At 44.6% G+C, this 144179-nt stretch overlaps 2 protein-coding genes and 1 pseudogene across 4 annotated transcripts; 1 reads left to right on the top strand and 2 right to left on the bottom strand.

The window, feature by feature from the left end:
• The first annotated feature begins 67231 nt into the window (after positions 1 to 67231).
• MRPS22 (mitochondrial ribosomal protein S22) lies at positions 67232 to 86053 on the top strand. Of its 3 annotated transcripts, XM_059920219.1 has the most exons (8): positions 67232 to 67417; positions 73804 to 73967; positions 75048 to 75212; positions 77054 to 77197; positions 77510 to 77593; positions 78860 to 79005; positions 84831 to 84939; positions 85943 to 86053. In XM_059920219.1, exons 1-8 carry the CDS (start codon positions 67246 to 67248, stop codon positions 86036 to 86038), a joined length of 1080 nt encoding a protein of 359 aa, XP_059776202.1. In that variant the 5' UTR covers positions 67232 to 67245; the 3' UTR covers positions 86039 to 86053. The 3 variants fall into 3 exon arrangements, with proteins under 3 accessions (XP_059776202.1, XP_059776204.1, XP_059776203.1); XM_059920221.1 differs by lacking the exon at positions 75048 to 75212; XM_059920220.1 differs by lacking the exon at positions 84831 to 84939 and having other exon boundaries at positions 85943 to 85997.
• Positions 86054 to 86680: 627 nt separating this feature from the next.
• COPB2 (COPI coat complex subunit beta 2) lies at positions 86681 to 115323 on the bottom strand. Its single transcript, XM_059920217.1, has 22 exons — positions 115209 to 115323; positions 110920 to 111057; positions 107305 to 107391; positions 106973 to 107099; positions 105955 to 106103; positions 103956 to 104102; positions 103168 to 103267; positions 102372 to 102514; positions 101938 to 102137; positions 100511 to 100621; positions 97385 to 97473; positions 97188 to 97294; positions 95979 to 96122; positions 95206 to 95336; positions 94728 to 94935; positions 90841 to 90951; positions 89534 to 89748; positions 88048 to 88140; positions 87779 to 87959; positions 87524 to 87592; positions 87300 to 87371; positions 86681 to 87046 (listed from the first exon to the last, which is right to left on the bottom strand). The coding sequence occupies exons 1-22, from the start codon at positions 115209 to 115211 to the stop codon at positions 86951 to 86953; spliced, it is 2721 nt and encodes a 906-aa protein (XP_059776200.1). The 5' UTR covers positions 115212 to 115323; the 3' UTR covers positions 86681 to 86950.
• Positions 115324 to 141513: 26190 nt separating this feature from the next.
• Positions 141514 to 142607, bottom strand: LOC132365123 (IQ domain-containing protein F2-like; annotated as a pseudogene).
• Between the last annotated feature and the right edge of the window lie 1572 nt (positions 142608 to 144179).

Raw genomic sequence — 144179 nt, 5'->3', positions numbered from 1 at the left:
CTAAAGAGATACATTTCCAGGTGTGGCCACATGACTATTTTGGGCCATTGAAATCCAAAGGAAATGTTACATGGAACTTGTAGAAAGTCTCCTAAAAGGGAAGGAGAAGAAAGAGATGAGTGTCTATCAGCATGTGAACAGTGGCCCATCCATACTATGGGGTATTACTCAGCAGTAAAAAGGAACAAACCACTGATACAAACAACAACATGGATATACCTCAAAAGCATTATGCTGAATGAAAGAATCCAGACACAGAAGAGTAAATACTGAATTACTGCATTTATACGAAGTTCTAGAACAGGAGAACTAATCTATAATAATGTCAAAGGGGGGCATTGACTGCAGGAACATGAGAGAACTTTCTAGGGAGGTAGAATGTTCTATATCTCAACTAAGGTGGTGGTTACATGGGTGTTTTAAATTTGGCAGAACTCATAAAACTCTATGTTTAAAATGTGTGCATTTTATTTTAGGTAAATTATACCTCAATAAAACTTTTTTAACTAAAAAAAATGAAAGACAGAGAGCTGCCTTGTTTGCAGATGTGATGGCTGGAGCTCTAGCAGCCATCTTGGACATGAAGATGACTGCAGAACAGTGAACTAGAGGGATCGTGGGTCCCTATAGACTTCATGGAGTCATTTTACCAGACCTAGACTGCTGGACACGGAATTTCTTTTATGTGAAAGAGAAACATTTATCTTGTGAAAGTCATTGTTAGCTTTTGCTGTTGCTGTTGATCATGTGCAAATGAACCAAGTCCTGACAGAAGGAAAATGCCTGTAGGGCAATAGGAGGGCCAAAGGAGAATGAGTAAAACAGTCCTGAGACTGTTATTACTACTCTGATTAGTATTTGTCCCCTCTTCTTTCTCTTCCTGGTGTGCTGCTGGGGAGTAGACGAAGTGGAGATGTGGTGCTGGGACAGCTTTCCCTTGGGACCATCTTCCAGACTGAGCACAGGAAGGCCCAGCTTGTTCCTCACCTCCCCACCTCCTCTGCCTCCTCCTTCCAGCTCCTAACCCCACTAACGGGGAAATAGACCTGAAACTAGAAAGTGGGTCTTGAAGAGTTTTGTGTACGTGTCTTTAGGGTGGGGTTCCCTGACTCACATGGGAGGGAGTCTCTTCTTCACAGTGTGGGTCCCCTTCTCACAATGAATTCTGAAGCCCAAAGATGGGCAAGGGCTGGTCCAGGCTGCAGTTGGCAGTCCAGTCTGATCAGTGGTAGGGTCCCTTCCAGCACCCTTCTCTCATGTCACCCTGAGCTCGGGTCAGACGCAGCTCCAACAGGGGAGGCAGGAGGTCCCAAGGATGCCCCAGCAGCCTGGAGGAGGTGGTGGACCGGTTGCCTTGAGGCTGGGCCTGGAGCACGCCTCCTCAGTGCCACACGCCAATCACAGCCATGTCAACACACGCCTGCATGGGGAGCTAGTGGTGTGTGTCTGCTCCCGGCCAAAGTGCCAAAGGGGATGGGCCATGGGTGCCCTTGAGATGTACGGCAGCAGGGGTGTGGGTGCTGTTCCCTAGACCTCTGGATTGCAGAGTGGGGACACTTCATCAGCTTAGGGCAGGTGCAGAGGCGGAGGTTCTGGTGTTCCTACAAGCAACACGCACACACACGTGCATGTACACACATAGACTCGCACATACATCCCATGTGCACACACAGATACACACACCCAGGCGCACACACCCTGTGCACATGCAAGCACGCACCAAACTGAACATCTTCGAAGCCCAGAAGAGCTTCTCGCTCTTTCTTGCCTCTGAGCCTTCACATGGACGGTTCTCCCAACCAGCAATACACTTCATTCCTCCCCTTCATCTGCACAAACTCCTACTGAAGGTTTCTGCTTGAATACCTCTTTTCTAGGGAGACAGTGACACATCTGCCTGCCAGAGACCCTCCCTGCTCCATGCAGCTGTGCTGTGAGCCCTCACCACGCTCTTGTGATACCAGCTTTGATGTCTGACTGCTCTGACAAACTGTGACCTTCAGAAGGACAGGGCCCAGCACTGGGCCTGGCACTTAATAGGTGCTCAAACAATGTAGGTTGAACGGATAAATACATATCCACATACATCCATCTGTGTCGGCATCTCCCACATGACTGGGAGCTCCTTGAGAGGGGGGACGTGTCTTGAACGACCCTGTGGACATGCTCAAAAGTGCTTATTGAAGGAATGGGTAAATGATTGCCCATCCCCAACATACACACACACTCTGAAATTTTAAAACGGTCCTGATCACCGAGACTCATGTGTAGTAAATTAAAGACGGCCGCATCGTCTTTCTTACTGTTCCAATTGAGAGTGGCATTGATTGCCTTTTCCTTGAGTCTGGGTTGGCCATTAGTGACTTAGGATATAGCAGAGATGATGTCCTGGACTTCTGAGGCTAGATCATAGGAAGCCTTGCAGTCTCTGCCTGGATATCTGGGAACATTTACTCTTAGGACCCAACTGGCATGCTATGAGGAAGCCCCAGTCAACAGATGACACCAACTTCCCAGCTGTGTAGGTTATCTTGGAAGGGCTGGTTATCTCCAGCCCTGGTTGAGTTGCCCCAGCTAATGAGCAAAGACGAGATTTCCCCACCAAGCTCTACCCAAATTGCATATTCATAAACAAAATTAATGATTGTTGTTATAAGCCGCTGAGTTTTGGGGTGGTTCATTAAGCAGCAATATATAACTAGAACACCATCAATATGTGTGAGAGGAAGTGCTACCTGAGGTCCCTCAAGGGAATGCTGGAAGTTTGCCCACATTGCATCCCTGGATCCCTCCTACAGGGGAAGGAGCAGATAGGGCAGCTGTCTAGAACCCCCAAGTTTGTCTCGTATTGGAAGCCAGGATGCAAGAGAGGGCAGCACCCCACAGGGATGGGCAGAGGGTATTTGGGGCTCTCATTGCTGTCTGGGCCAGAGGCTGTGTGAGGGCCTTGTGCATGCTCCCAGGATGTCACATTCACACGTGTACTTTAAGCATTACTCAGAAGCTAGAGTTAAAAGCTTTCCGTGCTGGAAACACTAGAATCCATTTTTCTTCCTGCATCCATCAGTGACTCTACCTCCCCAGTACCCCACTCCCCGCCAGGAGCAAGAGGAGGGGAAGTGCTAGTGAGAGCTGGGGGAGGAGAGTAAGCTGTGTGGGCTTGTAAAGAGCCATCTGCTGTGAGCTCAGCATCCGCCAGGTTTGGCGAGATCCAGTGTGTTAATGTTCACAGTTCCATGGCAGGTCTGCTGGGGGAGGGGTCTGGATGCCCCCAGGAACCTGTGGGTGTGACTGCCCAGTTCACAACTGAATGTATTAATTCCTTGGCCTGCGTTATACAGCCTGGTGTCTAGAGTACAGAGGGGGGCTTTCTCAAGGGAGGGGTCTTTATGCAGTCCAGCCTGTGGGCAGGGGGAGGGAAGTCCCTGCCTGACAGTATCCTGGAATTTAAATCAGAGTCACTCCTTCACTCAAATGCTGTACTCTCCAGGATCCTTCAAAAGGTAAATCTTTAAGGAAGAGAAAAATTTAAGAAGCTTCCTATTATGTAACATAATAAGTACGATATGTACTTATACCAGGGGATGGGGGTCAACTGTTTTTAGTCATTAATACATTAGCATTAACTAGTTTATTCATTTATTTCTATCAAGGGGAGGGAGAGAACAACCATGAGAATTAAGGGTGGGGGAGAGTTACTGAAAAGAAGAAAGAAAAGGGAAAATGGTGTTTTAGAAAAATATTTGCTGGCAGCCCAAATTTGCTTAAATCTAGCTTTGAGACAGGAAGTGTTTTATATTTTACCCAAAATGTCTGTGGAGGACTCATTTCTGAAACAATGATGCCTTTTTTTTCTAATTAAAAAAAAGTTTTTTGGCCACACTGCAGCATGTAGGATCTTAGTTCCCCAACCAGGGATCAAACCCATGCCCCATGCGGTGGAAGTGCGCAGTCCTAACCACTGGACCGCCAGGGAATTCCCAATGATGCTTTAAATACCCTGAACAACTTTTCAAATGAAAACAATGATATATCAGATAAAATGTTTTAAAAATTATAATGTACTACTGAGTTGGCAAGAAAGTAGGGAATCACAGAGACTGAAACTGAATGGAGAGTGTGGACATGGGGATGGAACACAGTGCTGGCTTTTGTTCCAGGATCTTCCAAACCTGGTGACCTTAAGCCTCCCTGTTGATGCTGTGCTGGGAATGGGAGAAAACAGGTAAATCTTGGGCCCTGCCCAAGTGGGCAGTTTAAAGCAGCTCTGCATAAAGCTTGTGCCCCAGAGGCTACACCATCTGTATAAGAGTAACCAAGAAATAAACTCTACTCCATAGAAGAGAGAGCAAGGACAACTTAGCCCTGTGTGGATGGGGAAAAATACCTCTTGTGGTAATCAAAAGCTGACTCTCACATGGATATGTGGTCCAAAGTAATGTGTAGTCTGAAATCCTTAAGTAGAGAATCTAGTTTAAGATGGTCCTGAGTTAATGCTTCCCATAGGTGACCAGCAAAAACAAAGACAGATTATCTCTGCAGGAAGCTGAATTCAGCCCAGGCTCAAAGATTTCTTATAGATGTATAGTTCCAAGGAACATTTCAGTTCAAGTCAAAAAGTCACAAAATCATACCAGGAAACAAGGCACCATGAATAAGAATCAGCAGAAACAACAGGCTGCAGAAGCAGACCTACAAAGACTAAAGATATTAAAATGAGCAGACATGAAAAATAACTATGCCTAATGTCTTTTAAGAAATAAAAGAAAGGTTTGGAAATATTAAAACAGCACAGGACACTATTTTTTTTTCTGAGAAGAATGGTTATTTTATTTTATTTAATTCTTTTAGTTTTTTTATCTTTAGCTGTACTGTGTGGCACGTGGGATCTTAGTTCCCCGACCAGGGATTGAACCCGGGCCCTTGGCATTGAGAGCACAGAGTCTAACCACTGAACAGCCAGGGAGCTCCCAGGACACTTTTTTTTTTTTTTTTTAATGCAGATTTATAAAAGACCAGAAAAAACTTCTAGGAAAAAATAATAATTGAAATGGAAAATTCAGTGGATGCATATACAATAGACACAGAAGTAGATACAATAGGATTAGATACAGCTGAAGAGAAAATGAATGTACTAAGAGAATTCTTAAGAAACTGCCTAGTATGAAGTCCAGACAAAGATATGAACAACAAGAAGGCAAGGTTAAGAGACGTGAGGGGTAGGGTGTGAAGATCTAACATGTTTACGTGGAGTTCCAAAAGGAGATAATTGTAGACATAATGGGGCAGTGGCAGTCTTCAAAGAAATAATGGCTTGGAAACATTTTCCAAGAATTGTTAAAAGACACCAAAACTCAGATCTAAAAAGCACAACAAATTTCAAACAAGATAAGTAGAAATTCACAGCCATATAAATTTTGGTGAAACTGCAGAACATCAAAGACATTACTTTTAAGTATGTATACATTTCATTATTATTCCTTTTGTTAAATACTTATGTTAATACACACTTTTGTATGTATATTTCACAATAAAGAATTTCCAGTGCCTGTGGCCTTCTGAAAAGAAGAGATGTGGCTAAACTGAGGTGGCTAGAAGTATCTCTAAATTCAGTTTTAGAGCACCCAGGGCAGTGTGGTGTACTGAGAAGGACTTAAATTTAAAGTCAGAGGACCTAATTTTAAAGCTCAGTTCTATTGCTTCTCAACTGTATGATACTTAGCAAGTTACTTTGCCTCTATTAGTATATTTCCTCATCTATAAGATTAGGATAATAATATTCACTTTTTGGTGTGTTTAGGAGATGGTATAGATTCAAAGAATTCTTGGGCAGGGAGACCTTAGCGATGTGTAGCCAAAGTCCTTTCTCACAAAAGGGACCAGGAGCCCTGCCTCCCCTGCCCTCTCAGGAGGCCTCCATGCCCTTGTTTCTCTTCTCAGCCAAGCCAAATTATACCTGCCCTGAAGCTCTATAAAAATTATTACTGTCTACTTAGTGCCTGCTAGGAACCAGGCCCAATGCTAAACATTGTCTGCATATGACCTCGCTTTTCCTCATAAGAGCTTTGCAAAGGAGGACTTTAAGTGGAGAAGCTGGAGGCCAGAGAGGCTAAGCCACTTCCCCCCAAATCGTGCAGCTACAGAGTGAGAATTCCAGCCCAGGTCTGTGATCGTTCAGAATTTGGACTCCATCCTGCCATTTCTCAGAAGCCCTTGCCCAGAAGCTTAGGTCTGAGGCGTGTGCCAGGGCCCTTGCCCCACATCATGTGACCCAGCTTCTTCGGTGAGACTGTGGTCTGTGAGACTTTAAAGCTTACCCTCTGTGCAGTTGGGTGCCCAGGGAGCCTCACCCAGGGGGTCAGAGCTGGGTATACCCAGAGGCCTGAAGGAGTCCCCAGTCCACTTCTCACCCCCCAGGGACCCCAGCCACAGTGCCTTGGCTGGCAGAACCAATGAGTAGAAGCAGGAGCTATGGAATCAGCCACATGAGGGTTAGAATTCGGCTCTGACTCTTCCCAGGCTGTGTGACCCCAGGCGGGCTTCTTCCCTCCTCTGTGCCCTCGTTCCTCATTGTAAACTGGGGAGAGTGATCTCCATGCCAGATCCTGGTATACAGTAAGTGCAGTCAGTGGGAGCTTTGATTGTTGAAGGTTAGGAAGCCCCCTGGAGGAGAGCAGAGACACTCATGAAAACTTCAGGGACCTGGATGGCCTGCTGCCTCCCCTTGGGGCAAAACATCCCAACTGCCACAAGGACAAGGTCCAAGCTGGGAGGAGCCTTGGAATTCAGGCTTCCCAAGGCCACCTGTACACTGTCCTGTCTGAGCTAAGTGGGCAGGGGCATTAGTCCCCACCAGAAGAGGAGAAACTCAGCCTCGGAGAGGCTAGGTGGCTTCTCAGAGGCACTCAGCAAATCTTTATTGCTGAGGATTGTGAGTATAATGGTGCAACAGTCAGACTCAACAGCCTTCTTGGACCCTTTCTGCATGGTCACTCCTACCTTCTTCTTCCCTTTCGAATCACCACTTTCACCCTCTCCTTAGCAGCTTCCATTCCCGCAGTGTTCTGCTTCTCAGCTCTGTTCCTCCTGACTGGCCTGATGAACTAATTTACACTAGAGTGTGAATGACCCTTCTTGCCTTTCTGTTTACTCCTCGGAGGGGCCTGTACTTTGTAAAAGATGGATGCCGAAGAGCATACTGCTAATGGTAGAGCAGCAGGTACCAGGGCAGGGAGAGATTTGCGGGGAGGCAGGGGATCTCCCCAGAGTGTGCACATCACCTTAAATACTGGCTGAAACATAAGAAACTGCTGGGTATTTTTCAACTTTTGCCTGGCAAAAATGACCATCTCATATGTTCTACTTAGTAAACACCCACCTTCTTGCTGAGACATTACTGACTGGCTTTTCAGTGGGAAAATTCTAGACCCAAAGGCCAGTGTGCCCATGGGCTCTGGCTCCAGTTCCCTCCCCGACTTGTGGTGTGACAGACAAATCACTGAGTGTCTCTGAGCTTCCAGTTTTTCATCTGATTACAGGGTTCACAAGCCCCTACCTACCCCCGAGTGGATGATATTAGATCAGGTGTGATTGGCAAGTGTGAGCTGGTGTGGAAATTCCTTTCACTTTGTGCTGCTCACTTCTGGGTTTTTCTTTCCCAAGTTTGACAGCTCCAGTTGCTTTGGGTGAGAATGTAGCTCTTTATTTCCTCCTGTTTTGGGCCAGGCCCTGGCTTGGGTGATGCCAGACTCCCAGAGATGGCTCAGCTGTGCACCCACCATGGGTGGCAGCCTGATGGGGCACACATCCCACTGCTGCCCGCCTGACACTCCCTCTTGCCACCCTGGAGGCCCAAGGCCTCTGGTCTTGAGGCCCCAGGAGGCTGCTTCTGACAGCCTGGTCATGTGCCCCCAGAGCAGCTCCCACCTTGGTGGCCTGGGAAGCAGGTGCTTCTGGTCTCATGTCTCCTTTTTATCTCTTGCAAAGACAAACCCCTGGCCTAAAGTAGCCCATTTCATCTGGGGGACAATGGCATTTTTCACAGAAAAATGGCTGGAGAGTGCCCAGGGGCCCAGCTGGGGGGAGTGTGAGAGGCTGTATTCTCCTGGGAATGAGTCCATCCAACTTGGCTCTGTCAGTCGGACAAAGACGACAACTATAGTAGTGACAGCGACTCTTGTCCTCTGCCGAGCCCTTAACTCTGTGCAGGGTGCTGTGCTGAGAGCAGTTAACCCTCCCAACAGTCCTGGGAGGGAGGCATGGTTATTATTCCCATTTAGACTTGATACACTGAAGCTAAAGAGGGGTAAGAACCCACCCAGGTCAACGTAAGGAGCTGAGTGGGGATTTGAACCAAAAGCCCACACTTTTTTTTGCAGGTGGTGGTGGTGGGGAGTTTATTTTACGATGAAAGGAAAATGACACAGTGTAGTATTTTATCAATTTGAGGTTGCCTATGTCATTTTAACATCTCTGAAATCATGATGTATCCTACAACCTGTGGCTCATTATGGTTTCATTGGGGGCATTTTTTTGGTTTGTTTCTTCATGGTGAAAAAGAATGGTGCATTTAATCATCAATGATACCTCAGATTCAGTGTAATTAATATATTCTTGTTTTCCTTCCATAAAAGTGAGATTATTGAATAACCTGTTTGTTTTACCCAGTTTTGAGATATAATTGACATGTAACATTGCATTAGTTTAAGGTATACAACATAATGATTTGATATATATATGATCAAAATGATCCCCACAATAAGTTTAGTAAATATCCATCATCTCACAGAGTTACACATTTTTTTCTTATAATGAGAACTTTTAATATTTACTCTCTTAATGACCTTCAACCATGCAATACAGTATTATTAACCAAGGTCACCACGCTGTACATTACATCCCTAGAACTTAATCTCGTAACTGGAAGTTTGTATCTTTTGTTCACTTTTACCCACATTTCCCCTGACCCCTGCCTCTGGCAACTAACTGCTTCTGTTTTCTTTTTCTGTGAATTCGGATTTTTATTTTATTTTATTTTTTAGATTCCACATATAAATGAGATCATATAGTATTCGGCTTTCTCTGTCCAACTTATTTCACCTAGCATAATGCCCTCAAGGTCCATCTGTTTTGTCACAAATGGCAGGATTTCCTCCTTTTTATTGCCGAGTAATATTCCATTGTGTGTGTACCACATTTTCTTTATCCATTCATCTGTTGATGGACACTTAGGTTGTTTCAGTGTCTTGGCTATTGTAAATAATGCTGTAGTGAACATAGGTGCAGATATCTCTTTGAGATAATGATTTTGTTTTCTTTGGATATATACCTAGAAATAGAATTTCTGGATCATATGATAGTTTTTTGTTTGTTTGTTTGTTTGTTTTTTGAGGCACCTTCACACTGTATTCCATAGTGGCTGCACCAATTTACCTTCCTACCAACAGTGCACAAGGGTTCCCTTTTCTCCACACCCTCTCCAGGACTTTGTTATCTCCTGTCTTTTTGATGACAACCATTCTGGCAGGTGTAAGGTGATATCTCATTGTGGTTTTGATGTGAATTTCTCTGATGATTAGTGATATTGAGCACCTTTCCATGTACTTCTTGTCCATCTGTATGTCTTCTTTGGAAACATGTCTATTCTGTTCCTTTGCCCATTTTTTCATCAATTCATTTGTTTTTTGTTTTGCAGGATTTTTATTTTTGTATTTTTTGCTATTGAGTTGTTTAAGTTCTTTATATTTTGGATATTAATTCTTTATCAGATATATGATTTGAAAATATCTTCCCCCATTCAGTAGGTTATCTTTTCATTTTGTTGGTGGTCTCCTTTGCCGTGCAGAAGCTTTTTAGTTTGATGTAGGTCCACTTGTTTAATTTTGCTTTTGTGGCCTTTTCTTTTGGTGTCAAATTTAAAAAATCATCACCAAGACCAACATCCAGGACCTTACCCCCTGTTTTCTTTTATGAGTTTTGTGGTTTCAGGCCTTACATTCAAGTCTTTAAACCATTTGGAGTTGATTTTTGTGTATGGTGTAAGATAGGGGTCTGGTTTTATTCTTTTGCATGTAGCTGTCCAGTTTTCCCAACACCAGTTTTTGAAGAGAGTATCCTTTCCCCAATGTACGTTCCTGCCACCTTTGTTGTAAATTAACTGACCACATATGCATGGGTTTATTTCTCAGCTCTTTATTCTATTCCATTGATCTATGTGTCTGTTTTTATGCCAATCCCATCCTGTTTTGATTCCTATAGCTTTGTAATATAGTTTGAAATCAGGAAAGGCTTTGTTCATCTTTCTCAAGATTGTTTTGGCTATTTGGGGTCTTTTGTGGTTGCATACAAAGTTTTGGATTGTCTGTTCTGTTTCTGTGAAAAATGCCATTGGAATTTTGATAGGGATTGCATTGCATCTGTAGATTGTTTTGGGTAGTATGGAAATTTTAACTATTAATTCTTCCATTCCATGAATGTGCAATATTTTTTCATTTATTTGTGTCTTCTTTAGTTTCTTTCATCACTGTCTTATAGTTTTCATTGTACATATCTTTTACCTCCTTGGTTAAATTTATTCCTAGGTATTTGATTCTTTTTATGCAATTTTAAATGGGATTATTTTCTTAATTGCTCTTTCTGATGGTTCATTGTTAATGTGTAGGAGTACAACTGATATTTGTATATTGATTTTGTATTCTGCAATGTCACTGAATTCATTTATTAGTTCTAACAGTTTTTTGGTGGCGTCTTTGGAGTTTCCTATATATAATATGTCATCTGCAAATAGAGACAGTTTTACTTCCTCCTTTCCAATTTGGATGCCTTTTATTTATTTATTTTTCTTACCTAATTATTCTTGCTAGGACTTCCAGACTATGGCTAATAAAAGTGGTGAGAGTGGCCATCCTTGTCTCGTTCCTGATCTTAAAGGAAAGGCTCTCCGCTTGTCACCTTTGAGTATGATTTTAGCTGTGGGCTTGTCATACATGGCCTTTATTAAGTTGTGGTACGTTCCCTCTATACACGGAGAGTTTTGTTGAGAGTTTTAAATCATGAATAGATGTTGAATTTTGTCAGGTGCTTTTTCTGCATCTGTTGAAATGATCATATGATTTTCAGCCTTCATTTTTTTCAGTGTGGTATATCACAGTGATTGATTTGCAGATGTGGACCATCCTTGCAACCCTGGGATACATCCCATTTGATCATGATGTATGATCCTTTTAATGTGTTGAATTCAGTTTGCTAATATTTTATTGAGGATTATTTCATCTATCTTCATCAGGGACATTGGCCTGTAATTTTCTTTTCTTGTAGTGTCCTTGTCTGGTTTTGGTATCAGGGTAATGTTGGCCTCGTAAAATGAGTTTGGAAATATTCCCTCCTCTTCTATTTTTTGGAAGAGTTTGAGAAGGATTGGTATTAATTGTTCTTTAAATGTTTGGTAGAATTCATCAGTGAAACCATCTGGTCCTGGACTTTGTTTGTTGGAAGGTTTTTGATTACTGATTTAATCTCTTGCTAGTAATTGGTCTGTTCAGATTTTCTATTTCTTCATGATTCTGTCTTGGTAGTTTGTATGTTTCTAGGAATTTATCAGTTTCTTCTACGTTGTCCAATTTGTTGGCATATAATTGTTTATAGTAGTCTCTTATGATCCTCTGTTTTTCTGTATATCAGTTGTAGTCTCTCCTCTTAAATTTTTGATTTTATTTATTTGAGTCCTATCATCTTTTTCTCTTGGTGAGTCAAGTTAAAGTTCTGTTTATTTTGTTTGTCTTTTCACAAAACCAGCTCATAATTTCATTGATATTTTGTATTGCCTTTTGCATCTCTATTTCATTTATTTCTGCTCTGATCTTCGTTTTTCCTTTCTTCTCCTAACTTTGGTAAAATCCCCCACTTTTAGTCACTGTTCAGTCCTACCTTTCTGGCCAGGGGGTGAGGGGACAGCTATTCATCAAAGACTAATTTATTTATCTTTAAGAAAAATCAGAAAGACTCTTATTACAATTGAGTTATGTGTTGATTTATAAACCTTAGAGAATACAGAGGGTGTGAAGAAGGTCATAGAAACAGATCCCCCCCCCCCGCCGACCTCAGGGGAGCGCAGCCTGGCGCGGGGAGGCCCAGCGGGGGGCCCAGTCCTGGCAGGTTGGAGGAGAGGGCTGTGGTCACCCTCAGGGACTTCCCAGCAGAGACTGGGATCCACCAGGGTGAGACATGAGAGGACACCCACAGGCGCCCAGAGTCCTGTGCTTGGTGGGCTGTCCAAGTGGGGCCTGCTGCTGGGCTGCTGCAGAGAAGGGACGCTGTCTGGAGTAGACTGGTAGTCAGGGCAGGCCTCCAGGAGCAAGGCTCTGAGGGGTGAGGGTTGGCAGGTGATGAGGGGAAAGGGAAGAAATGTGGGGCAGAGAACACCAAAAGACTCCAGGCATGGTACGAGGGAGCATCTGCGAACACGCTGGGCCCCGCAGGGGTGAGGGAGTGGCTGAGAGCAGGGTGGGCAGATCTGGAGATATTCCGCATCAGAACAGGAAGGACACCGAGTGACCACGTGTACTTGGTGAGCTGAGACCAGTGGCAACAGCAGTCACAGCATGGCCAGAGGCCAGTGGAGAAAGACCAGACAAGGAACGTCTAGGACCAGTACCAGCATCGGGCAGAGGCAGCCGGGGGAGAGGCAAGAGTCCCGCCCTCTAATGCCTGCAGCTTTCATCTCCCCTGGGGACAAAGAAGGGAGAAAGAGGGGAGGAGTGCTACGTGGATGGACAATTGATTAAGAAAGTCCTGCAGAGACTGGGTCTCCTGTGAAATGGCTGGATGGTTGCCTGCCAGCAGTGGACACAGGGGTCAAGAGCTAAGTTGGACTGTGAGATCAAGAAAGGCACAACTTTGTCCCCTGGGGTCCGGGTGTGTAAATTCACACGTTCCCCTGCAGTGTGTTTAGCTTAGTTCTACTCCGAGGCAGGTCTCCTCCCCCATTACACGTGGGAATCTCACTGTCTGTGGCCTGCTCTCTGGGGATCCCGGGACCACATATCAGCTGCGTCCCCGGTGAACAGACCCACGAACCCAGAGAAGCACCCCTAGCCCATGCCTGAGGCCTGGTTCCCCAGCTGCTCAGCAGCACGCCCTGCGGACAGAGCTGGAAATCATGGCTACGGGAAGCAAGTCTGCCCGGGCCCTCTCCTCCCCACCCAGCACAGCACTGAGCACTGATCGGAAGATATTTCTGGAGTCTGCTCGAGGTCCAGGCCCCGTGCATAAAACACCAGAATGACTTGTCATCTGAAGGCCTGAAAACATGGTGGAGAAGTCTTGACGAGTTGATCATGGAAGATGATGCAAATCCTCGGCCTTTGGTGCAGACATCTCCAGCCTAAAGATACCACCTCCAGATGTGGTACCCTCTAAAAATAGCAGGTGGAGTCATCTGCCCTGGCTAATTGTTCTAAGTGGGCCCTCAGCGCCATCTGGAAGTGGGTCTCGTCAGTGTACCAGGACGTCACCCCAATTATCTGCACGCCTGCTCTTCACCGCCAGCGCCGCAGCAGAGGGGCGGCAGCTGTGTCCCCTCACCACCCCCAGCCCCGCGGCAGCCGCTCTGCCTGCGACGTGCATCACACACCCTTGCCCCACGGGCCCTGCCAGACGAAGCCATCCCCCCTGGAGGAAGATCCTGGGAGCCTCCCGGAGGCAGTATCCTGGCAGAACGTGGAAGTTTCCCTCTCCGGGGCCGCAGGAAAGCAGCTAGAGCGGGTGAGGATAGGGGCTGTTTCTCTTTTCTTCACTGGGGGAAATGTGGGCCAGGTCACGCCACCGGCAGATGCTGCCGCTCTGTACGTGTGCGGCATCCGCTCCGGATGGCTCTCCTGCCAGGAGCTCTGGCAGCCAGGACGGGAGATGGGCCGAGGGCCCGTCTCTCCCCTGGCTTGTGGGCATTTTAAGGGAAGTGCCCAATGCAGGCAGGCCTGGGACAGGCTGTCAGCTGGGGACCTGGACACAGTTGGTCTGGGACTTCGGGCGGGGCCTCTGAGCCAGTTAGCTGGTCTCCCTGCTCTGTCCGCTGGTGCGTTCTGAGGAGTGAGAGATGGCAGAGTCCTCAGAGGGCGCCTGACTCATGATGAAGTGCTAGGCGTGCAAGTGCGTGCTTGGGGGGGGGCACAGCCAGAAGGGGCGAGATCCAAGTCAGTGACTCTGAGCAGCATCGAAGAGGAGAGAGAAAAAGGGCCTCGGCTCCTGACTTGGGGCCCTTTAGCTTGGCGCCTGCCTTCCCCGCCCTGCCTTGGGGAGACCATGGAGAGAGGGGGCAGAATGTCTTGCAGGGAAGCAGGTGGTTCAGGCTGCTAAGGATGGTCCATGGGATCAGAAGCGCAGAATGTTGGAACCAGAACGGTTCTCTCAAGGCAGCAGGTGGTTGTACCAATTATATCTGCGACAGTCTTCAATCAGAAAGGACTTCACTGCAGTTTGGGGGAACTAGGGTTCAGAGGTGGGAAAGTGACATACTGCCACCCAGAAAAGTAGAGGAAGAGCTGAACATAGAACAAGGGGCTTGAAACGTGCAGCCCTGGGCTGCTTCCACTGGTCCGCCTGACTGTTCCCCCTCTTCTCTGAGGGCCTGCGTCTCCAGTGGAGCCAAACTGGGGGCCCTCCTGGCCTGGAGGCGGGGCCTGCTCCCTTGCTGAGAGGAGCCAGCAGCGCCAAGCAGCCAGGCCTCTTCGGTTCAGCTTATTGGCTCAGCACGTGTTCCTGAGCGACGCGCTTGGGCCAGGACTGGGCATGTCATAGGCCGTCTCTGTCTTCAGGGGACTGTGGTCTGGCAGGGGAGACCGTCACAGCAGAGCAGGCAGTGCTGTGGCAGAGGCAGGCGCCTCATGTAGTTCTGCTTTGGGTGACTTCGTGTGTGTCGTTCCCTTGCCTTCCTGGAGAGCTTCTACTCAGCCTACAGAACTCAGCTTCACCTTCGCGTCCTCCAGGAAGCCTTCCTCACCTCTCTCTCTGCTATGCCCTCAGAGCCCCTTCTTGGCAGGCACCCACACACACGTGTACGCCGGTTTCCCTGTGTCAGGTCAGGCCATCTGCCTCCCAGCTAGGCTGTGAGCCCCTTGAAGGGAGTGACGTTTGACCAGCGTGATGTCTGTGGCACATAGACACTCAGTAAATGTCGACTGAGTAAATATCGGGGAGCTGATGAGGGAATCACCAGCGAGTGGCTACGCTGTCCTTTCCCCACTGTGATCAGGACAGTCTTGAACTGTAACAGGAGGGGCTTCCTGTGATTCAAGGAAGAACTTCCTGCTGGTGAAGGAGCAGGGGTGACCCCGTGGCTGAGGTCACCTGGCCAAGGAACCGCAGGGAGCCTGTTCTGTGCCAGAGCCGCCTGGGCCTTGGGGGTGGGAAGCAAGTACGGCCCAGTCTCCGTCTTTAGGGAATGTGCAGTCTGGTGGGGTGGAGAGGAGCTGGGCTGACAGGGGCCCCCCAGGCGGTGTGTGACGACCATCGCAGATGGCGCTGAACGTCAGAACGGCCTGAGTGGGGAGAGCTGGTGGTGGCTTTGGGGCCTGTGTTCCAGGGGAGGGAGCACTAGTAGAGTTTCAACAGGCTGGATGAACGGGAAGGGTGTGCAAAGCGGAGGGAACAGCAGGGACAAAGGCAGGGAAGCAGGAGGCTGCAGAGCACGTCAGGGTCAGAGAAGCTGTATGGGAGCCCAGCTCCACAATCCCAGAGCAAGGAGTGGGGGAAAGATGAAGAGGTGAGGTTGGCATCTGCAGCTGCCAGGGCCTGAGGGCCCCTTGCATCCAAGCCCTCCTCTGCACGCCTGCCAGGAGCCTGGCCCAGACTGGGGGGCTTTGAGCATCCCCATCCCACCTGCTGAAGCCTACCCGGGGGCATCGGGATCTTCACACAGGTCAGGAGTCTAGCGGCACAAGCGTGAAGGCGGGGGGCTTGGGTCTCCTGTGCAGGGCCACGTGAAGTTTGGAAGGTCCCTGCGCCCCACATGTCTCTGCCACTCGCCCGTCATCGTGCCTTGGGCTCCCACGCAAGCATTGTTCCTTTGGCTTAAGGCACTGCCTCCTCTCACGATGCCAGTGCTCCCAGAAAGGGTAGCACATCAGGCCTCAAATACCTCCACAGGGGTCAGTGGGAGCGGGCTGCAGACACTCAAGCTGGCTCGAAGGTCCTGGGAGGCTGGGAAGGGGGTGAGGTGGGCCAGGCAGGAGGACACCAGGGCCAGCGTGGCCCCGAGGGAAGCCTGGGCCTCAGGTCTTGCCTGAAGTGTGGGACAGCTGTCACTCCATTAGCCCACAGCTACATGGGCCATGGCTGTGGCCCAGGGCTGGCCTCTGAGAGTAAACTGACCGCAGGACTCCCATTAATGGATAGCCTCTGCACTCCTGAAAAGAAATGCGGTGGGAGCTTTATGGACTGATGTAGAACCCTTCGTAAGAAATGTTAAGTGAAAAAAGCAAGCCATAGACCAACATCATATATATACGAATATATATATGTGAAACATTTCTGTTAAGAAACAACAGAACCCCAAACCTAGTGTCCAGGTGCTTGTAGATGTCTGTAAGTGCATAGAAAAGCTCTGGAAAGAGCCACGGCGTCTGATGACGGTGGTCACCTCTGGAGACGGGAGAGGACTTGGCCAGGGGCATGTGTGTCTCATGCTCTATGCTGCACTACACGGTTTGTAGTTTATTTAAAATAATGTTGGTTAACACCCTCAGGACAAAAAGCGTACTCCCCGCCACCTCAGGACCCCTGGCTCTACTCACACCTCGGCTCATCTGAACTCAGGGCATCTGTCCATCTGAGCCGGGCTCCCATTCCAGCTTCCCCACTTGCCAGTGGGGCAGACCTGGGCAGGGCGCCTCCCTGAACCCGCTTTCCCATTTGAAAGTGGGAACAATGGTGGTGATCACCTCTGGCTCACCTTGGACGTGATGGTCACATGTGGCTTTGTGGGCAACCAAAGATCCAGTGCTTCCACGTGGCTGCCAAGGACAGGGCCAGCTCGCCGCACACTGAGGACGCAGGCCGAGCGGGTGCCCCGCAGGAGCAGGACAGGGGCCCCCTGACCACAGCAGAGGCTGGTGGGAGCACTGAAGCTTCCACTTCTGGCCGCTCTCTGACCCTGCCACATGGGGCCCCACACAGCTTCACTTTCCTCCTTGTGACAGGGGGACGGCAGCCCCTACCTTGACAAGGGACCCCGAGGGTTAAGCAAGATAAACTACGTGGACATGCTTAGCACGCGGTGGTGTCCCTACGTGGTTCGGCCCCCCTCCCTCCCCACGGATACTTGGGGGCCAACCCTGTTTCTCACGGTGACCCCACTAGGCCCAGAGTCCTGGCCAGCCCCCAGCATGCCCACCAGCCATCGTCACGTAAGCTGGATTTGGAGGGTTAACCCTAGCATGTTGTTCTCCCACACTACCCGCTGTGCCCCTGCTCTGGTGTAGGATGGAATTCACAGGCCTTCACCCCACTCACATGCTCCTGAGGGGCACCCCTGTAACATAGATGAACATAGATGGGGGACCTGGGGTATAGGCGTGGCCATGGCAACGCAGGGCATTGTGGCCGCTGGAGAAGGGCGTATGCAGACCTCGCCTGAAGCCCAGGAGGGCACGTGGTGGCGCGGGCAGCTCCACGCAGTCTGAACAGCAGCACCCTCCCTGGACACCTGGGTCCCACCTGCACTCCGTTCTCCTCCCACCTGGCTGTGTTCCCCCTCCACCAAGTTGCTCATGGGTCCGGGCGAGTGTCGGTCCCAGCTCTGAGCGCATGTTTCTATTGAGTGGAGATGCAAGAGATCAGGCCAGAACAAATGCAGTTCAGACTCAGGCAGGGGTTGGGTGGGAGTGGGATCGGCCGGGGCCAGCCTCCCCCTCAGGTTGCCTCGCAGAAGGGTGCCCGGCGTGGCCCCAGGCTGCTGGAAGGCAGGGCTCCTGCAGGAAGGGCTGCAGAACAAGCCCAGCCCCCTTCCCCCTTCCTCCCCTGGAGCTCTGGGCGGCCTCCCCCGACACACATTTTCTGGCCGAATTGTTCCTTGGTTTATCTTTGACCTCCATTGCAAACCAGGCTCCCTCTGACAACGCTTTGAAGTCAAGTGCCTGGATCTCCCCCTCCGGGGCTGGGCCAGGCCCAGCTGGACACGGGCTGAGTGCAGGGCGGAGGTTAGGGTGCACATGGCTGGAGGCGGGAGCAGGGAGGGCGCCGGCATATGGGCTGTGGCGATTGAGGGGCAGGCCTGGGGCAGGCAGGATGGGAGCAGGTGTGGTAACCAGGAGGGGGCCAGACCGCTGCTGGCTGTGGAGCCCAGGGTGCTGGTGCTCAGGCCCTAACCCCAGAGCCCAGTGGTGAGCATTTCTGGGCAAAGGCCATAAAAAGCTAACACAAAGCAGGTGTCGGAGCTACTGCCTAAGTGGCATGCACCAACCTTCACCAGGGGTTCTCCACCTTGAGTCATCAGAGTCACCTGGAGGGCTTCTTAAAACGCACAACGCTGGGCCCCACCCCAGAGCATCTGATTTAGTAGGTCTGGGGTCGGGCCCAGAATCTGCATTTCTGAGTAGCTCCCAGGTGATGCTGCTGCCGCTCGTCTGGGGGTCGCACTTTAAAACCACCGCCTGAGTCCTCTTCCTCTGCACCCTCTGGGGCGCAGGAGGAGCCGGGCTGCGTACACTAAAGGAAGTGAAGGGGGCCTCGCAATTTATTGAATCAGGGTTGACTGGAGGAGTAGTAACATTTGAGCTTTTATTGGGTCCCAGTCACCTTACCTACATTATCTTATTGAATTTGAACCCGGGCCACGGCAGTGAAAGCCTGGGAATCCTAACCACTAGGCCACCAGGGAACTCCCTCTTGAATTCTTACACGGACTTTGCCAAATGGAATTATCACTCCCATTTCAGAGAAGGATAAACTGAGACAGGGTGGAGGTCACACCCTGGCCAGTAGCAGAACTAGGACTTGAATGCAGGCAGTCTGGCCCCAGGGGCCGTTTGCTGGGCTACCATATACCCGGGCCCCTCGGGACGCACAGGTAAATGGCCACCGACCATGGGATCGGTTCAGGGCCTTCTCGTGGAAGGGGCAGGGAAGGCCTGGGCATGCCCAGGGCAGGACTGCCTCTGCCCACGATGCTGCTGACCCAGACCAGGGTCTCCCTAAGTCCAGCTGAACTGGCCTGGATTATGGGGCAGACAGCTAGTGGGAGGAAAGTGAGGAGTGAGGAGGCCCTGGTTACCGTCCTGACTGCCGCGGGCGTGCTGGGCTACACTGGCAGTCCCTGCCCCTCTCTGGGCCAGCCTCTGCATTTGGGAAATGAGGGGCTGGAGCGGGCCCCATCATGCCCTAATACCTAGAGGGGCTGCACTAGCCACCTCAGGCTGGGCAGGTTCATGACAGACCTGGGCCTCTCCCTGGAGCCACATCCACTCCATCCATGCTCAGGGGCACAGGCCTTAGAAGGAAGCGGGGACTGAGGCCAGGCCTTGACTTTCACAGAATGCACTGCTGGGCCCTGCATGGTAGATGGCCAGTGTGCCCCCGAGGGAACGTCTCTCCGGGGAGCGGGGCTGAGCCCGTGTTGACTCAGTTCTATCCGATAGCATCAGGAGCGCTAAGATGTTGGCTTAGCTCCTTCCATTTTTTTTTTTTTTCTTTCAAAGCTGTTTCTGAACCTCCTTAGCCTATATTTTATTTTTCAGTTGAAAGCGCTTCTCCTGCCTCCTCCAATCTACTTGGCTGTATAATTCCTGGACTGAACATGTTCTCAATGATGTGAGCATATATATGTGTTTCTGGATGTGCACAGGGACCCGTGGGCACATGTGGGTGACTGTGGTGTCACGTGTGTACCCGGATGCACCCAGGCCCGGGTACACATGCATGGGGGTCTGAGCGTGTGCTTCCCAGATGGGCACTGACCCCTAACTGTGAACAGATGTGCCTCGCAGAGCCAGGCGGGGATTGCAGCTGTTTGGCTGCTAGAAGGCGGCCGGTTCTGGGGGCCCAGAAAGGAGCCTGGAGCACCTTGACCCAGCAGAGGAACACCTTACCCTCGGTGCTGCCTCTCCCAGCCGTGCTCCTGAGCAGCACGTGGGGGAGACAAGGCCGCCAAGCTGTTTATCAAGCCCTTTGAAATGGTCGGGGGCTGGCGGCCAGGCCAGTGGGGGAAGCAGTGCTTTGTGGACCTGACTCAGCGGTGACCTGGCCTCTCGCTCCTTCTGTCCCTCTCTGGCTATTCAGCATCCTAGCCCAACGAAGCAGCTGCCTGAGAAAGGAGGTCCCTTCCTCCCCATTCACTCCCCAGTCTTACGGGGGCAGGAATAGCCCCTGGAGGATGGAGAGGGGGAGGAGGACAGTCAGGGCCTCTGCATCCTGGGGCAGGCGTGGGAGGGAGGAAAGGATGGACTTCCAAGGGCCTGCCCCGCTCTGTGGTTACAGGGCGGCCCTGACCTCCCTCTTAGCTCGAGAAAGACCCCTAAGGGAAGACGGAAACTGACAGAGGGCGGGAAGTCACCCACTAGAACGTCTCCTATGTCAGCCCACCCTTCCGTGCCCAGTGCCTAGCAGAGCCCATGACACACAGCAGGCACTTAAAAAAATGTATTTTGACTATTAATAAGTATTGCTGAATGAAGAGGGAAAGAGCTAGAAGCTTGGGGGGTAAGGGTTGGTGGAGAAAAAGAAGATAAAGTAGCAGCAGCCAGAAAAATGCCAAAGGGCGAAGAGGGGCGCCCAGCCGGCTGTGAGGTTCTACCCAGGAGGTCAGTGGAGATGGGGAGGGAGAGGGCGAAGAGAGCAAGGAGGTAGGGAAGCCGGCGGCGGGTGGGGAGGTTGGCCCCCAAGTATTCCAGCATCAGGTGGGCACCTTGGAAACCCGGGCCAGCATCACCGCCACCCAAGTGCCAGCACCGTCAAGGTCATCCCCAGTCCAGCGGGCTTTATCTCCATGTTCCTCTGCAGTGGGTATGGTGGGAACTATGAGGCTGGTCTCTTTGTGGGGGGAGGAGGAGCGTCCTCCTCTGTAGCTTCAGAGAAATACGTCAGACCCGGCAGGGCGAGGGTGGGGATGGGTGTGGGGTGGAGTGACCATCTGGATGTGAAGGCCGTGTTTGCTTTTAGAAGGGAAGGGCTGTCCTGAGCAAGGTGCCGCACCATTATGTCACCCCGTCATTGTCACCCCCTGTCTGCCCTGGGGGTCCTCTCCTGCTAAAGAAACTGACTCTGAGAGAGGCTAAGAGGTTTGTGGTGGCAGAGGGGGCAGAGACGAAGAAGGAAGGGACCCGAATGTGTCTGATGCCCGAGCTCAGGGGTCAGGGTAGGGCAGGAAGGCTTCTTGGAGGAGGTGGAATTTGATCAGACGTCAGGGACAGTAAATTGCATTATCTGTAAGAACCGGTTGGAGGGAAGAAACTCCGTGTGTTTTTAGTGAGGAGAGATGTCTTGTCTTGGGCTGCCACGGCTGCCACCCTACATTAGGCTGTCCTCGGGCCCCCTGCGTGGAGCAGGGGAAATTAGAGCCAATCAGTGCAATTTCAAGGCAGCCAGTGGCCATGCCTGTTAACCAGCCCGCAGCCCCACTGGCCTGATACCACAGGCAAATGTCCCCTAATGGGGACCAGACCTCCTCCCAGCCTCCCACCTGCCCGCCCTGTGTGTCTGCAGGCCTGTGTGCGGGGCTCAGGGGCCCCTGGGACCCCTGTCCTGCCTGCAGGCCCCAGGCCCGCCGTCTCCTGCCGGGCAGGCTGGGGGGTGGGGTACAGGGAGGGGGTGCGAGCCCCGCGGGGGGGCCCGTACTCTGCCGGAAGCAGGGCAGCCCGCCTGCGGGGTGGGCATGGCAGGGCTCAGCGTGCCCTAGGCAGCTGCAGCCAGGTCATCTGACCTCTCCACCCACCTCTGCCACTCACTGTTGCCAGTGTTCCTTCAGAGCAGAATGCTGCCTCGGTTCATCTCTGCATCTTTAAAGCCCGTCATGGGGCCTGACACAGATTGGCTTCCATCATCTTTGGCTGGCTGGCTGGCTGACTGACCGAATGGACAAATGAAAGAATAGCAGAGCTATGGGTCACATCCCCTTTCAACTAGAATTTTAATGACCAAACCAGACAAACCCCTTGAAGTTCCTCAGACCCAGATGGGTCCACACGTTACCAGCACCACAGAGAAAATGCTGCAACACTGTGGTCCAGCAAAGAGATTCTAGCAGTCTCTGAAACTCTTGGCAATGGAATTTGATCTATACTTTTTAAAGAAAACACTCTGTGTGTGTGTGTATAAAGCTCTTCAACTTTCTCTAAAAGATAACATAGGAAGGGGGAGACAGTGCAGGCCAGTCCTCTCCAAATAAGGCAAAACCCAACTTTCCTTTATTTTTAGTAGTGATTTTCCCAACTGCAAGAAGGCACAATTCCGTGAACCGGCCTTGCAGAAACCCACCAACTTCCAGAAATGTTTCAACAACTCATAAAGATTCCCATGTGTGTGAAAACCCAATGACCCCTTTTAGGGAAGGGCCCACAGACAAAGCCCGAAACCCGAGCTGGGGCCCAGTTGCCCCATCCCCAGGACACCTCACCAGCCAGGCTGGATGGCACAGCCCCAGAGCGAGCTTAGCTTTGCTGCTCTAGGATAGCCCACCTGTCCTCAACCTCCTGGAGAAATTCAGTTCTGCATTTCCCTGATGTTCGTGCAGCGGACATCAGACCATCCTCAAAAAGTCACGTCCCCTGGAAAATCTGACCGAACACTAAGAAAAAAAGCGACTGTCGGCTAACTTCATGGAGACCCACTGAGAACCAAGCCCAAAGCAGAGGAGCTGGGGAAAGAGACATTTCAAGCCCCTCCCCGTGACTGTCCCTGCCCTCATTTGTCTTCCTCTCTCCAAACTGGTCGGGTTCCCTTTAACCTCTGCAGCAGCCACCCGTAAACAGGGTGGCAGGAGGCGGACGCCTGGGCCCTCCTCTGGTCAAGTCAGGAGCTCTCAGTGTCTGTCGACTCATCTGGAAAATGGGGATAACATCTGGATGAGCTAATCAAGGTGAAAGCCAGAAAGCCTGCTGCCTGGCCATTTCTGTTTCCAATATGATTTTTATGGCCTCCAAGATGGTGTCTCCTTGTAATCTTTCTCGGCAACAGGCTCGTTTTTCTCCTCAAATTCCTCTGTGTTTGGCTCAGGACAGTCTGTTTTTCCTGCATTTGTCAAGTTGCTCGAAATTCCTAATGCTCATTCATGTTCTTTCCAAGGATTAGCAGAACACCCCTTGCTCGTCTTTCATCACACTCCCTCCGCACGCAGGGTAGAAATTATATTTGAGTGGAACCCTGGCTATCGATGCCCATAAAATGGAGACTTTGGCGAGACTCACTTGCATGGGTCAGAGCGGGAATGAGGCCGAAAAGCAGGCCTGAGCATCTTTAATGATGTGCAGAAAGAGAGGGGCCTCGGCCCGCGTGGGCAGATGTGCACAGCTGTTGGCGGAGAAGCCCCTAATACCGCAACCAGCGCAGAGTAACGGATACCCTCGAATGCTTCCTAGTGGAGTTGAGAATTTTTTGTTGATCGTGCCTTTGAACTAAGGTCATTTAAGTATACAACAGATGTTCCTCTGAGGGAAACAGACTTATAAAGTCAGGAACACAGAAGGGACCTAATGGTTTACCGGGGTGGGGGGGGGGGTGGCACATTAAGTTCATAGCAGTTTAACTCCTTTCAATGTTAAACAAAACAATGATGCAATTTTATGCACAATAAAAAAACTGTCAAAACAGTCATCCTGGGCAGTGGAGGTCCTTTCAGTCATTCTTCTAAAGATAAACCGAGGGCACAAGTGACGGGGATTTCTGACTTCTCCATGTGGTTGAAGCAGTCGCTGTGGCAGCCTCAGCAGTTCAAGGCTGAATCACCCAGGATGGTGGAAGACTGAATCTTGGGGGTGGAGGGAGGGGCGGGCATAAAGTAAAAAGGCAGGGAAGGCATGCTCTGTATGGCTTACCGGCTGTGCTAGGCTTCGACAGGTGGAATCAGCAGTCACCTGGGAGGTGAGATGGGTGGAGAGCTGGGCACATCCCACCGCCTGATCAGCCCCTCCACCATCTGCCACCACACGTCACACTCAACCATTAGACCTTTATCAGTCAGACCGTAACTGTTTCTGGAGTGTCAGGCACATCCGTAGGGGGTCAGCACTGCCCTCTTCAGGGTCCTCTGTGGAAAATGTGGTCCTCTGTGAGAGGAATCCTAGAACAGGGCAAAAGAGGCCTGGATTTGAAATCAGGCAGATCAGAGTCTGAATCCAAGCCCTTGGCATTTCTTAGCCGTCCGACCCTGGACAAGTCACTTAACCTCTCTGCGCCTTTATTTCCCCATTTGCAAAATGAAGGTGGTCATACATCACGAGATTGTTATCAGGCTTGAGTGAAAGAACGAGTGAAAATCTCCAGGATGGTTCCTGGTACAGAGTAAGTGTTTTGCCTCCTTTCTTAAGGGACGAACGAGGCAACATCCCTGTCTTCAGGGAACTTATAGTCTAGATGGGCAAACTCCATGTGCACAAAAGACAGTTGATTCTTCCAGGCCTTAACAAAGTGGTGGCTAACAAAAGCCACAAATGCTTAGGTGCTACAGAAGCCGAGCAGAAAGTGGGCTGCTTAGACCTTCTGATCACGGATGGGTCCCTGCCCTTGACTTGAGGCTAGTGGACTTTGGAAAGGCAAAGAGAGTACATTCCTGTCAGGTGGATCCTAGTGAGCAAAGGTACATTGGGCCTATTGAGGGCATGTTGGAGGCCCACGGCGAGGCTGCCAGACCAGTGGGTAACTGGTGGGAATCAAGGTCTCCAGGGAGGTGGGGTACAGATTGTGAAGGACCTTCAATACCAAGCTTAGCTTTTTCTGGAGGCAGCAGGGACCACTGTAGCTCTTTGAACTAATGAACACTTATAACATGTATTCCAAGAAGATTTGTGCAGTCCACGAATGGGTAAAACCTGGCACATTCCCCCTTTTCCTGTGCCCATAGCAGACATTGCTAATCAATCTCAGTCAGGCGACAACTTGGAAGCTGTTATAATATTCTGTGTATGTGGGGATGAAGATGTGTGCCGGGTGAGTTTGTTCACAGTCATTTGAGAGCACGTATTGAATATATTTCTGCTCTTTATTGTAAGACAGAGAGGGAGAAAGGGCTCACTGTGAATGTACAGTGATCTTCATCTTTGCTGCTCCTGGGATCAGATTCTGGGTCTCACCAGTTTCCTGGCTGTTCTGTGTTCACTGTCCTGAACAGTCTCTGGTGCCCCCTGTTGGATCCTAGATCAGAGTCTCTGGCTGCTGCTGCAGCTGGAGTCCAGCCGTGAGCCCTGACCCACAGGGAGAGGAGAGGGGCTGGACTGGCCCGGCCCAGGGACCCCTGGCTCTGAGGCTCAGCAGTAAGCAGTGAGTTGTGGCTTCCCATCTGCACCCTCTCTGGCAGCAATGCACGTCTGAAATGCCTGACTGTTTGGGCAGGAGCTTGGCAGTCGTGGCCTCGCTCTGGAAGGGGGATGGAATTCTCCTTAAATGAAAAACCATGTAAATCTTTCAGGACTTTCTAAAGTTACCGAGGTGCCAGAAATAGAAGGCAATTCTGCTTCACATTGTTGTAATTTCCTTCTTGATTTGCATTTAGAGCCCATTTTGATCTGTGGAGATGGGAGCGCCTGGAGCTGAGTCTTCCCTCTGTAGGAAAGTATGGAGGCCGCTGGAGCGCAGAGGCCACCCTTCAGCTTGCCAGGGCCCCCGGCCTCTGTGAGGGACCGCCTCCATCCCACCGGCTGGCCGTCAGAAGGCAGGGCAGCTTCGCTCTGCCTACCCGGAGAGGCCCGAGCAGTCTGGGGGGTGGGAACGCGCCTGCTTTCATGCCTACTGGCCGTGGCTGGACTAGGTGGGTTCTCAGTTCTTGCCCTCAAGGGGCTCAGGCGAGCGAAGGAGACACGTGGGGACAGAGAGCTCTGGCGCGGTGTGACAAGTGCACGCATGCTGCCTGGGTGATGCGTCGTGGGGAGAGTGCCCCCCAGAAGACTCCTGCACCCACTGCCCTCACCCTCACCCCGGGAAGAGCCAGTCCTCCAGGCCCCGTACCAGGAGAGCTTTGTACAGACCTCGGCCACAGGGGGTCCTGGTGACTCCCCTGCCCCATGACTCCTCAAGGGCTCCTCTCCATACCCCCAGCTCCTCCTAACACAGCCTGAATCACAGTGAGTTTGTTTATACCTTGGAATGCTTTGGGCTGCAAGCAGCACAGGCCGACTCACACTACTTCAGTCAATAGGAAGTGTCTTGTTTCCCACACTACAGGAAGCCCGGAGGCAGGGGGACTAGATCCAGCCGCTCAGTGACGGTATCAGGGACCCAGGTCTCCTGTCCCTCTGCTGTCCTCAGTATTGGTGCCATGCTAAGGGCGGTTCCCTGAGATCACAAGGTGGACACCAGTGGCACTTGGGTCTGTGTGCCACTCTGTTCTCACCCCACGAGAGAGTGAGAGAATCAGTCTTGCACCCACGCCACATGTGTCCTTATCCTCAGTCTGATAGGGACAGTGGCCCACTAGGGACCATGGACAGGTGCCAGGGAAATGCCCTGTTCTTATTAGCTTAGGGCAGAGGTTTCCAAACTTTCTCAATTACAGCACCCAAAGTATCTCAGTAGTTTTTCATGGCATCTTAAGCCAAAAGAAATACCTAACAGTTCTCCTTATTAATTAGTTAGGTACAAACAATTTAATAAGAGTTTATGTCCTAACAACTCAATGGCTATTTGAAAAATAAATTGAAAAAAAATCTTTTTATATTATTCCTAATTAACCACAACTATGTACTAATGGGATGGGTGTGCCTGATGGGCACCGCACAACTTCTCAAACCTGAAGTTAGACTGGATGCCACACCCTTTATTCCTATTTACATGGATTTCTGTGTGGTATTTTCTTTTTTTTTTTTTAACTTTTATTTTACGTTGGCGTATTAGTTGATTTACAATGTTGTGCTAGTTTCAGGTGTACAACAAAGTGATTTGGTTATAAATATACATAATCTATTCTTTTTCAGATTCTTTTCCCATATAGGTTATTACAGAGTATTGAGTAGAGTTCCCTGTGCTGTACAGTAGGCCCTTGTTAGTTGTCTATTTTATATATAGTAGTGTGTATATGTTAACCCCAAACTCCTAATTTATCCCTCCACCCCCCACCTTTCCCCTTTGGTAACCGTAAGTTTGTTTTTGAAGTCTGTGAGTCTGTTTCTGTTTTGTGAATGAGTTCATTTGTAACATTTTGTTTTAGATTCCACACATATAAGTGATAACATATGATATTTGTCTTTCTCTGTCTGATTTACTTCACTCAGTGTGATATTCTCTAGGTCCATCCCTGTTGCTGCAAATGACAATATTTCATTCTTTTTTATGGTTGAGTAATATTCCATTGTATATATGGATAAAGAAGGTGTGGTACTTGCTTTTTATGATGGCAACCACTGAAAACCTGGCTCTACAAAGATATGGTGTTATTGATGTTAAAACTGTGAAGTGCCTTGGGCTAGGAGTTCTCATGATTCTGACAGACGTCACTGTATTTCCCTCGAAATGTGAACTATCACTTGGTGCTACAGTGAATTCACTGGCCCTCCTTGTGGTGCTTTGGTACATGATTTGGGAACCATCGGCTTAGAGTAATGATTGTGCCTCGTTGGAGCCAGACATGAGTGCCATAGAGACCTGAGCAAAATTAGGGTCCTGTTGGGAAAGAGAAAGGGAGGGAGTGGCAACCTACCTGCGTAGGTAACAGGGTCTACTGAAGTGGACATTAATGACTAAGAAACAGAGTTTGCTGCAGAAACTTAATTCCTATTACATAGAATCATTTCACTTAGTTTCTGTCAGTGACTTCAACACCTCGAAAACTGCTTCAGGGGTTCTTGACCTCTCCTGTAAGGCTGGTGAAGCCTGTGAGCCCTTCTCAGGAAAAGGCGGCATAGGAGACTTGTGTTCACATGCCGCTTGGCCCCTGATTCACTTTGTCAGGTCAGGCACCTCTTCTGACTGCTCTCAACCTCAGTGTCCGGTTGGGAATCTGTAAAATGCCGAGGGTCACTGCCACCGAGGCTCCTCCATGAGGACATCCTGTCCTGGAAGCAGAGGTTCATTCCTGTTGCTGCTGAGCAAACTGCTAAGGACACCCATTGACTAGAGCCGTGACCCCTTCCTCCCGAGGGCCTGAGCAGCCCCTGAGCCAGCCCCACAATCACCCCAGAGGCCCTGGCTGCACTCTGTGGCTGGATGCCGGGCTTGGGGCTGGGCCCTGGCGATAAGACATGTTTCTGATCATGGCTCTTTCTCTCCATCCTCAGCCCACAGAGAGGATTCTGTCCCCATCTCTCTGCCGCCCTCTGTCACCTAGGTCTAAGGATCTGGCTTCCAGCTCACTGAAGCCCTGAGGAAGTGTCTGCAGGCCGAGTCAGCCGGGTCCTCCCCAAGCCCCCAGGTATAATTCCTCTTGTCCGCTCCACAGGCTTATCAGAGCCCAGTGTCCTCGTTCCCCAGTGGGTGAGTTCAATCTCTTTCCGGAGATTATGTTCCCAAGCCTCCTGGCAGCCTGGGCCTTGATAACCACCTGGTGTAGCGGCCTTCAACTCCCTTCCCTGGGAAGCATCATGTTTCAGAGCCTGAGGGGTGCAGCTCAGCCAGACCTGGTCAGAGCGAGATGGGTAAGGCAGCTGCCAGGTTACCATGCCGCTGTGGGCTGGGAACACGGCCTCTTTCCCGACTGGTTGTATCAACTTTAGAGGACCCCCTTCAGTTGTATTGATGTTTGCAAATGCAATAGCATCAAACCCTTTATGTAGTATTTACTTTGTGCCAGGCACTGTCTTTTTTTTTTTTGCCAACGTATAATTTTTCAATATATAATTACATTCAATCATCATAATACCTTGATAGGTAATTTAATTTTCTTCCTTCCCATTTTAAAGATTATAGGATTGAAGCTTAAACTAGTTAAATAACTTACCCAAGATCATGCTGCTGGCAAGTGGTGAAAGCTGGGACATGAGCCAAGGCCCTTTGACACCCCAGTTGGGACCCCTGACCCCTATACTGCCAGCCTGTGCCCCTGGCCTGGGGCCTTGGGGACCATCCACTTCAGGTGCCCTGCTTGACCAATGAAGACCTAAGGCCTGAGTTCCCCAGCTCACCGGTGACGGAGAGGTCTGGAACCTGCTGTCCTTATCTCCTGGGCCCAGAACTCTTTCCAAAGATGTTTAAAGTTTTTTATTTTGTGGGGAAGGTGGCTTTTGGGGATATGGGAGAAGGGAGACTGTTTGGGGCTTAGAAATTCCAGAATTGATAGTGGTGGCAAGATGACGGGTTCAGAGCAGCAAGGTCTGTGGCTGGGGGCCCGTTGTCACTAGCACCGAACACAGTGTGTCGAAGGCTCTGTTTATCAAGGGTAAACTGGTTCAGTCCTCCCAGAGGCGATTGGGCAACAGAGACCAAGAACCCTAAAAATGTTCTTACACCTTACCCAACAATGCCACTTCTAGGAATCTATCCCAAGGAAATATTTTGGAATGCAGGCAAAGCTTTTCGTGTCATTACTTTTGCAATACCGCAAAACAAACGAACAAGGCTTACCCTCGGGCAATGTTCATACAAACCCTGACTCAGCCCAGCGGAGGAAGACTGTGCAGACTCTAACAATGGTGTTTACAAAGAGAGTTTGGTGAGGTGGGGAAAATCCTGCTGATACAAGGTGAAGGCCGAGGGCGGGTAGGGGGAGCTAGGATTTCAATGGCATTTTAATAAATGAACAGGGAGAAAAAAGACTGGAAGAAAAAATCCCACAATGTTGGTTGCCTCTCTCTGCACTTTTCTGTTTGCACAATTTTTGCAGATTTAGCTCTACTCGTGTAGTTGGAAAAAAACAACCAACCAACCAGCCACAACAATAAATAGAAGTGAACGTTCCTGGGGTTGGTGCCTCTCTAGCCTCTCCACTCCCGCGGGGCTCAGGGACTGTCAGGGGAACCCATGTGCCCGAATTGACCTGGAAAGCCCTGTGCCGGGGTGTGGTGGGGCTCGGGGCCCGCCCTCCCTGGAGGGAGGAGTGTACGTATGGGCGGGGATGGGGCGCTACTTCTCTGGTGGGTACTCTTCCACACAGCCAGCTGAGCCGACTTTGCCTGTTGCTCAGAGAGAGGCCCAGCCCTTCCAGGCCTCCTAGTTGACGCCCAGGGAAGGAGTAGGCCCACCAGCAGGGTGACCCTGCCGGCCAAGAGTTATACTTCCCTTTGTCCCCTCTGCAGAGCCAGACAAAGTCTGTGCTGCCTGCAAAGTGCTGTGCTGAGTAGGTAGGATAAAGCAGAGCCTCCAGGCTAGAAGCGGCCTGAGTTCAGGTTCGGGGTTGATATCCATTGGGACGGCTGGAGGGTTGGGAGAAGCCTCCTGCATGCAGGTCCAGGACACTGGGCAGGGTCTAGAGCGCCAGGCTTTGGCGGGTCCATCAAATCCAGGCCACAGCCCCCACTAGATGCCCACCTCCTATGGGGCTGAGGGTCCAAATGCTTGTACCCCGGGCAGGCCACTGGCTCGGGGAGTGAGTGGCCCGAGCTTGCAGCACACCGGAGATTGTGGCCCGCAGCCGAGTGGGCTCCAGAGAGGCCGGGCTGTATCAACAATAATGGTAGCACCCATCTATTGAGCGCTTGTCTTGCCATGGTGGGCCCTGCCCCAAGAACTGCTCAGATGTGGACACAGATGTCAGCAGGACCCTGCCTGGGACCTGCCCCAGCCCTCGGCCTGCCGCCTGGGGGAATTGACCATGAGCAGTGGGGCGGGGTGGGCAGGAAGGGCTGGCCTCCAGGAGAGCCACAGGTGCTGAGAAAGGCCCCTGAGGAGCCAGCGGAGCGCCAGCCTCTGTGTAGCGGGTTGACGGTGAGGCCCCACTGGGTGGAAACCTGAGCTCTGCACGGTCCTCCTCTGTTCCAGGGATTCCGTGTTCAGCTCACTCCCGAGCCGCCTCCCCGCCCACCCACAGTGTGTGGGGCACAGTTGGGTCCATGGCACCAGAGCTGGACAGATGTGCACACGGGCCTCACTGGCACCCTGCTCGCCCTGTCTGCCTTGGTCTCCACTCCGGAGTCTGACTCACCCCCAGGAGCGGTCTCGGGTTTCCTTTGCTGGATCTCATCACGACTTCTCCCTCTCCATCGTGGCTGGCCTGGCCTCGCTAAGTGATGCTTGGCATGTGTGTGGTCACAGGGGACAGTTATGGAGTTACTCGGTGCTGGTTGTTTTGGTTTTGTGTTTTGTTTGTTTGTTACTGTTTCTTCATAATGCTTAGATCAGACGGAGATGTGGTTATGCAAAAAAAGTAAGGAGTGCTGGCTGTGAATGGCACGAAGACTCACGAGGCAATGCAAACTCTCAGTACAATGTTTTGGTTCTTCCACCTCTTTTATAATAGTAACTACTATTTATTGAGTGCTTACTGTGTACTCTGCCCCTTCAATGGCCCTACAAAGTAGATATTTTTCATTCATTCCTTGACTCTTGAATAAGTTGTTACCATATGCCAGGCATTCTTATCACCCCTGTTCTAAGTTGCAGTCCCAGAGACTCAGAGAGGTTAAGCAACTTTCTAAGGGCTCAAGGCAAGGAGTGATGAGAGGGGAGGGAAGACAGGTGGAAGTGGGTCCAGATCCAGGGAGGGAGGGCTGTGTGTGTGTCAGGCCAGCAACTTTGGGGATTGCTACTGAGAATGGGGCCCTCGGAAACACAATTTAGAACAAGTGGGGTGTGTGTGTGTGTGTGTGTGTGTCTCTGTATGTGTGTGATGATTTGTTGTTTGAGAGGGGACCTGGATCTGGAAGAGGCAGGAACCCTGGGTCTATCAGATGACCCTAGTCCATTTTGCAGGTTCCCCAGACTTTCATTCAACAGAGTAAACACAAAAGGAAGAACCAAGAACACAGAAGCAGCTGAGACTGAATTTGCGATCATGAGATTTGTCTTACTAGATTTGACTTTCTACAAAGCTCCCGCTAAGACTCCGATTAATCCCTGTCCCCGCCGCCCAATTCAGTCCAGAGTTCTAGCGGACGCTTAGCCTGAGCTAGCTGCTCCTGGCGGGGAGAGGGGAGCAGGTGTGGTCCCTGCGCACGGGGTGTTACGGTCCAGGTGGAGGTGATAAGACTGGCACCGTTTCCATAGGCTGTGGGCTGGGGTGCTCACAGGTGACTCCCTGGAGGAGGTGGCACCCGAGTAGGGCAGGAGCTGGATTGCCCACCCTCTCCCACCTGGGGAATAATACCTGGCCTTCCTTTCTGGTGAAATGCCTGTGCTCTTCCAGTTCCTATCTGTGAAGATTGAGGTGGTATCACACAGTGGTCACGTCACTAAGAGATCAGCCTCCAGATCAGAGAGATTCGGGTTGTAGCCCTTGCTCGGCCACTCCTTAGTGCTGTGACCTTAGGCTTGTTGTTTAAGGTCTGCATCTGATTTTTCTCAGCTGTTGAAAAGAGAGGATGGGCGTTTCTATTTCATTCATTATAGTGTGGACCAAGTGAGATGCAACCCTTATATGTTTCAGCGTCCCTGTGGCTCAGACTCTGTGCAGTCACATTTGGGGAAGCTCGTTCCAAGAGCCAAAAGTAACTTTAAAAAGTATTTCAATCTCCACTGCATCTCTTGAAGAATGTCACAGGAGATCCAGTCCGTAGCTCACCAGAATGATTCTCAAGGTCGCTTTCCTCTTCCCCTCAGTCCTCCCATAACCTGCTCCAAAAAATCTCCCTCACCAAAGGGCTTTTCTGTTGTCTCCCCACTGGTTACCATCATAATATGGCAAGTGGAGGGAGCTTCTAAATGCTCATACATGAATCACGTTTCCCTGTCACAGAAATAGTGCTTATAAAGCACTTAGAGCCTGGCCCTTTAAGATCTCAGTGCATTCTGTTATTAATAAGAAAAACTGTGGAAGCACATAGTAATTGTTCAAAAGTTGGAGCTCAAAAAAATATAATCAGCTTGTACAAGTAGCACTTTTTTTTTTAAAGGAATTTTTTAAAAAATTTATTTATTCATTTATTTATTTATATTTTTGGCTGTGTTGGGTCTTCGTTTCTATGCGAGGGCTTTCTCTAGTTGCGGCTAGCGGGGGCCACTCTTCATCGCGGTGCGCGGGCCTCTCACTATCGTGGCCTCTCTTGTTGCGGAGCACAGGCTCCAGACGTGCAGGCTCAGTAGTTGTGGCTCACGGGCCCAGTTGCTCCGCGGCATGTGGGATCTTCCCAGACCAGGGCTCGAACCCGTGTGCCCTGTATTGGCAGGCAGATTCTCAACCACTGCACCACCAGGGAAGCCCCCAAGTAGCACTTTTTCTCCTAAGAATATTAAGTAACTGAAGACAGTTATTTAAACCTTGAAAACCTTTTAAAGGAGACTTTCCTCTAATATTTTAGTTCCATAGATCTGCTTCCTGGAACCCTGTCTGTGAATCAGCAAGGAAACTGCCTCCCCCGTCAGCCTCTCTAGTTCCCTTCAGCATGCCCCTGTTCCCTGAAACCACAGTGAGAACCGCTCAGAACTCCAGGGGCAGTTCTGAGAACTCGGAACCTGGAAGGGATTTCATGGCCTCTTAGCTTCCAGAGTGGAAGGAGGGGCTGTGACTTGCCCTGGGGCTTGTCAGAGTTGCTTAGAGTCTTAACTGAGAATTGTGTGAGGACAGAGGGGAGATGGACAGTGCAGAACAAGAGTCATTCATTCATTCATTCATTTCACTCATTCGTTCACTCATCACCCCTTCATTTAGCACCCGCTGGCAACTGATTGCAGCAGATTGCATTTTCCAAACACAGCTACACCTCAGTATTTATCCCACCCACATGCCTTTCCTACAGTGTGACTGTCACTCCCTCCACCAAGAAGTGGGCACCTATGTTTATTCCCCTTGAATCTGGATGGGTGTGTGTGGCCACCTCAATCAACAGCGTATGGCAGAAGCGATGCTATATGACTTCCAATTTTAGGTCATAAAAATGATACAGCTTCTTCCTGTCTGTCTCTGTCTCTCTCTCCTGGGATGCTTGTCCTTGCGCCCAGCCACCATGTTGAGAGGAAGCCCAGGCCACATGGAGACACCCAGCTGGTCCTCAGTCAATAGGCAGCAGCAACCACCGGTCATGGTGAATGATACTTTGACAGTTCCAGACCCTAGCTGAGGCCTCATATGCTGTGGATAAGATGTCCCTGCTGTGCTAAATTCCTGACTTCCGGAAACCTGGGAGGTGATAAATAACTGTTGTTGTTTTGAGTCACTAAGGTTTGGGAGGGTTTGTTATGTGGCCCTAGATAGCTAATACGTAGGTCCTATGGGGGAAGCTGACGCCACAGAGAGGGAGAGCTCTCAGGGTCTCTGGGGAGATCTCCAAGTAACCAGACAATGAGACTGTTGTTTGATAAGGCCGGTCAGAGGGAAGCACTGAGGAAATGTATCGAACTCCCCTGGGACAGTGAGGATGGGGGTTCAGAAAGGCATTTTGGGAGAGATGACACTTCAGCTTGGTCTGGAAGGGCGACTGAGAGTTATCCAGGGGGAAGATGGAAGATAGGAAAGAGTGTGGGGATGGGACACTCCACGGAGAACCTGGATTAGGGGCCGAACCCCTGGGACATGGCTGTCAGGGAGTTGCCTGGCTTTGCTCACTTTGCGTGTGTGTGATAGGTCTCTCTAAGAACTGGCTATCATACAGGGCCTCACAGCTGGCGGAGCCCCTTGCATCTGCCCAGGACAACCGAAATCAAGACCGCAGGCTCTGAAACCCTGTCTGCAGCCAGGCCCTGGGCCCAGGCAGTGGCCCCATAGACAGCAGTGAGTGCTTGCAGAGAGCACACTTCCTCCTCAGGCTGGGCCAGCCTCTAAAGGGACTGGAGACCAGTGGTGGTGAGGCAGGTCGGCAGCCGTGGCCAGTGCGATTGGCCAGCCCTGGGAAGTCCCCAGATGACCCCCTGCTCAGAGGGAAAAGGTGTTTTTAATGTGAATCACAGCAGTGTCAATGCCTCTAGGTTGAGGCTGACTTGCTGGGGCAGCAGGACCGGGGTCTGACTCTCTTCAGATGCTCCCGGCCCCTCCTTGTGGCCAGGCCACACTGTGTGAGCCACCCTTCTCTGAACATAGTTTCTCCCTGGTGTCCCTGGGTCCTGGCCTGGGCTCCTCCTTACGTCAGGAACGTCCTTCCTACCATTTTCACCTAATCCCTGGCCTTAGGCATCCCCTCTTCTGGGAAGAACTTGGAGACACCCCGGGCTCCTCAGGACTCCACGGTCCCCTCCATCACAGCCCTGACATGTGGTGATGCTCTGGCCTGTTTACCTGTGTGCCTCGCTGACTAGGCTTAAGGCAGGAGGGATATCAGGGTAGGTGGGTTTGGTGTGTCTCTGTGTATATGTGTCATACCTTGTGGTTTGGGTCTGTGTCATACAGGCTTGCATGCTTGTGTGTGTGACTGAGTGTCCACGGCTGTCTCTTCCTGGCTGTGTCCCTATGTGTCTTTTGTGACTGCGCGCCTGTGTGTGTTGCGTGTCTGTAGGGGGTGCTGCTTCTGGCTGAGAGCAGGGCGTAGAGACGGTCACCACCCAGCCAGGAGCCAGGCAGCTGTGTCTCTTGCCTGCCAGCCTCCAGGATCGCCAGCCCAGCCCAGCAAGATGCTCTGGGCCCTCCATCCCAAGTTCTTCGTCATGGCACAGACACAGCCGGTGGCACTGCCCTCCCTCCGGCCACGGCCCCCTGCCCGGGTGGTGTGCGTGTGGACGTGGCCAGCATCTCGGGTCTCCTTGCTGTTCAGTAAGGAATGGATTATAATTCCTGGGCAGGCTGCATCTGCAACCAACTTGAGGGAAATAATTGTTGAGCAAGTTGAAAGAAAAAAATTGTAGCAAGAACTTCAATCCAGCCAGTCATCCGTGTCATTAAATTAGGCTAATCTAAATCCTCAGAGCCTAATTTAGCAGCCTCCGAGGCCAACCGAAGCCTTACCCTACATGGCTCTCTGCAGTTGCCATTGCCGAGTCTCAGCAGGAGTGAGCTTTGGGGGAACGGTGGGCAGTGACCTTGCAGCTGAGGCCCCTCGGAGCCTGTGATGGACACCAGCCGCTCTTCGGGGACCTGGGCGGTGCGGGAGGGAACTGAGCCAAGAGGCAGGCCCGGGTCTGGGTCTCGTGCTGCCCCTGCCTGGGCACGAGTCACCCAGCCGCCTCCTCATCTGCTCTCGCCCAGCTCCCAGGGACGAGGAGGAGCTGGGTGGAGAGGAGGCCTGAATTCCTCCAGAGTTGCCTTCAACTTTGTGTGGCTCCTCCAAGTCATGTCTTGTTGACAGCAACCAATGGGTGAATGGAAGAAAGAACGAGAGATGATCTGTGTTCTAAAACTCAACTTTTGTAAGGACTGTAAATTCCTGCGCCCGTTCAGATGCTTAGTGACTCATTAATTCAACCCTCCCTCCCCTCCTTTATTTGTTCTTTTCTTAGATCCCACATTCTCTCGCTGATTTATTCATTCATCCACTGGCCCCTCCCTTTCTCCCTCCCTCCCTCCCTCCCTTTCATCCCTTGCTTTAGGGGATCGCCTGGTAGATGCTCATCCCAGTGGCTGCCCAGAAACGAGGAAGAACTTGGGACCTGCTGCCCCAGTCAGCACCCTGGCTGCCCCGAACTTGCTCCTCTTCCTCTCTCCCTGCATCTGGCTCCCCGCTGCCCCCTCACTGGAGCACTATTTCCTCCCTGCTTCCCTCTCTGCTCCAGAAGGGGTGTGGGAGCTGATGGTGGCCTGGTGGGCAGGCCTTTGCCGGGGGCACTCAGGAGGGAAGGTGCCAGACTGACCTGATAAATGAACCAACGGGGATGTGTGGCCGGACCCCCCTCCCCCTTTGATCAAAAGCCTCTGAACCCCTGATGACATCCCATGGCGTATTCCTCTATTAATCAGAAAAGCCTTGACAGATGTAAGCAATTTGTCTTTGGAGAGGACTGGAGAGGGGCGAGGGGAGGGAGCCCCATCCGCATGGAGAAGATGCTGAGAGTACATCTTGAAATGGGGGCTGAATTCATGCATACTAAGAAGGCAGGAGAAAGGAGAGCCAGGCAGATCAGAAAGAGAAGTGTTTTCATTTCAAAGCATATTTCCTCCTTGATTGAATAGCTCCCCCTTCCCACTGCCACCACCAAACCACGGATGCTGGAATGAGGCTGGGATCCAGGGGTTAATCCCACCCAGACCCCTTCAGGGCTCAGATGCTTGAAGCAATGGGGGCTCAGTGGGTGAGGTTCAGGTGTGGATTCTTTGACAAAACAGCAGTCAGCACTCTCATAATGCCCTGTGGCCATGTCAGTTCTTGCCTCCTGATAATGGCGAAGCTCAGCTTAGAAACACCACCAAACACCTAATGAACCCGCCATGCAGCAGGTCTGGAGCTGCCATCAGCTGCAGAGAGGAAATAATGTCTGCTCTCCAAACCCCCAGCCTAGACCACCAGGCAGATGAATAACCCAGGAAAGGGTGGGCAGGAGAGGGAGTGTACCAGGTACAGTGTGGACACAGAGAGGAGTCACCAACTCAACAAGAGGGGACGCTTCCCAGAGGAGACAGAACCAGGGTCTTCGAGGATGAATAGATGTGCCCGCATGAGAAAGGTCTTCCCTTCTTCGTTGGTTTGGAGGACTTCTGCTCACCCGTCAAGACCGAGCTTGGGCCTCCTCCTCTTTTAGCCTCTTTTCCTCACTAATTCTTGAGGTCAAAAACTGTGTCTGGTTCATTTCTGTGTCCCAGGGCCCAGCCCAGGGCCTGGCACAGAGTAACAACAAATGGAGTAAAAATACTCCACTCTGGTATGAGTGGAAGAGAGTTGTAGACAGTGGGAACAGCATGTGCAAAGGCATAGAAGCAGGCACGACTCAGCATGGGGGTGGAGTGTACAGAGAACTACAGCCTGTGTTTGTATCAGCAGAGCTGATACAAACACAGGCTGTCTAAATAGGGAAACTGAAAACGGAATTGTATTTCTTGGTATATCTGGCACTATCCAAAGGCAGCTTAAAGATCTGATTGTAACTAAGGAGTAGATACAGTCTTATCCTCATTTTGGCTTAAAAAAAAAAATGCTCCATGAGTCTGTTTCGAGGCTTCAAACACAGATTTTAAAACTTGCTCTTGCAAATATCAGAGACGAGAGCCACAGCCAATGTTTTGATCGTTTGCCTCCTTCCCCCTTCCAATAAACACCTAACATACTTTGCCAAGCTTTCTGTGGTCAGGATTTACAGATCTGTGACTCACCCAAGTGAGCCAGGGAACATGAAAAGATGTCGCTGGGGAGAAATATGCAGGGAAGGATGGGAGAGGTCAGCGAATCCACCAAGCAGGACAGACTCCCACAGCTTTTCCTAATAAACAAGTTTCCAGGGCCCTTTGAATTCTTCCCGAGACGAGAGGAACGTTAGCATTCACGTGGAGGGGGGCACACCACGGACAGTGACCACGTGGCCTGGATCCTCAGAGAGGGGGTTAAATCTCGGGCAGGAAGCAGAACTGGGAGGCAGGCTGGTACTGGAGCGGTGGCTGCTGACCGCCGTCATTGAGCACCTGCTGTTTGCCTGTCCCACAAAGGAGGCGAATGGCCTTGTCTAAGCGCCTGTGGCCAGTGAGTGGGGAGCTGGGATCCACGCTGGGTTTGTGGGTTCCAGGGTGGGTTGTCCTGGATTCCCCTGTGATGTGGGCAGTGTTGGGGCCTTTCAGTGGGACCGCGACCCGAGGCCTGGGCCTGAGCTGCCTCTCGCTGCAGATCGCTGCTCCTTGTCACACACCCAGGGATGCTGACTGATACCGAGGCCTCACACTAGTTCCAGAGGCGTCTGGGGTAAGAGGATTTTAAATAGGATTCACTCCAGGCTCAGAGCGTCCTCTGAATGCCCTTCAACCCACTGGACAAACCCTCTGCCAACCTGGACCGTGCATGTGTAAATTCCGTTTCCTGTGCGCGCATTGTTTCCACCAGCTCCCTGACCCCTCTACAAGGGGGGTCAGCGTCCACGCCCTCCACCCAGCCCTCCTTTGGCTCCTCTGGCCTTCGTTTATTTCCTGTTCTCCGAGGGCCTGATACTGATAATAAAAAGCTGTTCTGCTTATTGATTGCTTGCCATATGCCTGCTCTGCTCAGTGTTTTGTACACATTATTTGGATTAAGTCTCCCAGCCCTGCTCAGAGGTGGGTCCTCTCGTCTTCATTGCTCAGATGAGGCAGCGGAAACTCAGGGAGGTTAAGTAACTTGCTGGAGGCCACACAACCAGGAGATGACAGAGCTGCGATTTGAATCCCTCCTCTGTATGGTGAAGAGCCCGCGTCCCTCACCTCTGCGCTGTCTGTGTGTAGGCGGCCCACATGGCCAGCTCTCGTTCTCCCACCCTCCCGCCCTGCCTCCTAGTTAATGCCAAACCCCCAGGTGTGAGGGGACTGACCTCTTCATCTCCAGATGCCATTTAAACCCGTTTTTCCCTGTATGTTTGAGGCATCTTAGTGTGGACAGACCTCAGCACGTGGTTTCTGGAAGGTCATTCCATGCACAAGGGAGCCAGTAGTCATGTGGATCTGTGTACATGTACGAGAGCAGGTGTGCATGCGGTTGTGTGCCCATGTTGGTGGGGAGAGATGGGAGATGAGAGCCGGGAGGCAAGTCAGAAGGACCTTAGGGTGCTGGGCAGAGCAGATCTCTGGGCGACAAGACGGGCCGAGGGTTCCCAGAGTGCCCTGCTGCTCCCCACAAGGGACAAAGGCGGAGCAAGCCAGGGGAGGCCCACCAGGGGTGCAGAGGGCCTGGAGGCCCGGGGATGGTGAGGCGTCTGTGAGGGCGACACTCTCCTGTGTGATACATTTGTCAGGGATGCTGGGCAGCCTGGAACTTGTGTGGACCCATAGGAAACAAAGGACAGGGACCCGTCTCAATGATGAGGTATGAGAAGATAGAGTAATAACTGTCGTTAGCTGAGCACTTACTATGTGCCGCGTGTGTGACATGCATGAACATTTGTAGTCCTCAGACCCTTGCAAAGGATACCTCATGAGTGAGGAATGAGGCTTGAGAGAGGTGAAGAGGCTTGTCAAGGCCACACAGCAGAGGGATGAATACGAAAACATGAATCAGGACAAGGATGGGCCTGACTTCCAGTGACTGGAGCCGACAGCCCTCCTGAGTGGTGCAAGGTCAACCAATCTAAAGCCCAGGGGATGGGTTTTAAAGGGCCACGGGGAGGTCTTCCTTACTCAGGACTAAGGGATCAGGCCTCCACTACAAGGCATTATGGCCACTGCAGCATGGACATGAGGGGCTGCCAGGCCTAAGCTGGTAGGGCGGCCCAGTGCCTCTGATCAAGGAGGGCTCATGTTTTCCCACGATTGGCACAGAGTTCATGTCAGCAATGTTGACAGGATGTCAGAGACCTTTGGATCTGAGTCTTAGAGGTCAGGTAGAGGCTCATCAGGGAGACGCCAGGGCAAGGGCATGTTCTCACCAGGCTCATCCCGCCTCGGAGTCCTTGAGCAAGCCAAGGCTTACCCACCCTTCAGGGCTGAGCTCCAGGCCCTCCTCTTCCAGGAAGCCTTTCTTGTCTAGTTCAGTCACGTTGATCGCACCCTCAGGGTGTCCTGCCCTGGCCTGTGTGCAGGATAATTGTGACCCAGCCCCAGCACTCCATTGGGTGGAAACACCACCACCTGGAGGTCCTGCAGAAAACAGGGACCCCCTGAAATGGAGAGGGAGGGGAGGGAAAGAGCCATTGTCATCTGCTGAACAAACCCAGTGGGAGGGAGCTTTCAATGGGTTCTCATTTGGAAATAAATTCTACTCAAAGAGTTGCAACCAAGCAGGTCCTTGAAGAGTGTACAGAGGTGAATATAACCAGGATACTGTTTTTTTTTTTTTTTTTTAATTAATTAATTAATTAATTTATTTATTTATTTATTTTTGGCCACGTTGGGTCTTCGTTGCTGCGCGCGGGCTTTCTCTAGTTGCGGCGAGCGGGGGCTACTCTTCGTTGCGGTGCTCAAGCTTCTCATTGCGGTGGCTTCTCTGGTTGTGGAGCACGGGCTCTAGGCACACGGGCTTCAGTAGTTGTGGTGCGTGGGCTCAGTAGTTGTGGCACATGGGCTCAGTAGTTGTGGCTCACGGGCTCTAGAGTGCAGGCTCAGTACTTGTGGCGCATGGGCTTAGTTGCTCCGCGGCATGTGGGGTCCTCCCAGACCAGGGCTGGAACCCGTGTGCCCTGAATTGGCAGGCGATTCTTAACCACTGCACCACCAGGAAAGCCCGATACTGTTGTTAAAATGCCTTTCAACATATATTCTAAAATGGGCAAGTTGGCTTCTTTTTCTCTGAAATCCCACCTACCCACTGAGGCAAAGCCATGAGGTTGGTGCTCCAGGAGAGAAGAGAGCAGGTGTAGCCTAGAATGTGGAGATCCCTGGGGGAGGAAAGGGGAAATGATTAGAGGAATCCTGTCAGGCTTCAAAGGAGGAAAGTCTCCTCCAGTGTTGGGAGGAAGGAGGAGGAAGGGGGAGGAAGGCTGGGGAAGTGGTGGGACTATGTCATCTGGCTCCCTCCTGTGAAACCCAAGAGAAATGTGGTGTGAGAAGATACAGATAAATTTGAGGGTATTTCTGATTTCAGGGCTTATTTATAGTTCCCATGGAGGTAGACTGAGAGAACTTTGATCCCTCTTAGAGAAGCACTGCATCCAACATGGTACCACTGCCCAGAAGACAGAGCCAGCAATGGCTGGACAGGGAACTACACAAATAGTGGACGGTCTCCTTTGGCTCCTATAGAGGAATCTGGAGTTGTTCACAAGCTCCCGCTGAGAGATGTGGGAGGTTGGGAGTGGGGCAGCCAGGGGGCCACCGTGATGAGGGCCAAGGTGACGCCAGAGGAGAGACCAGGATGGGGAGACTGAGCCGGGCCACGTGATGCATGTGGCTAAGACACAGGGCTCACAGCGTCACTGAGGATGGGACCAGGGGCTGAGCTGGGGGAACCCAGGGGGCACTGATCATGCTGAAAGAAAGCCATGAGTTCTCAGCCCTAGGTGCCATCAGAGGAGGGCAGGAGTAGGTGGAGAGAACAGTTCCGGGGCTTATCTCTCACTTTCCTGAGGACTCTCCCTCTACCAAAAGAGGACACAAGCTTTCTCCTACTCTTGGAAGCTGCTTTAGGAAGAAAGAAGAAAGAGAGAGAAAGACTATATACCTGAGAGGACTAATTCCTTTCATTGTTAAACTCGATCGCCCCCACTTCCCCCCACTATCCTGATAGAGGAGATACATTACAGAGGATATAAAAGAAAGCCTCACTCTCGGCATAGTCCAGTGGGTAACGTGTTCAATTCTTAAACATGAAACAAGATTGAACTCAGGTTTGGCCGTAAGTGTATGCTTAAGACACAGTATCTCACATGTGAAGTTGTTTTTCTTTTCTCTCTCAGAGAATTGACCATTTATTATTTTAAATCATTTTATCATTTTAAGTACCCAGAAACAGAGGTCTTTGAAGACCATTATACCCCACATCCTCCTCCCTTCAAGTGGGAAGGTTCTTGCTGTGCTCCCTATTCTCCCATTCCGATTCCTGTGTACTCTCCAGTATGCTCCCCTTCTTCGGTGGGAGAGAGAGGAGGGAGGGCAGGGGTGGGTTCTGCCACAGGCCCAGCTTAGTTGGTGTCTCATAGGGAGGGTGTGTGGCCACTGGAGTATAGACTGCTGCAAGGACTGCTAGATCAGAGCTTTGTAGATGGCCTGAAACCACATTCGCTATCTTAGCTTCTGGCTGCGAGTAACAACTTAACTAAGGGTGACTTAGAAAATGTAGATACTTTACAGGAGGACTGAAGAAAGGTGTATCCAGAGCCAGATCAGTAGCTCGAGGATGTCATCAAGGAGCAAGGCTCTTTCTAGCTGTCTATTTTCCTATCCTCAGCGTGTTAGCATTTTTGTTCCCATGTGTGTTGCCTCATAATTACAGTATAGCTGCCACAACTCCAGACATCACATTCAACTTTATTCAAGTCTAGCTCATGTACCTCTCTTTTCTGGTAGGAAAACTTCTTCCAGAAGCTTGACCAGGGATGGCTCATGTGCCCACTCCTCAGACCAGGTTCTGCACCCACCTACCCTAAGATCAAGACATCTATTATCAGATAATCAGGGTTCTATTAGCAGGAATAAAGGTTGGGATGACTCTGGGCCAGGAAACCAACAGTATTTGCCAGTGGTTCAAGTGAGACCAGGCAAGGAGAGGGAGCCAGGAGAGGAAGACATGTAGCAAAAGCTAAGAGGAGACAACAAAGAGAATTTAAAGTGGATCGATGCCGAACTGCAGTGTAGATGATGGTGGTGGGATGACAGGCTTGATGGGGATGATGACGGTGGTGGTGGGGACGAAACTCCAAGTTATGGAACACTTATTGTATGTCACACTTGATCCCTACCAAGTGGTCCATGCTGAATCCTGAAACACTCCCATTTACTTACAAGGGAATTGAGGCTCATTACCACGTGCTGGCAGGTGGTGGAACTGAGGTCATTTTTGCACCACTCTGGGTGCTGATGTGGGTTGTTGGGAGCATTTCAAAACAGCTGCTGTCCGTAGATTCCTTCTTCCCTCTTCCATCACATATTCAACAGATATTTAATGAGTCTTCTCTGTTAGACTCATCAAACATACCCGCATTCTAGGATATGGTGGAGAACAAGATGGATGCGGTCCCTGCTCTCATGGAGCTACGTTCTAGTGGGAAGTGTGGGAGATCATTCAGAAAGCAATCAGTAGGAAATATATCATGGTAAAGGCTAAGCAGGCCATTCTGATGACCTGGTGCTACCACGAGTGACTGGGGAGAGAGCCTCATTTATACGGGTTGGTCTGGGAAGGGCCCTCTGAGGAGATGGCATTTGGGCTGAAACTTTAATGACGAGATGGCATAGCCTTGTGATGATCTGGGGGAAGGGAATTCCAGGCAATAGAACAGCAAGGGTGCAGGCCCTGAGGGTTGTAGTTTGCATTTGAAAAATGAAAGAAAACCACCCTGGCAGGAACCCAGCTGGGCAGGGACTGGAGTGTCTTGGAGAAGAGTCTGGATTTTTCCCAAGTGCTATGAGATACAGTAGAGCATCTTCGGCAGGGGGATGCATGATCCGATTTATGCTTTTAGATAGGTGCCCCCATGCACAGAACTCCCCTTTCCATGGTGACATTGACCCTCCTTGTTCCGTGGGCATCCATCATGTCTCCCCAGGAGGACTGCAAGTTCTTGGAGGTGAGAACTGAACTCATCTCCTCTTGCAGCCTTCTGAAGCCATCAGGAGTGAACCAGCGACAGAGATGCCAAATGTCAGGAGTAAATATTGAAAGTTCTGTCCTGACCTGGAGGGATCTGAGAAGCCATGGTCCCAGGAAGAAAGTGGAGCACGAAGGCATCTGCTTCTGAAGTGCTGGGTCCACCATTTCACACAGAAAACAGGCTCAGAGGAGAACATCTCGCCTTCCCTGGAGATGTTTCTCCCGGTTGGTTTCTCCATCTGGCCTCCCACACAAGCTTGGGAGCAGCCCTGGGTCTCATTAGCAGGAGGCTGTCAGATGATCTCAGCGTCCAGAGGATCATTCCTCCAATGAGACCTGATAGGTAGCAGACGTGTGTGCTGGGGGGGCGGGGGGGGGGTGACCGGGCGAGCAGCTACCCCTCTGCCCCCACCCGCCAGCCAGGGGGCTTCCCCCGCCCTCGCAAGGTGCTCTCAGAACCCAGCTCTGAATACACGAAACATGAGGCCGTCCCCCTTAATCAGAGCTGACTTGTGGGAAAATTAAACACAGAAGGACACACCAGCTCCAGGGAGGTTCCTTCCCTGCCTTCCTGGAGGCCCAGCCTGGCTCTGAGCACCGTCGGGGGAGAGGCTGACCCTGCTGTCAGCTGGGGAGCTGTGACCCCACGGTGGCATTGCATCTAGGTGATATGTTCATATCGACTGGAACAGGGGACTAATAACAAAAAAAAACAAGAAAAGGGTGAAATCTTTTTGTTGGCCATATTCTTTCTGCTGTCCAAGTTCTTGTGGCTGGATATCACTGATTTTTCAAAAGTACTGAGTTGAAATCTCATTAAGTTTTTCCAGGTGTGTCAGTGACAAATTCTCTAACTCCTTCTGAAGCCATTAGAAGGAATGCAGGTTCTGCTTAAGGCGGCTGATGAAGGAGAGCCAAGGGAGACCTGCTCAGAGGGACTGTGGAGAGGCTGGGCATGGAAAACGTGGGAAAAGTTTCAGGAGGACGAACCCTGGGGAGGGGAGACTGAGCAAGGCTATGACTCGACTCTACTGTTGCCGTTTGGACTTGAGGACAAGCCAGGAGTCTTCTCTCTCAGGCCACCTTGAACTTGCACATTGGCCGCAGGGTGATACAGAGCCGGGGGTCTTTTCCATGCACCCCGATTTGTCCAGAGAGCCCTTTGAAGGCTGCATGCAATGGGCTTCCTCTCCACTTAAAAAGACCCTTCCTCTTGAGGATTTAAAGCATATGCTTGGCCAAGGCTGTCAAAATGCATCATAGAGATGGTCCCACACCAACCGCTGAACACCCCCCTGTCCTGATCAAAGTGGAGGCAGCAGACGTCCGCTGCCCATGGGTGGTGCTGGAGCGGAACGGGGGAGGAGCCAGCTGGGACTGCAGGCCGACAGCCCCGCTAGCTGTGGAGGGAAGCGGGGATGGCCAGCCGCTGCTGACCAGTTAGGCACCTGAATGGACCCTGCGCCCAAGGTGTCAGTGTCGGGTCAGTGACTCCTCTTGTCCGAAGCCGACCACAGCAGCTCGGGCCGGGCTGGGGAATTAATCTGGTTCTCTGACGAGCAGGGCTGGGTGGGAAATTGGAAAGCATTTATACCTGGTGCTTATGCCCCAGCGGTGGGCGGAGGGCCAAAGGAGGCCCCAGAAGCCCCAAATCTGAAGCTAGCTCCACCTAGCACAGCGCCCTTGCGTGAGCACCAGCTGTACGCCCGGCACCGCACCAGAGCTCTTGCGCCTGGCCTCGGGCAGTCCTCCCACCAGGCTGCAAGGCTGGGCATCCTCGTGTCACCTGGTTTGACAAATACCGCAACGACGCACAGAGAGACTGAGTGCCACGCCCACCTTCATGCGGCTGGCTTGCGGCAGAGTTAGGATTTGAACCCGTGGCCGCTGAGCCCAAAGTTGGGGCCCCTAATCCCTGGGTGTTCAGAGATCAGACTGGATGTGGCTTCATCACAGAGAGGAGAGGTGGTGTCAGAGGGCCTGAGAGCTTGGGGTGCAGGGCTCTGCAGTGGGAGGCTGGCTCAGAGCAGCACCGCGTGTGCAGCTCCGCAGCTGCGCGGCCAGGGAAGGCTGGAAGGGGAGGAGCAGGGCAGAGGCGTGTGGGGCGTGTCCTGCTGGTGACCACCCAGGCCGGACCTGCCCAGGGATGACGGGGGAGGGCAGCCCACACTCCCCAGCTCACAGCTCTTCCCAGCACCCTGGAGTCTGGGGAGTGGCCCCACCCTCTAGAAACTTCCGAGAAAAAAGGACTCACAGAGGTGGAGAGAGTGGTGGCTGGTGGTCATTACGACAAGGAGGCTAGTCTCAGGAGAAGATGGCAAATAAAGACGGGAGATGTTCCAAATGGGATCCTAATGGCCTTGCCGCGGGAAGACTTCAGCTGAAGAAGAAGGTGTCGTGTCTAGGGGAGAGGCACCGTTGTCAAGCTCTGTGCACTCTGCTTTTCTGGCTCCCAGGTGGGAGGCCCTGGCCCAGGCCACCAGGACATCCTGGGCAGGGCCATCCACGACTCGTGGATGCAGAGCCCAGAGCCAGGGCATGCAGTCACCCTGGCTGCCTTGCTGCCTCATCTGGGCTGCAATGGGGGCTAGCTCAGGAGCATGTAACTCACGTACCCCAGCCCCGTAACTGAGCTGCAGCTTGGCTTCCCCGGCAGCCCTGGCTATGTGCTTCAGGACTCAGGGCAGGCCCCTGGTACCCGCTGGCAGCTCTGTGGAGCTGCCTGCCCAGCCCTCTGCCCTGGCCCCTGTACCCAACACATCAGACTTTTCAGGGTCTCTTCTGATCTCCAGGGCTGGCACTTGCCAACCTCCAGCTGGGCGTTGGCCTCAGAGCCACATGCTCCTGGATCAAAATTCCATCACTTACTAGCTGTATTCCCTGGGCAAGAGACTTTACCTGTGCTACTGGTTATTGAGTTCTTATCTCTCAGCTCCAAACCCGCCCTGTGGGATGCTACAAGTCAGGTTTATGCCCTGCCAGGGACTCTCTAGGCTCTGCCAAGAGGGAACACCAGAGGGAGCCCGCCAGTCTGGAGAAGGAAGAAGGGACTTGCTCCCTGTTCCCATCAGCAGTCGCCTTGCACTCCAGCAGCAGCTGCTGGTTCTGGTTGCCCGTGTCCTCCACAGGCCTCGTGTACCTTCAGGGTCTGGGTCCCAGCCTCAAAGGCCCCTCCTCCAAGTGTCTAGGTCTTTATAACCCCTAAGTCTCACCTTTGTTCCCCCAGCCCTGGGAGCTATTACCGACATTGAGCATCTTTTCACGTGCTTAATTGCCATTCCTGTATTCTCTTTAAGGTATCTGTTGAAATCTTCCTATTATTTTTAAAAACTGGATTGCTTTCTTGTTATTGAGTTACAGGAGTCCTTTACATATCCCTGCTGTTAATACCTCTATGATATCTCTGTGTTCCCTTGTGTCTTTTTAGTTCTGCAGTTCCTGGTTAACAATGCTTATGTGAAATTGGCTCTGTCAAAAAGACATTTTCCATCTCTTGATGGACACACCTGTCCATTCTTCAGAGTCTGCATCCGTCCAGTGGGGAAAATGACTCCACACACACAGGTGGTCATGAGGGCTCAGTGACGAGATGCCTGTGAAGGGCATCATGGACCGAGGTCTGGCGCCCAGGGAGGACTTGGTCTGGGTGCCTGAAGCCTCGGCAGCCGAGGGCCCCCGGTGCAGCACCCTGTGTCTGTTTTAAGCTGAAGGAAGAATGAGAGTGCTCTCTTGGGTTCCTCTCATCTGACAAGGAGGCAGTTTTTTCCAGCCAGGAGCTCTTGTGAGAACTGATGGAATGAAAGACAGACCCGGACCTGCGTGTCTCTCCACTGTGGAGTGGGGCGGGGGCCGAGGGAAACCCGCCTTCTTACCCAGACCGAAGTCACGTTTAAGAAGGGCCTCAGTGAGAAATCAAAAACTTCTGACCTTCAAATGCACTGATAAGAAACAAAGAAGCAAACTATAGACAGGGAACAACGGACTCACTAATAAGTATACAAACAACTTAAAGAAATGGACAAAAGATTTGAATAGCTACCTCACAAAAGAATATATCTGAGCAGGCACATGAAAAGATGCTGAATATCAGTCATAGAGAAATTCAAATTAAACCACAGTGAGATATCACTGCATCCACCACTAGGATGGCTAAAGTTAAAAAGACTGACGATACCAAGTGTTGGTAAGGATATGGAGCAACTGGAATGCCTCCTTTGCTGATGGGATGCAAAAAGATACAGCCACTTTAGAAAACAGTTTGACAGGTTTTTTGTTTTGTTTTGTTTTGTTTTGTTTTTGGCCATGCTGCACAGCATGTGAGATGTGGGATCTTAGTTCCCAGAACAGGGATTGAACCCCTGCAGTGGAAGCACAGAGTCTTAACCACTGGACCGCCAGGGAAGTTCCGACAGTTTCTCATAAAGTTAAACAACACTTACAAAATGATCCAGCCATCCCACTCCAGGCCTTTGCCTGAGAGGAATGAAAATATCTGTCTCTACAAAGCCTTGTATGCAAATGTTTGTAGAAGCTTTACTCACAACAGCAAAAAGCTAAAAACAACCCCAATGTCCATCAACAGGTGAAGGAATAAATTGTGACATATTAGTACAATGGAATACCAAGTCAGCAATGAAATCAATGAACAACTGAACACAGTAACATGGATAAATCTCAAAATCATGCAGAGGGAAAGAAATCAGGCACAGATGATTACACACTGTATTCTTCCATTCATATGAGCCTCTAGAAAAGATTAACGGAATCTCTAATGATAGAAAGCAGACCAGTGGTTGCTTAGAGCCAAAGTGGAAGGGAGCATTGACTGGGAAGGGGCACGGAGTACTTAGCGTGATGAGAATGCTCTATACGTTGATTATGGCAGTGGTTACGTGGTGTATACACTTGTCAGGACTCATCACAGTGTACACTTAACATGGGTGCATTTTATTGTGTTTCAATTATACCTTAAGAAAGTTGATTTTAATACTGATTTTTTTTTTTTTGTGGCCGCACCGCAAGGCATGTGGGATCTAGTTCCCTGACCAGGGATCTAACCTGTGTTAGATCTTCCCTGCATTGGAAGCGCAGAGTCTTAACCACTGGACTGCCAGGGAAGTCCCATAGAAAGTTGATTTTAAAGATATCACTCAGGCTCCCCTGGTGGAGCAGTGGTTGGGAGTCTGCCTGCCAATGCAGGGGACACGGGTTCGAGCCCTGGCCCGGGAGGATCCCGCATGCCACGGAGCAGCTGGGCTCGTGCGCCACGGCTGCTGAGCCTGAGCTCTAGAGCCTGTGGGCCGCAACTACTGAGCCCACGTGCCGCAGCTGCTGGAGCCTGTGCGCCTAGAGCCCGTGCTCCGCAACGGGAGGGGCCACGGTGGTGAGAGGCCCGCGCACCACTGCAAGGAGTGGCCCCCGCTCACTGTGACTAGAGAGAACCCACGAGCAGCAGCAAAGACCCAACACAGCTAAAAATAAATAAATAAATTAATTAATTAATTTTAAAAAAAACCTGAGGTAAGATTTATTTAAAAAAAAAATATATATATATATATATATATCACTCAGGCAGGGACCCATCACCAGAGAGAGCCCCCAAGCAGCGCCCCTCACATACTCCTCACACCCCTGTGCTGGGTGTCTCTGGGTACCCTCTCCCCACTCCATCCTGCTCTGTGTCCAGGAGGCTGACCAGAATGGACTGCATGGACAACCCCTTTGGCAGTTGTCTTCCTATTAAATTCAGCCAGTGACAGGCACCAGCAGATTCAAAGGAAGAGGAAGGTTAGTAGGAGTATCTCTTCCTCTAGCAGATCCTGTAGGGTTGCTGCAGGCCACCGGTGCTCCTGGACTGTTGGTCACAGGCACCTCAAGCCAGTCCTGTCTGGACCACTCTCGCTTCCAGGTTCTGGTGACCCTTCCATACTCCCACTCTTTCAGCATCTGCACTGTCCCTGAGGAGGCCCTACACTTGCGCACAATGTTTGAATGGCCCATCGGTTAAACCCCCTTCAAATCATCCTAATTCGAGTGTGCCATACCTTGCCTGCTGGGATCCTGACTGATAGAGCACGTGATCTTTTTGGTAAAACAAATCAGAGGCTCTGACCCTGGCAAGAGAGTCTGGGGAGCAGGTGGAGGTGGTGGAAGCAGAGCCAAGGGGCCCTAAATTTCCTGTTAATGTGTGAGCCCTCATGTCATCGCCCACTGGGGTTGACCCCCAGTCTTCTTCCAAAGCCTTGGCCCAGGCCTGGAACCAAATTCCTTCCTTCCTTCCCTAAAGGGGCTGTTAGTTTTTAAATTAGTCAATACCAAGGGACATTAGCAGGGAAACAGGACACAAGAGGCCTGAACCACTGCGGGTGACACAGAGCAGGTTGAGAGACCACAGCAGGCATCACCTTTGTGCTACTCAGTATGGCAGCAGTGGTTCCCAGCTGCCACAGTAACAGCCGCTACTATGCCCTTGTAGCTAGTCTGGCCATCTTACCTACATTAGCACATCTTTTCCTCTGCCAACACTATGACTGAGACACCTCTATTTCCATTTTTTACACATAATGAAGCTGAGGTTCAACCAAAATCAAGTAGCTTGTCCAAGGTCATACCACTTATAACTTGCGTGTCCAGATTCGAACCCAGGTCTCAGTCTGAATCCCAGTACTCTTTACTGCTGCCCTTCCTTACTAATCTTGGGTTGTAAACACTCAGACCTTGTCTGGATGGTGCCCCCACCTGTGGAATCCAAGGACCAAAAGGATCTACCTCCTGACCGCCCCCCCACCCCCAACAAATGCCTTGATGAAGCCCAGGAGACCCAGGCCCTCCTGAGCAGAGAGGAGGGGAGGCGGCTGGCCAGGCCATCTGTCCACCTGGCCCTCCGCTGACCCTGCTCTGCCCCACAGTGCAGCAGAGCCCAGGGAACTCACCTCACTGGGCAGGGCACTTGTCCTGGGCATGGGGAGCCCCTCTGTGTTCTAGTTTCTTGGAGGAGTGTTGAGGACACGTGTCGGGCGGCCCGGGTCTCTGAAATGCCTTCCGAGGGTTATCCCGGCAGCAGCACTGGTCCCTGGCCTCCCCTTGCAGCTGGAGGCCAAGGCTGACCTCATCTCATGGGCCTCCCCGCTCATCCTCCAGATGCCCAGTTGCATGCTCTGGAATTATTTTTGGCGTGTATGAAACATCATGTAGAGTTTACAGGATATATGTAAAATGACCGCCTTTGTGCATTGCCAGGATTTTAGAAGCCCTGTGTGAGCCACCCTCCTTGTCCCCGAGATCAAGGTGTCTCAAGAGCCGCACTGGGAGATTTGGGCAGGATAATTCTATGGGGGGGTGTGGGGGGAGGGGCTTAGCAGCATCCCTGGCCAGTAGCACGCTCCCCTGTCCCCCACAGTTGTGGCAGTCAAATACTTCTCCGAGCACATGGGGGCAAAATCACCCCAGTACAGAACCTCTGCCGTGGAGGAAGCCACTCCTCTGACTGGTGGCAGTCACAGCTGTGATGTGTAGAGTTGTAGCACCCACGTGTGCATCCTTAAAGCAACATGGTTTTGTTCTGCTTGTTCTAAAACTTGGTCAAAATGGAATCGTGCATGTACTGTCTTGTGTCTGTGTTTGTGAGATTCGTCCCTGCTACTGCTTGTATTTGTTGCCACCCGTGCATTTTCGTAGCTGTGCAGCCTTCCATCGTGTGACCCTGCCACACGTTACTCACCCACATTCTAGCACTGGTGGCCCTGCGGGCTGTTTGGGTCTCAGGCTACGGCGAGCAGTGAGACTGGTAGTGGCCTCGTGCAACCCTCCTGGTGCATAGACCTGGGCATAGAATTTCTCCTACGGTCACAGGGAATGGGCATCTCCAGTGGTTTTTGAGTGGTTGTACTAAATTAGCTTCCCACTGGCAGGGTGTGAACATTCCTGTTGCTCCACGCCTTTGCCAACGTTTGCGATGACCGACTTTAACATTTTTGCCAACCTATTGATGCACGTGTGCCGTCTCTGTTATTCTGCACACCCATTGGTCTGCACGCCATTGGGAGCCTGCCCCCCATGCTATCCTGAGTGACCCGAGCCTCCCTCTGTCTTAGCTCTTCCTACATGCATTGCATCTGCCTCATTTCCAGCCCTCCCTCTCTCTCAGGCCTGGAAGCCCCACAAAAGCAGGGATGTGTCTTCGTCGCCGTGTCCCCCAGTCCCATGAGAAGTCTGTGTGTTGAGTGAATGAATGAATAATTCGGGGGAGGGGGTAGTCCATGTGTTTGGAGATGCTGCAGCCCAGTGGAGATGAAGAATGGGCCAGGGCTCTGTGGGGAGGAAGGCAGAGGTTCCTCACCCTTAACCCTGCCCTTCCGGGTGGGACGCTTGGCCCCAGCTGCACTTGGGGCTGAGAGAACAAAAGCAGAGGACCCCCGAGTCCTCCTTGTCATCGTCCTCTGCCTACCCCCATCCCCCAAAACACTTTGTCCTGAAAGCCACTTGGGCTCCCAACAGGGAGGCAGCAGAGAGCCCCACCTTGGGCACCTGCCCTGCTTCCCTAAAGTGGCTGGATTTCTGGAATGTCTTGGTTGGGGAGGGAAGGGAATAGGCTGGTGGTGTGATTGAGGCAGTGTGAGCTAAGTCTGTCTGTTTTTCTGCTGCACTTGGGCGACAATGACAGTGACCAGATTCCCATCGTAAGAGAGGGTATCCAGTGCGGTTTGGGGAGGGGCAGACAGATGGGAGACAGAAGCTGGCAGCAAAGCTGGTAGCTTGGAATCCTGAGAGTGTGGGAACATATAGGGGGAGGCAACGGTGAGGGAGAGCCTTCCTTTAGGCAGAACACTTGGGTGACTGCCAGCAGCCCCGCCTGGTGTGGCGGAGGGCGGGGTGAACAGGTGGAAGTGGAACTAGCCCACTGTGTGTCCGCCGTGGGTCTGGCTCCATATTAGGTGCTTTGCCAGCATCATCTTCTCTTCTCGTCTTAAAGATGAGCTGGGGTTAACACCTTCCCATTGTGCAGATGAGGGCTCTGAAACTCAGAGACAGAAGTGGCTTGTCCAAGGTCTCTGCTTCCGCAGCAGAGCACGTGCTCCAGCCAGGGCTGTTGCCCGGACCCGGGAGCCTCCCCACTGCATCACACACCCCATGAAGGCCAAAGTCACACTGAACCCAAGGTGGATTAAGCCCAGTGCGCGGGACCCAGAGCAGAGGATGACTTCAGCCGCCAAGAGCCCAGGGAGCCTCTCCAGGACCTGGGGGTGGAGGAGGTGTGCGAGCCAGAGGGGAGCAGGGCTTAGAAAAGCAGGGGAGTCCTTTAGAGATGAAGAGATTCCACGGCAGTGGGAGTGGGTATGGATGCGGGGGGCGGGGAGGGCCTTGGGCGTTTCAAGATAAAAGGCCTTTTTGGTTGCCAAAGTTACCGTCCACCATCTTTCCAGAATACCTCCCAGCCTGTACTTTCAAAGCATTTACAGTTTGAAGCCCTTTCACCCAGATGACCCCTGTAAAGTCTTCCAAGGGAATAGAGTTGCCAAATAAAATACAGGAAAATTTGAATTTCAGGTAAACATCAAATAATGGTTTTTTTTTAGTGTAAGTATGTCTCAAGTATTGCATGGGCTATACTTGTACTAAAAGATCATATGTTCATTATCTGAAATTCAGATTGATCTGAATTTCAGAGGAGGTGGCATGGGCTGGTGTCACCCCCACTTTATTCACAAAGGAAGGAGGCACAGATAAGTTGTGTGGGGCACAGCTGGCACTGGCACCGCACACCCTGATTCCAAGACCGGGTCCTTTCCACTCCACACAGCTGCCACCTCTGAGAGCTAATTGCCAAGTGGAGCTGCAACCTGACATCTGGGGCATGTGTCAAACCACAACAGAGCCTGTCTTCCCTTTTATCAAGCACGGAGCGGGGAGCTGCCGGAGCCCTTGGAGGGAGGGAGAGCCCTCACTTCAAAGGCCTCCTCGCTGAGAATTCCAGCCACAGCCTTCCAGGTTTGCTTTTGGCTTCATTTCTTGGACTCGCTTGGCTCTGGGGACTAAGGTTTTACTTCTATGTAGTGAGAAGATATTGCTTCTTTTTCCCACTGGGGGAAAAAAATACCACCTTCACTAAGTGGTGCCAGGCCCTTTTCCAAATTATTTTACATCTATCTATTAACCTCCACAGTGACCCCATGAAGTGCCTTTGTGTACTGTTGTCCCCATATTACAGATGGAAGAATTGGGCGCAAAGCTCGTAGGGGGCTGTCCAGGGCACATAGAAGGCTTCTCTGCCCCTTTTCTGGATCAGAGGTCTTCCTGGCTCCCCTGGGCGGGTGGGGGGGAAGCCATGTGCCATGGGGAGTTGCTCCCAGAGCTCAGAACAGAAATCTCACTAAGGCGGGACCCAGCAAACCAAGTCTCCCATTGTCCCGCATTCTGCCACCTTCCTCTGCCTTCTCCCTGAATGCATGGAGAGAAATGAGATTCGAGCTTCCCCCCAAGGACGGAGTCCTCAAATGCGTCCTCAGGCCAGCCCAGCTCCTCCTCCTTCTGCAGTCCTTGTGTTGCCGGGGGTTCAGAGTTAACATTCAAGGCACATTTCACCCAGAGCCACCAGCAGTGATGGGAGTGCTGGGATTTCAGAAAGATTATCAGCCACAGGCTGGGAAAGGCAAGCGACTTCAGGTGCCCCCTTTCCTCCCCAACAGAAGAGCCCACTGCCCCAGACCTGTGACCAGCCAAGGCCTCCTGACCCACAGTTCCACGGCTCGGCGATAAGGTTGCTGCGGAGGAGATACCAAGGAAGTAGGTCCCGCCGCGCTGCGCGGGAGGGGCCGGCGGCTGCAGCGCCTTCTCCTTCTGGTGGGTGGCAGAGGAGATGAAGCCCAGAGGTGTGGGCACATCACGTGGCCCTGTGGTTTGTTTGGCTTTCCCTCAGAGCAGAGATAACCCTGTCCTTCATACATTTCATCCCCCCCACCGCCGTGTGTGTGTGTGTGTGTGTGTGTGTGTGTGTGTGTGTGTGTGTGTGCGCGCGCGCGCGCGCGCTGGGATGGTGCTGCCATGGGTTCTGTAACCAGCCTCTTTCTTTGAGACAACCCAGACAGGCCTCAGCTGGGCTACCTGCCTTGCTGGGAAGCAGGGGGTGAAGCCTTAGGGACACTCTCCGTGGTGTCAGTGTGGACGGGAACACGTGTGTGAACAGCCCTGTGTCATCCGTCAAGTGCTGCTGCCTGCCTCGACTCTCCAGCCCATTTCAATACTGTAGTCAGGAAAAGTTAGAGGAGGAACAGTGCTTCCAAAATCACAATTAAGAACAGGGTGAAAGCACACTGATTTCAGTAGCCTCCAGGCTGCCTTCCCATCCTCTCATCCCACTGCCGCCAGAGGGACCTTTGCAAGGGCTGCCCCTCTTGGGTAGAAGTTCTCTGATGGCCGGAGGACTGGTTCAGCTTCAGCAGCCAGGCACTCAGGTCCCCGTCTCAGACTCCATCCTCTCCTTCCAGCCTGTGGACCAAGCCCCACTCACCCCGCACTTTGCAATCCCCGTGCTCCTGGGAACCCTCCACCCCCATCCTTCATCCCAACCGCCTGGCTCAAGGCCCATCTCTCCCTTCCACCCTCCTCCGGCCTCCCTGGCCCTTGCTGCCCACACCAGCCATTCTGTACATGTCCCAAGGCTGTCCAAGTTTGTTATCATTTTGTGATAGGCACATCACACAGGTGCTCAGAGCTTCCCAGTGGACACAGCACCTCCACAAGACACACTCATTCCTCACTGCGGCCCTCCAGCGCAGGGCCTCCTCTCCCCACTCTGCAGACAAGCCTCAGACAAGCCTCCATGCTGACTGATTCTAAATCACCCAGTTTGTGGAGGCTGAGCTTGCTTCCAGGGCTGACGTTTCCTGACCCACACTCTCTCTGTTATCCCACGTTGAAAGATCCACCGCCAAGCCGTGTGGGCACAGGTGGGGTCCCTCAGTGCCAGATGGGAGGAGAGTTGGCCCTCTGGCTCTCCTGAACAGACCCGTTTAGAAAAGCAAGTCTCCCCAAAGACAGGGTTGCAGAGATTTATCACCAAGCTTCCAAAATTAGCGAGAGGGGTTAGCATGCCTGGAGGTGGGCTTTGGGCATTTAGGAGGTAGACTGGTCTCTGTAGCAAGGTTTCTGTCTCCCCCAGGACTGGTGCTCCTGTCTGCTCCCTACTTCCTCCTCCATCCTCGTAGACCCAGTGTCTCTCTCTGTGGGAGGGAGGGAAGGTGAGGATCCTCTCTGCCCACAGGGCCGTTGGGAAAGGAACCAAGAAGCTGCATGAAAAGGGAGGACACAACTATATCATTCCGAGGGAAGGAGAACAGGGAGAGGGGCCACCCTGGCTTTACGAAGGACCAGGTGGGAGAGGGCTTCTCCAGGGCTGAGCCACCCGGGAGGACCCATTGCCTGGGGCCTGGGGCCTGACAGCGGTCCCACAGCACCACCTAGTGTCGTCCCAGAATAACATGTGTCCCTTCACTGCAGAGTTGGGCGCTGGACAGGGACCCAGAACACGTCCTACCGGCCAGGTGAAAACCTGGATCTACACGAATGAAGAGCACTAGAAATGGCATATATGGGTGTGTGTGTATCTATCTATATATGTATATTCTTATTACTTAAGTATCTTTAAAAGAGAAGTGTTGGGAGAGTTTGGCAGTTTCCTACGAAACTAAATATATTCTCACCATACTGTCTAGCAATCATGCTCCTAAGTATTTACCTAAGTGAGTTGAAACTTATGTCCACACAAAAACCTGGATATGAATGTTTATATTGGAATGCTTGATTGGAAGCAATCAAGATGTCTCTCAATACGTGAATGGATACACAAACTATGGTACATCCATACAATGGAATTATTTTTCAGTGACAAAGAGAAATGAGCTATCAAGCCACAGAAAGACATGGAGAGATGTTAAATGCATATAACTGAGTGAAAGAAGCCCGTCTAAAAAGGCTACATACTTTATGATTCCAACTATAGGACATCCTGGAGAAAGCAGTGGTTGCCAAGGGTTTGGGGGAGCAGTAAGGGGTGACTAGGTGGAGCACAGGGCATTTTTATGGCTGTGAAACTATCCTGAATGATACTGTAATGGTGAATACCTGACATTATGCATTTGTGAAAACCCATAGAACGTATAACACAAAGGGTGAGCCCTAGAGTAAACCATGAACATTAGCTTTTTTTTTTAAAGTGAAAAGCCCTATCCTGGAAATTCAACTGTGGAGACTCCCATCCTCTTTTCACTATTATTTAGGTTTTTTTAAAAATTAATTAATTTATTTATTTTTGGCTGTGTTGGGTCTTCGTTTCTGTGCGAGGGCTTTCTCTAGTTGCGGCGAGCGGGGGCCACTCTTCATCGCGGTGCGCGGGCCTCTCACTATCGCGGCCTCTCTTGTTGCGGAGCACAGGCTCCAGACGTGCAGGCTCAGTCGTTGTGGCTCACGGGCCCAGTTGCTCCGCGGCATGTGGGATCTTCCCAGACCAGGGCTTGAACCCGTGTCCCCTGCATTGGCAGGCAGATTCTCAACCACTGCGCCACCAGGGAAGCCCTGAACATTAGCTTTTTAAAAAATGTATCAAGATTCTTTACCATTGGTAACAAATGCAAAATGTTAGTAACTGGGGTGGAGGTCAGGAGAGAGGGTATATGAGAACTCTCTGTAATTTCTGCTCAGTTGTTTTGTAAACCTAAAACTGCTCTAAAAACTAAAGTATTAAAAATGTAAAGGGTAATTGACTGTTTAAACAAAAATAGTAACCACCCAGTCTGGGGTCTAGAATATATGTATGTAAAATATACATATATATGTCGATATATATGTGAAAGGTATGATAAAATAGCATAAATACTGGAGGGGAAAAAAAAGTATACTATGGTGTGTAATATCACACCAAATGTGTTATAGATATATACTATCCTAAAATAATCACTAAGATAAGAATACAATAAGCCAACAAAGGACATAAAGTGGGTCATGAACAAATAACAAACACTTTGGGAAAAAGCAGAAAATTAGGGAAAAGAGATCATGAACAGTCTGGACAAATAAAACCTAAACAGGTTTCTGGTTTAGCATGTAAGGAGCTTAGAAGTCATCACTCTATCCTAACAATTAAATGGGTGAACAAACTGAAAATCAGCAGATCCTCTTAGGTCTGTCAGAGAAGTGAGGTCACAGGGCAAACTGCTGCCCCCGAATTGGAGAGACAGATAGGTGTATACATAGAATCACAACTTCTGCAGGAACCAGCCCAGAGGTGGGAAAACTTGAACTGTAATTGACAAATCGCTGGAGGCTCAGTGTAGACTAGTGTGAGGGTTAAAAACACTTAGGGATATGTCTGACAAAACATGTGATCTGTACGTTGGAAGCTACAAAACATTGCTGAGAGAAAGTAAATAAGATCTACATAAATGGAGTCATAAACCTTGTTCATAAGTGAGAAGACTCAATATTTTTAAGATCTAAATTCTCTCCAAATTGATTTATTGGAGAGAATAGGTTTAATTTGACCTGAGATCTTAGATTTGATCTGAGATATGATATAATCTCAATCAGAATTCCAGGAAGGATTTTTATAGAAATTGAATACCTGATTCTAAATTTTATATGGAAATGCAAAGGACATAAAATAGCCAAAACAACTTTGAAAGAAAAGAGAACAAAATTGGAGAACTAACACTACAAGATTTATCATAAAACCACAGTAACAATCAGCGTAGTATTGACATAAAGATATAAAAGTAGACCAACACAATAGAACAGTTTCCAGAAATAGACCCACACATATACAGACAACTGAGTTTTGAAAAAGTTGCAAAGGCAATTCAGTGCAGAAAGGACAGTCTTTTTTTAAAAAATTTTTATTTATTTATTTTTCTCTGCGTTGGGTCTTCGTTGCTGCACGTGACCTTTCTCTAGTTGCGGTGAGCGGGGGCTACTCTTCGTTGTGGTGCGCGGGCCTCTCATTGCTGTGGCTTCTCTTGTTGCAGAGCACAGGCTCTAGGCGCATGGGCTTCAGTAGTTGTGATGCGTGGGCTCAGTAGTTGTGGCTTGCGGGCTCTAGAGCACAGGCTCAGTAGTAGTGGCGCACGGGCTTAGTTGCCCCGTGGCATGTGGGACCTTCCCGGACCAGGGTTCGAACCCGTGTCCCCTGCATTGGCAGGCGGACCCCCAACCACTGCACCACCAGGGAAGCCCCAAGGACAGTCTTTTAAACAATGATTCTGGAACAATTGGCATATATATGCAAAAATATACTTCAATCCATACCTCATTATATATATATATATATATATATATATATATTTTTTTTTTTTTTTTTTTTTTTTTGGCCTTGCCACATGGCTTGTGGGATTTTAGTTCCCCTACCAGGAAGTGAACCCGGACCCCCTGCAGTGGAAGCATAGAGTCCTAACCACTGGACCGCCAGGGAATTCCCTATGTTTTAAAAATTAACTCAAAATGACCATAGACCTAAATGAAATATAAAACTATGAACTTTCTAGAAGAAAACATAGGAGAAAACCTTTGTGACCTTGGATTAGGCAAAGCACAACCCATAAAATAACACAGTGATAAATTTAAAATTTCTCTTTAAAAGATATTGTTAAGATGATACAAGTTCAAGCCACAAAGTGGGGGAAAATATTTGCAAATATTTTTAATAGAGGACTTGTATCCAGAATATATAAGAATTCCTGAAATTCAATGATAAGAAAACAAATAACCCAACTTTAAAAATAGGCTTAAGATTTGAACAGACAACTAACCAAAGAAGATACATGAATGGCAAGTACGCACATTACCATACACACACTACTCTACATAAGATAGATAACCAACAAGGACCTACTGTATAGCACAGGGAACTCTACTCAATATCCTGTGATAACCTATATGAGAAAAGAATCTGAAAAGAATGAATATATGTACATGTGTAACTGAATCACTTGGTTGTACACCTGAAACTAACACAACATTGTAAATCAACTATATTCCAATAACATTTTACAAAAAGAAATTATGCTCAACATCATTAGTCATTAGGTCATGCAAATTAAAAACCACAATGAGATACCACAACGCACCTATGAAAAATGGCTAAAATTAAAAAGACTGATCATATCAAGTTTTCGTGAGGATTTTGAGGAAACAGAACTCTTATACACTGCTGGTAAAGATGTAAAATGGTGCAATTACTTTAGAAAACAGTTTGGGAGTTTCTTAAAAAGTTAAATATACACTTGTCATATGATTCAACCATCCCACCCCTAGATATTTTCCCAAGAGAAATGAAAACATACATCCAAGCTTGTACACAAATGTTCATAGGAGTTTTATTTGTAATAGTCAAAGGCTGGAAACAACCCAGAAGTCCCTCAACAGGTGAATGGGTAACAAATTGTGGTACATCCATATAATGGAACATTATTCAGCAATAAAAAGGAATAAACTGACATGACAACATGGATGAAGCTTAAAATAATTATGCTTAGTGAAAAAGCCCCCCAAAATTCATGCTTATGATTATAATCTGAAGATTATAGAACTCTAGAAAATGCACACCAGTCTGCGGGGAAAGAAAGCATGGTTGCCTGGGGGGAGGGGTTGTGCAGGAAGAGTGGGAGGAAGGGATGGGGTGATGGACATGCTCATTATCTTGATTGTGGTGATGGTTATATGGTGTGTACATAGGTTAAAACTTACCAAATCATATGCTTTATATGTGTGTAGTTTACTGTATGCCAATTATACCTGAATGAGCCTGTTTGTTTATTTATTAAAAACAACAAGACAACTGCACTGGAAATTGTTAACATCAGGGATATGTGTATTCTCTTCTCATATGTTCCATGGAGGCTATGCCAGGCCTGGGTGTGCAGAAAGTGGCCAAGAACCATTTGATTACTTTCATCTCTACAAGAGGTACCAGCACAGAAAGAAAACTCATTGAGCAGGGATGGTTGTTCATGTCATTTAGTTGATGGGGATATTATTATTCACTGATGTAGCCAAAGTCACAGTGGGTGAGGGGTATTGGTGTGGTTACCCATTTCTCTGGACTGCTAGTTCAAGTTAGTTCATTTCCATCTGAAATGTTTGCAGCCCTGGATGGGTTTTAAAGAGACAGAACGAATGCCACACAACCAGGAAACAAAATAAGATGAAACAAGAAGGATGATAATGGTGGTGAAGAGAGTCATAGCAATAATATTATCTACCACTTGCTGGGCACTGACTATGTGCCAGGGCTGTATCTACTTCATGGCTGTTAACCCTCACCCTGGTCCTATGAGAAAGGTGGTATCATCCCGTCTTGGAGAGGAGGAAGCCAAGGTGGTGAGTAGCAAGGGTTCATATAGCTAATAAATTGTAGAGTTAGAATTTGAACCCATATCTGTCTGATTCCAAAGCTCTTACCATTAAACCACCCCATTCTCAGGCCAGCATAGATGTGTGAACACATGCATGTCCATCTGTGCATACACAGGACCACACACACACACACACACACGTTCAACACGCATACACATGTGTACACATACACACACATTTGAATACACATGCACATTCACACCAATTGACCACCCATACATACACATATGCACAAACACATGTCCCCTGGAGACAAACAAACATGCACATAAACATTTGTGTGACGCACACAGCCAAACACACACTGCATGTGTACCTACACACAGACACACACTTAGGGCATCCTAAGAACATACATGCTGCCCTTTCTGGCTTCCCATTAGTAGTGGCCAGTGCATCCCACCGCCAGCTTCTCCCAGCCCAGGCCCCAGGAATCTTCAGGACACTGCAGTCCTGAGTCTAAAGTGAAATAATGCTCAGGCCCCTGATCTGGGAACTGCATGCAAGTCAGGGCAGTCAGATGCATCGCATTTTCTCATGGAAGAAATTTCTGATGGGCTTTTTAACCTTTGAGAATACCAGCTCTCAGCCCGAAAGACTTCCTGAGTCCAGATCAAACTGAAAACTAACCTTGTGACAGACCACCCGGTTCTGAGCTGATGGGAATTACTTTCAACCCAGGCCAGCATGTCCCTCAGACAAAATGTTCCACATACCAAACCTGACAGCAGCCAGCTCTGGGGAGTAGGGGAGCCAAGTGTCAGCTATCACAGATCATGTCCACAGTGGCTGTGACATGGGATGATTGCTCTGGGCCTGCATCACAGTGGGGGCATCCGGGATGGCAGGAAGGAGCCGGCCCAAGTGCCTTTGACATTTATGTCCCTGTGCTATAGGGCAGAGAGTCTGCCTGTCATCACAGACAGATGTAGCCTTGGCCTTGGGCAGTTATTTTCTGTTTTGAGTGTTCAGTTTGGGGTAGAATTGTAGTTCAGTAGGTGTTGTCAGAAGAAAAGAGACAGAGTGTCATGTGGAAAATTGGGGATAAGCTGATAATTCCAGGGTTGGAAGAACTGACTCATCCACCCCACCATCTCGTGGTGGATTACAGTCTCCCTGCCTGCTCTCTTTTGGGCCACATTCTGGGCTCAGAAGACAGTCTGTATTATTTTCACAAGTCTCAGTGTTTTTCCTACCCCATGAAACACGAGTGAAACAGAGCTTTTCCATCGTAACAGCTGCCAGGGACCACAGAGTTTAGCCTCGTCTCTGCTTTGAATAAATTGGGTGGCCTTGGTCAAAACCCTTAATTCCAGAGGCTCGGCTTATATATAGGAGGTGGGACTATCAGTGCCTGCCTTGTCTACTTCACCAATCTGCCATGAGGACACACAGGGCTAATGAGAAGACTGTGCTCCGAGTGAGCGGGAAGGACTGTCCTGCAGTGCTACAGACCGTCCCACTACTCGGTGGGCTGCGCGGATTCAAGTTCTAGCATCACAGCCACGTGCACAGCCCCCAGCAGCTACTTCAGAATTCTCACTCCTGCAGCTCCCAACACAACCCTACCTTTTCTCAGCCAATGACTTTGCTTTCCATTGCTCAGAGAAGAGAGAGGCCAAGAGGCAGGAAGGCCCTCTGATTCTCTACTCAAAACCTATCCACACTCTACCCATCTTTAAACTCCCTGCCTGCTGGTTCAGAGGCCCCTTCCCATCAATGGCCAGCGTCCCCACTTAGAATCTTATTTCCTGATACTTCCTTGGGGACCTCCCCTCATCACGTATCCCTTCTCACTTTACTCTTTCTCTTGCTACTGGTCCTTTCTCAGCGCACAATGGGGCTTTGACAAAGGAATTTGTGTCTGTAGGAAACTGTTGGGCGTTTGGACCGTGAACAGGAACAGGGAAGAAACACTCTGGGTGAGGACAAAAATGGGGCAGGTGTGGCCCTTGGGAAAGGCTTCAAAGATAAGGTTTTGAAGACTCTACGGAAGTTGCAAGGGTGTTGCTGAAAATTGCAAGGGTTCTTAGATTGTCCAGACTGTCACCCTTCTCCCTCAGTCCCTGTTCTTTCTGTCTCCGTCCCTCTCCCTGACATCTATCCTCATACCCTCATCTTGAAGAATGAAAATCCTAGTCCCTTTAGGGAAATAATGAAAAGTTCAGACTTTGTAAAATCACTGACAGTTGAGTAATAGAAACATCACTTTTGTTTTACAAATAATAGGACTCATTCTTGCTGCACAGAGCTAGGCATCCCTCTCCCAGATTTGACCTGATGAATCGTACCAGTAGATGCAGCCAAGTTGTCTTGGAACTGTCAGTCGGAGGACCAGCTCTCTCCATTTCCCAGGGGTAAATAGAACCCCACTCAGGCCAATCAGCTTCTTTCACCAGAACTTGAATTTGATGGCAAGCATGTAAAATCATCCCTCAGGATCCGTGGAGGACTGGTTCTAGGACTTCCTTAAATACCCAAATACAAGGATGCTCAAATCCCTTACATAAAATGGCATAGTATTTGCTTATTACCTACACACATTCTCACTTACACTTTAAATCATCTCTAGATTACTTATATTACCCAATATAATGTAAATGCTATATTAATAGTTGTAAATACAATGTAAATGCTTCGTAAATATTTGCTGGCACATGGCAAATTCAAGTTTTGCTTTTTGGAACTTTCTGGAATTTTGTTTCTTTGAATATTTTCAATCCACAGTTTGAACCCATGGATGCGGAAGTCGTGGATGTGGGGACTTCCCTGGTGGCACAGTGGTTGAGAATCTGCCTGCCAATGCAGGGGACACAGATTCGAGCCCTGGTCCGGGAGGATCCCACGTGCTGTGGAGCAACTAAGCCCTTGCGCCACAACTACTGAGCCTGCGCTCTAGAGCCCGTGCTGCACAACAAGAGAAGCCATCCAATGAGAAGCCCACACACTGCAGTGAAGAGTAGCCCCCGCTCGTCACAACTAGAGAAAAGCCCGCATGCAGCAATGAAGACCCAACGCAGCCAAAAAAAAAAAAAAAAAAGTGGACGTGTAATGTGTGGATTCAAAGGGCCAACTGTAGTTGGAACCACGTCATTCTGACAGCAGCCTCCTGGAGAGATTTCTCTTCAGTTCTTGCCTGGAGCTTCCATCCTTCAAGTCCTTCTTGAGGCTTGGCTGTTCGGCTTTCCCTTTCACTCTGTGAGATAGTAAGCATCCTTCCCATCACTTCCATCTCTGTTTTATAGGAAAGATTTCAGTCGCTTGTAACCAGAGAATCTTAACTGATAAGCATATACCTCTGTAAAGCTCTCCCTCTGAAGATCTTCAGAAAGCCACCGACTTGGCTACCACATGACCTTCTTGCACCCCCTTTGGAAACGCCAGGCATTAGATCCTGAAAGTACTTTATCCTCAGAGTCTGCAAGATAAGTACTATCATCATACCCATTTTTCAGGTGAGAGACTGAGGCTCCAAAAGATGTGGGCATCTGCCAAGGATTAAAGCTGGGACCAGGAAACTTGGTCATCCCATTAGTAAAATTTAGTGTAGCCCAAGAAAAGGAGGTTAACAGTTGGAAAGTGGGAGCGTCTCTGGCCAAGATAGCACCTCCCTCCATCTCTCTCTCAGACCTCCTACTCTGCCATTTCTGCTTCTGCTGCATTTTCCTGCCTTTCTCTGTAGACTGGCTTTCTCTGCTCACTTATTAGTGAGCATATTGCTGAAAAAGGCTGCTCCAAACCTAACTCTAAATAGTTACTCACTTCAAGCTTCTACCATCAACTGTAGTTTCTGTGTTTCTTAGTTTGAAATATTGAGATAAAATCTGCTTGGTATCTGGACAGCTGGGGTCAGCTGAAAAATGTCTACCCTTCTGAAAAGATATTTATTTCCTAATCCCTGGAACCTGTGAATGTTATATGGAAACAAGGTCTTTGTAGAAGTGTTAAGGATTTGAAGATGGAGAAATTACCCTGGTTTATCTGGGTGGGCCCTAAATGCAATCATATGTATAACCTTACAGAGTGAGGCAAACAGAGATTGGGCACAGACAGAAGAGAAGGTGATATGAAGCAGAGACTGGAGTGATGCAGCCGTCATCCAAGGAATGTTTGCAGTCACAAGAATCTGGAAGAGACAGATTCTCCCCTACAGCCTCTGAAGGGAGTGCAGCTCTGCTAATACTTTGACCTCAGTCCAGTACTACTGATTTTAGATTACTGGCATCCAGAACTGCGGGAGAATACATTTCTGTTGTTTAAAGTAACCAAATTTGTTATGATTTGCTACAGAAGCTACAGGGAACTAATACAGCAGCCAATGGATTCACTTCTCCTGCGTTAGGTGTCCACTCATTGTCCAATCAGTTATATCCAGGGGGATGTTAAATGAACAACCACAGAGGTTGTTGGTATATTCTCAGAGAAAGGACATAGCTGGGAGACACTTGCATGCATCCCACTACCACTCCATGACACCTTTTATCCTATAGGTGTGAGAGGAAGTGTTGGGACACACTGGGCAGCAGTCATGCCTGAATGCAGCACCAAGCCTAGGGCTCTCTCCTTCCCTGCCTGAATAGGGAATGAGTTCATAAACAGAGCTCTTACTGGGCAGTGGGTGAGGTGAGGTTAGAAGATGAGTCTATCTGTCTAGCTAATTCAAACAATCGTTTACTTAACACCCTTCTTTAGCCAAGTGTTGGGATAAGTTAGTACAGGCACCAACCTATAGTCTGGGGGAGGGCAAAACCTGCACATCCTGGACAGCTGGGAAGAACATAATGGGATCCTTTCATTGTTCAGTTAGTCATTTATTCAACAAAAGTTTGCTGTGTACATATGTACCAGGCTAGGTGATATTATAATACAGTATATAAAGTCATTGTCTTCATGGCATGAGAAAAATAAGCAAGCAGATAAATGAGCAAAATAATTGAGCACAAATTGAGAAAAGAGCTACAGAAGAGACTTAAGATTCCAAGACAGCAAACGGTGCGTGAGTTGATGGGGAATGGTGGTGGCAATCAGAGCTTGGAATCAGGTGTTATTTGGCGGGGTTAGTGGGGTGGGGCCCCGTCAGAAGTTTGAACGGAGAAGTCGAATAGGCAGTTGGATTTAAACCTGGGGCTGGGAGAAAAGGTTTGGGCAGGAAATTGTTATTGAGAGCCATGGAAACGAAGGAAAGGTCTAGGGAAAAGAGCACATAAACACCTTCTAGTTGTGAACAAGCGGTTTACAAGAAACAATCTATTGCTTCATAAGCAGAAATTTATTGTTTTATAAATAGAAATTGCGTAGCTTCCTGCTGCCTCCTCCCGCCTCCCTCTTCCAGACTACATTTCCCAGAATGTCGTAAGAACCGCGCGAGACCCGGAATCGCTCTCAGCCGCTTCCGGCGTAAGTGGCCCGGATAAGTATGGCGACTCTCAGATCGTCTGTGTCGCTGTTCACCTTGCAGGCAGGTTCTCGAGTCACCTGGCGGGTCTGTTTCCGGGCCCGCCCTCGGCCCCGGCCCGGTTCCCTGTTCCAGCCTTTGCCCGGGGTCTGCGGGGCGGGAACGCCATGCCGTGGGCTCGGCTCCGAGGCGGGTAAGTGACCTGCCGGGCGTCCGCTTGGGCGTTCTCCTGGGAGATCTAGAGCCTGCTTCAGGCTGGCGAGACCCACGCGGGGGCCCCGGCTCTTCCCGCAGCGCGACCTTAGACCCAGGCGGCTCTCTCCTGTACCCGCGGGGTCTGTCGTCTACCGCGTTTGTTCATTCGTTCCTTCACTTAAGCGTCAGTGCCTGGGCTCCGCTCTTTGTAAAGCACAGAGCTAGGTTTAGGGGATACGGTGGACTAAGACTGACATGGGTTTTGCCCTGAGCTAGCTCGCGGCCCAGTGGGGAATGGCAGTGCATTGTGACCCGGACTGTGATAGGGGACGCAGAGAAGAGTGGCACTCAAACTAGGTTGAAAAGGGAAGGAAGGATTCCTGGAGAATATGGCCAAAGCTGAGACCTGGTTAATCGTGCCAGGGAGAAAACAAGAAGCATTCCACGCGGAGGAAACAGCATAAGCAAAATCCAGAAATGAGACTGAACACAGGTAGTTGGGGAACCCACTTTGGAGGTAGGATTGATGAGGCTGGTTATGACTTTGGATGTCAAAGGAGAAATCAGTGTTACTTCTCAAGTTTCTGGCTTGAGCAGTTGAGTGGAGAGTAGTCCCATTTACACCGAGACAGAGATTAGTTATAGGGCAGTTTTTTAGAGGGGAATGAGAGGAGGAGAAATGGGGGAGAAGAAGCAAGAGTAGATGGGGTGAGGAGATGGGAAGGGAAACAAAGTTAAACGTCTGTTTTGGACGCATTATATTTGAGGTGCCTTTGAGATTCAAGTGGAGGTGTCGGGTATGCAAGTTACATAGAAATTGAGAAGCACTGGAGTGAAAATGTTAACCGAAGCTGGCGGACTGGGAGGGATTGTCTGAGGGGAGAGTAGTGCTGAGCACTACGGTGTGCCAGGCACTGTAAGAGACCCTGGGTGCCAGAGACCAGTACAAAACAGGACTGTGGCCTTGGGAGAACACAGAGTCTAGTGGGGACACAGTGCAGTAAGCAGATGACCGTAACTTTTTTTCTAAATGCTGTTGAAAGCCATTGGTGAGTTTTAAGTATGGGAGTGATCTTGATTACATTGTTAAGATAAAAGGTTTTTTCCAGTTTTATTGAGATATATTTGATATACAGCAGTGTGTAACTTTAAAGTGTACAACATAATTTGATTTACATATATCGTGAAATCGTTACCACAGTAAGTTAACGTCCATCTTCTCACAGAGATACAAAAAAAGAAAAAAAAGGTTTTTTTTTCTTATGATGAGAATTTTTAGGATTTACTCACAACAACTTTCATGTATACCATACAGCATTCCTAGAATTTATCTTATAACTGAAAGTTTATACCTTTTGACCATCTTCATCTTAGAACCGCCCCGCCCCCCCCCCCCCAGCACCGTGCGCTTCACCGCTGCCCGCCCCCCCCCCCCACACCTCCAGCCTAATCTGGTCTCTTTTTCTATGAGTTTTTGTTGTCGTTGTTGTTTAGATTCCACATATAAATGAGATCGTACGGTATTTGTTTTTCTCTGCCTGACTTACTTATCTTAGTGTAATGCCCTCAAGGTCCATCCATGTTGTCACAAATGGCAGGATTTCCTCCTTTTTTGTGGCTGAAAAATGTGTGTGTGTATTATTTTACATATTAAATTTTAAACTTCTCTGACAGCCATGATTTTCTACTAGGACGTGATCTTTGGGATGCTTTTCTTCTCACTAATAATATTCTTTCTTAGTAACTGTAAAGACAGGATGCTATCAGGAGTGCTTACTCTAACAGAACCATCTTTTACATGTTTTTAAACTATCTTTCTGGAAAAATTCAGAAGTATCTGTAACAAAATTATATGTTATTCACTATATTTTACATATATGTATTTTACATACACGTGTGTATGTATATGTGTTTATGTGTATATAAAGATGTGAGGTATGTAAACATATCTCACTCTTGTGTACACATAAACATATACGTATGTATGTAAATATGTATACATATATATGTAAAATACGAATGAGTGGGTATATATCTCACATCTTTATCCATTCGTTTATCAATCGGTACTTAGGTTGTTTCTGTGTCTTGGCTATTGTAAATAATACTGCTATTAACATGGGGATGCAGGTATCTCTTCAACATAGTTTTTTCATTTCCTTCAGATATATTCCCAGAAGTGGAATTGCTGGGCCATATGGTAGTTCTTTTTTTTTTTTAGGAACCTCCATACTGTTTCCATAGTGGCTGTACCAGTTTACATTCCCACCAACAGTGCACAGGGGTTCCTTTTTTCTCCACATCCACACCAGCATTTGTTATCTCTTGTCTTTTTGATGATAGCCATTCTAACAGGTATGAGATGATATCTCATTGTGGTTTTAATTTGCATTTCTTTAATGACTAGTGATGTTGAGTACTTTACATGTACCTTTCATACATCTTCTTTGGAGAAATGTCTGTTCAGGTCCTTTGCCCATTTTTTAGCTGGATTATTTGGTTTTTTGATACTGAGTTGTATGAATTCTTTATATATTTTGGATATTAATTCCTCATCAGATATATGGTTTGCAAATATTTTTTTTGCATTTTGTACGTTGTCTTTTCATTTGTTGGTTGTTTCTTTTGCTGTGCAGCAGCTTTTTAGTTTGATGTAGTCCCACTTGTTTATTTTTAATCTTGTTGCTTGTGCTTTAGGTGTCATATACAAAAAATCACTGCCAAGACCAATGTCGAGAAGCTGTTTTCCTGTGTTTTCTTCTGGGAGTTTTATGGTTTCTGGTCTTACATTTAAGTCTTTAATTCACTTCGAGTTAATTTTTGTGAATGGTGTAAGCTAGGGGTCTAGTTTCATTCTTTTACATGTGAATATCCAGTTTTCCCAGCACCGTTTATTGAAGAGACTGTCTTTTCTCCTTTGAGTATTCTTGGTTTCTTTGTCAAATAATAGTTGGCTCTATATGCATGAGTTTATTTATGCGCTCTCAATTCTGTTCCCTTGGTCTATGTGTCTGTTTTTATGCCAATACCATACTGTTCTGATTGTATAGCTTGAAATCAGGAAGTGTGATGCCTCCTGCTTTGTTGTTCTTAGGATTACTTTGGCTATTCAGGGTCTTTTGTGGTTCCATACAAATTTTAGGTTTGTTTTTTCTGCCTCTGTAAAAAAATGCCATTGGACCCTTGATAGGGATTGCATTGAATCTATAGATGACGTTGGGTAGTATGGACATTTTAACAATATTAATTCTTCTAATCCATGAACACAGGATACCTTTCCATTTATTTGTGTCTTCTTTGATTTCTTTTCAGCAGTGTTTTGTGGTTTTCAGTAGAGCAATCTTTCACCTCCTTGGTTAAATTTATAACTAAATATTGTATTGTTTTTGATGCTTTCTTTTTCAGATAATTTGTTGTTAGTGTACAGAAATGGTATTGGTCTTTGTATATTGATTTTGTGTCTTGCAACTTTACTGAATTTGTTGATTAGATCTAACAGTTTATTGATAGAGTCTTTAGGATATTTTTATAGATAAAATCATGTCATCTGCAAATAGAGACAGTTTCCTTTTCAATTCTGTTGCATTTTATTTCTTTTTCTTGTCTGAGTACTCTGGCTAGAACTTCCAGTACTGTGTTGAATAGGAGTGATGAGATTGGACAGCCCTGTCTTGTTCCTGATCTTGGAGGAGAGGCTTTCAGCCTTTCACCATTGAGTAGATTGTTAGCTGTGGGTTTGTCATATATGGCCTTTATTATGTTGAGGTGTGATCCTTTTGTACCTAATTTGTTAGAAGTTTTTAATCATGAATTTTGAATTTTGTCAAATGCTTTTTCTGCATCTGTCAAAGTAATCATGTTTTTTTCTTTCATTCTATGAATATTGATTGATTGACCTGAGTATGTTGAATCATCTTTGCAGCCCAAGAAATAAATCCCATTTGATCATGGTGAATGATCTTTTTAATGTTATGCTGAATCAATTTGCTAGTATTTTATTGAGAATGTTTGGCCTGTAGTATTTATTGATTGATTGATTGATTGATTGTTGGGTCTTTGTTGCTGTGCGAGGGCTTTCTCTAGTTGCAGCGAGCGGGGGCTACTTTTCGTTGTGGTGCACGGGCTCCTCATTGTGGTGGCTTCTCTTGTTGCGGAGCCTGAGCTCTAGGCTCACAGGCTTCAGTAGTTGCAGCACGTGGGCTCGGTAGTCGCAATGCGCAGGCCCTGGAGCACAGGCTCAGTAGTTGTGGTGCACGGGCTTAGTTGCTTCGCGACTGTGGGATCTTCCTGGACCAGGGCTCAAACCCACATCCCCTGCATTGGCAGGCGGATTCTTAACCACTGCACCACCAGGGAAGTCCTGGCCTGTAGTTTTCTGTTAGTATCCTTTATTGGCTTTGGTATCAGGTTAATGCTGGCCTCATAAAATGAGTTTGGGAGTGTTCCTTCCTCTTTGATTTTTTGGAAGAGTTTGAGAAGGATGGGCATTCATTCTTTAAATGTTTGGTAAAATTCATCTGTGAAGCCATCTGGTCCTGGGCTTTTCTTCATTGGGAGAATTTTTTATTACTGATTCAGTCTTCTTACTAGTAATTGGTCTGTTTTGATTTTCTATTTCTTCCTGATTTAGTCTTGGTAGATTGTATGTTTCTAAGAATTTTTCCATTTCTTCTAGGTTGTCCAGTTTGTTGGCATATAGTTGTTCATGCCTCTTAGGATCCTTTGAAATTCTGTACTATCAGTTGTAATGTGTTTTTCAGTTAAAATTTTGTTGGTTTGGGTCCTCTTTTTTCCTTGGTCTAGCTAAAGGTTTGTCAATTATGCTTATCTTTTCAATGAACCGACTCTTTGTTAAGCTTTTCTGTTGTTTGAATTAACATTTTTAAGAGATGACTCTGATTGTTCTGTGGAGAACGGTCAGAATGGAGGCAGGGGGATAGGTTAGGAGGCTAAGGCAAGAGATAGGATGGCCTTGACTAGAGTAGTGGCAGTGGGAAATGGAGGATTAAAGACCGATTTATGAGGTGTAACAGGCAGTATGTTTTGTGTCAGTATCCTCTTTTGTAAAGTGGGGATAATCGTAGTATTTGTGGGGTTGTTAGGAGGATTAAACGTGCCAAGTATGTAAAGTAGTTAGTACCGGCACATAGTAAATATCTAACAAGTGTCAGCTGTTAACATTACTCCTGCTGTTGGCTAGATGTGGAGGGTAAAGGAGAAGTCAAGAATGACTGTAGGCTTCTGGCCCACGTGACCTGTTGGATGGTGCTAAGGATAATAGGAAAAGCAGGTTTGTGACAGGAGAGAAGTCATGGGTTCTGCTTTGGCAGTATTGAACTGCGTGTGAGATATCCATTGGGTAGTTGGATGGAAGATGATCTTGGCTGGAGATTCAGATTTTAGAGTCTCCAGCATATAGAAGTAATTATAGGAGGTTAGGAGATCATCAAGAATGTGAGAAGGGAGAAAAGAGGAATGTAGTTCAGAATCCTGAGGGACACCAGGACACCAGCATTTATAGGACTAGCAGAGGAAGAGGTGGTTGGGAAGGAATGGCTTTTTTTTTTTCTAATGGAAATGGAGGTTGGGCAAAGGGATAGTCAAGCTGCATAAGGCAGAGCTGAGATCTGAGTCTCCTCCTCTTCTGTCCAACTTTCTTCCATGATGCCACATGACCTCTTCAGTATCATGTCCAGTGACCCAGGCCTCTTTTTCCTAGCTGGATCCCCTCAGCCTAGAATTTCCTTCCTTTTTTTCTCTGCTCTATTCAGGCCCCTGGGAAGCCTTCTTTGACCCTACCATGCCCTTCTCTGCTCCCAGGCTATGTTTAGTTTCTGCCTCTGTAATCACACAACCCCCTGTACCTTCCTTGTATGTAGCACTTGCTCTAAGGAGCGTAATGGAAGAGTGGAATTGATCTAGGCTCTAGCATCAGATAAACTTCGGTTTAAATCCTGGCTCTATCTTTAATAGCTAGTTGTCTTTAGGAAGACTCCAATATCCGATATCCTCATCTACAAAACTGGGATATCAGTATTTTGTGGGTTGTTGTAAGCATTCCTGAAAATGTATGTAATGCGTGGCATATAGGAGACAACTCTGTAGATGGTAGTAACCATGATTGTTATTAATGTTGCATTAGCTACTTTTTTCATGTTGCTTTCTTCACTAGACTTTGAGTGCCTTTTTGGCAGAAACTGTATCTTTATCATAGTGAATGCTCAGTAATTTTAAATGAATGAATGAAGGAATCTTGTAGGTATTAGTATTATGCATACTGAGGTAGACCTTGTGTTAATAATTTTTTTTGTTGACGTTTCCATTTAGAGGTCTTGTTGGTTTGTCATTTTTGACATCTTATTTACTAAAAATTCATTTTAACAGAATCTGGTAGCTCAAAGATCAAGAAACCTACCTTTATGGATGAGGAAGTCCAAAGCATACTCATCAAGATGACAGGCTTAGATTTGCGGAAGATTTTTAAGCCAGCTATACAAGAAGTGAAGCCACCAACTTATAAGCTAATGACCCAAGCACAGTTGGAAGAGGTATGTGAATGTAAGAATATTGGTATAATACCTTTCTTTAAAGGATTAAACAAGATTTCCAGGACCCCTTCAGATGTTGGTAGCTGCTCTCCCACAGGTGCTAGTGAGGGGGGTTGCAGGCACAGAACCGAGAAAAGAGATGTGAGCAGGCAGGCAGAGAGGAGCAGGGGGTATGGCCGGAATTAGGCAGACTGGGCGTGTGGGTCAGGCCTGGCTGTCCAGCGGAGCCGCCTCTGCTCCAGAACCAGCTTGATCAGCCTCCCTTTGTGCTGCCTGTTCCAGCTTCCCTCCTAGAGGAACATTTGTTTGAGTACTTTGAGGCTGAGGCTTTGGTGAGATTATGAGATCCTTCTGAACAGCATCCAGCTCCAGGCAAGGGTCCTCCTGGAGTCGTGGGTATTGAGTGCTTTGTGGAAAATGCTTTGATGTATGAATATGTGAAGAGCAATAGCTCTTCTTTCTAATTCAAAAATAATTAAGAGTCATAGCAAAAAATTCAAATACCCAATAGCACATCACACGAAGGGCCCCTTTCACCTCTCAGAGGTGACCACCGCTAACAGTATGGCATGGGGCGGTGTGCTCCGTGGTTAAGGGCATGGGCTCTGGAGTTAAGTGGCCTGGGTTCAAATCCTAGTGCTGCAGCTTCTTAGCAATTTACTTAACATTTGTGTGCCTCTATTTTCTCTCTCATAAAATGACTTAACAGTAGCCCTTAGCTCATAAGGTAGTTGTGGGCATTAAATGAGCCAAATATAATACAAAATATTGAAACACATAGTAAGCACCCAGTAAGTGAAATCCTTTGGCCTATTTCAGGCAGCTTTTGTGGCCTGGCTCTGTCTTAGAGCATCCCTTTGCTGTTTTGAGAATGGTTAAGCCTGTAGCTAGTGCTCTCAGCCACACCGCAGAGGCAAAGACCAGGGCCCAGGAGCCCAAGTTTGGCTTTTTACTCACTTATTCATGGCTACAGCTTCTTCTCTTTGCAGTCTAGCATTTTTCATTAGTATCTGCTTTTGTCAGGTGATCCTTTTGGTCTGTAACCTTGCGGCTTTCCCAAGAAATATTTTATTTCATTAGGCTACAAGACAGGCAGTCGAGGCGGCTAAAGTCCGATTAAAAATGCCACCAGTTCTAGAAGAGCGAGCGCCAATAAATGACGTGTTAGCTGAAGATAAGATTTTGGAAGGAACAGAAACAGCCAAATACGTGTTTACTGATATATCATATAGCATACCACACCGGGTAAGTATATGTCTAATTGCAAAATGATTTTTATTTGAAATACTGTGTAGAGATGGGCCTGAGGGACGAGGGTCAACATCGTGTGACCCAGCTGTCTCTGAATATTCCAAACCAGAATTTCTGCGACTGAGTGAGACCTGGCAGATACAGCATAAAGAAGAAAAATGTAAACCAGCACCACATCATCATGTCACCATTTCCTTACAGATTATGGACACAGTATTTCCAGATTGACTGCAGAAAAAGAGACAGGTGTGCTGAGACAGAACAAGACAGAAACCTACCCTCAAAACACAAATAGGAAAATATCTTCAAGGCAATAGGAGAAGGGAGATTCTTTCTGCTCAAGTTAGACTGATTTCCTTAGCTGAAGCTTTTTAAGATGGAAATTCTTGCTGGTGCCCAAAAAACTCAGACTTCCTGAAGGATTTTCACTGTTCAGAATTTGCAGTAAAAATGGCAGGCTTCCCCAGATAATTTTCAGGCACCACTTCATCTGTTGTAGTTTTTATTGTCTAGCTCCTCTTCCTCTGATTGCCAGTTCCAAAAGAACACTCTGGCACTTATAAGATATATTAGTTGTTGTTTGAGCCTTTTCAAGTAAAGAGTAAAAGAGTAATTTACAGTTCAGCCCACAAAATGCAGTAGAATATTGCATAGTGATAGGGCTGGGAGAAGGGCCACCCTGTACTAATCTTTTTATCATGTGATTTTGGTTAGAAGACATGATTTGAGCAATGTCCATGTCTGTACATCAATCACCTGTATATCTGACATAATGAACAGGGATCAGAGTTTCATTTTTAATTAGAATTTTTGCTTTTATATATGTTTGAAGTGCTGTGCAGGCTGGTTGTGGGAGCGTTCTATAACCTGAGAGGGAGAAAGGAACTTGGAATTCAAATTACCAAAATCCTTTTGAGGAACAACTGTGTTACTTTGCCATCTGCTATTTTTTTTTCTATTTGCAGTACTTGATGAAAGTTTTAATTATATTATCCTCAGAACACATTCAGAGACTCTTACATCTCTGAAGAGCTGAGAGTCAGTACCATCTGGTTAATTTAAACATTAATCAGATGTGTCTCATTTATCTGCTATGTGCAAAGCTCTGTGTAAGTCACTCTGGGTGTTGCAAAGAATTGTAATCCACAGTTCCTGACCTTTTCCAGTTCTGTAACAATATTAACAATATCTGAGAGGTGTTAAGAATCCTGCACGTGATAAATTGCCAGTTGGGTGTACACACAGTGGGTGGAATTCAGTGGAGGAAGCAGTCCTGTGGCCTGGGATTTGGCAGGCGGACCAGCCAGTCTCTGAGACTTTTGTCTCCAGTATGAGGCATCACAGAGGTGTGGGATTAAGACTCCACACCTTTGGGTTTGTTCCTTCAATCCCTGGGACTTTAAACATAAATCATAAAGTAGTAAAGTCTGTCTGTGTGAGACTTTAGGATGGGGAAATGAAATAATTCAGAAAGGTTTTATAGCACTTCTTTCTTCTGAAATGGATTTAGATGAATCTCAGGTCACCTTTTTTTAGTTGAACCGTTGTATGTATTGAACCCACTTGAGGGCTATAGATCACATTTAGTACATACTTTCATTTAGGTTTCTGATTATCAGAGGCACGGCAGTGATTGGTGAAGGGAGTATCAAATCTCGCCAGGTCTTTGAGCCTTAACGATTATCATTGAAATCATACAGATGATTGCATCGTATGTTTCCTGGTTGCATTTTATATTGTTGATTGCAAGTTATTCTTATAATGGTGCTTAGTGGAACACTGGAACTAAAAATAAGTCCTCACGAACTCATCCTTGATTATGTTTTCTATTTCAGGAGCGTTTTATTGTCGTCAGAGAACCAAGTGGCACACTACGCAAAGCCTCTTGGGAAGAAAGGGACCGGATGATTCAAATTTATTTCCCAAAAGAAGGTCGTAGAATTTTAACACCAGTAATTTTCAAGGAAGGAAATCTTCAGGTAAGGTGATTTTTGTTTCATAGAGGTAGTGCTGATGGTTTCTTTGTTGAACAGTTGGCTCTGGTGCTGCTGGGCATTTTGCTTTGATAAACAGACATTTCTAATGATAAGGAGGGTTATTTATCTTGTAATTGGCTTAGCTAGGATTTGAATCCAGGTGGGACAGTTCCGAAGCCTGTGTTGTTTCTGCGTCCCTCTTGCTGGGCACAGATGTGGCCTGTGTGTGGATGGGCAGGCCCAGCATGGCGTCAGGACAGGTGTTGCACGCTCATGTTCTTCTCAGCTAATTCCAACTCTGCTGTGTTGGTTTAGACCATGTACAGCCAGGACCGGCATGTTGATGTCCTCAATCTCTGCGTTGCCCAGTTTGAGCCAGATTCTGCTGAGTATATCAAAGTGAGTATATTTTACAGTTTCTAAAGTATGGGCTTAAGTATGATTACGAGTATGATTTTTTAATCCAGCACAATGAGTTAGGTTATAAGCTTTGATACAGGGGGAAGAGAAGGGAAATGCCTGAACACCTATCAAGTGCCTGATGTACACCAGATAGATATTTTCATCCTCACAACAACCCTTGACTGAAGGATGAGAGAACTTAAGCTTGGAGAGTTAAGTAACTTGTTGAAAGTTGCACAGCTAGTCAGTGATAGAGATAAGACCCAAACTTGACGGCAAAGACTATTCTTTTTTCAGTTTATCACACAGGAAACAGTTGTTCACTGAAATTTGCCAAAATGCAGTGTATGTATCTTACAGTTGAGTTTAATAAATAATCATGTAGTGCGTTCCATGTATAAGGTATTATTGTGGAGGTATAGGTTATGGCATGAACTAGGATAGGGAGCCCTGTCGAAGTCCAGAAATGATTGTGGGGAAGAGTGCTAGTTAAGTACACAGATAATTACCACTGTAGGTCTAAGATGTTAGGTGCTAAGAGAAGGTTACAACGTGCTCTCAGGCGTCATAGGGTTCTTGAAGAGGGTTCTAGAAGGGCAGGGAACATTATGGCTGGTGGAGTTGGGTGAGGAGAGGTGTTTCAGGTAGAGGGGAAAGTATGAACAGGCAGGAAACAAAGTATACTTGAGAAATGGCCAGTCATCTGGTTTGCTTGTACATGCAGTGTATATGTAGGGGAGTGGTTCAAGATTAAGCTAGAAAGGTAGATGGGGCCATATCACAGGTGACCTCAGATGCTAGGCTGACGAATCTGGACTTCAATCAGCAGCCTTTTGAACACAAGAATGCCCTCATCAAAGTCCTCATTTAGGAAGATCACTCTAAAAGAACTGAAGGAACATTAGTTAATAAGTTGGAAAGGGGTAGTTGATTGGATAGGGAAAAAAGGGAGTGGTGGCCCATTATTTCCAGTGGTCCATATATATATATGTAATAGGAGCTTCATAAATAGTGCGTGGCTGCTGAAGAGTAATTGATCTGGCTATAAATATTTGGCAGACTTGTTCCAGGCCCTATATGCTTCTACAGTGGAGGGCTGGTCTAAATCATATCTTCTGGTTAGTGATAGTGGAGGCCGGTATAAGTAGACCTCGTTTACTGATACTTTCTTGGGCAGCTCACATGCTAGTAGATGTATACTGGTAATGCTGCTCACTTCTATTTATTTTCATATTTCTGAAAAGTTGCACTTTATGTGGATAGATTCATCATCAGACCTACGAAGATATAGATAAATATGGAAAGTATGACCTTTTACGTTCAACAAGACACTTCGGTGGAATGGCTTGGTATTTTGTAAATAAGAAAAAGATTGATGGTTTACTGATTGACCAGATTCAGAGAGATTTGTAAGTATGATCTTAGTAAGTAAAGAAATTCTTATTACCATTAAACTTGTATTTAATGTTATTTTTCCAGTGATAACAATGTACTGTCCAGTGATAGATTTCACTTACCGCAGTTTATTTATGGATTTGTTTTTCCAGTTTAACCCAGTTTTCTCAGTCTTTGCTTCCGTGTTCTGTAGACAGGGCTGGATTCTTTGAAAGAGTAAATGGCTTTGGATCTGTACTGTATACCCTGGATATTGACTTATCCCTGGCCTTACTGGTGCTCCCGGATACCAGTGAACTTTCCATATACTCAAAGGGGATTAAATAGGAAATGTAAAGAAGTAGACATAAGCTCTGATGGGTGCTTTTCAGTAAAAGTCATCATTTAATTTATGAAAATACTCTTGCTTTTGATCCTCCTTGTTTTTGCAAGATTTTTAAGGCATTAAAAAGGTTACAGGTTTTTTTCAAAGTTGCGTGAAACAAAGAATGTCTGTTGTATTTTAGCATGCAACTGGTGTGCACCCAGCCTTCTAGCTGAAATAATACTTTACAACTTGTGATGAACTGAGGAGAAGATTGTTTTCGAGTATCTTTCCATTGGTTGAGTTAGAGAAAGGCCAAAATAACAAGGAAAAGAAACCAACATGGCTGTAGTAAGAAAGTCACCAGAGAGCTTAGTGATTATTGCCATCTTGAATGTAAGGAGTTTTGACTCAGACTATCCTCCGCGTAATCTGAACCGTTCACACAAAGGTAAGGCATTTGGAACTAGAAGGTTCCATATTGTCTAAGAAATACAGCCCATATGGAAACAGTGTCATTTCTCATAGAAACATCATTCCTAATGGTAAGTGATTTCCAGGCTAGCCCTCTTCTCCGGTGTATGTAGTGTAATACAATTCAGAGGGCAGAAATATACCTTCATCCCACATAAGCAGGAGGCTGCTGGTGGTCATGAGGATGCTCAAAAATGACTTGCCTTTAGGTGCATTAGCAGTGACATCTCCTGTGAATGAATTTTCTTATAAGGCTTCTCAAATGTCAATATTCTGAAATTATTTTATTATAAAAAGAATTTAACATTTTTTATAAGAAATCAGAGCAACACAGAAATGTACTTCTGGACTTCCCTGGTGGTGCAGTGGTTAAGAATCCGCCTGCCAATGCAGGGGACACGGGTTCTATCCCTGGTCCAGGAAGATCCCACATGCCGAGGAGCAACTAAGCCTGTGTGTCACAAATCTGCACTCTAGAGCCCGTGAGCCACAACTACTGAGCCCGCATGCCACAACTACTGAAGCCCACACGCCTGGAGCCTGTGCTCTGCAACGAGAAGCCACCGCAGTAAGCCCGCGCACCACTGTGAAGAGTAGCCCCTGCTCACCGCAACTAGAGAAAGCCCATGCGCAGCAATGAAGACCCAATGCAGCCAAAAAGAAAGAAATTAAAAAAAAAAAAAATTTCTTTGAAAATTAAAGTTCTTTATCGAGGAGTACTAATAAGTAATATTATAGTAATACTCATCACACGTACGCTTTACCTCTGAAGCAGTTCATTTGCATACTAGGAGGGAATTTTGAGTTCCCTGAATTTCCTGATCTGTGTAAGTAAAACTTCCTATGGGAATGCTGAACAGGACAGTTTGCTGCAAATCCCAGGCTACACAGTAGAGGGTGCATGTCCTCAGTGAATGGAGCCCAGGCCAGAATTGAGATTCTGCACATTTCAAACTGAAGTTCCACTGTTGGTTTTGAATTGAGATGCCTTTAAAATCTTTACATGTAAATTTATTTTTTTTTAATTTCAAATATGGGCTGGGTGTGAAGCTAAATTATTCTGTGAGATACAGGCATTTTACCGTAGCATGAACGTAAAGAAGCCCTAAGCATGACTAAGATATAGAAACCCATTTAAGCCCTTTATGGGTTCACATGGTTATGCTCTAAAGAGAATTACTGTTATCTTTTGTTGTCACGTTTATTGGACTATTAGATTACAACAAACACAACAGATTTATACTGAACATTTAAAAAATATTTTTCCTCTGGAAAGTTTTAGTTTCTGACCTCTGGCTTCTCAGTTCTACCAAGAGATGGCCTTTAGGGTGGATGGGCCTTGGAATGAGCCCAGAGCATCTCTCAGAGGTCACCATGTCTTAAGAAATTCTTTACCCCACTCTAGAACGGTTTTTTTTTTTTTTCCTTTAACATCTTTATTGGAGTATAATTGCTTTACAATGTTGTGTTTGTTAGTTTCTGCTGTATAACAAAGTGAATCAGCTATATGCATACATATATCCCTATATCCCCTCTCTGTGGCATCAGCCTCCCACCCTCCTTATCCCACCCCTCTAAGGTGGTCGCAAAGCGCCCAGCTGATCTCCCTGTGCTATGCAGCTGCTTCCCACTAGCTATCTATTTTACATTTGGTATTGTATATATGTCCATGCCACTCTCTCACTTCATCCCAGCTTAACCTTCCCCCTCCCCGTGTCCTCAAGTCCATTCTCCACGTCTGTGTCTTTATTCCTGTCCTGCCCCTAGGTTCTTGAGAACCAATTTTTTTTTTTAGATTCCATATATATGTGTTAGCATACAGTATTTGTTTTTCTCTTTCTGACTTACTTCACTCTGTATAACTGACTCTAAGTCCGTCCACCTAACTACAAATAACTCAATTTCGTTTCTTTTTATGGCTAATATTCCATTGTATATATGTGCCACATCTTCTTTATCCATTCGTCTGTCAGTGGACACTTAGATTGCTTCCATGTCCTGGCTATTGTAAATAGAGCTGCGATGAACATTGTGGTACATGACTCTTATTGAATTATGGTTTTCTCAGGGTATATGCCCAGTTGTGGGATTGCTGGGTTGTATGGTAGTTCTACTTTTAGTTTTTTAAGGCACCTCCATACTGTTCTCCGTAGTGGCTGTATCAGTTTACATTCCCACCAACAGTGCAAGAGGGTTCCCTTTTCTCAACACCCTCTCCTGCATTTATTGTTTGTAGGTTTTTTGATGATGGCCATTCTGACCCGTGTGAGGTGATACCTCACTGAAGTTTTGATTTGCATTTCTCTAATGATTAGTGATGTTGAGCATCTTTTCATGTTTGTTGAAATCTGTATATCTTCTTTGGAGAAATGTGTATGTAGGTCTTCTGCCCATTTTTGGATTGGTTGTTTGTTGTTTTGGTATTGAGGTGCATGAGCTTCTTGTATATTTTGGAGATAAATCCTTTGTCAGTTGCTTCATTTGCAAATATTTTCTCCCATTCTGAGAGTTGTCTTTTCATCTTGTTTATGGTTTCCTTTGCTGTGCAAAAGCTTTTACGTTTAATTAGGTCCCATTCATTTATTTTTGTTTGAATTTCCATTTCTCTAGGAGGTGGGCAAAAAAGATGTTGCTTTGATTTATGTCAGAGTGTTCTGCCTATGTTTTCCTCTAAGAGTTTTATAGTGTCTGGCTTTACACTTAGGTCTTTAATCCATTTTGAGTTTATTTTTGTATACGGTGTTAGGGAGTGTTCTAATTTCATTCTTTTACATGTAGCTGTCCAGTTTTCCCAGCACCACTTATTGAAGAGGCTGTCTTTTCTCCATTGTATATTCTTGCCTCCTTTATCAAAGACAAGGTGACCATATATGCCTGGGTTTATTGCTGGGCTTTCTATCCTGTTCCATTGATCTATATTTCTGTTTTTGTGCCAGTACCATACTGTCTTGATTACTGTAGCTTTGTAGTAGTCTAAAGTCCGGGAGCCTGATTCCTCTAGCTCCATTTTTCTTTCTCAAGATTGCTTTGGCTCTTCGGGGTCTTTTGTGTTTCCATACAAATTGTGAAATTTTTTGTTCTAGTTCTGTGAAAAATGCCAGTGGTAGTTTGATAGGGATTGCATTGAATCTCTAGATTGCTTTGGGTAGTAGAGTCATTTTCACAATGTTGATTATTCCAATCCAAGAACATGGTATATCTCTCCATCTGTTTGTATCATCTTTAATTTCTTTCATCAGTGTCTTACAGTTTTCTGCATACAGGTCTTTTGTCTCCTTAGGTAGGTTTCTATTTTATTCTTTTTGTTGCAGTGGTAAATGGGAGTGTTTCCTTAATTTCTCTTTCAGATTTTTCATCATTAGCATATAGGAATGCAAGAGATTTCTGTGGATTAATTTTGTATCCTGCTACTCTACCAAATTCCTTGATTAGCTCTAGTAGTTTTCTGGTAGCATCTTTAGGATTCTCTGTATAGTATCATATCATCTGCAAACAGTAACAGTTTTACTTTTCTGATTTGGATTCCTTTTATTTCTTTTTCTTCTCTGATTGCTGTGGCTAAAACTTCCAACCTATGTTTAATAGTAGTGGTGAGAGTGGGCAACCTTGTCTTGTTCCTGATCTTAGAGGAAATGGTTTCATTTTCTCACCACTGAGAAAGATGTTGGCTGTGGGTTTGTCATATATGGCCTTTATTATGTTGAGGTAGGTTTCCTCTATGCCTACTTTCTGGAGAGTTTTTATCATAAATGGGTGTTGAATTTTATCAGAAGCTTTTTCTGCATCTATTGAGATCATCATATGGTTTTTACCCTTCAGTTTGTTAATATGGTGTATCACTTTGATTGATATGCGTATATTGAAGAATCCTTGCATTCCTGGTATACACCCCACTTGATCATGGTGTATGATCCTTTTAATGTGCTGTTGGATCTGTTTGCTAGTATTTTGTTGAGGATTTTTGCATCTGTGTTCATCAGAGATAATTGGCCTGTAGTTTTCTTTTTTTGTGACATCTTTGTCTGGTCTTGGTATTGGGGTGATGGTGGCCTCATAGAATGAGTTTGGGAGTGTTCCTCCCTCTGCTATATTTTGGAAGAGTTTGAGAAGGATGGGTGTTAGCTCTTCTCTAAATGTTTGATAGAATTCGCCTGTGAAGCCATTAGAAGCGTTATTTTTATATACCCTCTCAGCTTTGAGGTGGTAAATGGTAGGAAGGTATTGACTATGTGAGAGCACAGAGATTAGTTTGGGGAAGGCTAGCTAAGTTTTAAGGTTGATAAAAATTGTTTATAGGTTTCACAAAAGATAAGTACAAACTGTTAAGAATTGAGCTTTTGTTATGGCTTCATCTTGTGTGACACTAGATAGGTTGCTGAGGTAGAACCTGACTTTCCTTTTGTTTGGTATGTATAATTTCAAATTTGCTTCCCTAGGATGCTGATTTTTAACTGATGGGTTCCTGTGAATACAGGAGGCCTGGGAGTCTTTCCTTGGACTGCTAAAATGCCTCATACAGAGGCATCTGTCCGCTAATTCAGAGTCTCAATGAAAATTCGTTAGCAGATGTCACTGCTAATGCACCTAAAAGCAAGTGGCATTGAGCAATCCCCATGACCACCAGCCTCTGGCTTATGTAGGAGGAAGGTACAGTGACACCATCTGAGTTGGATTATGTTATCTGCTGATGATGTGGGCTGGCTTGGAAATCATCTACCATTAGAATGCTGTTTCTACAAGAAATGATGTTCTGCTTCCAAAAAGGATACAGCCACATTTAGAATATATTCACTGTCACAAATTGGGCCCTGCCTGTATTGACTCCTGCCCTACCTATCTCAGAGTTGGTATGAAGCCTAGATTAGCCAGTATTCCTGAAAGTGCCTTTGAAAATATGAAACTGAAGGCTGTAAAAAATTTTTTCTGGCCCAAGGAAAGTTTGAAATGTAATTTAAAGTGTGGCACATTTTATAGGACTATGAAGCAAAACAGTACAAACAAAAATTAAAAATTAAAAAAGAAAACAATAAACCCTTTTAACAGTAAACCCTTTCCCTCTAGAGTCGATGATGCCACCAGCTTGGTCCAGCTCTATCACATCCTCCATCCAGATGGCCAGTCAGCTCAAGAGGCCAAAGAGCAGGCTGCTGAGGGATTACATTTAGTTAAGGTAAAGGGACTTTTTTCACATTAGCTACTGTGTGGTGACTGAGTTGGAAGGAAGTTTTAAGTGGGTCATATTTAATGGTAACTAAACAGATTTGTGGCTTTGAACCAGAGTGATCAGAGCTCCCATATTTCTTTAGCCTGGACAGTAGAAACAGAGTTGCTGCTGGAGTCCAAGAAGTTCAGACAGTGGGGCAGTAGCCCCCTTGTTTTTTGCAGTACTGGCAACTAAGTGTTCAGGTTGCCAGCGGGGCGTGGTGGAGGACCGCTGGGTAGTACACGTCCCCAGTGCAGCTTCCTGTCCTCCAGTTCGGTCACATTCCTGTTCAGGTGTCCAGAAGCTGGGAGGGTAGTGCTTGTATAATACCAAGCCTTAGTTGCACTGTCATTTTGGAATTGCATACCTCTCAAAACTATGGGCTAACATAGATGTCTCTGTAAATGTTGAGAGATGATTTTTTTCAGGAAGGAAGACCATTGTATAATTTTCCTCTCTAGATTCTAATGCTCAGGATAGACATGTATTTGTGGATCTGGCTTCTATCCCAGTATTACTTCATGCATACTTCAAAGCAGTTATAAAGCTTACTAAGGATAACAACAACCAGTGATGATGCCATCATAGGTGGGGTAGAAAAAAAAACCATTCTTTCTTTAAAGTGAAAAATCAGTTTGCTAACTCTCATCCTCCAGATTTCTCTTGAACCTAATGGTTTTTATTTTGATCCAGCAATGTCAGGTTTCTTAATTTTTTTCTGAAAGATGGCATCCATATTTGGATACCTCTGGTGTTTACAATTAGTATTGCTTTAACTGTGATACTGTTTTCTGTCCATGTAGTATGCTTATTGTTTGTTTGGTAATCAGAAAAATACTGGAAATGTGGAAGGCTTTTTAAACTGGGACTTTCCTTTGCTACTACAGAAATGTTTGTTAGTGATGTCTCAAAACTAAAAACTTTATCAATAGTATATGCTCTATTATTTTCAAACTTTTTTTTTAAACAGGTCTTTGCAGAAACAGAAGCACAGAAGGGAGCATATATAGAATTAACACTGCAAGCTTATCAAGAAGCATTCATTAGCAATTCTGCAGCTTCCTAAGATATTTTTTAAATAAATTTCATTTTACTAAATACTGGCTAGTTTTCTCTGTTAATACTGAGCGGTTTAAAAATGTCAAAATTGGGAGTTCCCTATAAAATTACTTCTTTTGTTTTTTAAATTCCAAATAGTGCCTCTATCAGAAATAATACAAAGAAAAACTTGTTACTCTGCTCACTTTCCTAGGCTACGAGGGGATAACTGAGAAGTACATCTTAGTGCCTGGTTATGAATTTTTCTAATCATGTCAGATGAGTACAGTGTAACAAGAAAGGAAAAAGAAAGTACTATGCCTCTCTGTGTTACCAAATGGGCCAGTCGGTAATTTAACTAGAGCCCAGCTTAATGAGGTCAGAGGAGCTGGGGTTTCAGACCCTGATTCCAGAAACGGGTACCTACCAGACAAAGTCAGGGCAAGGCATAAGAAAGCTACATAGAGAGGAATAATGCCGTGAGGTCAAGGAAAATGGTTTAGCACAGATATTCAGTTCTAAGAAAAATTTGATTGATGGTATTTGAAAATAGTTATTCAAAGAAAAGAGAATGTGGGCTGATCCCTAGCTGAGGTGTAGTTTTGGCTCAGCCTTCTAAAACTAGAATCCTGTTTTCATTATGCAGAAAGGAAACTTTGAAGTATCTTCATTAATTCAAAAGATTTTATGAGATATGGTCTTAATGACAGTATGAAAAAAATCAAAGCCCACAGCAGTCTTAGTTAACAAGGAAACATTGTGATTTAGATGCTGCACATAAACTCCTCTGAAGATGAGGGCATTGTGCTCCCAGTGGGCCACAGCATCTACATATAAAAATCTAAGGAGTTTCTCAGAGTCCAAAGCACTGTGGTCAGGGTGACGATCAATACCTGTCCATAATAATGATCTGTTTAGTTGAGTAAATGGGAAACATTATTCAGTCATCCAAAATATCTTCATCCAGGTTGATATCTGTTGTGTCAATATCTTCTAATTCCAAATTATCCAAATCTACTTCCAGTTCAAGTAAACTCTGCAAAGAAAAGGAAGAGGATGAGTTATATAGTACTGTGTTAAAGCAAAGTTATTAAAGAAAAGTTATCTGTGATTCATGATCCAAAGGGAACTAAAACAACAGTCAAAAGGGGGCATCTTCTCATTTCAAAACCCCTGCTCTGAAACTGATTACATCACTTAAAATGCAGAGGCCTGCACATCCTGCAGACGTTCGCGGGGAGGGAGGGTGAGGCTGGGGTCCAATAGGAAGTTGGGTATGATGTCCGTACCTTTTCCTCTTTGTTGTCTGTGGGGGGGGCCACAATAACAGGAGTAGGAGAAGCAGGTTTCCCATCAAGTTCCTGAAAACCCAAGTAGAAACACACATAAAAACAAAGGAATCTGTTCAGGAATTTGAAATTCTTCCCGAAGGGAAGGCAGGTCAGGATTAGGAAGTGGGAAGTGGTACTTAAAATCAACAAATCTCAACCAAACTTTCTCATGTCTGACTGACCTGCCGAGATGCAGCTCTTGAGGGCTGCAAGCCTTTTGCCTCTTCCATAACATTTCTTTCTTCATTTGGCTATCAGAGAATAAAGCAATGATGAAATGAAATATTCTGAAAGCATAATTCATCTATAAACTTGGCCTAAATTCCAGATACTAGCTCTTAATCGAACCATAATGTATGTGGTGCAGTTCAAAACCGTAAGTCGTGAATGCCTTTCCACCCCGTAGTCACACGGGATGAGGCACCCCAGGCACTCACCGTGACAAGTGGGTATTGTTTGGCCGGCCACAGGTCAGCATGTGTTTCCTTCACCCATTCTTCTACAACGAAGGCTTCTTTTAATCCAGGAAAAAGGTTTTCATATTCTGTTGGATCAGCAAGGGATTCTGCTGCTTTCTGATTGACTTTTGAGAGATTTTCTCTCCAGAGTTTCACCACCCTATTACAGATATCATAGAACCATTGGGAGACTGTTAAGGGCTCTGTTTTTATCTCAAACATTTCTTCCTAAAATGAAAAGTCTGTACCTTGAAACCTGACTGGGTAAGTAAGTCCGTGCCAGGAAGGCAGCTTCTGGCAGTCGTCCAGTTCTAATCAAGAGCTCCAGGCAAGCATCAAGCCTAAAGATTAAAAAGGAGAGGCACTGTTACCAAGAATGAACGCGATAATAATGGCACTTACCACATTAAAGAAATGTGGGTTTAGTGCTGGCAAGTCAGCACTCCCTCTCCAACTCTCACACATACACCTCTTTTCTGTCACTGAGCCACTAACTTGTCATCACCAGTGTGTTACATAACGGACTCCAGGAGTGTGAGAGATTTTTCAATCTCCTTAACTTCCCTAAGAAGAATCTAAAGGGGCTTTTAAAAACAAGGTAGCTTAGATGAGCACATTTAAGGGCTTCAGAATATGAAGAGCAGAAACTCGGTTTCACAAGTGTAGTTTTGAGGGCAGCATCTCTAACACGGACTATGCTGGACAATCCAGTGGTGCCCAGTAGGAAAATATCCAGGTGTCCATTTTCTTTTTTTAACTTTTTCCTGTGTAAGTTTGATAAAGTGGATAACGTGCTTTAGAACTCAGAATTTTTTGGATTTTAAAAAGGTAATACCTTTTGGATTTTAGAAAGTACATATACATTACATAATACCCTCAGCATCAGAGTCACAAACATAAATATTCTGCTATAACACATGAATACTAAATGCAATAAAAACAAACCAAGTGGCATAAAAGCAACTAATAATAATACTTCAGCGTTTAGGCCAGGTTTTGCCACCAAATATTCTCAGAATGTTTTTGGGTTTTTGAGTTATTGATAAGAAATAGTGGACCTATTCTTACAGGTATATAAATTTACGCATACATATGTTATAAAACACATACACATTCAAAGTTTTTATGATTAAGTGTGAGGTTTAAGAAGTATGTAGGGCAAAGTTAATGAATACTTCTGTGTTTTATTTCATAACATGGTCAACTAATGAAATGATCTCATACACACTAACTGCTACGACTTTTTAATACATGACATTTTTATGCTTTATAGTTGAAATCAAATCTAAAAGTAACTGGCATCCTCATCCACCTTATTTTTGTTGTAAGCAGATCAGAATTATTCAACTTGGGTAAAATCACCTGCCGCTCAGGTACCAAATGAAACAAGCAGCCCAACAGCCTCCTGCCTTCATTAACTAAAATACCTTAGCCACTAAGTGGCAGGGCTGTTGAGAAAGGGGTTAACATTTCTCCCAGTTGAGACTCCCTGAGCAGCTCATTTTGCTCAGACATTTAGACCAAATGTGGTAAGAGCATCCTTTGCTGAAGAGCATCCTCTGAGTTCTTCCAAAGCAGCACTGTCCTCCTGCCTGCTCCCATCAGCAGCACCGCTTGGCCAGGCATCAGCACTCGCTCCAGGGCTCCTTCTTCATGTTCCTCTCCAAAGACCACCCTTGAAGTCAGTGCTTTATTACTGTGCCCAACTCTTGCAGACCTTGGGTTAATACTTACTTGCCCTGTAAAAAGTAGCTCATGAATGCCACATTATTCTTGCCGTCTCTCTCCGCACCCTCTGCTAGCTTGTTCACCATAGTAGCATTTCCAGAGGCAGTGGCCAAAAGCAACAGACCCCCATAATCCTGTGCATGGTGCAGGCACTCCTGGGCTAGGCCAAACTGGCATTTACTAATGGCAAGTTCAGCAAGTTGTTTCCACTTCTGTTCTGACTGTAAGAAAAGAGATTCCACATTAAAATATCTTTTAAATAAACATTTGAATTTCCAACATCAACATTATTCTGTTAGCCTGAACATCATTGTACTAACAATTTTATATTTTCTATAATTATAAAATACATATTTTATGTATACTGAGCTGTGCTTTTTCTATAATTATAAAATACATATTTTATGTATACTGAGCTGTGCTTGTTAAGTAGGGTCTATCAAAATAAGAACGGAATGACAAAATGTATAATGAGGAAATAGAAATTATTCACATACATAAAATTAATTCAAACACAAATCAAATTTAATGCTGCATGTGAATAATCATCAGCCCATTATATTTTTATTTTGTAATTACACAGTGAAACTAAAACTAACGAGTTTTAAGGTAATTAGACTGTAATTATTTTAAGGAACGATTTAATGCCACTTTTTGAAAGCAGAAAAACCTTTTTATGTCCTTAAATATTTAATAATAAATATTATTTCTGTCATTTGTAGCTTCTCAGAAATCAAATAAAATGCTGCTCATTTGGATGATCTTAACATAGCTAAAATTTATTTAGTACATCTGAAATGAATTTACCAGTAAATGCTAGACTTAAACCACAACTGGGAGCCCTCAATATACAAAATATACAACGATCCATAAAAATGTCATTAAACTGTCTCAAAATGTCAGAACCCTTCTTTAAAACCAACGTCTTCCTCACTAGTTTGGGATATTGGCAAATTACTGCTGTGTCTGCATTCTTTTAGAGTTCCAGACTCCTTTATCTACTATCTTCTAGCTTTCCTTCTCTTCCAAAACAGATCTCATGTAAGATTAAAAAAAAACACTTTTTCTTAAATTAGAATGCTAAGAATATATTAATAAGAATATAATAATACATATCTCCAATATAATCCATTTAATTTATGCAAAGATAAACGTAATTCATTTTTTAAGAAGACCAAAGAAAGGCAACAACCTCACCAAAATGAGTCACTAATTTGCATTTCAGAAAACTTTAAAACACAACTTATAGTAGACACATATAAGTACCTACTGACCCTTCCATCACTTACAAAAAATCATAAATTAGTACATACCTCTGCTTCCACTGCTAATTGGTACGCAATTTTTAGTTCTCCAAGCTGAAGAGCAAGTTCAAAGCGATGCTCAGGGTCTGTGGATACCGTAAGAGCTTGCTGCTTGAAGCCCTAAACAGATAAAATGTGTGTGTTTATGTACAGAAAAACCTGTGTGTGTGTAGTCTACATATACAGTGCACACACGTGGCAAACAATCCATTGCTCTCTCAAACTAAATACGCTGCTGACATTGGAAGCCCCATTACTTAAACCAAACAAAGTAACCTATAAAAAATACTCTTCAATTAGAAGACAGAAAAATTAAGGAGCTGTTAAATTAACTGGTAAAAAACAGGGCAGAAAAAATTCAGTCACACAACATCTACTGTTTTCTAAGCAGTGGAAGCTGACCAATGCTTGATAAACTCAAGTAAAACAACAACCACTAAAATTTAGAAATGTAAACAAATGTCAAAAAGAAAAGGATTTTGGAAAGTTGACTGAACAAGAGCCACTTCAAAAAGAGAAAGACAGGCACAGTGGTGTAAACCTAGCTGTCCGTAATCTCCTGAGCTGGGCCTCAGAGATCTAGTCCAGTGCCTCAGAGGAAAGGAAGTCGAATGTAAAACCTTCCAATTTTCTATCATCTGCAGGTCATTTAGCAAACATTTTGCTTTCAGGTCCTGATACTGATCTGGTGTCATTACCTATGCCTTTACTGTTGGTCGCATGTCCAGTTTACTCATCAGCAAGTATTCCAGAGCACAGAAGTCTAAAACTGCCTTCCCATGCTCCAGTCATCAGCAACAAGCTTTTAAACCAACTACCGTAATTACTATATTAGCTTCTCCCTCAAGACAAACAGGGCTGATGGGGTCTGCCCTATGGGCAAGTTCTTCAGCTCCAGGGATGTGGTATATGAGACAAAAAGCTCAGGCTGCAGAAGACTTCCTCAGACTGAGAGTGAATGCTCTGTTAGGGGGTGGTCAGGATGGAGAAGCTGGACAGCTGTCTGAGTTCTGTCTGGGTAGATATTCAGCATTGCTGTATCACTGTGTTTAAAATAACTTCCCAGACTATACAAGCTGCCCCTACCTCCATTCTCCCAGGAGTACAATGTAACAAGCCATTCTGAATAATCTGCATTACTCCCTTTCTTCCCTAGCACTGATGTAGACAATATAAAATCCAAGAGTGGAAGATGGAAGATCTCTAGAACTAGTCAGATATAGGTGAGGGCAAAGCAGATGAAATGAGGTGGGCTATATACACTTACTTTTGCTTTCCTGCAAATCCCCACTGAAATGACACTTAGGGGGTTCTTTTTTAAAAGCGTAACTCCCAAGGACACACAGAAAGGCAGCAGAGACATTAGTAACAATTTTGGAAGCTCGAAAGCTGGTGGAGGAGTACAAACGTTCAAGTTAAAACACTAGAGAAGACTAATCCCTAAATCAGGAGTGAAGACAGCATAGAAACAACCTGATTCACACCTCAGAATCCCCAGAGGTGTCTCGTGAAGGGTAGTGTTAAAACCAGCAAATAAACAAAACTGCCTGAAAGTCTATATAAGAAGCAGTTAGATACCCCAGGTACCCACTCCTCTCCCCGCCCCGACCTCTCGACACACACAGAAGACAGGAATCTTGTTCTCTGGAGAGGGTAAACTAGAGGGTCTCCAGTCCGAGGGATCCCTGCACACCCAGAAGGAGTGCTGAGTGGCAAAAGGAAAACAGGAGATTGTAAGAATGGATGTTGAGACTAAATATTTGAAATACTAAATACTGAGACACCAAGCCATACTCTGCTCAGCCCGCAGAAGGATGGTGATTGGGGAGCTTCTCTGTAAACTAAGCAGCCAAAGGGGTAAGACTTAAAAATACTAAAATGTCAATGAGGGCCATATGCCAGCTTGAACAGTGCCTGGTACAATATTAAGTGCTCATTAAATTCACTAATTGAATAAATGAAGAGTCATTAAATTCATTAGATGAAGATACTGACATTGATTGAGGCTCCCCAAACAAAAGGCCTAGCCACATCACATATTTTTAGTCCAACCAATAAATTCACCCATAAACTCAGATCTTTTGACCTGCTTCTTAGACCTGCACTCGTTTAAGAGTGCCCAAAGATCATGAGATACCTGAGGAAAATCTTTAAAAGGAAAGACAGAGATCAAAATGAACCAATAACAGCAATCTGAAGAAAGCATACAACATAAGGGGAAAAGAAAACTCAACAACAAAAACCATCATTCATACCCTTACAGAGGGTATGAAGATAAACTTTGATCCATAAACAAGATTTAGAAAGTCCAAGAATAACAAAATAAGAAAACCAGTGCAAGAGGTCCAACATCTGAATAACAGTTGCACAGAGAGAATATAGAAAACAAAGGAAGGAAATCAACAGAGAAATGATTCAAGAAAATCTCTCAAAAATGAAGGAATGAGTTTCCAATTAAGAGAGCTCATCTAATACCCAGAAGAATGAACAATAATTGACCCCTACACAAAGGCCCACCATCATGATAACATCACAGAACAACAGGGACCAGATCCAAAAAACTTCCAAAGAGAAAAAAACAGATCAGGTACCAAGAATCAGGCATATAAATGGCTTTAGACCTCAACAACTAGAAGCTAGAAGGCAGAAGGCAAAATAGAATTTCGTCTTCAAAATTCTGAGAGAAAATCATCTCCAACCTAGAATTCTATATCCAGTTAAATGGCCAAATATGTTTTAAGGTAGAACAATGGCACTTTCAGATAATCGAGGTCACAAAAAAATTTACCTGCTATTAATAAATAACCCTTTTCTCAGGAAACTACTGAAGGACATACCCCAGCAAAAGGAGGGAGTAAACCAGGAAAGAAGATAGGGAATATAGGAAACAACAGATCCAACTCAAGAGAGCCAAAGGGAAGCCCCAACACGATGGTGAGGGGATATCCATGATGAGGGCAGAAACCAGTTCAGCCTGAAGCAGACTGAACATACGGAAAGGAGATTTCAAGGAAATCTGGAGAACCATCGGAGTAGGGAGAATAACCCTAAGTACATAGAAAAATAAGCAAAGTTTAAAAAAAAGAAACAATTATTAACTCCAGGGAAAACAAACAACTGCAAGAGAAAGCTATTGCTATAATATATCACATGGCTCAGCTGTGAACAGTGTTTACACAGCCACAGTAATATAAACAATGAATACCAATTTAATCAAAATTTTGATGTAACTATATTGGGAGGTTAAGCAATAGGAAAGTGGCATTATGGGGTAGAAGCAGGGGGAGTGAAAGAAAGATAAATCCCTCATCTTGTATAGAGTGGAAAGTCCCAAGAAATGCCTAAAGCTGAGAAACAGCAATATAAGTATGTTAGACATGTGGAAATAAATGCCAACAGTCAGCTAAAAGAATTACAAGTGATTACCGCTAGGGAGTAGAAATGAGAGAGAGAAGGGAGGGCTGTTTTCTTCCTAAGCCTTGCAAAATGTTGTACTTTGTGCACATGTAACTTTGAATTTATACTAAAAATTGCTACATGAAGGAAAAGGCTTATCAGTAACGGTAAATTTTATGTATATTTTACAAAGAGAGAGAGGGAGAAGCCAGCTAGGATAGAGAAAAATGCAGCATAGAAATGAAAATACTGATAGAACAGAAAACAAGTCTACAAAAAGGGAAGACTAATAATCACCTCCAACATTTAAAGGGGATGCGAAGGGCAATGAGAAAGGAGGAGTATAACAAGTGACTTAAATTTAAAGGAGAAATTGCATTGCCATAAGGAAATCAGTGGTAGTTAAGAAATAAAGTTCTTCAAATTCGTATTAACATTCTTTCAAATTGCTGGTTTTCAAAAACACACACAAAACAACCAACCAACCCCCACCCCCTTACCTGCTTTTCCAAAAAGTGAGCAACTCTGGTCCTCTGCTCTTTTGGAATGGTCGGAAGGACCTTATCAGCCATGCTGAAGTCTCTCCGCATGACAGCTGTCTGGTATTCCAGCACTGAAACCAGCAGGGAGTAGCTAACGATGTTGAGTTCCTTATCCCCCAGATAAAGCCTGTTGTCTTTAGGAATGTAGCCCAGGAGATACATCGTCCTGTAAGAGAAACGGAAACTAATTTAGAACTAAGCCCAAATCAGTACATACACACACTCTCTCTCTCTTGCAGTCACTCACTCACTCTGCCTCTTGCTCAAAATCTTTCCATTTGATTGACGCAATTTTGGTTAGCAATTGCCAACTATTAAAACACTGAAAAATCAGGCCTATCATTGTTAAAAGCCAGCAATTGGTTTTGTTTATGTTTAAAAAGTATGCTTTTAAATTTAGGAGGCTAAAGACAAAAGCAAAACGATACTCAGCTACCTGTCCAAGTGGGCAATGGTGACTATTTCTCCTCCGACATAATAATTTAATCTGTTCACAGAACTTGTGTAAATGAAGCAGTCGCCTACCCACAGCCCTGTTTTCACAATTTCCTGAATCTCACCAAGAACCTGCAGGAAAAAAATAAAGTCTATTATTATCTTGTTCAGCAATAGGAATCCTGTCAATGACAAAAAACTGAATATAATTAAGGGTGATACGTAGAATAAGAAATGCAGAGAAAGAATCCTATTTCAAGAAAGAAAATCTTTCCTTGGTATTTCTACTTTCTTCACTTAAGAACAGATTCCTGGATGAGTATCTGTACTATAAAATCTCACTGTTGCGTCAAAGTTGTAATCTAAGAACGTGCTGATCTAAACTCCTAACATACATGAGACTGGCATAATAAGTATTTCAAAAAGTCTTCCAAGACACCTCCACAATGGATGATTTATCATTACATTTGAGAGCACATTTTAAATAACTCTGGCTAAACTGTCTTAAGACCAAAACACCTTCTAATTTCCTTACTGAAAGATAATCAAAGTTAGTCTAAAGGTTTCCTAAAATCAAAGCACAAATTTCTTTTGAACAAATACTTTCAGACCCTGATCTCTGAGCCAAGATTTTAATTTTCACATTTTACCGTAACTCCTTAAATGCTTATTAGTTTCCCCAAACCTATTTTATAGTAGTAACAGTGAGTGAAGCTCTGCTCTAAGAATATAAATCATTTAAAAACAAAGCTAAAGTTGTGCTGATGCAATTACTTCAAAGCCATCTTCAACGCCATCTTCAGTAACTCCCTCATGTGTTTCCTGTGCAGCCAAAACTTTTTCCGACAGATATTTAAGGATAAAAAATGACTCTTCAGTGGCAATACAGACTAGCTCTCCAGAGTCAGACCAGAAAATCTGCAACATGACAAACAAAAACACAGATAAATGATTTTGGATTTCTGAGTGGGTATGACAAACTGCATACACTTTGTTTCCTACAAGATTTATCGTCCTACATTAAGATACTAAGTATACACTTAACAATTCTGTCATGTATATACACACATATTTGGGAGGGTGGACAGGGCACTACTGTTCTATTTATAGAAATGGAAGGACCTAAGGGAGGCAGCAAGGAGCGCTGGCAGTAAGTGCCAGGGGTGCTGAGATTCAGAGGAGCACTAGCCTATTCCCTATTGCCCTACAATAGTGTTTCTCACTCTTTCTTTTTTTCCCATATGACCCCCACCTCAAACCTTTTTTAGGCATTTTTTTCCCAATCACCTTCCCCTGAAGTTTTAATATCACAGATACTATATGTCTATACATATATTAATACATAAACATATACATACGGTACACAAACACATAATGTGTATAAACATATGTGCATCTATGCTTTATAGATAAAGAGTACAGTTTGTCATCAATTGGTTTCAGGAACCAATTTCTTCCCCCTAGGGGACGACGTCCCCCTGCTGAGAATGCATGCTCTAGAAGACAGAACCAGGACCCTGGGGAGGTGGATTTGTCTCCACAGATTATTTCCTGACAGTTAAAGCTGTCAAAGAAGCAGGCAGATCTAAAGGCTGAAAACTTTGTCACTGGAGAACGGCTACCTAAATTTTAAACAGCCATTATCAGGTAAAGTATGAAAAGGCTTTCTGAATTGAGTGGGAGACTTGCAGGCCCTTCCAGGTCAAGAACTCCCTGGCTACTTATCTTCAAAGCATTAAAGCCATTTAAAATATGAACAGCACTTGGCATTTGTATAACTTTTTATACTTTTCAAAAAGCCCAACATCTACTGCCTCACTCAAATACCACGACTCTCCTTTTCTAAGCAATCCTGAGGTACATGGCACTGTGTCCAGCACAATGGAACAGGGACAGCAGGGTACAAGGATGTTTCTTGGCCTCAGGGACTCAGAGCTTGTCACAAAGATGTACACTCCAAAAACAGCAATGGAGGGAGCTCACGTGTTTGGGCTGAATTTCAATTCTGCGTATGAGTTCTGTATTGTCCCAGTCATAGAAAGCTAAGCCATTTACAGATCTGACTCCCAGTAAGAAGCCTCCATAGATACCTAAAAAGAACAAAAAAAATTTTAGATCTTTAGATGTTTTTGAGCCATTATAAAGCTTCTAAAATTGTATCATATATAAACAGCACTCACTTTCAGCTCCAAAATCTGGTTTAAATGATTTTTTTTCCTTAAAGTTCTTAAATATCTTTACAACACTGTTGCTCTCTCTTATTGCATATCTGGGGGGGGGGAAAAAAGGAAAGCAAATATAGCATATTATGTATATACTAAACTGTAATTCCACCAAATGTTACAAATATCTTCAAATACATTTGAGTAGTGAATTATGCAAAAATATAAAATAGTTGAAAATTCACTAATATATTTTTTCCTGAGATCAGTGAACTGCTTACAGTTGGACAAATAATGAATGGGTTTCACAAGGTCTATTACACAAATTACTAGGGCTTACAAACTATTTTAGAAACTGAAAAGATCCAAATGTTCCTCAATAGGTGAATAACTAAACCAACTGTGGTCTGTTCATAAAATGGAATACTACTCTGCAAAAAAGGGAACCAATTACCCATCCATGCAACGACATGGATAAATCTCAAAAACATTATGCTGAGCAAAACAAGCCAGACGTAAGAGTGCATACCACACAACTCCACTGACATGAAACCCTAAAGAAGACAAATCTAATCTACTGGGGAGTAGGGGCTGGGTGCTGACTGTTAAGGGACACAAGGGGATTGTTTTTGAGATGATAGAAATGTTCTGTATATCTTGATTGTGCTGGTGGTTACAGATTATATCCATTTGTCCAAATTCACTGAAATATACACGTAAAACAGTGCATTTTATTTCGTATAAATTATACCTCAATAAAAGTAACTTAAAAAATAAAAACTTTTATTATAAGTGGCTCATTAGTCAGCCATGTTTGGCAACAACTTAATAAATCATATATACTCAGGCCTCTGCCTTGAAAAGGGGCTGTGGTTGGATACTCGGGAGTATATGAGGAAGTGATCTGACAAGTGCTTTGCTCAAGATGGGAAAGATGCTGAACAGGGTCTGGGCTGGATAAAGCTGAAAAGAGGAAACTATCAAAACGGAGGGAGAGGTATGTTGAGAGAGGTAAGGCGACTCATGAACCATAATTTTGCTTAAGTTGGTAACAAAGTACCTTTTAGTATATGGAACTGTGCATGAATGAGTTTATTTAGGAAATTTATGAAAAGATCTTACCTCTCAGTGACCTTTTTGTTAAAAAATAAAAAGCATGCATCTTACTATGCAACACTGAGACTTAAGTTACCCACTGCCGGCAGAAGACGCAACACAAAATATGGGGAAAACAAAACTAAGAAAACTGTAAAGATGTAATTCAGTGTCTGAAAAAAACGTAAGCCCCGAAGTTTATTACATGCACCAAACAGGAATCAAAATGGAACCGGTCAGTGACTATAATAATTGAGATGTAAATTTTTCCTGTTTTTAATGAGACTATTTTATGAACATTTTGAATTCAGACAGAATTTGTTTTGTTAAGAATGGGACGTGAGTAAAGAAATACTTTTATTTGAATTATGCAGCTAAATGTGGTTTTTCCCCTTTTTCCACTTTATTTAGAGATGTATAAAATTTGAGGATGCTTAAAGTTTACGCAAGGAATGAACAGACTTAATTAGGTATAAGTTCCTAAAAGGCATTCTGTAAGCCCATTACTGTTTTGAGGAAACAGGTTCCTCTGTGTCGTTCTGTTTCATTTTCAAATTAGGATCCCAAGTCCTTGATTTAGATTCTCAAAGAGGGTGATGATATATTTAAATAAAATTAAATGGATCCTAAGATTGTAAAAAAAAAAAAAAAGAGGTAACATCACAGAAAATGAGTTTTTTTTAAAACATCTTTATTGGAGTATAATTGCTTTACAATGTTGTGTTAGTTTCTGCTTTATAACAAAGTGAATCAGCTATATGCATACGTATATCTCCCTATCCCCTCCCTCTTGCATCTCCCTCCCACCCTCCTTATCCCACCCCTTTAGGTGGTTGCAAAGCACCGAGATGATCTCCTTGTGCTATGCAGCTGCTTCCCACTAGTTAACTATTTTACATTTGGTAGTGTATGTCCATGCCACTGTCTCACTTCATCCCAGCTTACCCTTCCCCCTCCCCGTGTCCTCAAGTCCACTCTCAACATCTGCATCTTTATTCCTGTCCTGCCCCTAGGTTCGTCAGAACTTTTTTTTTTTTTAAAGATTCCATATATATGTGTTAGCATACAGTATCTGTTTTTCTCTTTCTGACTTACTTCACTCTGTATGACAGATTCTAGGTCCATCCACTACAAATAACTCAATTTCGTTCCTTTTTATGGCTGAGTAATATTCCATTGTATATATGTGCCACATCTTCTTTATCCATTCATCTGTTAATGGACACTTAGGTTGCTTCCATGTCCTGGCTATTGTAAACAGACCTGCAATGGCAGGGCAGGAATAAAGATGCAGACGTAGAGAACTGACTTGAGGACACAGCGGGGAGGGGAAGCTGGGATGAAGTGAGAGAGTAGCACTGACATATATACACTACCAAATGTAAAATGGATGGCTAGTGGGAAGCAGCTGCATAGCACAGGGAGATCAGCTCGATGCTTTGTGACCACCTAGAGGGGTGGGACAGGGAGGGTGGGAGGGAGGCTCAAGAGGGAGGGGATATGGAGATATATGTATACATATAGCTGATGCACTTTGTTGTACAGTAGAAACCAACACAACATTGTAAATCAGTTATATTCCAATAAAGATAGTAAAAAAAAAAAAAAGATTCATTAAGGTTTTCATCAAGATTACATCAGAATCTAGCATCTCTCCCCAGTAGCTCAGAAAAGGGCAGCAGCAGCTCAGGATGCCAGGTCCTGGGGAGGGCCTGCCACGGTTCTTGATTTGAGGGCCTACTTTGCCTTCAGCCCATAAGTACCAGGCCCTGCCATGGGCTCCACCAAGGAAATAGGTGCAGGTCCCCGGTTTAATGTGATTATTGTATCAGATTAAGTGAGCCAGCTCAATACTGAACACAGAAAAGGCAGAGGCAGCTCAGGCTGCATAGCTGCCCCTGACCAATCTTCCAATACAGCTCTGGTGAGAACTGTTCTTTAACATGGTGCAGCACAGCCTACACTGAGCCTTGCAAACCTCTTTAATACAGCTACACAAACACCCGTTGGCAATCAGGGCAAGCTGGATATGACACAGCCAAAACTTACTCTGAAGAATCGTGGGCCCACGCAAACTCCTGGGCAGATCCAAAGCTCTTGTTTCTCAGTGCCATTGCTGTGTAGATGATATATTCGCCATCACCACACACCACAACAAACCTAGAAATTATAGAACCCAGGGAGGGAAGTACAGAGGACCAATGACATGTAAAAGTTAAGAAACAACGATTCATCTTTATGGTAAAATATTTCTAATAACAAACGTTATTTCAGTTGACTGTTACAAATGAACCTATTATCTTTTAAAGTTATATATTTCTCTGAATATGGAGCTAGACATAAATATTCCACCCAATAAATCAAAAGCAGATTATGAAGAGGGGGTTACAGCTGAAAATGTTACTGCAGTGGCCTCTCTTATAAACAAAGGGTCAGGAAGATGAGAGGGTGGAGGCACACAGGGAAAGATTCCCCTAATTCGACAAGCATCTGTTGAGCACCAAGATGCCTGGCAGTTTGCTCATTACATTTACACCATAGGAAGGCACTATCTTGTTGCAAGGCTATCTTCATTTTAAAGCTGATCATTCAAATGAATAAAGATATCTTACCCCAGTTTTTAATGACTGCTAAATTTATCAAAATAAACAGGATATTTTAACATTTAAATGTAAGAAAAAAAGAATGTTGCATAGTCAAAATTTTCTCAATAGACATATTGGCTGTTATTAGATGGCCAAAGGTGAAATGTAAAACTTAAGCAAGAAACGTTTTATGATATTAAGGGGAAAAAATGCAATGCATTCTTAATCTTCATAAAATTTTATTACAAGTAATTATGGATACCATTTACTGAACTAGGCAGCGTACTTGGTTTATATGCTCTGTCTTTTTTAATACTCAGGACAGCATTATAAAATGCCCAGATCTATTGTAAAATAATTTTTAAAACTCACAGGTTTAAACTTATTGTACTAGAAACTCTCCTCTCACAAGATGTTCAGTGCTTTACAAATCTTAAGGGAGAAACAGAGCTGATGATTCAAGTTACAGAGAAGAAGCAGAATTATTAGCAGTCCCAAAATTTTTTCAAAAGACAAAGACCTCACAACTCTTCTTCTTAAGAGCAATGAGTCAGCAAATGTTTAGAGAGCACCCACTAAGTCTCAGGATAAGACATGATTCTAGGCCTTGAAGGAGCGTAAGGACATATACCAACACATTTGAAATAAAGAGTCAACACAAAACTATTCAACTGTTCAAAACTGCGTGGTGGGATAAGGCCAGGAAGGCAACTATGCTTCACCTTGCATGCCAACCCCATCAGCTGGCATGGCTGCCTGATGCTGTGTTGAGGATTGTGAGGCCATGGCAAAAGTTCAATGAGGAATGCCCACCAAAGGGCAGGGGTGGGATATGCTGTGGATATGCAAACATACACAGAAGCCCAGAGAGAGATTTTGGTGGTGGCTTACCGCCCATTAGGATTGTGCTGGATAGTCTGAGGGTATATTTCACAACTGCCCATATCCTTCACTGCCAGTGGCAATCTTTCTCCATCTTTAATTTCAGCATCTCCCATTGCTTTTAGGTTGGCCTGCTGGACTTCTGAATGTTTGGCCCAAATTATCTTTCCATTGGCATCCATGGACATGGCAGGTTCCTCCCGACCAAGCTGGAGGAACGACAAATGACTCTTAGCAATGAAAAGGAAAACAAAATAAAAGCACGACAAAATAAACATTTTCTATTTTCATTTAATGGAGGGCTCCTTTCTTCCACTTTAAATCTCCGGTGCTTAATCTCTTGAGCTTAATGACAGAAGTGCCAGTTTAACAAAACTGGTGACTTGGAAGATAACTGCTTCCCCTATGTCCATCTATTCAGAGACAGTGTAATGAGAGATTACCTTCACAATGATGCTCCCTTCATCATAGCCCAAAGCAACGTTGTTGGACCCTCGCAGGCTGGCCACACACCATACCCTCTCCATGCCATAATTCAATGTGCTCTCAAGGCGATAGGTGCTTGAATGCCAAATACGCACGGTTCCTGAAAAGAACCATGTGAATATGCCCTTTTGATTTGAACATCCAAGAATGAACTGTCAGGTGAACCAGCCACATGGAAGTCTTTATATTCAAACAGAACACACTTCCTGGCAGCTTAATTTCTTGATCTATAGTCTGTGATTTTATAAAGCAACATTAATAAATAATAGAAAATTTGTAAGAAACTAAAACTAAGAAATGTGATCTTAAGTGTGAAATAATGACAGGATTCCTGGTACAGTGCCCACTATGTGCCAGATGCTTTCTATACGTGATTTCTTCACATCCTTTCACTGTAATCCTATGAGGCAGATATATCTATTCCCATTTCATAATGTACCCAAACCACACATCTATGAAGTGGCTGAGGCTGAATCTGATCCCGGGGTTTTAGACTCCAAAGCACAGGCTTTTTCAGCTTTTCTCTAGCACTTCTGGGTGTCCTCTTATTTAAGTAACAGAGTCAAAACACATTAGAATGATGCTGATAATAATGCCCCTTTACTCTTTTATAGCTTAAGTAGTCTACTCTAATAAAAATATCAAAATCCTTTGAAACTTCCAATGAAAATGCAGGGCACTAGCCAGCTTAAATATCCACTCAGTAATGATATTAAACACAGGAATAAATATTCATTTTCATTTCTAACTTACCATCTTCTGAACCTGTGATTATAATTGGCAGCTCAGGATGAAAACTGGCACAAGACACATTTTGGGCATGTCCCTCCAGTGTCTGTACACATGTTTTATTCTGTAATCAGTACACAGAAAACACTTTTATTAGTGGCAGACAATAACTCATCCTTAATTTTCCCAGTGCACAGATACATAATAAATAAGAGTGGTTATGACATCTAAACAGTATTCAATAGAGATTTTTGAAATAGAACCATCTTACCGTGTACACATTTTCTCTAATTATTTGATAGTACAGGCAAATGTAAACGTAACTATCACATTTAAAGAAGAAAACACAACACACCCCCGTAAGATGTGGTCTTCATCTAAGTATCATTCCCTCAAATTCCTAAGATAATGTTTTTAATATTTTTATCCTGTATTTAAACACAAATTTGAGTATCTCAGTACAACTGGTTTCTAGGCCTCATTTTATTAACTGTTTATTGAAATTTTGATGTGAGAAACAAAAAAATAAAAATTTAACATACTCTGGAGATAAAAAGTGTAGTAACATACCTAGGTTTACAAGAGTCTTTGTGGCAAAATGATTGTACCGTGGTGATGTCCTGACATTTATTCATTTGTCTGCTGGTTTTCAAATATAAATGAAAGTCTGAGACCACAGTTTAGGTGCAAATTCTGATGCCTTAAGTTATTATGCTATAAACAGAGTTCAACAACCCAAGTTTTAACTGTCCTGGAAGAAACAGTAAGAAGCATATCTAACCTATGGCAAGGAAGTTATGAAAACACTGTACCTGATAGTCCCATATTTTCACAAGACGGTCATCTGCACCTGAAATGAGGTATGGTTTGTCGCCCCCACTGTAGTAATCAATGCAGTTCACGCCTTTTTCATGTCCCTCCAGAGTGAAGTTTGGTGACGAGGAGCCCAGCTGCCACACCTTCAGAGAGCAACAGTATCTGCCAGTCAACATGGGGCCTTGCTTCTCAGAAGGCCGCTCCACCACACCCCTCACAGGTCATATAAGTGCCAAGGTCGGGAGAGGCGCTCAAGGATGCTCATGTTTTCACCCACTTGTTTTTGTTTTTTCTCACTTTCCTTGAATTTCCAGGGGGCAGAATCACTATAGCATTCTCTGAAAAATGCCAATTTCCAGGCTTTATCCCTAGAGATTATGATTCAGTGGATCTACAATGAAGCCCAGGAATCTAGATTTTTTTAACAGACACCCCAGGTGTCTTGACTTTGAGAAACACTACTTTAAGGGCAGGAAGTGACTTCACGAGAGATTTAATATTAAGCTAATGAAACTGGACTTAGTAGGACGTATTAAAAGGAGAAAACTACTGCTTAGTCAAAAAATTAAAAGTATGGAAAAGTAGTCAAATATTACTACAGCACTGGTATTGAGCTTTACCTTTACAAATATTTATTTTGTATGTCTACTACATGGGAGGCCCTGTGGGGAGTATAAAGATGTGTAAACAAACTTTACTAGAGCCAAAGATAAGACAATTTTTGTCTTCAAGATATACCTAATTTAGTGAAGAAAGTTTAAAACTAATTTCAAAGTTTCAACCTATGTCAAAAGCAAGGACAATCCAGTGAAAGGAAAAAAAATAAAGTAAGCCAAAGTCCTAAGATATTCAACATATAGCATTTAATAATAAATTGTCAGACAAACAGCATATAACATTTTATAAAAGTTAAAGGAAAACTAATAAAAATGTTATATAGATGTAAGCCTATACATGCAAGCAAAAGTTTATGTAATGTATATTTTAAATCTACGCATATAGAAATATTTTAAATATTACAGTGGGAAAAGGAATGTATTTACACTCACTGCAACATGTATTAAGCATCTAGTATAGGCAAGGCACTGTGCTGCTTGCTAACGTGTGTCTGTTTGGGGGAGGGGGTAACACACAGTTCCTGCCCCAAACATCAACATTTCAGGGATAAAAATTTCCGGAGACACGTTCATTATTATTCAACGTGAAGGCCATAATAGAGGCAAAAAGCGATGGAAGGAACGGGATGAAAATGACTGGCTCTGTCTAGAGGTGAAATGAATGTCTGAAGAGAGCTTCTCAGAGTAAATAACTGTGCTAATAAGCCTTGAAAGATGAGTAATTCTCCAGAGGAAAAGAAATCAAAATGGCAGAATAAAGAATACTGCAGGCAGAAGGACCAGCTGAATTAGGTAAGGTTCTGTGAACATTCAGGGCTTCTCCAGAAAATGGTGAGTAGACCAGGGTTACTGGAGATATAACATTAGCTAAGGCTAGTCTTGGAAACCCTTGTATTCCACACCAAGGCATTTGGACTTTATCCTTAGACTGGGAACTGACAAGATGGAATCCATGTTTTAGAAAGATAACTGGAAGCAGTATGGAGAAATGAAGTAAGAGAAAGAATGGAGGCAGATGACATTTAAATATAAAACAGATTAATAATCGGCAGAAGTCAACAACAAATATACTAAAGGAGAGGAAACAGTGACCTAGAGAAGATACAGGCATTTTCTTATTCTGGGTGTGCAGAGCTTACACCATATTGCTTCCACATGGAAAAACACTCCTTCATTAAGAGCACTGAGCTGCCACACTGTTCTTCTCAACAGAGTATGCCCTTCTGGATCAAAAGGAGAAGTCCTATTTTGCTTCAAAATGAGCTTTTGAGAGAAACTTCTCAGACAGGAATAACTTTCTGGGCAGCCAGTAGTAAAATACCTGACACAACTATATTTCACCAACAATCATAACTGACACCAACAGTGGACATCCTACCTTGATAGTCCTGTCCAAAGAAGCGCTGGCAAACTGATTGTTATCTTTGGGGTTGATCACAATCTGCATAACATAATGGGTGTGTCCTTCAAACACTTGTGAGCAAGACCATTTTTTATCCCAGTCCCAGAGTTTAATAAGCATGTCATCTAGACCAAAAGAAAGTCTCCAGTTAGTTGCAATTTCTATTTCTTTCATTCAGAACTAAGGTGCAGTCTCTGTGCCTTTTAAGGCAGCAAACCTAACACAAATCATATATTCCATGACTTAAAGAAACAGAATAGGAATTGAACAGATTTTTCAAAATGCTTATTTATTCTAAGAATAAATTTAACTCTCTAAAGAGTGGAGATAAAAGAGAGAGATTACTAATAGCAAATATACAAATTTCATGGAAAAAAATTTAAGACAGACTCAATGGGCTTTACAGAATGATGAAAGAGGAACAAGTATGATTAGAGTCTAAGTATGAATGAATAATGATGGCAATGACTATTTCAGAAATAAGCATTTCTCTTTTAACACAAGATTGGTTAAAAAAAAAAGTTTTGAGTTACTTCTCAATCTCTAAATTAAAAATGTTTCAAAGAGCTATTACCAGTTCAGTGCAACTGGTTTTAAATGCCTTCCAAAAGCTCCACTGTTTTATACATAATACCAAGGAGCAAACTAGTCTGAGTATAAAGATAAAATTGACTAGGGTATATGGCAATCTGCTAAAAACTCACTCAATCAGCAAGTAAATTAGCTTTCTGTTCAGTAGACATTTCAGCATCTAGACCTTCAAGTCTTCCCTGACGGGAATTGGAGCAACTGCTATACAAATCCTAAGTAGAGCTGATATTCATTAAAATACAAAAGTAAGCAGCACTGATAGAACGTTAATGGATTTAAATCGTTTAAAGGCTGCTTGGAATTAGAACTCTGCTTGTAACAGCAGTAAAAGAATTGCATGTCTCACTGAATGAAAATGAATTACTCAAAGAGACGCACATGACCAAAAGGGGTCATCTCTTACCGCTGCTAGTTAGAATGAAAGGCTGGGTTGGATGAACAGCAATACAGCGAATGTAGTCTGAATGAGCTTCAAACATATGAACTCTCTCCAGAGTGTTGTAGTTGAACACTCTAATCTGCATGTCATCCTAGAAATGGAAGGTTTAACACCATCATTACTGTTATGAAGTAAATTGCACAAAAAAGTATATTATAGGCTCAGGGTATAAAGCCCAGGTTCCAAAACAAGGCGCTAATTAACAAAACAAAGCAAGAGTCAAAGCTCTGCGACTCGCTGCCAAAGCAGCCACTGACAGGTTCAGAGATGGGTTAGAAGCGCAAGGAATTACTTACCGCCCCCGTCACAGCCCAATTCTTCCTTGCAACAAACTTGGCAGCTCGAACAGGAAGATCACATACTTCAAATGTTTTCACCAGTGTCTTAAAAAATTCACAAGAATACACACTTTGAGTCATGAGATAACTGAAAAATCTATCCTGTTATATTTAAAACATCTGATTTTTTAGATCACTACTAATCACAAAATGTTCTCAGGCTAAAATATAAAAGTGCAACAGTCAAATGAAAAAAATAGACCAAAGATCTTTTCTTTAACAGATTCAAAGTGCAAATACTTATAAATGATAAAAGAAAGCAAATGTCAACAAGATGAAGTTCCCCATCCTCTGTGCTCCAGCCCTTTCCTACTTCTCTAGCTTCATCCTTGGCTACTCCCAGTGCCTTACCTTTGCACATGTTCCCTCTGCCTGAAAACCCACCCAGAGGACCTTATACTCCACTTTCACAACATAGCACCTTCTTAATTACGTGTTTAATGTCAATCTTTCCTGCTAAGCCCCCTGAGGGCAGGAATCTTGTTCACCACTGTATACCTAGAGCCTAGAATAGCGGCTGAAAAACAATGAATGTGTAATAAGTATTTGTTGAATGAATTAGCCCCTAGTTTTCTTCTTTTAAAAATTAAACCCATAAATTCATAAAATAAACTTATAAACAAGATATAATTCTTTTGTACACTTCAGCAATACGCTTCCATACAGATGCCGTTTCCTTTTAGTGAAGTACGAGCACACAGTGATTTAGATGTCCCTTAAAGCTGCTCAGAATAGAATTATATACACAGGATAAAGGTGGAAAACTAGGAGACCCTGCTAGAAAGAGCAGGGATGAATGCATCTCTTTGTCCTCCCACTTTGATGCCTTGTTCTTTAAAATTCTGCAAATCAAACTATCACTTTTCAATCTCTCTCTGTGTACGAGAGAATAATGAAAAGAGCATATTCTGATTGATTAACCATGTGCACCAAATTTAAAAATAGGGGCTGGTTCATAAGAACTGTTGAGCCCACTCTGGCTTCCTGAGCAAGACTTCAAAGATTCTTCAGTCAAAGGCTGAATAAGTGGGGACATAAGCTCCAACCTGCACAACCACTACCAGCGGACAGTGATACAGACACTGCAAACAGGTAGAACATGCAACCTATAAGATGACAGACAAATCCACGAAAGCTCATGAGGAGTCAACAAACTCAGGGATCTGCTGAGCAATAAAAAATAAAGCAGCTACAGAACTAACAGTCATGTTTCAGGTCCACGTTAAGTGCTGTGGCTGATACAAATGACCTAAGGGATGGTCTTCCCATTCCATAAGCTAAACAAGCTAAACAGGAGGAAACGCTACACACTCAACATGTAAACCACCAGCGAAATTTAAGAAAATAAAGAAACACTTGTATGGTGCCTTATAGGTCTCGTACACAATTTTATCAATTTGATTTAATCCTTCTGACAATCCTGCGAAGTAAAGAAGGCAACATATCATCTTCATTTAGGTAAGTAAACCGAGCCTCAACGTGGTTCAAAGGCTTGCCCACATCATTTAATTAGCAGGGAAACTATGCAGCAGTTCCCCACTAGCTATCTATTTTACATTTGGTAGCGTATATATGTCCATGCTACTCTCTCACTTCGTCCAGCTTACCCTTCCCCCTCCCCGTGTCCTTAATCCATTCTCCATATCTGTGTCTTTATTCCTGCCCTGCCACTAGGTTCATCAGTACCAATTTTTTAGCTTCCATATATATGCGTTAGCATACGGTATTTGTTTTTCTCTTTCTGACTTACTTCACTCTATACGACAGACTCTAGGTCCATCCACCTCACTACAAATAACTCAGTTTCATTCCTTTTCATGACTGAGAAATATTCCATTGTATATATAACATACTGATTTTTTAACTGCTGCACCCATCACCTCAAAGAGTATAATATCTCCTTATTTGAAATTCAAGTACATTTGAATTTACTTCCAAAAACCATTTTGGCTCTTTCAAGAATTTTGCTCTCAATACACGAGTGGCAAGTAACTTCTGTTGGTGATAAAAAGAGGAGGAAAAGCAGGGAGAACCAAAAACAGGTCAACCATTCAACAAAAACTTACTGAGTATCTACTATGAGCCTGTCTGCCAGGTACCCACTTGGAATAACAATGGGAATTAACACTAGGATAATCCCTGTCCTCAGAGAACCTCCATTTTTGAAGGAAAGAAGGAAATTAAACAAAAAATTACCAATGAGATTAATTATGAAAGGGGAAGTAGATAGCCCTGCAGAAGGGCACAGAAGGGTACAAAAAGAAAAACGAAGCGAAGTAGATGACCCAGATAAAGCAGAGTTATGTTACAGTAAAGCTTGGAGAACGATAAGGGAAGTACACCCGGGCTTTAGAGCACAACTATAGTGAAATGACAGAGCTGAGAAATGGTTAAATGAAGCTGACAGAGGGGACTCCAGGGAGCATTAGGAAGCACGGTGTGGGTGGAGCAGGTACCAGTGTATCTGCTAAGCATAAAATCTGAAAGGTTTTAAACACATGGAGAGAGTAGATCCTCCCCCCCACCCCACCCACACAAAAGCAGTTAACAAGCATACTCTCCGCATCAAGGCAAAAGGAATTCACAAGATAAAGATCTGAAGTCACAGGACAGAAATTCTGAATTAGTGATATACTGTTAAAAGGAAAGTTTATTATTCACTAGTTCAACAAATAATTAATGAGCACTTACTGTGTGTCAGGTAATGTCATAGGCACTGGGATACAACAGAGAACAAAGTGTTAATGTGAATAAAATGTCACTGGTGGGACTTGGCTGAGTGTGTAGTCCTTACTGTTTCATTAGAGTGATATAAGCTGTAAGGGTGTTTTTAGGTTTACTCCTGAATTTGGTTCCCCAAGGCCTATTTTTGCCATCTTAAGTCCCTCAAATGTGAATTTTATCTGGATTTTAAGAACTTAATCTTGGATGTTGGGGATAATTACTGTATAAATAGACTCAAAACTGTATGGTATGTTCTGTACTTTAAAAGAAAAAGATTAAGGATGGCCAACAAAGACTGGAAAAGGTAAGACAAACTAAGCTGACCTATTATTTACTCAGAAGAAAGCATTTAAGGCAGATAATCTGTAAAAGGCACATTCTCATGTGTAATGAAAAGCTGACTACAAATCTCTCTCTGATATAATCTATAATTTGTATGGCTGACTGAAAGTTACCTGCATCATGCATTACAGTGAGCACTTGAGGAAAATTTAATAAAAGTAAAAATCCCATTGTTAGAATACTCACTGAATGGAAAATTAAGTACCATTAAATACTTTTGTCTAGAGCAAGTGATCTTATATTGGTGTCAGTTTCCTTAATTTCAAAGTAGAGCTAATACTACCTATCTGAGAACTTAACACTTAAATATTGGATATAATGAGCCCAGAACAGTTTCTCCCACAAGCTCTACCCTCATAAATGTTAGTTTATCTTTATTAAAAATACTTTGTACCAATTTATTTAAGAAAGCAGTACGCATATACTACTAAACTCTGTTATATTTCTTCTCTTTCATTATAAACAGATTAAGATAGTATTTCTAATAAAGTCTTTAAAAATTCCTACCTGTGTTTCATGATTCCAAACGCACACACTACCATTGTAAAGACTCGCCAACATCCACGGCTCTGTAGGATGCAAATCCACACTCTTAACTCGATCAGATCGAGCAGTTAGCTTTCTCTTGATATCGAGTCGCAGAGGCTAAGGACAAACATAAAAAACAAACAAACATTAAATTCCTATGCCAAATAAAACATGCTTGAGATCTTAACTAAAAACAGTGCATTAACATGCTACAAAACAATTCAGTTTTTACTTTGCTAAATTAGACACAGTTTGAAGTCTAAAGCACCTACTTATTCACTCATACATACAAAAAATATGAGTATTTAAAAATTTTTAATTTGTAGCAGCACTTGTCAAACTTTTTGGTCTTAGGACACCTTTACAGTCTTAATTTTTGAGGACACTAAAAAGCTTCTTTTTAGGTAGATTATATTTATTAATATTTACCATGTTAAAAATTAAAACTGAGACGTTAAAATATTTGTGTATTATTTCATTTTCGAAAATGAACTAAACCCATTACATGTTAATGTAAGTAAGATATTGTTATGAAAACTAACTATAGTTTCAAAAGAAATTTAGTGAGAAGAGTAGCAATGTTTCACATTTTTGCAAAACTCTTTAAATTCTGACTTAATAGAAGACAGTTGTTTTCCCATATCTGCTTCGGCCGTCAATATGTTGTGATATATTGTTTTGGTTATGTATATGAAAAAAAACCCAAAAAACAAAACACAAAAACCTGGCTCACAGATATTGAGGACAGACTGGTAATTACCAGAGGTGGAATGTGGAAGGGGGAGAAATGGGTGAAGGGGTCAAAGGGTACAAACTTCCAGTTATAAAATAAGTAGGTCATGGAGATGTAATGTACAGCACAGTAATTAATAATACAGTGTTGCATATTTGACAGTTGCTAAGAGAGTAGATCTTAAACGTTTTCATTGCAAGAAAAAACACATTTTTGTAACTATGTATGGTGACAGGTGTTTAGACTTATTGTGGTGATTGTTTCACAATACACACAAACATCAAATCATTATATTGGACACCTAAAACTAATATAACGTCATATGTCAATTATACCTCAATTATTTTTTTAAAAAATTGAGTTCTTCAGAGAAAAGTATTAGATTTATTTTGGCAATAATATTAGTAAATGCTAGGCAATGTAACGTGGGATCAATAGGGGTTATATCCATGTCCATGAAGGGCTTTGGAGCCAAATGGGAATGTTCATAATGTTTTAATGTATTTAAGTTACAAGAACCAAATGGAAATTACAATTTTAAACCGAAGCTAAAATACTCTCTTGAATCATAAAATACTAATAGTTTAAAACAGCCTTTTTCAACCTGGATTCCTCATCTAAACCACAGAAAGAAAATGATCTGAATAACTACTTTCTCAATTCTCCCAAGGATACCTTTCTAGGAGAAAAGTTAATTCATTATATACAATGATGGCTTAGGGCAGTAGTCTTAATTCTCTCTTGGAAGCAGATCTGAGAAAGACTGATTTAAAATGTTTCTCCTTCAACAGGTTTTACACACAACCTAAAAGTTTATTTGGCAAGTTGAGTTATCATCAAATTTTTATTTTTGCGATCTTCCGTGATGATCATGAATGGGACAGAAATTTAACGTTACTTTTCTACACAAATGAAGACTGCTAGATAATTTCTGCAGAGATAATATCCTGAGAAAAAGCAAACATCTCACAAGGCTTTTATTCATCGTTTTGGATCTCTATCAAATCTGGGTCACTGACTGCTTCGAACCTTGTTCTGACTTCTATACAGGCCTCCCTCACTTTTGGCAACAACTTATACCTCTTACTTCCCTTTAAAAGATCCGAGTTCTCTGGCTCTTCTCTACAATAGCCACAAAAATGTTTCCACTGTCTTACCTTCTTCTCCATCTCAAACTTGCTACTTTCAAACCATCATCTTCACATACCTTGCTGAAGCAGGACCTCTTACTTCACCCATTTCTGAATTTTGTCCCATTAATTATCATCACAAATGTTAACTCTTTTTTTCTGGTCTCTTCAGAGTAAGCAAACGTGATGTGTCTATTACATGCCAGGAACCACGGTGGAGGCTTTTTCCTCTAGTAAATGAGGAAACTGTACACTTATAAACTATGTATATTTTACCATTAAAAATGTTTTAAATGCTTGATTACTGAGTAAAAGTGATGCTTCAGGAAGGTGGTCCAGGGGACTGAGCAACCCCAGTATAACTCTAAATACTCCCAATGCACAATCTCAGTTTAAAAAGCACAGCCAAGAGCTCCTGCTGTATTTCTCCCAAGATTTTAGTGCCTACTTTGAATGAGACATTGTACTAGGCACTGTGGAATACCAAAATGAGTAAGGTATTCATACTGCAGCCTTAACTCTAAATGTCTCCTTATATCTCCCAAAAGCTGGATGCATTTAGGACTCAGCTTAAATGCTACTGCCACTACTACGATCTTTCAGATTACCCTACCAGAAGTACCCTTTCCTACGGGATCCTACAGGTTTTAATTTTAACATTTAACATTTGTGCACATGTCTGTTTTTGCTTTCTAGAGTAGATGCTCCTTAAGGGCAGGGTCACTGCTTATTCATGTGTTTATCTCCACAGCATCTTATATATTTGGGTATAGGGGTTTAAGTACAGACAGTATAATCGAGGTCTAAAGAATGATGATGGACTCAAACTTCAGTTCCACTACTCATTTCAAAAGTACAACAGTGGGTAAGTTTACTTAACTTCTCTCAGGTTTGAAAAATGTAAAACCATTGACTATTATCTACCATTTAGTATAATGAGAATTAAATTCAGTGTTAAACAGTTAGTACAGTGCCTGGCCTATTGTAACCACTCCATAAGCATTTATAACTCACTCTCTCGGCTGTTGTGAGAATTAGGAGGCAAATGTTTAGCAAAATCCATGGCACATAGTAAACACTCTATGGTAAATGAGTGAATAAATAAATTCACATTTTATAGTTATATAAAAGATTTTAAATGTGTTAAAGAATGAAATATGTAATTATAAAAATACTCTTAAACATTGCAAAAGAAAACTAAATTAGGCAGATGCAAGGGCTGTTTCCAAAAATGTCCAGTGCTGAAAGCACAGCACACCCCAGAGCAGGTCGTTGGTAATACGAGGTGGCATAATTAAGTGACTTGAGTACTGTTCAGAGGCTCTTAACCTGGGGACCCAAGAAAGTTCATGGATGAGGATTGGGGGGGGGGCGGTATCTGTGAGTGAACCCACTAAAATTTTATGCAATGCTGTGTTTCTCTATGCATTTTTCTGGAAGTATCCATAATGTTCACAAGTTTCCCCGGGGAATCAACTTCTGTTGTAGTTAAAACTCTGCAGCAATGAGCCTTAAACGAACTTGATTTTAAGTTTTTATTTATTTTTTTCCTTTAACTGCAAGGTGAGGAACTTGGACTTATTAATCCCTACGGTCTTCAAGCTCCAAAATCCTTGAACCTGTGCTTCCTAACAAGTGAAAAAAAGCAGGAAAATGTTTAAATACAAAATATTGAATTTCTTACATCTTTTTGGAAAGAAATTTTCACACTATCGTACTGTTTTTCTTATTATAACTCTTTTTGTGCAGAAGTATTTTAGAGCATATTTGGGGGTGATAATAAAAAATGCTGTCCTGACTGTCATCCTTATCAGCCGCTATATTTGCAAATGCAGAAAAGCACGCCAACCAGTTTTATAAACAACTCTCCAACTCTTCGTTTCTCCCTAGAAACTTAAGCTGGGGTCCCAAAGCATCTGAAATTCCACTCTTGACTCTCTATGCGTTTTATTTACTTTTTTGGGGGGAGGGGGGCTTGCCTGTTTAAGTTCGTAGTTTGCGGTCAGCACATACTATACCAGAACAAGCCCAACATGAGTGCAAAATCAGCTGTCGCCGTTTTAAAGGCACAATGAGGCAGTTTCATCAAAACCTTCTACGGAGTTCAACGTTTTCGGTCTCTTCTATTTCCCTACACCAAGGATCCCGCTGCAGACCACAGGACCTCCGGCAAACGCCGTAAGCACCAGAGGAGTCAGGGACCCCTCAATTCCAGGGGCTGCCTCCTCAAATCACCCACCGCCTCCTCCCTCCCAGAGTTCAAACTGGACCAGGACCCGCAAGGCCTGAGGCGGCGGCCGCAGCGGGAGCCCAGGCCGCTGCTGACTACTGTCCTCAGGCCAGGAGCCCCAGGAATTGGCCTTGGCCGCAGGGGCCCGACTCCCTCCTGCAGGGCCTGGACCTACCATGGCTCCGTTGGTCCGAGCCCGGGCGCCTTCACTCGCTGCAGACGAAGCTGTCCGGGAGAGACCCACCGACCCGCTGACCGGCCGACTGCTTGACGTGGAACTTCCGGGAGGAGTTCTCGCGATAGAACTCGAGGCCAGGGCCCGAGCGCCTGCGCAAACGCGGCGCAGGGCTGACGTTTCCCAAGCCCCGCCCCAATTTCCAAGGCAACAAGGCCTCCTAAACGGCCTCGAGCCCACCTGGCGCTGCTGGGGCAGGGGGGGTGTGGCCTCCACTACCCGCTGCAGTGTCCTGGGGCTGCTGATCGTGTACGAGAATCAGAAAACCGCGAGTTAAATGAGATGAGAAAAAGCGAAATGCTTCATCCGAATGCTAACGTCCGGAGAAACTCCCCTATAGTGGAGTTGTGTCGCAGGGGCTGAGAAGCGCTGTGAGGCTTCCTCTGATTCTGGCTCTGAGGAGAGGGCGGGGAAGAGAAGGGAAGGCGAAGCTAGGCTCTAAGCCCACTGTACCCTGGTGGGCCTGAGAACGAGGCCCAGAGAGTCCTCTGCGGGGCCTGCTCGGGGCCCTAATTGAGGCTGGAAAGATGTAGGCCGGTTTCTGGGCTGAGCTTCAGGCATCGGTGGTCGGAGGGCTGCCAAAAGCCGTCAGCTCTGGAGCTCGCCAGGAGATGGGAGTATCCGACCCTGCAGGATCTCCTTCTATTGAGCGTCGACCGCGTTGTTCATTCATTTATAACTATTTATTGATCTTCGGCTGTGTGCCAGAATACTTTCCTCTCAAATCTTCACATCGAATCTGAATTATCTCCATTTTACTGATGAAGAAACTAAGGCTCAAAGAAGTTAAGGGTCCCCGCCAAGGCCACACAGTAAATGGTAGAGTCAGGATTTGATACCAGACTGATAAGTCCTCCAAGTCCTGTGCTCTTTCTAATACACCAAAGTATATCTTCATTAAGGTAGTTGAACTCTAGAGTAAGGACCTGAGCCATAGCGGTTGCAAAGTAAAGTGCTAGAGCTTTTGCCTACCCGCACCCTCTTCCCGCCTTTTTTTTTCTTTTTTTTTTTAATTTTGTTTATTTTTGGCTGCGTTGGATCTTCGTTGCTGCACCCTGGCTTTCTCTAGTTGCGGCGAGCGGGGGCTACTCTTTGTTGCGGTGCACGGGCTTCTCACTGTGGCGGCTTCTCTTGTTGCGGAGCACAGGCTCTAGGCACGCGGGCTTCAGTAGTTGTGGCTTACGGGCTCTAGAGTGCAGGCTCAGTAGTTGTGGTTTACAGGCTTAGTTGCTCTGCGGCATGTGGGATCTTCCTGGACCAGGGCTCGAACCCGTGTCCTATTGGCAGGCGGATCCTTAACCACTGCGCCATCAGGGAAATCCCTTCCCACTTTTTAAAATACATTTATTTATTTTAAAATTTTATTTTATTTTTTAAACACCGTGGGCCAAGTAACACTTGCCCTTTTGCTACATATAAACGTGTACCTCAGGCCTGAGAGTAGCCTTGGGGACTTTTTAGACCTCTAGATTATCAGAAAGGAAAAAAAAAAAAAAAAAGAAGTGTGTGTGTATGTGTGTGTGTGTGTGGAAAGTAATATTCAGAGGGAGACATATGGACTCTGCATCAGGTAATTTGCCTTTAGCAGGAGGTTTGTTGCCAGTGTGACCTCTTTGTGGGTCTTAGTTTTCCTCATCTTAAAAAAAAAATCTTTGTACACCGCTAGGCACCCAAGATGCTGAGCCCCGAAGTTTCACACTCACTTTGACTATATATTTTCTCATTTTTTTCCATGGCAGTTAACCAACATTAAGTTCTGGAGTTGTGCATTATAAATTCATTCTTCTTTCAGACATTACATAATGAATTTGTACTGTATCCAAAGCACTATACCAGGTGCTGCCTGAAGATTATACCTATAAAAATTTAGTCTTGGATTTGGGTTGAAAGAAATTTCACTTTAAAGAAATAAGATTCTCAAATATGAACTAATACATAAAATAACATTCAATATATGTGTGTATATTCCTGTGTGTTCAACTGTGGGTTTAAAATAAAATCTTTTGTTTACTCTTCAGTTTAGAGAAGACTAGAAAGTAGAAAAATAACTCTGGGAAAGAAAAGAAATATGGACAAGCTTAGCAAATTGGGAAAGGGTTTCCCAAGAGTTTGAGTGCAATTGATCAACAGATCTTAAAGTCTTACCTGGTCAGTTTCTAGGATGACTGTTTCAACCCTGCCTTTTTGCTGCTGCTGGGAGAATTCCAAGTGGAAGTTCAGCCAGCAGTGTCTCTGTCAGTACTCTACATACACCCTTCCCTCCCTATTCTATTCCCACCCTTTCATGAGAAGTTGAGGAAGTGAAAATAATTCCTTGAGGAAAAGTCTAGTTGGTATTTTTAAAATATATACATGTCTCATCACTTAGCAAAGTGATGAGTAGGAGAATGAATAAGAACCTAGTTTCTCCCTTCAAAAGGGTTACAATTTATAAGAAGTACCAATAAAATACTCAAGATAAAATATCCAGCTGGGGAGATAATTTTCATAAAGGAGGCAGAATTTGAGGTGGACCTTTGGACCACAAAAATCCAGTTTGTTTGGAAAATGGTATTCATTTAGAATGGCAGTGAGGGAGAAGGCTGGAAAGGAAGGATGGGGCTAAAATCTGAAAATTTACTTAAATAGGGAGGAATTGGGCTTTGATTCAATAAGCACTCGGGAACAATTAAGCCAGAAAAAAAAAAAACGTGTTCATATATGCACTCTATAAGATTTATCTTTTTTTGATGAGAATGAAGAAATGGATTGGAACAGTGAGATACTATACAAGTTTGGAGGAAGTGGGTGTGGAAATAATAATATTGAATAGATTTCATTGAGTGCCCAATTTTGTACCCAGCATTGAAATATGCACTTTGCATACTGCAATTCATATAGTAATACTGAAAGATAGCCATTATTTTCTTCAACTTAGAGATGAAACACTGAGGCCCAAATGAGTTGAGTAATATGCCCCATGCCACACTGCTCAAGAGTTGGTGACATACTTGAGATCTGAACCCAAGTTTATCTCCAAAATGAATGCTCTTGTTACTGGACTGTGAGTTCTTCCTTTCTCACTAAGAAGCTAGAATCAACAGGGTACACAAATAATTTGCATTTGTTTTGTGAGTTAAGGAATTGGGAGGCATCCTAATGCTCATGTTTTGAAAATAGTGAACCCAGAGGAATATCTTTAATTAGAGGAAGAAGTGGAGCCAGTAAATGACACAGTAAAGGAACAATTAGAATAAGACAGCAAGGAAAACTGTATGCAACAGAAGGGAAGGGAGGTAGAATATAATAGGGTGACTAGCAGTCTAGATGGCTTTAGAGAACTTAAGAAAACTTGGTATTTGGAGAAAAAAAAAACAAACTATTGTCAGTGAATTAGATTATTACGAGGACACTAGTAGCCTTAAAAATATTTTTTTTTTCAGTTGAGTAATGCTAGGGGAAGCAGGTTTGCAAGGGATTAAGAAAGGATTGGATGATAAAGAAGTGGAAGTGGTGGGTATAAACTATTTTACCAAAAGTTTAGTCATGAAAAGACAAATGTTGATGTCTCACTGAAAGTGGATTGATTGTTCCTATATTTGGGGTATAGTTGACGTTAATTACTTCATGATGACACTCCACATGGATGCATGCAACTAAATGGACCTTTACAGTATGAGTTAGGAACTAGCCAGACAAACGTCAAGAGGGTATATGTAGGGCATTTTAAGTGGAGAGACTTGAGAGTTCGATTTTTCCAGAGAACTAGAAGTAGTTTGGCATGCTTGGACCAGAGAGTAAGAAGGGGGAGGAGTGAGAAATGGGACTAGAAAGGTAGATGACGCTCAGATCCTTGAAAGTCCATGATTGCCAGTTTAAGAAGTCTGGACTTTACCCTGAAGGATCTAGGGAAGCACTGAAGAATGTTAAGTAGGGTAATCTTCATGCTCTATTACTGATTCATCATTGCATGTCAGTTACTTTCCCTATTAAAGGAAATGTTAAGGTTCTCAGCTGGATTTCTGCATGAAGTGAATGAAAGTGGGAGTCTTGACCACATAATCACATACTAACCAGCAGGAGACCGAATTGAATTGGAGAACCACTGAGTTGTCTTCCAAGAAGAATGAAGCTTAATAAGGTTGCCTGACAGAGGCAAAGCTTTGACGGATTGCAAAAGCACTGATCAACTACAATGTGCTGTACACTTTGTATGATTACCTTCTCAGAATTTAAAATCTGTTAAATTTACTCCGTGTGAGTTTGACGTGGGATTTGGGATAGAGGGAATGTTCACTTTTGTTTACTTGAAAGTGTAAATATCCAGATTGTTAGTCATGTTTTTGACACGAGTATACTTTTACCTTCTTAAAAATGGCATTGACTCTATGTCTTTTTAATAAACGTATTTAGAGGAGGCAGGGTTTAAAGTGAGCTTTGAATGAATGAAGGCAGTGATTTCATTGGTAGGAGTTGCTAGACATTGTAAATATGGCAGCAGAGTTTTGGGACTTGGTCATTTAGTGACCTCCATAATGGTCCACACCCTGGACATTCTATATCCAGTTCTTCACATGTGGAGTGCTAAGACAACCTGTGGTTAAGTCATGTCTAGCAGGTTCTGGAGACTTCTTTGACTCAGGGTTGTCTTGTGGAATGAACTCTCTGGGTCTCAGTTTCATTACTTACAAAATAACGTTGGAAAAATGAACTCTAAGGTCCCTTTCTACTCCAAGTTTCTTTAGAATTTTGAGTCTGTGATTCTATATTCTTGTCAAATGAAATGGGCAAAGGGAGTGGCTGCAGGATATATTAGACTTTTTTTACTTCATTCATGTGCCAGTGAAGTAGTTCTTCCTGCATATTTTACAGTATGCATTGCTCTTTTTATCAGGAAGCCACCTTAAATCAGCAAATGTTTGTTGAGGCTTTATTATGCTTGAAACAATGCTGTATAAACTTGAGGGTCCTGGGGCTCAGGGCAAGGAGCCTGGTGGGTGTGAGGGGACCAGGAGCAGAGGCCCAAGTGCGCACGGTATGCAGAGGTCCTGGGGGGACATTCTCTGACAACCAATGCTTAACTGTCTTTCCAGAGAAAAGACTTTACAAAGTTTTATATAAGCAAATTGAGAGGTTTAGAGCAATTATGTTTCCTTAAGAATTATGTGCTTGTAAATGATAGTGCTGCATATAAATAAATGAATAATAAGGACAAATAGCCTGGATATCTGGCATATAGCAGTTACCTTTAAATTAATTGAAAAACATTTAATGTAAAAGTGAAATATCTGGAGTGACAAGGCACTGCACAGTATAATTTTGATCAAATTGCCTTATTCCACTGTCTTCTAAAGAGTTTGTCAGCTCAAGTTGATCTAAGGGCATGACTGAATTTGAATTCAAATGTAGTTCAAGCTCCAAGTTTTAAAGATGAAGTCCTTGAGCTCTGAACTCATGATATGCTTTTGTACCTGAAGATGATAATCCAAATTATATTGAGCTGTGCTGCTACAGGACTTTTCATTTGATGTCAAAGCAACTTCATATTGATAATGCTTGATCCATTCATTAAAATCCAAATATAGGAAGAAGAAAGTGTTTTCTTTGCTAAATACGGCCATACTTTGGTGCATCTGACATTGACAATGAATACAGATATAACTTTATCCTGAAAAGATTTATATATAAAGTGAATGTTAATTGGATCATATATATATATCCATTCATACATACAGACAGACATACATATATAGGTAAAGTCAATATCTGAGGGAGGTAGAAAAAGATTACAGGTGCTTTTGGTTATATTTTCTAACTTTTCTATTATAAACATACACTGTAATAAAGAAAATAAATTACTTTATGCAAATATAAAATGTAGCAAAGGAGCTTGTCATTTAAAGGAAGTTTAGTTTGAATCTGACTATAAAGCAAAGAAATACCTCTTATTTTCTGCGTAAATCTTGATTTTCATTTTATAAAGCCCATTTGAGGTGCAACAAAATGGTATAGTCATATCCAGGAGTGAACAGTTGCCAAGGTAGAATATGCAATCCCTGTCTGAGGGTTTTGAGGAAGGATTTTTTTGGTAAGGTGTGTTCCTGGTAAAACTAGACAAGGAAGCAGCTTTGTTGAAAGGTTTAAACTTGCAAGGGAGAAAGGTGAGGCAATGATCAGGGAGCAGGGGAAGGATGAGACCTGCTAAGGAGACTGGTGGAAGGGCTGGAAGGGCTCATGTTCATCACGTATGTATTTGTATGTCAACAAATGTTTTAATATACCAGTCATTAGATAGCTGCTACCTTGAATGTCTCCACCATCCTAGCTGAAGCTGATCAGGTCTCTCCCCTGGGTTTCTCCCTATTGTGACCACGAAAGGGATAAAAATTTACACTGCAATAGGCCCCCAGGCCCCTGATCTTGTGCAACAGCCAGCATCCAGTCTGATATTAGGCAACTCTTCTGATTGATGAGTGCTGGTGCCCGAGTATTGTTAAGTATTTTGAGCATCAACGTTGCCTGTAAGGTAAGGATAATGAACTGGTCCTTGATGCATCTATTTGAGGAACAATGAAAGGAGAAAGCAGGTATTTTACACTGACGAGCTATCTTCACGGTAGGGCAAATTATAAAATAAGCCTAGTTGGTCTTTGGCAGCCACTTCCAACCTCTCAGGTACCCTCTTCTCCCTTTCCCACCAACTCTGTGTGCGGTTACAAGGACTTGTTCTATGACTTTCTCAAATATCGGACTGATAAACTCATCACCTAGCCCATCCCTTTAAAGTGCAATCAATCAACATGGGTTTTTCAAGCCTCTCTCAGAGTGTCCAGAATTTTATAGGGGACCATACTCTAGGAAAGGGGACCAAATTCATTTTTGAATGGTATTTTTTTTGTGGTTGTGTATAGAATTCTAGGTTAGCACTAATTTTCTTTGAGCACATTAAAGCTGTATCAGTCTACCCTTTTCTGACTTGCTGTTAAAAGTCCTTTGTCAGTTCCTCCTTTGATGATAATTTTTTTCTCTGGTTGCTTTAAGATTTTCTCTATGTCTTGGTTTTCTGAAGTTTCATTATGAGTTGTTGAGGCATGGGTTTTATTTTATTCTGCTTGGGATCCACTGAGTGTCTTAAATCTGTGAATAGGTATCTTTCATCAGTTCTGAAAAATTCTCAACCCCTATCCTCTTTTCCCTCTTTTGTCTCTTCCTGGAATGCCAAAGTTAGAACTTTGTACAGCATTCTCCACATCTTCTACACACTTCTGTGTATTTTTTCCATTTTCTTCTCTCAGTCCTGCATGCTGCATAAGGTCTTCTGCCCCACCTTCCAGTTCATTATTTCTCCCTCATAGTGTCAGTATGTTGCAAATGTGATTATTGAGTTTTAAATTTCAATTACTATCTTTATTTTTAGTTTGGTTCTTTTTTTCAGATAGAGTATGTAACTTTTCATAGTCTCCTTACAGTTATTTTCAAGGTTGTCATTTCCATAAACATGGAAACCTGGGTTTTTAAACCTGGCTCTGACAGCAGAAGTCTCTGCAGAGGGCTTCCCTGGTGGCGCAGTGGTTAAGAATCCGCCTGCCAATGCAGGGGACAAGGGTTCAAGCCCTGGTCCGGGAAGTTCCCACACGCCGCGGAGCAATGAAGCCCGTGTGCCACAACTACTGAGCCTGCGCTCTAGAGCCCAAAAGCCACAACTACTGAGTCCTCATGCCCCAACTACTGAAGCCTGCGCGCCTAGAGCCCGTGCTCTGCAACAAGAGAAGCCACCGCAATGAGAAGCCTGCGCACCGCAACAAAGAGTAGCCCCCGCTCACCGCAACTGGAGAAAGCACGCACGCAGCAAGGAAGACCCAACGCAGCCAAAAATAAATAAATAAAATAAATAAATAAATTTAAAAAATAAAATAAAAAAAGAAGTCTCTGCGGGTATATTTCTTCTGTCTGTCGTTTTGCTGGTTGGTTCTTGTTCCCTTTATGCTTAGTTATCTTTGACTGGATAACTGGTCACTGTCTTTAAATTATTTTGGGGGGTACTCTGAAGCCTAGTTTGAATGTGTCCCCCTCCAGAGAGGCTTTATTTTGGTTTTGCCAGGCACCTGATAACAATTGAGATCTCTTCACACCGAATTCATGGCTTAAACGCCTCTGGCCCACCCAGGCTAAGTGTACCCACAGTACATATCCACAACAGGGTATTCTGTGGCTACAAATTCTTGAAGACTTTTTGTCTCTTTTCTTTTTAGTTCTTTTGCCTTGCTTATTGCCATGGCAGGCTTTCCTGCAGTCCCTTGATGTTGAGGGGTAGGGAAGGCAGATTTAGATCTGGTTTAGCCTCAATCTGTGTGTGTATTAATTTGGGGAAATTGTAAGACTTATGTCCTATAAGACTCTTCAGTTTCTGTGGGTTCCAGGCCTTGACTTGTGGCCATCTAGCCCCTTGTGGGCACAGCAGTAATGACAGATGATCTTAGGGGTTTTGACCATCCAATAGTCTTCCTGCCATTTCTATAGCAGGCTTTCATCCAGATATTGACCTGGAAGTTCTTTATTGTGTTTTCAAATCTTTGATTATTTTAAGGTAGTGGTATTTATTTAAATCTATTTTAGCAGTATTTTTTGCTGTTGTTTTCAGCAAGAGTTTTGATCTGAGTAAACCAGCTTGCTATTAACAGAAACCAGAAGCCTCGAGAGAGTTTATAACTGGGTCTTAATGAAGGCATTTTGAGCATGAAAAACAAAAACGATGAGAAATTATCCCAATTTAGAATGGAGGAAAGAGATCTAGGCTGAAATGGCAAGGGGCATACGCCAACACTATGCTTTTAAAGGAGGTGAGACAGAACCCTTCACAGTGCTCCTGAAAACTGACCCCATCTATGGGTCATGTGGCAGGAAAACATTTTGACATATTTGACAAGAATTTTCCCCACGTTCCTTCATGTGCCTATTTCCTGCCAGCATCTCTCAGCCTTGACTCTCCAACAACCTCTGTTCAATCATCTGTCTCAGGTTCTCCCTCCATTCTTTCCACCACTGCTGCCTCTCTCACCTGGGTCAGAATATGAGGGAAAGGTTCACAGCAGTCACTAGTATTCCCAGATTACAGCGGAATATTCTCCCAAGGGGAAAAAGGTATATATACATGTACTTTTCATACAAGTTTCAAGATTTCATGGAAACCGTGTAAAAAATCCAAGCACCAAGCCTGTGATGCAGACAACGCAATCAAATTCAATAAACATTTCCTGATGACCTGTTATGTGCTAGGAATCATGCAGAGTTCTAGATCTAGATAAAAACGACACCATTCCTATCCTAAAGGTGCTTGAGCTTACTGTGATAATATAATAAAAACATTGTCCACACAAACATATCCAGGGTGAGTACTCTTTAAAGGACTTTATACAATTATTTTGCCTGCTTAAAAAAAAACGCCAAAACCCAGGAAGATTAGATGCACTATAAATTCCAATTACAGCAGAAAGAGTAGGGGGCTAGCTACAGATTTTAGTGGTTTGTAGCCACATGGCTAAACAAGTAAAGAATGAAGGACACAGCGCAGTGGTCACACTGTAGGAATCAGCAGTGCTTACACAAGAGGCCCCTCCCCCTGTACCCTGGACATGGAAGTCCATGTTCCCATAGGGAGCTGGGACCAATGGCAGTGGTAAGAGGGCATCCATGGGACACCAACGAGAAATGCAAGGTGTACACAGCTCCTAAGAGCCCTGGATAAGGAGGAACATCAATCTTGTATTTGATATTAGGGGAGAAGGCAGAAAGACTAGAAATTTAGCCACATCTTCCAACAGTCGAGATTACAGTGAAGAGGGTTCTTAATGCAGCTTTAGAACATTTTCAGATCAAATATGTTCCCTCTGTCTTATTCTCTACCATTTTCTTTGCAATTTGCTGAAAAGCTAATGTGTACAACAAAACCCTGAGTAGGATTCCCCAGTGAGTTAAGACAGAGTGAGTTCCTTAGTCTGTGACTGCATAGTGAAATTGCATCATGCACTTAAATTTATACAAATTCAGCTATTTGATCTCAGAAATAAAGAAATAATTTAAATAATATTAACAGTACCTCTCTCCTCTTGGAATGAACACAAACCAGAAGTGAATCTGCCTTTCCTTCCAAACACCTCAGTTCCTTTGTACCGCCCATGATGAGAACCTGTTCCCTCACTGGATGAGAGTCTGGGGTTTAAAAACAGGTGATTTTCCTATCACTTGTCCTTAAATGCAATCCATCTGTGTCCTCTAGTACTTAGCAGTAATCAAAGTGGAAAATGGCTATGTTGGATTTATGGAAAGGCCATATGTCAGTCTCCAGCATGGCTCCTTTCTAAGGATGTGTTTAAGGGTTATTTTGTCATGATTTTGTATAATATGCTAAATGTGGAATCCAAACCTTGCTGGCGTGACTCTAAGTGCAAAACATCTCCTTTTTTTGTTGAGAAAGAGCAATTTAGACAACTAACTAGCACATTTAGGTTGCTAAAAGGATAGTTTGCCATGAAGAATTTAGTTTGGCTATTTCAATTCAATGGCTTTTTATAGAAGACCTACTGTGTGCAAGGCATTGTTAGGTGTTGCTGGGGATTTGGTGAAGATTCCTGGTATTCAATAGTTTTAACTGCCTGTATCGAGCTTCACAGAGAAGGTGAAAACCAAAGACAAAAGGAGGAGGGTGGGATACCATCTGCCTTGGGAGATTGAGGAAGGCTTCTGGGAGGAGGAGATACTTAAGAATAGTCCAGATTTCAGCTGATGGCTAGTAACAACAGTTGGCCATCTGCCACAGAGTTTGGCGCTTCATCCAGCAATCCTGAAAGTATCTCCATTTTGTAGATGAGAAATCTGGTGGTTGCAAAGTTTAAATAACTTGCTCCAGGTCACAGTATGTGAAAGAGCTGGGCCTCAAATCCAGATGAGTCTTGTAAGGTAACAGCCCTACCTATTATAAGGATAATGTTAACTTAACCAGGTCCCAGAACACTCAATAACAAACCAGCACTTGGTAAATGTTAGTTCCCTTCCCATCTTTCTATATTGTGTCCCTTTACAGCATCTAGCTCAGAAGTAAATGTTTAAGAAAAGGACCAAGAAAAAATGGGCTGGAGGATAGGGTTGATGTGTGTAGGGCAGGAAACTGGTACAAATCACTGGGACCTGGCAGGCTGGAAGAGGACCCAGTGCAAATCCCACGTAAAGGTTTCTAGCTGGTCTTCTATTGCTAAGGAGTTGAAAATAAGATCTTCACGAGGACACCTAAACCTACTATCTATAAATATTTGTTGACTGATTTCCGGAAGAAATACACACACACACACACACACACACACACACACACACACACTAATATATGGTATATATCTAATACACCATATCTATTTATCTATCTATCTATCTGGATATCATGTGAGGGTAGCTATTTTTATTTTTTTCTAACTCATCTACAGTGAGCATTATTGTTTGTCTGCTCAGTATGTCCTTCCCATGCGGGGGATTTCCCCATCCCCTGGCAGCTTGGACTTAAGCATGGCCATGTGGCCTCAGTACAAACTGTAAGGTGTTCCTGTCCGAGCTGAATCTTGAGAGACTGGTGATCAGCTGGTGATAATTCACAGTGGAACCCAACAGTATAGAGGGCACGTCCAGGGTGAAAAGCTGCAGTAGCACCAATGGACAGGATGCAGGACCATGGTGCCTATGCAGTGCCCATGGCACTATGCTGCGTGCACAGATCCTGGGTGGAGTCATGGGTGGGCCTTGTTCCCCAGCAAATATGCATCTGATACATACCTAGAGTTAGTGTCTGTTGTTTTCAATCAAGAGCCCTGCGTAGTACAGTAGCCAATAACCCGCCCACAAACAAAAGATGGTATGGCCCTCTCAACTGTAGTTTTGAAACCTGAAAGAAAGCCCCAGATGTCACGTTGATTTTAACAATAGTCAAAGCAAGTTTGGGGTAGCAAGTAGCCATTCCAAATTAGCCCTGGGTTTGGTTATCATTTATGGAAATTATGCTCTTTTCTCTCTTAGGTATATGGGTGGTAAGGAAACAGTCTGAATCAATCATCAAACCAGGCCTGACCCTTGGCTCTGTGTGGCTCAGCTGATTTCTTGGTTGGTTTCTTATTTTATCAGAAGCCAGGTCAGACTGTCCACGTGGAATGTTCATAAAAACCAAAGCCTTAGTGTGAACATTTTCTTTGAGGTCAGAGTAATTTACAGTCTGTCCAGAGAAGCTTTTAGAGATGTAGAATGTGATGTTGAATGTGACTGTAATCCACAGTGCACTCTCATTACCCTTCCCTCCTATTAGAAACTGATTCTGGCATGGTTCCTTCAGGTGGAAAGTGACTCTGTCAGCAATTGCTGTTTCTTTTTTCACACATTGGTGTTCCCCCAACCAAAGTATTAAAGCCTCTCTAATGTTCCTTTAGGAAAGGTTAAATACAGTTATCACCAACATTTGGAGTCTTGTATCTGCCTGTTATTTCTACTGTGATTTTCTCCTTGGACAATTAGCAATCATGTAGAGTGGAAGAGCTTTCCCTCAAATCCTGGGCTTGACTATTCTCTATGCCAAGTGATCCTGAAGGAAAACATAGCCAAACAAGGCACTTAGCCCTGGCCATGGTTATAGCATGTGTCTCCTTTTCTCCCTACCCCTGTGAATCTTCCTTGCACTTTAGGAACAGGTGACACTGTCACCAAACTATTTGTGACAACTTGCAGCTTGACTCTAGACAGGTCCAGAGAACACACTGGCCCCTTTCAATAGCTGTGTTGAAGCTGACAAAGAGGGCAGTCAATTCATCTTTGTATATGGCTATTAGAGTTCCTATAACTTTCAGGGTAGGGTAATGTGATTGTTAATTTTATGTGTCAACTAAGCAGGATCATGGGTGCCCAGCTATTTAACTAAACATTATCTTGGGGGGAGGGGGTGTCTGTGGGGGTGTTTCCAGATGAAATTAGCATTTGAGTTGGACTGAGTAAAGCAGATGGCCCTCCCCAGTGTGGGGCAAAAAAGTGGAGGAAGGGAGAATTTGCTCTCTGCCTGTTTGAGCTGGGACATCAATCTTCTCCTGCTTTTGGACTGAGACTTAGACCTTTGGCTTCCCTGGTTCTCAGACCTTTGGACTCAGATTGAATTACACCACTGTCTTACCTGAGTTTCCAGCTTGCAGATGGCAGATCACAGGACTTCTAAACCTCCATGACTGTATTCCTCATAATAAATTTCATTTTATGTATATATATATATATATATATATATATATATATATATATATACACACACACACACACACACACACACACACATGTATTCGTTCTGTTTCATGAAGAACCCTAATACAGGTGGTGTCTCTTAATAGTGCCCATAGTGCTCACTTCCTGATATCATGTTTTTTAACCTGCTTAAATTCATGCCCTCTTTGGTTAAATATAAAAATTCTCCCATACCATATATTGGTCATTACATCTTTCACAGATTTCCGGATGTGAAGAAGATGTTAAGTTTAATTTTCTTTAAACCTATCATTTATTTTAAAACTTCCCAAATATGGAAGCATATTGAATATGCCTTTTAGAAATGAAGTAGATTCCCTGGAGATTTGGGTCAGCTAGCATAGGGAGAGGCCCCTGGTTAACAGTTATGGATTATGGCAAACCTGCAGGGTGGTGGATCCAACAGCCATTCTCAACCTTCTCCTTATAGCCATCCACTTGAAACAGTGACTAGATTTTCCAGATTTCTTTGCAGTGAGGAATGGCCATGTTACATAGTTATTGTACCAGTGATATGCAAGTAGAAGTCTGCCAGGTTCTGAAGGTTCTGGGAAAACCTTTGCTTTTACTAATAAAGGGGACAGACATAGCTGGCTCAATCTCTTCACATCTTCTTCTTAACTTGGGGAAGTTCGCCACCTCTAGCAACCTCAGCCTTTTCAGTGTAAACTGATAATAATACCTAACTCATGGATTGCTGCAAGAGTTATAAAGATAATATATTTGAAATGAGGATACCATTTTAAAAATATTAACTCATTTTTTTTGCACCTCATATTTCCTTTTTTGTGTGTGTGCTAAAATTCCCCACCCCCATCCCCTTTTTCATGGTCAACTATTCTATGATTACTACCACAGGGATGAGATGTACTGTATAAAAACAGAAGTCCCTTTTAGTCACTGAGTAGGTGTAGATGAGTAAAGAAAGGACACAGGACATAGACCATAGAATTCAACAATTTGGATGTTTTAAAATTTGTAAATATCAGTACTTGACTTCCACTTCCAGGAAAATGAAATAGATGGATTTTTCCCTAGTCTTCTCCCTAAGTATAAGACACCAGCTAGGGACCCCAAGACCCAAATAATGACACAATGGTGAGTACCCTGGGTTCTCTCTTTGTATTTACTATACATCCCAGAATTGGAGCTGAAGAAGCCAGCAATCTGGAAACACCGATGGGCACAAACAAATAAACAAAAAAGCCCAAATAAGAGCCTGTTCTTACTGACCAATGGACCAGGAAAGAGGCAGTCTAGAGAGACAGAAAACTTTTAGATGATAAACACTCAACTCTAGCCAAACACCACAGAAAAAAATGCTGCCCCACCCCACTCATGCCAGCAAAGACCAAGTAGTGAGCCTAGACTTCCACCCTGGTCAGACTATGATGAGGTGTCCCAGCCCTCTTGCTGCAGTGGTGTCAGAGAAGGCCAGCACAGAGCTGGATCCTTCGTCCCCACTGGATGATAAGGAGGCCCAGCTCTCCACAGTGTGGAGATGATGTGGGGAGCCTGGACTTCCCCCTCTACCTGTTAGTAAGGAGGTACCCCTCCATTCTGCTGGAGTGATATCAGTGGAGAGTTAGCAGTAAGGCGACCACCTTCCCCTCCACCCCCAGCATGTTAGTGGAGGCCACGTGGGGAAAACAATGTGACACTCTTACCCCTCCCAGCTAGAGAGGTATCAGTGGAGGCTTAGTGTGGCCTCCCTCCACCTAACAGTAACAGGGAGCTCCCCCCATCCTGCTTTTAGGTGTCAAAGGAGGCTACATAGTGAACCTGAACTTCTACCTGCATCTGGAAATGAGATGCCCCTCTTCTTCCCCCATCACTAGAGCAGTGTCAGAGGAAGTCAGCTAAAACAGAAGGTTCAAATAAGGTCAAGAGTCAAACATAATACCCAAAATGTCCAGATTCCAATTGAAAATCACTCATCATACCAAGAACCAGGAAGATTTCAAACTGAATGGGAAAATACAATCAATAGATGTCAACACCAAGATACCAGAATTGTTAGAATTATCTAACAAGGGTTTTAAAGCAGCCATCTTAAAAATGCTTCACAAGCGATTACGAACATACTTGAACAAATGAAAAGTAAAAAGAAAGTCTCAGCAAAGAAACAAAGTATATAACAAGAAGAATATTTGTGTTATCAGAGTCCTGGAAGGAGAGGAAAAAGAGGATGAGGCTGAAAAAATATTCAAAGAAATAATGACCATAAACTTCCCAAATTTGGCAAAAAACATAAACCAACAGATTCAAGAAGCTGAGAGAACTCCAAACATGATAAACCCAAAGAAATCCATACCAAGGCTATATCATAGTCAAACTTTTGAAAACTGAAGACAAAGAGAAAAATCTTGAAAGCAGCAAGAGAAATGCAACTTATAGGGGGTAAACCATCTGAATGCTGGCAGATTTCTCATCAGAAACCATGGAAGCAAAGGAAGTAGCATGATATTTTTCATATGCTGAAAGAAGGCACTGTCAGCTCAGAACACTGTATCAAGCAAAAATAACCTTCAGGATTGAAGGGGAAACTCAAGACATTTTCAGATGAAGGAAAACTAAGAAAACTTGTCACCAGTAGACCTGCTCTAAAACAGGGGTCCGCAACCCCCAGGCCATGGACTGCTACTGGTCCTTAGCCTGTTAGGAACTGGGCAGCACAGCAGGAGGTGCGCAGCGGGCAAGCAAGCAAAGCTTCATCTGCCGCTCCCCATCATTACCCATCACTCGCATTACCGCCTGAACCATTTCCGCCCCACCCACTGCCACTCCGTGGAAAAATTTTCTTCCACGAAACCGGTCCCTGATGCCAAAAAGGTTGGGGACTGCTGCTGTAAAAGAATGGCTAAAGGAAATTCTCTAAACAGAAAGGAAATGATAAAAGAAGGAAATTTGAAACATCAGGGTGAAAAAAAAGAACTTGAAAGCAAAATATGGGTAAATACAATAGACTTTCCTTTTCCTGTCATGTTTTCTAACTATGTTTGATAATTAGGCAAAAAGTATACCACTGTCTAATATGGTTCTAATGAATGTGGAGGAAATATTTAAGACAATTATATCAATATCATAGGTGAGAGAGGGTGAAAATATGTAAAGGGTGATAAAGTTTCTACACTTCACTTGAACTGGTAAAATAATATCAGTAGACTTTGATGTTACATACATGTAGTGTAATACCTATACCAACTGCTAAAATAGCTATAGAAAGAGATATGCTAAAAAAACTATAGACAAACTAAAATGGAATTCTTTAGAAAGTTTAGGTAACCCACAGGTAGTCAGGAAAAAGGAAACAGAAGTGAAAAACAGAGCAAATAGAAAACAAAAAATAAAACGACAAACTTATGTCTTGACAGATCAATAGTTACACTAAATGTAAATGGTCTGAATATCGATACACTAATTAAAAGACAAGAATTGACAGAGTGGATTAAAAACTGACCCAATTACATGTTATCTATAGGAAACTCACTTCAAATATAATGACACAGGCAGATTGAAAGGAAACGGATGGAATAAGATATATCATACAAACATTAGTCAACAGAAAGCATAGATGGCTATATTATATTAAATAGACTTCAGAGCAAAGAAAATTTCCAGAGACAGAGAGGGAAATTATATAATGATAATAGCAATAAAAAAGACACAGCAATCTCAAATGTGTATGCACCAAAAATAGTGCCACAAACTATGTAAGGCAAAAATGGACAGAACTGAACAGAGAATTAAACAAATTATAGCTGGAGACTTCAACACCCCTCTCTCAACGACTGATAAAAACAACTAGACAGAAAGTCAGCAAGGACATAAGGGAACTCTATGAACTGAATAACATCATCTACAAACAGGATCTAATCAACATATATAGACCATTCTACCATACAATACCAGAATACACATTCTTTCCAAATGCCCACAGAATATACACCAAGATAAACCATATCTTGGGCCATAGAAAAAAAATTCTAAAGAAAAAAATTTCAAAGAATTTAAATAATACAGAGTGTGTTATCTGATGACAATTGAATCAAACTAGAAATCAATAACTGAAAGGTAACAGGAAAATCTCCAAACACTTGAAACCTAGATGATACACATCTAAATAATCAATGGATCACAGAGGAAGTCTCAAGGGAAAGAAAAAAATACATTGAAAGGAATGAAAATGAAAATAAAACATATCAGAATTTGTGGATCACGGCTAAGGCAGGGAAGTTTATAGCACTAAATGCCTACATTAGCAAAGAGGAAATCTCAAATCAATTACCTAGGTTTCTGTCTCAAGAACCTAGAAAAAGAAGAGCAAAATAAACCCAAAACGCTTAAGCAGAAAGAAAAAAAAGTTGACCCTTTAACAACACAGGTTTGAACTGCGTGGGTCCACTTACACACAGATTTTTTTCAATCAATATGTACTACAGTAGTGTGCGATCTGTGGTTGGTTGAATCTGTGGATATGGAACCCAGATATGGAGGGTCGATTTCAAAGTTATACAGGGATTTTTTACTGTGTGAAGCGTCAGCGCCACCAGCCCCCACATTGGTCAGGGGTCAACTGTAATAAATATAAGAGCAGAAATCAGTGAAATGAAAACAGAAAAATAATAGAGAAAATCAATGAAGCGAAGAGCTTGTTCTTTGAAAAGATCAATAAAGTAGACAAATCTCTAGCAAGACTGACAAAGGAACAAAAAAGAGAGGAGACACAAATTACCAATAACAGGAATGAATACAGACTCTGGGCAGACATCAGAAGGATAATAAAGGAATACTACAAATGACTCTACATAAATATGACAACTTAGATGAAATGGGTCAATTTCTAAAAGAAACACAAATTACCACAACTAATCTAATATGAAACGGATAATTTGAATAGCTTTATGACTCTTAAGAAAATTGAATTTATAATTTTAAAACTCTCCAAAGAGACTCTCCAGGCCCAAATGATTTCACTGGAGAATTCTACCAAATGTTTAAAGACGAGTTAACACTAATTCTACACAGTCTCTTCTAGAAAAAAGAAAATAGAGAACTTTTCACTTCATTTTATAAAGCTAGTGTTACCCTAATACCAAAACTAGGCAGAGATAGTACCAAAAATAAAAGTAAAAAACCCTACAGACCAATATCCCTCATGAACTTAGGCACAAAAAGTCTCAAAAAATATTAGCACATATAATTCAGCAATACATAAAAATAATTATACACCAGGGCCAAGTTGGGTTTATTTACCAGGGATGCAAGGCTGCTCCAATATTTGAAAAAAGTGTAATCCACCACATCAATGGGCCAAAAAAAATCACATGATAGTATCAGTTGATGCAGAAGAAGCATGTGACAAATTGCAACACCTATTCATGATAAAATCTCTCAGAAAAGTAGGAATAGAGGGAAACTTCCTCAACTTGATACAAAGCATCTATAAAAACCTTTAGCTAACATTATACTTAATGGCAAAGGATTGAATACTTTCCCCCTAAGATCAGGAACAAGGCAAAGATGTCTACTTTCATCATTCTTATTCAGCATAGTGATAAAAGTTCTAACTCATGCAATAAGGCAAGAAAAGAAAAATAAAAAGCATACATATTGGAAAGGAAGAAATAAAACTGTTCCTATTTACAGATGACATGGGTGTCTATGTAGAAAATCTCAAGTAATCTCCATATAACTATAACTAATAAGTGAGTTTAGCAAATTTGCAGGATATAAGATAAACATACAAGAATAATTTATTGCTATATACTAGCAATGAACATGTAGACAATGAAATTAAAAATACAATACCATTTACAATTGCTTTAAAAATTAAGTACTTAGATGTAAATGTAGCAAAACATGTATAAAACTTGTATGCTGAAAACTACATAACACTGATAAAATAAAGAAGATCTAAAATAAATGGAGAGACATCTCTTGTTCATGGATTAGAAGACTCAGCATAGTAGAGATGTCAACTCTCCCCAAATTGATGCAGAGATTTGTACATATTTGCAATTCCTATCAAAATTCCAGCAAAGTATTTTGTACATATAGACAAGATTATTCTAAAATTTATATTGAAAGGCAACGGAACTAGAATGGCTAAAACAATGTTGAAAGGAAAAGTGAGAAGAATAGTCTTTTTAAGTCTTATTATGTAGCTACAGTAACAAGACCATGTGGTATTGGAAGAGGGATATTCACATAGATCAATGGAACAGAATAGAGAATCCAGAAATGGATGCACACATAGATGCTGTACTAATTTTTAACAGAAGTGCAAACACAATTCAATTGAAGAAATATGGGCTTTTCAACGAATGGTACTGGAGCAGTTGAATATCCATAGAGGGAAAAAGAGAACCTCACGCTAAGTCTCATACTTTGCATAAAAATAAACTCAAGATAGATCATGGACTTAAATGTAAAACATGAAACTATAGAGGAAAAATAGGAGAAAAATCTTCATATCTAGAGTTAGGCAAAGAGTTCTTAAACTTGGCACCGCAAACACAATCCATAAAAGGAAAAATTGGTAAATTGAACTTCATCAAAATTGAAAACTTTTTGCTCTGTGAAAGACCCTGTAAAGAGGATAAAAAGACAAGCTACAGACTGGGATAAATATTTGTATACCCCTTGGTAATAATAGAATAAATGACAGTGAATATTGTGAATAAAGGTATATATATATATAGATATATATAGATATAGATATAGATAGATAGATGATAGATAGATAGATAGATAGATAGATAGATAGATAGATAGATAGATAGATATATGCATATGCCTAGTAGTGTATGAATGGGTATGAGTGTGTGGTCTGTTCTGAACTGAAAGAGCAGCATGCTCAAATCCTGGAGATAGAAGTGAGCATGTATATTTTGGGAACTTCAGACCATTCATGGGAAAGTACACATCAATTGGCTGTACTTGGCAGTTGGGGTTCTTATCTACACTGTGTTGTGTTCCTTCTTTTACACAGTGACATGGGTGCAATGCACCAAGTTGTGACGCCAGGAAAAACATCTTTTTATGAAATGCCATACACACTATCTGGGCAATGGTGTTGCATGTCTTTGGTTCTCCAGACCACCCCAGAGGGTGTGCTTCCATTGACCATGAGGGGGCGCCCTCAGCACGTTTATGAGTGTGGGTGGGGCGACTTGCCTCTCCTTCCCCCAAGTGATGAGCCGCTGAAGGGACAGCTCAGCCAGGTCACCACCAATAACACTCCCTAACACCCTGCAGCTCTTTATGGACTGGGTCTCAGACTTCCAGGCTTGTGGAATGATAGAATTTCAGACCAAGGAGGTTCCTAGAGGAGCCAACACACTAAAGATTTTACAAGTGGAGAGACTGAGGCACAAATAGGGAAGGATTCCTTGTTTAAGCGTGCCCAGCAAGCCAGTGACTGAGTCTCTGGGTCTCTGAGCCCCCATCCCAGTGTTTTCTGGCTACTTCACCACGTTTCATGACCCTCTGGGGTAGCCTCCACCTGGGAAAGCGCTACCTGCCCCCCCAGCCCACCTAAATCTTACCCAACTTTCAAATCCCCCCCCATACGTCCCCTGAATTAAACTTTATCATGGCAATTCTTGTCAATACTATTTGGCAATTAAACAAGCATTGTCTTAATGCCTTATCTTCTAAGGTTGCTCTGTCGGCTTGAATACATATGCGTATATATATTGAGATTACTTAACTTCTTAACCAATTATGCATTACCTTATCCAATAAAACTATTTAATTCTCAAGGATGGGCATCATGCTGTGTGTGTGTGTTCTCTCAACAATACCATGCACAGTACCATGCATCAAGTGGATATACAATATTAGTTGATTGGATGCCAGTAACACAAGCTCACTGCAGTGTAATATGTGCCACAAAGGCAGTGTAATATGGAGGTTAATAACATGCTTTCAGGAGTTAGTAGGCTTGGTTTTGACGGGTTGTGTGACCTTGGGCAAGTTGCTTAAGTTCTGAGCCATAGATATATATGGCATACAACATACTTATATACACACGTGTTCACAGCCATAAGCCTTCAGTTGATGGCAGCTATTAAGACTACTAATGTCAGGGGTTAGAAATCACTGAAGGTCTATTAACTCCATGGAATTCTGTGGCCTCAAACTCAACCTTCAACAAACAGAGTCATTTCAACAACTCACAGAAGGGTTACAGGATCCAGGCAGGGACATGTGGGTGTGTGACCATAATTCTCACCCATTCTTATCCCCATCCCACTCTCATCTCCATAAAAAATGGTGATGGGGACTTCCCTGGTGGCACAGTGGTTAAGAATCAGCCTGCCAATGCAGGGGACACGGGTTCGAGCCCTGATCTGGGAAGATCCCACATGCCGCGGAGCAACTAAGCCCGTGCACCACAGCTACTGAGCCTGAGCTCTAGAGCTCGCGAGCCACAACTACTGAGCCCGCACACCTAGAGCCCGTGCGCTGCAACAAGAGAAGCCACCGCGATGAGAAGCCTGTGCACTGCAATGAAAAGTAGCCCTCGCTCACAGCAACTAGAGAAAGCCCGTGCGCAGCAATGAAGACCCAACGCAGCCATAAATAAATAAATAAATAAATAAATAAATAAATAAATAAATTTATTTTTTAAAATGGTTATGTGTATTTGATACATTTTATATATATATATATGTATATATATATTATTTTTAACAGATATTTGCAGGGCATCCCCTCCAAAACACCCCAAACAAACAAGCCGATATCCTGTCCTACAGTTGTTAGCCATATTCTGTCTCTGCATAAATAGTTTCAGCCACTAGACAGTGCTTTAGTTCTTCTCAGTGGCAGCATTTTTGCTTGTTAACACCGGGGAGTCAGCTCTAAAAGCCTTTAAGTGAATCTTTCTTTCTTAACCTACTGCAGAGTGAGCAAATCATTCCCTCTGCTGATTCAGATGTATTATGATGTGCTGGGAAACCTAAGCATTCTCTCACCACATGGAGATTAATTACCTTGAAATATTCATTGGATTAAATGTATTTAAACACGCACTGTTAAAGCTCAGGGCTGCAAAATGCCATACTCAAGATCTATATTGTGGGCATCAAATAATAACTTTATTGTGTGAAGGGAAGGGAGACAGGGAGAGAAGAAGAGTGGAGGAGAGAAAGAGAGGGCGAGAAAGGGCTTATTTAGTACTAGGCCATGGGTGAGACTGATAGCCTCCAAGTCTCTTTCCACAAATCCGCTAAATCCTAGATTCACCTAATACTAGAATTATGTGACGTTGGGCAAAATACTTAACCTCTCTAAGCCTCGGCTTCCTCATCTGTAAAAAAGGAATGATAGGACCTCAGAAGTATGAGTGTTACATGTCTAATACATGAAAAGCTGTGGGCATTGTCTAACACATAGCAGGCACTCCATACAAAACAAGATTCGGGGGTTTTTTCTTTTTGCTCCTTTAGATGCAGAGAAGGCCTTTGTCCTGGTTCTGTGGCACTCTTCTTCCTGCCCTGTGCCAAGGTGTTTCCCCTTAGCTCTGGGAGAAGCATTAGAGCATGGATGTTAAGTGCATGGACTCAGGAGCCAAACAGCCCTGGTCCATGGCCCAGCTCCACCACATACCCACTGTGGGACCTTGGGCAAATTTCTAAACTCCTAGTGCCTCAGTTTCTTTATCTATAAAAGGGGATAGTAATAGTACCTTGTCTCATAGGGTTGTTAGATGGGTCGAATGAGTCATCATTTCTGAAACCATGAGAACAGTACCTGCCGCATAGTTAGTGCTCTGCAGGTGTTGGCTATTCCTATTATTTCAGGTTCAATTCAGGACTCATGTGCATTCACCTCTTAGCTGGCCTTCACACCTAGGGTAGGGGCTGTATTGCCGCCCAGTGCCCCAACCTGTTTGTCTCAGTGCCATGCTCAGATCTTGGAACTTCTAGAAGCCCCTGTGCAGACCTACCTTCTGCATAACGGCACCTGCTCCATGCTCTAAACCTTCCCTCTTTTACTTGTTGAAATTTCCCCCTCCTTAGTAGCCTGATTTGTGGCTGCTGTAGAAAATGGAGCAAACCAACTAATTCATACTAAGATGCTAATGGCTGTTTATAAGCTCTGGGGGAAGAGGCGTCTCATCTGTCTTTTTCTCCACCTATCCCTAGTACCTAACATTTGCCTGAATGTAGAAAGTGCTCAATAAATATCTGTTGCATGACTATTTGGACCTTAGTTGAAAGGCATGCGTCTTGACTGATGGGATTTCAGACATCTTGACAGGCTGGAGAGGAAAATGTGAAAGCAGGGGACTCCTACTTGTGTCCCTCAGACCACAGTGTCTAGGGGAACTTCTACTTCACTTAAGTATACAGCAGTATTTTTTTTTCACTTTTTATTTTGAAATGAATTTTGACTTACAGAAAAGTTGCCCCGAAAGGACCCATCTCTCAGCTCTCCTGGAGGTAAATGTTAACATCTCACCTAGCCGTAGTCCAGTGATCAAAACCATGAAATTAACAGTGGTACTATGAATGTTATTATTAGCACTATTATGATTTGAATTTCACCAGTTCTTCCACTGATGTGGCTCTCACGTTGCATTTAGTTGCCACATCTCCTAGTCTCTACCAACCTGTGACCGTTTCTTCGTCTTTCCTCATCTTTGGTGACTTTGCCACTTTTAAGGCATACCGGTCAGTTATATTGTAGAATATCTGTCAGTTGGGGTTTGTTGGATGTTTCTCACTACTAGATTGAGGTTAAGGATTTTTGGCAGGAATATCTCAGAGTAATGTGACCTTCTCAGCATACATATTGGGGGTAGATGATGTCAATATGCCTTATTACTGGTGATAATTAACCTTGAGCAGTTGGTTAAGGTGGTGTCTGCTGGGTTTCTCTACTGTAAAATTGTTATTTTCCCGTTATAATTAATAAACATCTCGGGGGAAATACTTTGAAACTATGCAAATGTTCTGTTTCTCCTCAAACTTTCTCATACTAATTTGAGCATCCATCGGTAGGTTTTGCCTGTGATAACTATTACTGTGGTGTTTGCCTAATTGTGATTTTTTACATTTCTCATTTCTTCTACATTTATTTCTTGGAATTCTTTAAGGAAGAGCTGTCCCTTCTTCCCCATTTATTTATTTATGCAATTGAAAGTTTATATCAGTATGGAATCATGGGTGTTTATTTTATTTTATGGATTATTACACAGTCCTTATTTTAGTTATTTCTCATTTTGTTCCAGTTTTGGCCAATGGGGTTGCCTTCAGGTTGGTGGTGTGTCTTGTCACGTGCCCCATTTTTTCCCTGAGCCCTCCCATAAGGTCATATTTGGTAACCGTGGAGATCACCTGGGCATATACCCCATCATACACTGGGGGGAAGGTCCAAGAAGGCAGGCTGCTGTTAGGGGCAGTTGGGCTTAGAAGCCAGGTCTCCTGAATGCCTGTCCTGCTCTTCGCCAAGGGACCTGTTGCCTCTCTACACTTCACAGCCTTTGTTTACCAAGAAATTCATGTAATCCCAGGCATCCCTCCCATTTATTTATTTATTTATTTTCACAAACACACCAGAGAAATTTATTGGGAAATTTGTCCAATGGAGATTTGCAGTCATGAATATGAACCAAGACCATGCCTCATGGTTGTTTTGCTCTAGCCATGCCACTCTTCTACAGGCACAGAGCAGGTAGATAATTAAGTTCATCCCACACACATTTGCAGAGAGAGGGCCCAAGGGAAGTCAAGTTGTTCAGGGGAGAGATTACAATAATTAAGTATAGAATCTGAACTGGGTAAAGAAAGATACAAGGGTTTGTCAGGGGTGATGGTTGTAAAAAACATTGGTAGGGTCAATAGATTGGAAGACCTTATCACATCTGAAGAAACACTCTATTAGGGGTATTTGAAAGGTGAACTGGAAGGAGAGAATAAAGTAAAAAGAGAACGGAACTCTAGAAAAAGCAATGTGGGCAACAGTACACTGATCGGTAATGGTAAGGTCCAGAGCCACACTATTCAATGGAATAGCCACTAGCCATATGTGGGTATTTAAACATAAATTAATTTAAATAAAATTTAAAATTCAATTCTTTAGTTGCACCAGGGACATTTCAAGTGCTCCACAGCCATGTGTGGCTAGTGGCTACCACATTGGACAGCACTGATACAGAACATTTCCATCATCACAGAAATTTCTAGTGAGTATAGCACTGCTTTAGTACGACCATGGGAGTGAGAATGGAGACAAGAGTAGGGATGGGGGTAATATCAGGGGGAGCCCTGTTTGCTACACAGCCCTCAGGGAGAGGAGTTCTGGTAAGGGAATTGTGAAGATGGAGTCGAAGTGCCATGAACTCCTGTTTTCTACCAGTCCCCAGGGTCATCACCTGCTCGTCAGCATGCCCAGTCACATCTGTCACTAAGGCCGGCCTCCTGTCCTTTACCTGGGGCTGCACTGCACTACTACCAGAAGAGTCAGCCACATGCTGGCCTTTTCACTAGGTGATTGCCAAAGATACCTTGTCTGAGGCATCTGAGATCCCAGTCAATCCCCAACTGCAGGCGGACAGAGAAGACCCTCACTGTCTGTTCTCATGTGCAGAGGTACCCAAAGTCTTCAGGAAGATGCAGCTCACCTGTCTCGCAGATTCCCGGCGAGAAGAAAGGAATGGGGCTGGGGATGGGAACTGGGACTTCTGGCTCTGTTATATTAGACTAGGACCTCGGTTTCTGTTTTGACAACTAAGTAAGTAGCATATGGAATTGTCAGTCCAGAACAGGGTTCATGGGCACAAGGGGAAAACCTCACTAAAGTTCTTTCCCAGGGAGACGAGGAGGCAGCATGGCTTAAGTCCTAAAATTTCCATTAGCTGGCGGGGAGACCATGAGACATACCAGATCAGGTTAGACCTTTACTGAGGAGAGGAGACAGTGCCGCTTCTTGCCATCCCTTAGGGGTTGATGATTTCAATGTGGAACTGCAGGTGAGTGGCTGTGACGACACAGTGGCCCCGGAGAAGAGCACAGGTCTGGCAGTTGTGGCATTGCCAGCGGTACTGGATGATGTAAATGGCGTTGAGCACCTGGCAGTATCGCCAGTGGATACGCCACATACGGACCAAAGACTGGAGCTTGACCACTGCCCTCTCTGTGTGTGCGTAGGAAATCAGGGCTGCCCTCTGCTTCTTCTGCCACAGCCTGTCCATTTCCTGGTCAGTTTCCACCAGCACTGAACGATCCAGGCCCTGAGGGCTGCGTGTAACAACGTCTGGCGTACCAGGGTGCCACGCCACCAGGCCTGGATCTTCTTGGCTGCTTTTATTCTTTCTTTTGTATTTTTCTCTTTTTTCTGCTGCTGCTGCTTCTGCTTCTTGTTCTGCTTCAACCTAATTTCTTCTTCGGAATCCTCAATCACAATGAAAATTAAATTGCCGTCTGTCTGTCCACTTCCCTTCTGTCAGAGACGTATCCGAGCTCAGAGTAGAAAGATAGGGCACTTGGGTGCCGTTCCTCCAGTGAGGCCCATCCACATCCTTTCTCATTATCAGTCACACAGGAGGGCAGGAGGGACCATGGCAGGATAGCTCCATACATCTCTCTAGTGTCTCCTCAGACTTAGCACTTCCTGTCTTCCCTGGATTCAAGTTTCAGTACCTCAGTGCGCCATAGGAAACTAGAGAGACTAGATGAATCTGGGTTCCAGTCTTGACACAGACCCTTTCTGGCTGTGTGAACTTGAGGCAGGAGATAGATGGGCCCCAGGCTGAGTAGCTGGAGTTTGTCCCCTGTGGTCAGATACTCCAAGATGAAGATAATAGCAGGAACAAGAGAGGAGGTGAGCCTTTCGGTGGAGGGGACGGAGGGGGTGAAGGTGGACGCTCTTTTTCCTTCTTTTTCTTCTCTCTCTCTTTTACTAATGTGGTTTCATCAAGGTCTTCTATCACGATTTGACAAACGTGGCCATCTTTACAAATCTGCGGGGCTCCAGGCAATTCTCCGTGCGGTGTCCCTCCGGGTGCTTGCTCAGCCCTCCAGGCTGCTCCATGCTTACACCACCTCCACGTGGATATGAGCTCCTGTGATTGCCCTCCTCGAAGTAGGGGAAGGAAGGGCTGGAAAGAAGAGCCCCAGCGTAGTAGTTTTCCACTTGGAAGTGTCTTATTTCACTTCTGCTCCCTTTTTATGGGCTCAACAGCCATGCAGCTGTGTCTAACTTCAAGGAGAAGGAAAATACAATCTTCCAACCTGCTTAAATAGATTGTAAGAGATTTCGTGCTGTGGTCTTGCCGCGGTCCCTTCGCGAGTTCCCTCGTGCCACACGCGGTCTGCGTGTTGGGAGGGGGGTCGTCCCACGCCCCTCGGTCAGGGCCCAAGGTGGTGGGACCGCGCCCAGGCCGCCATCATTAACTGCGCGCCACCTCCCATCCCTCCCATTTCTGATTCCCAGGGCTCAGCCTGTCACTGGGAGGTTGGGAGTCATGGCTCTCTCTCCACTTATGCCTGACAACTCCTGGAGCCAAGTGCCATGGAGGACTGGCCTTCTCTGGTGGCTCTTTGCGTCTTACCCAGCTTCTGGCAAGCAGTCAATAGTTTGGGAAGGTAAACCTTTAGCTTATCATTATTGTTGCTGTTATATGACTGTAAAAGTAAAGCGTCTCATTTTTCAGCTGGTGTTGACAGCCAGAGCTTTTTTAAAAAGTGTAGGTACAATGTATTTCTTACTCACATAATAATGGTTCAAATGCAAATGAGGCTGGTTAAAGGAACCAGGACGTCTAAGCTGAAAACTCTTTCCTCTACAGAGAGAGCAGTAAGTGAAAGAATGCCACCAGGAAACATCAAGACATATCCAGAGTGTGGAATGTTCTACAAGAAAATTGGCCTGGACTCTTTACAAAGTCAGTGTCATAAAAACATAAAACAAAATACCATGTGTCAATCCTTGATGGGATCCTGATTTTTAAAAAGTTATAAAAGTCATTTTGGAGACATTTGAGGAGATCTGAACTCGAACTGGATATTAGACACCAGGAAATTATTAATTTCCTTAGGTGTAATCATGGTATCATCATTCTGTAGAAGAACATCTTTGTTCTTAGGAGATATGTGCTGAACTATATAAGGGTGAAGTGTCTTAAGGGTGATGTCTGCAACTTACTCTCAAATAATTCTGAGAAAAAGTCTATAAAGTAAAGCAAATGTGGCGAAATGTTAACAGTTGTTAATCTAGGTGTATAACATGACAGTCCTCCTCATTCAGTATTCTGTTTGAAATTTTTCAAAATAAAAAGTCTGAAGGAAAATTACTTTTACAACCTGGTTTTATATCCTTTATTTATCGAAGAAACACCCTCTTCCCTTTATTCCCATAAAATTGGCAAAAGTCACTTCCATCCAACTGAAATGATCACATGAGCAGGGGTTCAGGAACCCACATGAATGGGATCACAAGTATCAAGCCTGGATCTGTGGAGAGATGGTTAGGAGTGGGGAGTAGAGCTCTAGTCTCTGCATATCTGGCCTCAAATCCCAGCTCCCCTGCTGTTTCATCATTCAGTGACCTTGGCTAAGGAACTTAAAACTTCAGGGCCTCAGTTTCTGTAACTGTAAAATGAGG

Source organism: Balaenoptera ricei, chromosome 4 (assembly GCF_028023285.1).
Source record: "Balaenoptera ricei isolate mBalRic1 chromosome 4, mBalRic1.hap2, whole genome shotgun sequence".
In the NCBI taxonomy this organism is placed as follows: domain Eukaryota; kingdom Metazoa; phylum Chordata; class Mammalia; order Artiodactyla; family Balaenopteridae; genus Balaenoptera; species Balaenoptera ricei.
This window is presented reverse-complemented; position numbering and strand designations above follow the sequence as displayed.

Bases quoted from the DNA above. Each gene is read 5' to 3' on its own strand.
- MRPS22 (XM_059920219.1), top strand. From the start codon at position 67,246: ATGGCGACTCTCAGATCGTCTGTGTCGCTGTTCACCTTGCAGGCAGGT. The intron at 77,594-78,859 runs GTGAGTATATTT...TTATGTGGATAG, and splicing joins ATTCTGCTGAGTATATCAAA to ATTCATCATCAGACCTACGA. The intron at 84,940-85,942 runs GTAAAGGGACTT...TTTTTTAAACAG, and splicing joins AGGGATTACATTTAGTTAAG to GTCTTTGCAGAAACAGAAGC.
- COPB2 (XM_059920217.1), bottom strand. The intron at 97,474-100,510 runs GTAAGTTTTGGC...CCCCCCCCCCAG, and splicing joins TGGGCCCACGATTCTTCAGA to ATATGCAATAAGAGAGAGCA. The intron at 97,295-97,384 runs GTGAGTGCTGTT...TGTTCTTTTTAG, and splicing joins ACCAGATTTTGGAGCTGAAA to GTATCTATGGAGGCTTCTTA.